This window comes from Equus przewalskii, chromosome 29, assembly GCF_037783145.1.
Source record: "Equus przewalskii isolate Varuska chromosome 29, EquPr2, whole genome shotgun sequence".
Lineage (NCBI taxonomy): Eukaryota > Metazoa > Chordata > Mammalia > Perissodactyla > Equidae > Equus > Equus przewalskii.
This window is the reverse complement of record NC_091859.1, coordinates 16,212,860-16,357,038: the sequence shown is the minus strand read 5'-3', so window position 1 is coordinate 16,357,038 and position 144,179 is coordinate 16,212,860. Positions and strand designations below refer to the sequence as shown.

The 144,179-nt window shown below is 38.2% G+C and overlaps 1 protein-coding gene across 4 annotated transcripts; it reads left to right on the top strand.

The window, feature by feature from the left end:
- Positions 1 to 68,605: 68,605 nt before the first annotated feature.
- Positions 68,606 to 135,375, top strand: ATP2B1 (ATPase plasma membrane Ca2+ transporting 1). Of its 4 annotated transcripts, none has more exons than XM_008515314.2 (21): positions 68,606 to 69,031; positions 79,951 to 80,148; positions 86,140 to 86,394; positions 86,486 to 86,611; positions 90,430 to 90,570; positions 93,171 to 93,209; positions 93,951 to 94,112; positions 95,616 to 95,830; positions 98,953 to 99,195; positions 100,567 to 100,808; positions 103,416 to 103,653; positions 108,718 to 108,897; positions 109,573 to 109,660; positions 110,063 to 110,169; positions 116,618 to 116,809; positions 117,043 to 117,256; positions 117,701 to 117,912; positions 121,471 to 121,578; positions 123,530 to 123,712; positions 124,099 to 124,185; positions 132,132 to 135,375. In XM_008515314.2, the coding sequence occupies exons 1-21, from the start codon at positions 68,824 to 68,826 to the stop codon at positions 132,441 to 132,443; spliced, it is 3,750 nt and encodes a 1,249-aa protein (XP_008513536.1). In that variant the 5' UTR covers positions 68,606 to 68,823; the 3' UTR covers positions 132,444 to 135,375. The 4 variants fall into 4 exon arrangements, with proteins under 4 accessions (XP_008513536.1, XP_070455799.1, XP_070455798.1 ...); XM_070599698.1 differs by having other exon boundaries at positions 124,099 to 124,212; XM_070599697.1 differs by having other exon boundaries at positions 124,099 to 124,250.
- The last annotated feature ends 8,804 nt before the right edge of the window (positions 135,376 to 144,179 follow it).

Sequence of the window (144,179 nt, the reverse complement as noted above, 5' to 3'; positions counted from 1 at the left end):
ATTGATTGCAACAGCTTTCAGCTTCAGATGGAGTAAATGCCTTAATATAGAGAGATTTATATCAAATCCAAGATATATTTTTATCTAAATCTTTGGAGTTTGGTTCAGATAGAGTGCTTATAGGAACCATATGGATATGGATATACTCTCAAAACTTTTGTATATATAGAACTTTCAAATATGTGTTTTATATATATACATAAAAATACAAAGACAGACAGAAAGAGACAAAGACATGTGTATGCACATTTTAAATTTTAACTGAACATTTTAAGACACTTAATCTGCCTAGATGGTTATTCTTCTCTAGATAAGAAATTGTATCTACATAATTATTGAAAAATCCCTATGGGCCTGTGTATTAATGAAGAAATATAGGAAAACCTATAGAATTTCATCTCTAGAGAAATTGTTCATTTAACATGATTCTCTTATATTTTAACTTTCTGGTAGTGCAAACATAAGTAGGATTTTTTTTGTACTCATAAGGGTTTGAGATCTTAGAGATCATGGAATTCCAAGTATCTACTCAATGCAGAAGTTTCTGACAATCTTGCAGATTTTACTGGAAGTTTTCTTCTTTCCAGAGATGAGGACCTCACTACTTCGTAAGCACAGTATTCCGAGCTTACCTGGGAATGAGTCTGAATCCTTCCTCTCTGTTTCCTTTCTATCCCTCCAATTCACTTGATCTCAGAGTCCTATAGAGACCAACTCCTTAATATTTCCCTTCATCTCCCCAACACCACTTCCCTGGTTTATGTCATCATGACTTCCACTTGCATTACTGAAATAGCCCAGCCTTCCTGGAGAGTTGTCCCTACCCCTCGCAACCATTAATTCATAATGCTGTCAGAGTAACTTTTTAACACACAAATCTGATCCTGTCACCCACTGCTTAAAACCAGACTTCTTGGCATCACAGTAAAGACTCTGGTCCAAGCCAACCTCATTCTTTCTCACCAATCTCATTCCCATATCCAACTTTGAGTTATATCCTATACTCCAGCCATTGTTAATAATCTGCAACTTGTAAAGAGCGCTTCCTCACAACTCCCTATCTTTGCATGTGTTGTTCCTTCTGAAAAGCCCTCTCCTCTTTCCTCCTATGGCCAAGCTAATTTTTCAAAATTCAGCTTGGGCATCATTTACTCCCTGAAGCTCCCACAGTACACATGCATACTTGGCACCTATCACACTGAATTGGAACTTTTTCTTCTTTGCTTTTCCCACTAGACTGTGAGCCTTGTATCTCCAGTACCCACAGTTCTATTATGGTTCCTGAAATATAGCTAGGTACTCAATGTTGAATGAACAAGAGATTGCTTCCATTAAGCAAAAAATTGCCTATGCATGGGTCTACTACCTTTTCCGGATAATAGCCCTAAAATTTGAAAGACAGCTAGCTATTGTGTTTAAATTTATTTTCTTATTTTCAACATCGCCAGTAAGCCCCATTGTTGTCATTTTTGCCTTGGTGACTACAAACTCTTTTGAACAGATTTCCTGTCTAGCCCCATCTTGCTTTTTGACCTTCCACTTCTAAAAATTCTTAACATACTATCTAAATTCTATCTGATTCATTTCCTGAGAGTAAAACTAGACATCTTCTGAATAATTCAATTCCTCTGTCATCTCTTACTCCTAAAGCTATTCCCTCCAAAAAAAATTGCTGATATCTCATTTTATCAAGTCATCTAATCTTTGCCTCAGAGCTTTCTTCCAAGCTACATCCTAAATGTGGCAAGATATGTAGATCAACCAGCTCCAGTAATGGTTGGGGACAAGGGCAAGAGCTGACCATGGCATCTTGTCAAGGGAATGTCTGGCTTGGATGAGCTAGAATGGATATTTGTAAAACCCTGTGTCTTAGCTCAAAAAGTTAAGACTGCTGGAAAATCTACCAAGCGAATAAACTTTCTGTTTTCATTTAATTGCTTTTGAAAGACGAATCCTCGAGAAAGTCTTTCATTCCTACTTAGAATTATTTAGGAAGTATTTGGAGGATCTAGAGAGGAAGTAAACTACTTGACCAAAGTATGGCACTCCTCTATCAGAGAAGGACTTGCTGTTCCATCGAGAAGGCAATCTGATGGAACCTGTATGGACCAATTAGAGCAAATATGTGTACCTGCTTGTAAAAAAAGCTCAGTCAACCCTATTAACAAGGTTACATCAGATTTTCTTTGCCTCTAATTTAAAAGTAGGTCTGGTACATAGGTATCTGACATTATTTTCTATACTTATCTATATGTTTAACATTTTCATGATTCAAAATGAAAGCTAAAAATAACTTTTAAAAATATAGAAAATTTCCCTCATATTGCCCCACTGCTTTCCTTAATTCTTTATGCATCTATTAAATTTAAAAATAGGAGTATAGATCATATATGAGGTTTAGTGTTTGTCAATCTGAAGTGTCTACCTAGGCTCCTATTGGTTTTTTCAGAATGATTTTTACCTGTTACTTCACAAATACCAAAATTACTCAACTCTTCAAAAGCTGTTATCTTATTTTGTTACAGCACTGAAAGGAATACAAGATAAGTGCTGCTCTCTCTGAGAGTGGATAGGGTTGTAAAGAATTCACTGACTTGCTCCACGTCTTCTTGATAACTATGGTAAGGTGCCTGAAGTGATGTAACATATTTTACAGCCTCCAAAAAGTTTGCAGTCGTTAAATGTCTCCATACCTTCCTTCTACTCTTACTGCCCACGTATAATAACTTAAATAATGGCAGCAGAATTTATTGATAAAGTAGAATTTCTGTTTATTATTTAGATTTCTAGATATAAATTTAAAGCCCAGTTATTAAAATTTATTAAGAGGGAAAGCATTATACTTCACAGTAATTTAAAATATTCTTGCCTTACACATTCCAATTACTGCTGATTTATTTCTTAAGTTAAGTACAGAATTGCTACATATTTCAGATATATATCTAGCTGTTAGATTCTAAGGTACTAGTGGTCATCAATATGTCTTTTAGAATCTTAGAAATAATCGTATAGAATATAAATTTATTTTTGAAAATGCTCTTGGGGTATCTAAAGCACTATTTTTGGATTTCAGTGTCAGAGTGCCATAGCCTTATTATTTTTTTAGAAATTCATTGCTTAGTTTTTGCATCTATGTGAAAGATCTCATAGGCTCCATCTATAATAAGCAGCTTATCCAATATGTTAATTTTTAAATGCTGCTCAAAAAAAGAGGCTGCTTTCTTCTGATAAACCCTAGACTTTAATAACATGTCCTCTGAATTAATTCTGTAAATGCAGTATTAAAGTTCAGCACAGCGATCTGTGCTGTTTAATTAGCTTGCAGCTGCACTACAGGGATAACATTCCTTGTTGGGGAGGTAGCTTGGTATTCATTATTTGGGCTCTGGTTCAGAGTTCAGTGGTCATTTTAAGCTATCTTAAAGAATTGCCTGTCTTTGTTCTCAGGGAAGACCATATGGATTCTTGCTTAATCATTACTCAGAACACTTACGAGTGTTCTTGCCACAACTGTATAGTCAGTAGTTGATTTTGCCTTAACATAACAAATGGTGCCAATCTTCCAGACATAGAGGGATCCTGTATGATCAAAAAATCATCTGACTTATTAGTTTAACTTAGTATACAAGTCACACAGATAGACCCTAAAACTCAACGGCTCTACCATTTGAAAATTCTTTATACTTTTAAAATCTCCTTCTTAATGATGAAGATGGATTATAAAATTTAAAAATTCCTGGGGCCACCTCCATGGCCAAGTGGTTAAGTTCGCACGCTCTGCTGCAGCGGCCCAGGGTTCAGATCCTGGGCGCGGACATGGCACTGCTTGTCAGGCCACGTTGAGGCGGTGTCCACATCCCTCAACTAGAAGGACCTGCAACTAAGATATACAACTATGTACAGGGGTGTTTGAGGAGATAAAGCAGAAAAAAAAAAAAGAAGATTGGCAACAGTTGTTAGCTCAGGTGCCAATCTTTAAAAAATAAAAAAGAATTAAAAAATTTAAAAAAATTCCTTTTGAAGCTGTATAAATTTTAGCTATAGTTTCTACATTTCCCTGTAAATTGTATTATTTTTACATACACTAGAGAATATGAAGACAACATAAAATGTGGCAGATTATATGGGAAAATGAAGAATGTAAACACCTATTCATTCAGTGAATACTATGAAAACCTACATGATCTAATTTCATCCTTACAGAAACACTAAAAGATTGTCCTCATTTTACATAAGGGGGAACTAAAGAATCAGAGCAGTTAAGGAATTTGCACTAGACCACACAGCTAGTAAAATTCAGAGCTGGGATTTGAATCCAGGCCTGCCTTGCACGGAAGCTCAGGCTCTTTCTAAATATCACATTGCCTCCTCCTCAAAGCCAAGTTTAAGCTTCATCTTTTTCATAATAATCTTTGCAATGAATTTTAATTCTCTTAGCACAAATTTATACAATGCATCCTACACCATCACATATTTATATATTTCTTTGGAGTTAATTTTCTTGCTATTTCATGACTTGTCAAGACTACTAGTTGCGTACATTTCCTAAATTCAGGCACTGTATCCTCTGCTTCCTTGCCCCCACAGCAAGAACTATTCTGGACAAGTAATACAACTTTTTACACTAGTTATGTTGGGGTATGATTACAGAGATCTTTCACCTTTTACACTATACATATCTGTATTGTTTGAACTAGAAAAAATTCACATCATGCATGTAGATAATTATCTATATCTAATATTAGAAAAATCTAATGATAAATGTCCAATGTGGAAGATATTAGGAAAAAAGTATAAAGAATATATACACATTTATATGACATTATATCCGGTTTTGCTGTTTCAATTATTGCAGATAAAAAAGAAAGAGTTAAGTGCAGGAGGCAGCTTAATTATTTTTCTGTTTATAATAGTAATGGATAAGGCTCCAAAAATTGGGAAAAGATGACTAAAGCACAGAAATGGGAAGAACATGAGGCTATTAAGTACCTAGTACTTCATTTTTTTTTTCACTTGAGGGAGATAAGCCCTGAGCTAACATGTGTGCCAATCTTCCCCTGCTTTATATGTGGGTTGCCTCCACAGTGTGGCTGACAGTCCATGCCTGGGTTCCTAACCTGTGAACCCAAACCACTGAAGTGGAGCACACTGAACTCAACCACTATGCCACGGGCCTGCCCCCGCTAGTACTTCATTTTTAAAGACATAAAGAGGAACTATAAAGGATAGTGACCATGTATACCACAGAAAGGGATGGCAAAATGTATGCAAGATACACATTAACATGATGATAAGAAAGAAAGACATGCCATACTGAAGAAAATGGGAGAAGTAAAAACATTTACTAGTTAGAATAGAACTCTCCCTAAAATATTACCACATCATATATACATGCTATTATATCAGTGGAATAACGGTAGCTCAAAGAGAATTTAACATGATCAAATCAAAATGATTAAATCTTCGTCCTTTTTGGCAGATTATTTTGTATAGAAGTGTTCTTGTGATCCTATAAACAAGGCACTATTACTTGGGAAAAATAATTTTGCTGTGATAAATTCTTTGTTCGATCATGGAGTGACTTCATATAGCTTACGTTGAAACAAGGCATATGAGAAATGTAAAAAACAAGTGAGGTGAATAAAATAAGAAGCGAAATGATAATGGACAAACACACAACTCTAAATGCTGAGATTGTGTGTCATGGTAGCAGAGCATTAAAAGGGGGCCAGAATTTGGAACTGGGGAGGCCAGAAATGCAGAGGAGTTGAGAATCTTGACATGACAAGGGAAGCAACCATCAGGACATTTTTTCGTAAAGAGGCATAATTAAAGTTCAACATGAACCAGTGAGGTCCGAAACTAAGCAACAAGCAAGCAGAAGTGAGTATAACTAGATGTGAGAAGTAAGTCAAATCATTGGGTCAGAAATCGGGTAGGCAAGCAGAAGATTAAGAGGACACAGTGACTAGAGTTCAGGGCAAAGCGTGAGAACCTGCAGGACGTAGGTTCCAAAACAGAAAGCAAAGCAAACAGTCTGAATTTGGCTCATAGTCTGGAACCAGAAAACTCACAATAGCCAGTTGAGTGGAGTAGGAAGAATAATTTGATTCTGTGACAAGTTGTCTCCAGAAGTTTCTCCACCATGACCTTAAAGAAAAGTCATGAAGAAATCAGTATTTCTGGGTCTTGAGAGTAGAAATAGGAAGATGCATCTGACTCGATGCAGCTCATTGCCAGGATTTCGTGGCGATAATCATTCAGCAGTTTTGTCTACAAAATTTCAAAGTTGGTGCTCCCTCCCTATCTTTACCACAAAGTAATTCCTTACCTGTCACCTCAGCCCTATCCCTAGAAAACTAAGTAAGCTACTTTTCACGTAGCTATGATTTGCAATTGCTTTTTCTCTTCCAATTCACTCATTTGATTATTCTTCTGATGACATTTGCTCATCTATTAGGTTATGGCCTTAATAATGCATTTTTTTTCTTGACCTACTAATTTCAACCATGATCCAATGGATCTCCCCATATGTGTTCCTTAATAATATCTAATGCAGATTCTTTAACGTTCTTGGACCTCTCAACTATGAAAACTTAGCCCACCGCTCTTATAAACTTGAATCTCCATCTGAGTCAAAGATTTCCCCTCCCCCTCACTGTCTCTGTGCACTTTTTCTCCCCTCTTCCCTCCCTTCTTGAAGCTAAGGCTCTTTTGGTGTTGAGGAGAGGGAGCATGGAGGAGGAGAAAAGGGCAAAATCTATTTTCTTGGCTAGACACTCCAGGCCCCTTTGGCATGGCAGGCATCCAAATACTGACTGTCTTGTGGGTACATGTGGAGGTTTTGGAAGAGCCCAGCAAGGCCATTTGTAGGAACTGGTACCAGCATACCACTGGCCAGAAGGCAGGATTCTGACTTTACACGGGGTTCAACTCCAGCTCCCGTCCTCACTCAGGTCTAGCCACATCTCCTATCCTTAAAACTCTGCACTTACACACTTATGACTTATTTCCAGGTTCAGGAGTCCCCTGGGCTGATAGCCGCTTACTGTACACTGGCTTCTCCACCTTTGAGCTCTCAGAGCTGCCGTTCCAGCACTGCAGATTTCTTCTTTTTTTTGTACTTAGCTGTATATTAACATTGCTTACTATATTTTTCCCAGCATTGTACAACACACACATTTGGGGAGTAGAATTGCATAATGCAGGAAATCTGATCCATTAGATCTGAGGATGGACCCAGATACATGAATTCTGAAAAATGCTCACCAGTTGAGTCTGTGTTATGGACTGAATTGTGCCCCCCCCCCAAAACTCATATATTGAAACCCTAACTTTCATGTGAGTGTATTTGGAGATAGGGCATTTAGGGAAGTAATTAAGGTTAAATGAGATCATAAGTCCTAATCCCATATGACTGGAGACATAACAAGAAGAGGAAGAGACACAGGCGATCTTTGTCTACAAGGCAGGAAGAGAGGCCTCGCCAGAAACCAATACTTAAGGCACCTTGATCTTGGACTTCTAGCCTCTAGAACTATAAGAATATCAATTTTGTTCCTTAAGCCACCAGTCTGTGGCGTTCTGTTATGGCAGCCCTAGCAGCTCATACCATCTGATTATCTGTGCCCACGTCCACCCCCACTGAGAAGCTCTGCACCAGACTCTCTGGAACTCGTTTTTTTTTTTCTTTCTCCCCAAAGCCCCCCAGTACATAGTTGTAAATTCTAGTTTCAGGTCCTTCTAGTTCTGCTATGTGGGACGCCGCCCCAGCAAGGTTTGAGGAACGGTGCTAGGTCTGCATCCAGGACCCCAACCGGCACAACCCTGGCCTCTGAAGCTCAGCACAAGAACTCAAGTACTTGGCCATGGGCCAGCCCTGCTTTTGAACTCTTAAAAACTGTAACCACAACGGGAACCCCCAACTTTGAGTCACTAGAGAATATCGTGAAAACCTATATTGCTGTAAAATCATACTCTAAATTTGCCTGGGCCTTGAATAACATTTTGTTTATCCCTTGCTTATCCTTCAGTTTCTGCCCCTTCCAGCTCTTAGCCTTTCTCGATTCTGGCTGATGACCACAAGCACCTATTATTACATAAGGAATATTAATATACATAAGGACATTTATGTACCTATATAATCTTTCCTCTAAACTTCAATTTTTACTCTTCCGTCCCACTCTTTTTTTTTTTTTTTTTTTTTGCCTTTTGCCTCTACATCAGAAAAAGAGATAGTCCTTTTTCTTTCGAAGGCGAATCCCTTCCGTTTGTTTCAGATCCTCCCTTCTCCCAACTCTGCGCCCACTCCCCAGCATTTTCAGCTTTTTCCCTTGACCTCTCCCTCAAAAAATTGGCTCTCAGTTATTTGGTTTTGGATGGCTGGTAAATTGGCTTCTTTTCAATATTTCTATATGGAAGGAAAAAAATGACCCTGAAAAAAGTTCCCTCAGGTCACCAGAATAAAAGAAAAAGGCAGGGGATATAAATTTAGAATTCATCATCAGAGAGGAGATAGTTCATTTATTCATTCATTCATTTCAAAGTAATTTTACTTTAAGCGCCTATTATGGGCCAAGCCCTTTTAGGCCTGGCATGTATAAGTGTTTAATAAAAGTTTCTACGTATAAATGAATAGATGAACTATCACTTTGATGTTAATGTCTTCTAAATAGGCATCTTCTTTGTTTTCCTACCTTAGTAAGCCGAGAGGCCATTTGTTAGGATCAACAAATGGTTGATGAAAAATGAATAAGATCATCCTTATCCTCAAGAGACTGAAGGCGTAAAAATGGGTGAACTTTCTAGAAGTTAAGATAAAAAGAAATGCTCAAGTGTAAATACTTTGTATTGTAAATAGCCAAGGAAAGAGAAAGAAGAACTAGTGAAGAAACCAACAAAAGAATATTATGACGGAGGGGGGAACGAGAGCCAGTGAGGTGCATCAGAACCACCTAAAGGGACTGTCAAAAATGTGGATCTGCTGGCTCCACTCCACACAGACTCGACCAGAAGCTCTGCCAGTGTGGCCCCAGGAATCTGCATTGCTAAGCTCACACAGGTGATTCTTCTGTATGTTCTAACGTCATGAAAAACAAAGGAAGAGTTTCAAAGAAAAGGTGGGCAACAATGAAAAATTATATAAAAATGTAAACACTAAAAAATATGAAAAATGTAAGATTCACCACAAATGAGAGAAAATCCTGCTGATTTTCCTATTTTTAAACTAAAAAGATATTGAAGTAAGCATACCCCGTGGATGGTGGAGCAGAAAGCTGTGAACCTGGATCCTTGATGGCTGCGTTCAGCAGCTGAATCAACCATAACATCACCTGCCTCCGGACTTCCAATGTGAGGAAAATAAACCCCTTTTAATTAAAGTAAGAGTGTATATTCTTGTTTGCAGTACATTTACTTGGTAATAACGGGTAAAGAATGAATGCTTGTGAATAGTAATGACAACACTTATTGAGTGTTTACTACACATCAAGCACTTTAAGAGCTTTATACAAATATCTCACCAAAACCCCATCACAACCCTATGATACAGCATAACTCACCATTACTAATAGGAAAATAAATGAGCTCCACTTACGGACATGCAGCGTACCAAAGGTAGTAAATGGATGTCTCATGGATAATGAAAGGATAGGAAAATTGATGTGGTCAACTTGTTAATTCCCAAGTACTTTTCCTGGCATTTCTACTGCCTATCTTCTTTTGCATTAATTTAAATCCTATATATCTTTCGTGGCACAAGGTAAGTCCAAATCCTCTGTTAGGAAATCTCTCTTAACGACATTTAAGTATGAGCTTTCCCTTTTTTGATTCTCTGGAATTCAGATTTAGGACCATACTCTATGACCTAGATTATACAACATTTGAAGTAGAAAAAATGCCTTATTCTAGAAGAGTACAGGGTGTTAAATAATTCCTGTCAAACGATGACATCTAACCATTTTACATTTTTCACCTATAAAAATTTTCCATAATGTGACTTGAAAATTCTTATTTTAGGCTTACCTGTAATCATACTTCATTTAATTGAGCAAATGTAATTAATTTGTTACTAATAGATAAGAGTTCTCTGTGGTTTCCAGCTTGGTAATGTTTCTCTTGACATCTCTCTCTGGTGATCTAGGTTAATGGAAATTTGCGAACGTGTACAATTGCTTTTTATGAAGCACTGAATATTCTTCCACTCCTGCCTCCCTACATGTGTCAGTTCTCCTTAGCATTCTGCAATGATCAAAACTGACATATTCACATATGTGTAAATGTCTATTTGGGGAAATGATATGGTTTTAAAAATGTTGTTGCTGTTATGTTATGTCGCTGTTGGCATGTCTTTATTTTGTCCTGTTGCTAGACACATGTTGACAATTCTTGAGGGAATAAAGATTCTACTGTTTCCCTTTACATTTAATTACATTGAGAACTTTAGAAAACTGTCTCCATGAGTTATACATGATTAGTTCATGTTGAGTTGATCAACTTATCAGAAAAGATGTCAATAGTTTAGATTTAATCCACTAAAAGGAATATACTTTAATATTTTGCAGAATACATTATTTTGAACGCATGACCCATCTTCAATGTTAACATCTCAAATAGTAACTTGCCATTGGATTTAAACATCTTTATACATTTTGCATTGTAACTAAAAAAGATATTTAAAGCATATTAAAACGACTTTGTAAGATTAAGTATTTCAACATAAATTGCATTATTATGTTGTTCTTATGCAATGATGTATCTCTGGATCAATTAAATCCACGGGATAAGTAGGGTCTACGATTAAGAGGATATGGTTATATCATACATAGTGGCATCTTTGAATTCAAGTAGTTCCATTTTTTTAGGAAATGCTAATTAAGCAATCAAATATTTTCTTGGTTTTTACATAGAGAATATGCCATTAAGGAGATCTGCATACTAAATCTTTGGGAGAAAAAGAATGAATTTCAAAGGTAATGTGTGCAACTATTTCTATATTGCTTTCAGCCTTTATTTGCTATTTGAAGAATGAAAATATAAAAACCAAACTACACAGTACAATTATCTTGACTATAACAGTAACAGTACATTACTGTATGTGACTCACATTTCATTAAAATGCATATAAATATGTTCTGGGATAAATATGTATATAATCTCCATAAATGAAAACTATTGAAACCATGTTCTAAAATGAAGATGTTGAGTAGTTTTTCATGACCACAACACTATAAGAGCATATATTTTATTTTGAACTGCAACAAACCCACAAAGTGAATAGATTCTAGTTTAACCTATTATCCGTTTTGCTAGTGTACTATAGCAATGATTCATATATTACTTTAATGTCAAATTCTTGATTAAAGTGGAATATGTAATTCAATTTTCTATTGCAACTTCCTTGGAGGGAAAGTTGGACAAAAGCCAATGATACTTAAATGTCTCTAATCCGTTTTGAAAAGTTAATCTGTTCTTCTGTTAAGAAGTTTTGAAATAACGTCAGGAAAGGCTATTGTACCACATCAACCAATTCCTTCACAGGGATTAAAGAGAGGAAAAACAGTGTCACTCTGCCCACTGTTAATTTTGCACATCTAAGCGCAGCTCAAAAGGTTGGTAATGCCTGACCTGGTAAGATACGCAAATTGATAAAAATTTATTTTCAACAGGGTTAACTTGGAGTTTTTTGCTTTTTAAACTTTTTACATATTTTGTTTCGAAGGCTTTACAAATATTTAAAAATAAATGCTACCAGAGAGCGAACACACATAATAAAGTCCTTCCCATTGCCTGCATGCTTTTAAGACGACGTTACATATACTGATTTTTCCAGTCCTGGAGTTAAGAGAAAGGAGAAGAGTCTGCAGAACTTATCTTTCTGTTCTGATTAAGCGGTGTTGAAAACAACATTGACAAGGTCTCTGAACGAGCGGAGATGGTTAGTTCAAATAGAGCCAATCAGATGAAGATGGAGAACAGTGTCTTAGGTAAGGCACAAATCTTTCCATAGGTGCATCCGTGTGTGTAGGAAGGAGAAACCGTTTTATTTTTAAAGTAGCTGTCACTACGGGTGTTTTTTGTTTTTTTAAAAAAATTAACTTGCAAAAGCTCCTGAAGGTTGGGGCAAAGCAAGTTACCTTTTAGCATCTACATCCTGCACGTTACCCTGTGGGTTTTCATTTTCTTGTCCCCACACGAAAGAAGGGTGCTGTGTAGAGCTGCTACAAGTGAACTAAAAGAGCCAACAGCTTGGCATACGGAGAATAAGCCAGCCCCAAACGAAAACACGGGGATTTTAAGCGCGGGTCCGGAGGGGCCTGTTGGCACTGGCCCAATGCCTGCGCTAACCCTTGGGCGCTGCAGCGTGGAGCCCCGGGGTCTGCGGGCCCGACCGGCAAAAAGAGAGATGCGGCGCCCGGCGCCCACAGGGGGAGTGGGCTCTCCTCTGCAAGAAGGGAGACAGCCGGGAGGCACTTGGGTCGTCCGGCGCGTGCGCCACGGCTCGGGACAGGCATCGAGTCCGGTACGGAGCGGAGCCGAGGCGCGGCGAGGAGCTGCTCAAATGTCCGCTGACCAGTGGTCAGCCTTAACCTGTCCTCGCCAGGAGCGCTCGTCCTGGGCCACCCGCCATCGCCGCTCCTGGGCTCTGGAGGGGCGCAGGCCCGGGGTGGCTCGGGCGGGGCCCCAGGTGAAGGGCGTCCGCCTGCGGCAGCCCCCGTCCTCCTGTCTCCACGGTCGCGGGAGCGCCCGGCCCCGCGCCGAAACAGCAACTGTGATTGACGGAGTCACCGCCCCGCGCCCGAGCCACCCCCTCCTCCCCCGCCGCCCCCCTGCCCCGATACGTCATGGAAACACGGACGTCAGAGCGTCCCGGCCAATCGCAGGCAGCGGCAGGAGGAAAGGAGCGAGGGGGGGCGGGGGCAGCGGCGGGCCGAGGCGGTCGGGGAAGGAAGAGAGGGAGGGGCGTGCGGAGGCGCGGGGCCCCCGCCCTCACTCCGGCCACCCTTTCCCGACCGCGCCGCCGGGGCTAATCGCCGGGCGCGCGCTTGCCAGCCGGGAGCGCGCTCGCCGGGTCCTCCCCTTAACCGCCCTCTCCGCGCCGCCCGGCTCCCAGTCCCAGTCCGAGCCGCGCTTCCCCCGCGCGCGCGCGCCTGCCCGCCCCCAGCCTCCCCGCGGGCCGCGTCACGTGACTGCGCCCAGCCAAGGCGGCAGCAGCGGCGGCGCGAGCTTCGGCGGCGGCGGCGGCGGCGGCAGTGGCAGCGGGAGCAGCTGCGCCGCCAGCGTGGAGCGGGAGGCGTGTGGGTGTGGAGAGAAGGGAGCGCCGGACCGGAACGGGTGAGAGTCCTCCTCCCGCTGCCTGACCCGGCAATCTTGCGGGCCACCCGGTGCAAACGGGGCCCCTGCCCGGAGCTGTGCGCAGCCCCCTCGTGCTCGGCCGGCCGCTCGCCGGTGGCCGCGGGCCCCGCCCGAGCGGCCCGGGCAGCGGTGCTCACCGGGGGGCTGCCCCCCGCCCGCCGTTGCCGCTGCGGACGGCTGCGGGAGGCCCCGGAGCAGCCCGTGCGGAGCGCGGCGCGCCCAGTGTGCGGCTCTGCGGAGCCGAGGAGGCGGGTCCTGCGGGGACGCGGGCGGCCACTCGGCGGCTGCCGGGTTCTGGGCGGGGGCCGGGCCGGGCCGGGCGCCGCCTCCGCCGCCGCCTGCTCGCAGTGCAGCGTGAGTAGGGAGCCCCGGCTGGTGGACGCCGAGCCTCTCGGCTCCGCGGCCGCCTCCTCCTCGAGGTGCAGCCGCACCTCCGCGTGGTGCCCGGAGCCCCGCTAGCTGGCTGCCGCTGCGCCGAGGACCGAGTCCCCAGTCTCTGCGCTGCTCGCGGTCCCTCGCCGACCCCCCAACCCCCGACCCTCCAGCGGCTCCCCTTCCTTTCCCCCCTCGGAAAATGGTTTCTGCTGCCGCGCGAGGTGAGTGGCGGCCGCCGCCCGGCCGCGGCGGAGCAGGTCACCTGTGGGGGAGGTCGGGGCGGCGCGCGGGGGTCCTGACAGCCGGCTGCCCCGCGGACTGCGGCGGATTCGGGAGAAGTTGGCGGGGGCGTGCGGGGGGCCCCTCGCGGGCTGTGTCCTGCCGCGCCCGCAGATCGTAAAGGTGAGCGGGTTCCTCGGCGTGCACCTCTGCGCCGTGTCCGCCCGGGAGTCCCCGCCCAGGGCCCGAGGGACGGGGCTCGGGGGGGCTTCGCATCTACACCCGCAGCTCTTCTCCGAGCCGCGTCGGCCGCGCCGTAGTCCATCCCACCGCCGGCCGCCCCCGCCCCGGCGCGTGGTGACCTTGAGGGCAGCGGTGCCCGGCATTCTTTCCCCGCGCCCCGGGAGGGTCACCCGTCTAATCCCCGGCTTCAGCCCCGCTGGTGCTCCGCGGGCGGAGAGCGGGGGCCGCCGTCGTCCCCCGGCCGGGGCTGGTTGATGGATGCATGTCACACTGGACGGTGATTCCCCGGGAGTTGGAGAGCCGCCTCGCTTTTCTCTCCGCGTCTCCCGCCCGGTCCCCCAGGATGTTCACAGTTGCTTCCGATTCGCGTTTTTTGGAGTTAGTTTAAAAGAAAGAAAGAGAAAAAACCCTTGCGTCCTCCACCCTCTTTTTGGAAAGAGGCAGTGAGAAAGAACCGCATTCCAGCTGCCGGGGTTGGGGTGTGCTCCCTTTATTCCATCCTGCAGGAGAATCCCGTGGCTAAGCTAGTTAGCGACCCCTGGTTCTGCGCCGCGGTCACTGGCCAGGTTGGTCTCCGTGCGCATTTCATTCACCAGTTTTCTGCGGAACTCGCAGCGCTGATGGTGCTCGCAACCTGTGCGGTGCAGCGGTGCCTGGCGCCGAGGGGCGGGCAGGGGGTGCTAAGGGGGCGCTGAGGGGGTCTCTCAGTCTGCGCAGGGCTCGACCCTCCTCCGCAGGCGTATCATTACCTTTCCGGGCTTAGAGCGCAGCAGGCAGCCCCTTTGGCTGTTACGCATGCTACTTTTTTGGGTTTATTAATCTAATGGCTGTTGTTGGTATCGATTGCTGTTCCTGATAAATTAGTTAGATGGATTTTTTTTTCATATGTGTGTAGGTATATGCATATATTTGTGCTGTCAGCCTTTCATCATGGAAGCCTTTGTTGTGTTTAACCTCCCCCACCTGAACACAGTCTTACTGTAAAATAAAGCTCTTGTTCAGCGTGGGTGTATTTTATAATAAGAAGTACTTGTAAGGATCTGCTTTGTATGAGCTCTCCTCGGGCAGTGTGTGTGTAACCCTTTGGATGGTGGCCCACGTGAGTGAATGGAGGGCCTTCACCGTCTGCCCTGCTGCCAGCCTTCCCCAGACTCGCTGTCCTTGTGTGTGGCAGAGGCGGATTGGGGGAATTAAGAGGGATTGGAGGAGAATCTGCTTTTTGTACTTGTGCGTTCAATTTGGGTCCCCCTCCCCCCCTTTTATTCTTTTTCCTCCTGCTGAGTTCAAATATGAAGTAAATAGAAACATTTCCCTTAAAGGGAGCCTTTGAAAACTAGTATATGAAATGGGCTTATTTAGCCCTGATTTCAGGGGGACGTTTTAGTTTCTACCTTGCTTTGGATGAGACAGTTAAATTGCTGTAATTAAGGGTGGATCTCTGTCCTGATTTTGGCTTGGGTGTAACTGCAAAGATCTTTGAAAAGTAACTGTTATTTCCTACCATATAGTCTGCAAAAGTGAGTCACAATAGGGTGAATTGAGGACAGAGCGCCACCTTTACTTTAAAATTTCATGATTTTCTTTTATTAAAATCATGAAAATTCAGAGTACGCCTTGTTGATTTTTTATTGCAGTTGTTGTTACTGGCATCCCTATTTAGATGTACGAGGTGAAATTGTCTTCATTTTTCTGTATTCTGTAATTCCTCACTCTTTAGGGGGGATTTCTGCAATTGTATGGGAAATAATGATTTTTTAATTGAAGCTTGGGATTTAGGGTAGGATTCTGAGATGAGGTGAGAAAGCTGTTTACTTGTGTGCTTATAACAAGATAGTAGGGGTAATGATGGTCTCATCGACTTAGGTAAAGAAATAAGGGAAGTAATAGGTGCATTGTGAATAGATAGATATTTAACTCTAGCCATTGCCACCAAATAAGGGTACCTACCAGCCTGCTAGTGGTTTTACAATTTTCTTTTTTGCTTCTGTACTATTAACAGACTCTAAAGTAAACATGCACAATCTGTGAAATTATTAACCTTACTTGAATCAGGTATGGTAGTTCCTTTTTGTTTGTTTTTCATCTTCCAACAGCTTTCCTTTTATGGCTTGACTGAGAGTTTTACAATTACTTGTTTTTAAATAATACAAATGAGGACTTGGATCAGGAGTCTTTACATTCAAAGTTATGAAAGACTGTGTTGGAAAAAGTGGTTTCTATATATGGCTCCTCTCAAATGCATCTCATATAAAAATGAATGGGGTTTTTAATGCTTAGAAGACAAATGCTGTCATGACAGCTGAATTGGTGAGCTCCCCTTCCCTGCCCACTTGCTGTCTCCTGGCCCCCTCCCTCCCAAATCAACGATTTAAGGTACACTATCTCTTCAGGCACAGGATACTTTTTGGTTATTGTGACTGCAGGTGTAACATGAAAAAACAAAGATTTAGCTCCCACGTAATGAACAAATTGATGTGGATATTGCCAAATATACTTTTAAGTACAAACCACAAGATATTATTGCCCTTCTGTCTGCATTTAAGTTTTCATTGAGCGCTTGCAGTTTCTTCATTGACTACTGAAGTGTAAGCTATTGAGATATAGATAAGTTTTATTAAGTTAAACAGAAAATCTGCTTGAGATGTAAGGTGGTTTATGCTTTTTCAATCTGTGGAATATGGCCCCTGGTTAAAGGACATATTTGAGCAATTAGGTTGATGTATGCAGAGTAATTATACATTGTTATGCATAATTTGATAGAATCCTTGATATGAGGGTTAAATTTACTAATTTCCTTTGTCTGACAAGCATGTTAACTTTATTTTGGATGAAACAGTCTCTTACTATGTTGAGTTGTATAGGTCAACAGGTTTTAAGAGGAATGGCCAATCCCAACTATGGGTGGTCTTTGGCAATACTAACAAGAGTATTTACCTTTTTTCCCTTAAGTTTCTTACACATAAATGCAGTTGAAACGGGTCATTTCACTTTTTAATTCTGAGATTTTGTAATGAATGAGCTAAAAAACAAAGGAGTAAAGATCAGGAAGCAGAAACGTATGAATTAAATTTTTGCAGCTCAGGTAAGAGCATTTACTTGCCTAGTTGGAAGGGAATAATTATTTTCTAGTAGGTTAGTAGGTGTCACGAGTTAGCTTATTTTGGAATATAGTATAGAATCTGAGGTAACATTGAAGGAAAATGATGCAGCAGTATGGGAATCGTTTTCAAAAAGATAACTTATAAAAGAGATTTATTTTTAAGCTTTTACAAATATTTTATATACACACACATATACATCGTTGTTTTGTTAAAATTTTTTATTATGGAAACTGTCAAACGTGAAAGGAGAGAGAATAACATACTTACTGACCAGTTTTGACATTATTAACTCGTGGCCTATCTAATTTTGTTTATATCTTTATGCAGGAAATGGATCTGTTATAAATAAGGACCAAGGATGGGTAATTGATTTGGATTCTTAGGTTTTATGTTTGTAATTTACGGAATATATACAAGAGCGTTCAATATCTAATTGAATCTGAAAGGTCCATTTTTATGTTCTCCGTTGTTTCTGTAAGTCTCTCTTACAGCAGGCACCCAGAGATAGTGTCTCAAATTGTACTCTTAATGATAATGCCTTTGATTTATAAAGTGCTTTACAGTATTTAGTATTTCAGAATGTATTGACATACTATCTCATTTGATTTGCACAGGAAATAATCCTGTGAAGTGAGTAAAGTAGATAGCTGTATCTTTTTTTAGGTAGGTAAAATGATTTGTCAGGGCCCTAAGGTCAGGTGGCTAGCAGCTATATTAGCCAGAACTGGACTCTAGGTGGCTTCTAGGTTTTGCTCCATTCCTCTTTCCGTTATACATGTTTATGTAAGTTTGTGAAAATTATGTAAGTTTATGAAAAATCAGTTTTTGTCCAGAGTAAATTTAATAGTTGCATATAAACTGATTTGCTTGGATTTAGCTTTATAAGTTTAATCATTGCTTATATTTGGTATAATGTAAACAGTTAACACCCTGATTTACTTAACAGCTGTGTAAATGAATCTGAACATATTTGAAATACTGTATTTTTAATAGTGTGGATTGGATTATTTTTAAGTTACAAATTTTGATGTCAAAGACCTGATTAGGAATGTCTTAAATCTTGAGTTAAAAATAAAATGGCCTATACAAAAACTTTCTTCTTTTAATTTCTGCTGTGATTTTATTGTGCACTTCTTTTTCTGGCACAACATATTTATTACCTAAATCTTTTTGAAGTATTAATTTATGTAATAAAATTTAGTTTAAAAAGGTCCCAAATGAGGAGATTTTAGTGCCTGAAAGCCAAAACCTTGTTATCAGGCTCACGAGGAAGGTGGTGGCTCTCCAGCATTTGCGTGCATGGGGATCACCTGGTGGAGTAATTGAAGGTGCGGATCCCCTGGCATCACCCCTGCAGTTCTGAGTCAGCAGATTGGGGGGGGAGCCCAGTAGTTTGCATTTTGAGAAACACTAACGTTGGATTTATACCTGGGTTAAAATTATATTATGTAGTAGAGATGCACTTCTAAATTAGAAGGACATCATTGATTTATTTGACTTGGAACATAGTGGAGTTAGTGCTTTCAAACAGTTTGGACTGTGGTAGCCAGGTTTGATTTGTGGAATTGGTGGGTTGTGTGACAATTGCAAAACTGATAAATTGAAAGTCTCTCTGTTATCTGTTATCTTCTTTCAGAAGATCCACCTGTGGTTATTTATTAAGTTACTTGTTGAGCACTGTAAACTTCTAGACAGAGAATGTTCTTCTCTTTTTGTTTTTATGCCTCAATGTCTGCCATTTCCATATGACTTGAACATGGGGGCTTATTTTTGTAGAAATAATGTATGCTGTGTTAGTACAGTACTATATATTTATGCTTTAGTCTAGCTTTTATGTTTTGTTAGAAGGACATACTTTGGACGTTACTTCAAACTAAAAGGATATAAATTGGTGGATAAGTGGTGGTTCTTACTAGTTTCAGTTAACTAGCAGCTGTTCCTTCAAAAACAGCAGGTTGCTCAGTGGGCTGGCCCGGTGGCACAGCGGTTAGGTGCGCACGTTCCACTTCCTTGGCCCGGGGTTCGCCGGTTCAGATCCCGGATGCGGACATGGCACGGCTTGGCAAGCCATGCTGTGGTAGGCGTCCCACATATAAAGTAGAGGAAGATGGGCATGGATGTTAGCTCAGGGCCCGTCTTCCTCAGCAAAAAGAGGAGGATTGGCAGCAGATCTTAGCTCAGGGCTAATCTTCCTCAAAAAAAAAAACCAAAAACAGAAACAGCATGTTAATGCCTAATGATCTTTCAAGAATATTAATGATATAAGACATTGGTACTTTACCATTCTGTGCCTTAAAACAGAAGTTGCTGTTATTTCACTTAAATGTTAAATAATAGTTTATATTGTTCACCAATCTATTGTAAGGTCCATTTGATATAAACTCATCTGACTTTTTGAACTATTTTATCTAATATATGGATTACTTTCTCTTTAAGACCAGTTTTAAAATGCAGTTGTTTTTGCTTCATTTATAAAATATGGTAAATCGCCTGCATCTGTTTTTAAAATGCGTTTTCTAATGAAATTGATTTCCAAACAGATCTGTCTCAAGACTATGCAGAACATTTGTTTGTTCCAAAACTTAGGCTTGTTGACCCTCCTTAAGCATCTATTTAGAAATCATGGGTTATAATTTACTAATGATTGTGGCAATCTAAACTAATAAAGATTTCTAGCAGAAGGATCCAGATAAACTATGGGTAAACTTTTCATCCTGTTCTTTTAAAGCTTTTTATTTTTTATCAAGTTTTTCGTAGGACAGTGTCCACTGTTCTGAACAGTATGCGGTGTTTTTAGTTACCTCTTTGGTAAGCATATTATTTGCTATTTTTGAGTACAAAAACTTCCAACAATATGGTTTCTCAAAATCTGTGATACCTACTTCGTATTAATAGTGCTGTCACCTGGGCCTCTGGGGGACGACTAAGGGTCGTTTTGAATGGGCCAGTGCTTGCTTACACTGTGAAATCTGAGATTCACTGCCTGACCGTAAACTGGTATGACTACTGTGAAGACCTGGTGAATTTAGGAGTAAAGGTTATATTTCCTGAAAAGTAGATCTTAAAAAGGATTTGACTGTTTAAAAGATGCTTTTTAAATAACTTGATTATTAACAATGTGGATTTGTTGTTCCTTGTATTAACTTAGTGAGTTCGCTCCCGGAAGAAGGATTTTAAACAGTCTTTTACTCTCAAAATTCTCAGATCTGCTGCTTTAATCTACCTTTCATATTTGTGGTAGAATTTTTATTTTTGTTTTTAAATAGCCTTCCTGCCATCATTTCTTCACTAAAACTTTCAGTGGTTCCTCATGTTTCTCTATCAAGACGCAACTTGACTCTGAAGGCCTTTTATAAAGCAGCTCAGTATTTTCTAAAATGTGCTTTAAGAAATATTAATAGGGGTTTCATAGGGGGAGAGGGTCAAAACCACAATCCAAGATAAGCTGGTTTATGCAGTTTCCCCATTTGGGACAGCTCCTGTACTTTGATGTGCTAATGTGGACTGAGTCTGTCTGGATGTGTTCAGTGTTTGGCTCCTCTGTTTCACAGAAACTCTTTAGTGGAGCATCTCACCTGTTACTTTTCTCTAGTACCTACCCAGGATCCCCACTTTGCACACCTCCAGCTGGTGCCGTTCACATAGAACGCGGGATAAATCCTGTTTCCTGGGGTTGAGAGCACAGCTGCGGTACTGTGCTACCGCTGACTGCCCACTCTGTGACGGTCATCATTGGCCGTCTCCTCCACACAGCCTCTCATTCCCTTTGCTGTGACTGCATGTGTGTGTTTCCTCTCACCTGATAAGACCTTCAATCTTCTTGTCTATCAAAATGTTCCCATCCTTCAAAACTCAGCATTAGTCTCCCTTTTCTAGTCGTCACTCATTAATTTTCTTGTCTGAATTTTTCTGCATTTGTAGTCTGGGTCATACACTTCCCATCTATTATATATCCTTTTGTCTTACTCAGTAATTTCACTTGGAGATAATACAGAGGAGCCGAGATAAGAACCTGGATTCTTGAGGATATATAGAATTTTATCCAGTAGATGTTCAGTCAGTATTTTCTGGCATATTAATTTTGGACTCAGACATTGTGTAGCTTGTGTTAAGGCAGAGTAGATATGGTTGAGGAATTTTTCTTGGAGAATTTTTAAAGCCTTTTTACCTTTGAAATTTTAACTTTTCTTAGATTTGCAGGAAAACCCGTTTTACTTCTGGAGCGCAGCTACGTTTCATAGAATGTGGCTAAGACAACAGAACTTAAGCTTCTATATAGGAAGTCTGTTCCATTTCTTAATTTCAGTGTAGTAGCTGATTTGTGCATTTTTAGATTTTATTCTGATTGTAATTAGTCATTATAGTAGCTAAAATTTATATCTTAAAATGACCTGTTTCACTTTTCCTTTGGCTTGTGACATCTTTTCCTTTCATCAAGATTGATGTTCTTAAGATGTGCTTATTGGCTCTGTAATCCATTAGCACATTGCATGATGTAAAATGCCATAATTTGAAACATCTATTATGGTTCAAAATTGAAAATATGATACTTGCAGTTGGTATTTATTGATTGGAAAGCTATTGGAGCTAAGCTTTTGAATGTCTGTTTGCTTCAGGTTCTAATTTTTCTGAAACAGTTCTTTTCCGAACTGAGAATGAACCTGGTTCAGGATCACGGTAGGCATCAGGAAGAAGTGAAGGTAGACAGTCTCGTTAAAGTTTAGTTAAAGCACAGTAATGCGGTTTTTCTTGTAACTGCCTTCCTTAGGTCAAGAGAGGAAAGCCTGTAATTGATTTTATCATTTCTGTTGAATGCTCATGTAGTACATGGAGTCATAATTTCAAATGTTAAGCAACTAATGATTTATATAGATTTAGTGTGTATGCCATTATATTAAAAAATGCTTGAAAAGAGTTGCTCTCTAGAGCGTATTCATTTCCCAGTGATTAGCACAGCTGAAACCGTACAGGTGCTTTGCTGTTGCATGTTCTCTGAACCCTGTTAAACTTTGTAGATCTAATTGTTGGGAAGGTATTGTAGAAGGAATTCTAAGACTTGCTGCTGCTTTCACATGGCAATAATAATCACAATAAATTTTATCAAAAGAGGAGTGTAGAGTGGTTTTGGTAGTGGAAAAAAAAATAAAAAGAAGCCTGTGAAGGCAGAAATCAGTGAAACCAGCAAACGTGAAATGGGTTAGAACATGAGCTTTTCCTACTGGATTTGATCATTTCCTACTGGGACACACGAGGATGACATTGGCATATACTCCAAGCTTCCATGCTAATAACTAGAGCTATGTGAGATTTTCAGTTCCTTTGCTATTATTCTGTCCTTTCTTCTCTACTTCTGCCCTAAATCAAGTGAGTGATGCTTTAACTGCTCTTTTGTTGTTTGTTTGAAAAGTGACTCACCAACTTCAGGTGCTTTCCTTTGGACACTCCTGGCTCCTGATATCCATGGTGGAGAACTACTGAGTTAAAGGGCACCAGAGCAGAGAGAGGACTGAAAACAAGGAAGGGCGGTCAGTGCAGTGGGGGAAGAGATGATGGCCAAGTGTAGGAAAAGGAGCTCCTCAAACCCTTGGAATGTCAGGTGTCAGTAAAACAAACATCAGTCAGTCAGTCAGTCTTCCTCTGTATGCACAGCAGATTTAGGGTAAAGTTTAAATTCAGCTCCCTTTGAGCTTAAACGCCACTATTTTTATATACGTAATTGAACCCTGGAACTTACCTGATTGTCTTTGGCCTCTGGACCTCTGGCTGCAGTGCTCCTTTTGCCGGGAATGCCCACCTTTCTCAGGGCCTCTGTATCTTTCTGGTATTCCTATGTGTGCCTGGACCCAAAACTTCTGATTTAGGTTTTTACTCTGTGACGTTATCTTGAGTTCTCTCCAGATTTAAATTTGAGTTTAATCTTTGTCACTAAAAAGCCAAATGACCTTGGTAAATCACTTGATTTCTTTGTTTCCTCTCAAAATATAAAGTCAGGGACTTTTATTAATTTTCTTCTTGGCAGTTTCGACTTTAAAAAAAATTTGTATGGTCGTAGTAGTTGTTTGTCCCCCACCCTTCCCCAAATTTTCAACCATGTAATTCTTTATTCTTTTAGGTTTGCCTGTTAATTTTGTCTTTTAACTAGCTTATCATCATTTGATGTTTCACCTGTGACATGCTGTCTCTCATTTATGAAGATAGTTTAGCTTTTCAATAAACATTTATCTAAGATTTCTAGTTAAAGAAGTGGCATATAACTGGCATTTAACTCTGCTCCCTGCCGTAAGTATAGTAATGAGAGTGAGTATGAGTTACACATTTATGTTAAGATCCCCGGGTGTCTTCCCTCGCTTAGCTTTCGGGATGCTGGCCAGAGTTGAAGTGTCTTCTCTGAGGTCTCTGACGAGCTCAAGGCAAAGGACCTAAAGATTCTGACACTGGCTCTGTGTTTGTGTGCGGGGTTGTCCAAAGAAAATGTCCCAGTCAGATCATCCTACAGTGAACGCCGTAGTCAGAAAGCCCACATCTGAGTCCGCAACACCTGTGTAGCTTATTTGTGTCCTATTCTTTTCTCTCATAATTTAAAACATTTATTACAGACTTAATGAGGTATAATTGACATACAGTACACTGCACACATTTAAAGTGAAAAACTTGTTTTGATGTTTGTATACTGCAGTGAAACTACCACCACAGTCAAGTTAATGAGCACAACCATCCCCCTAGAAATTTCCTTGTGCCTGATTGTGATCTTCTTCCCTCCCTTTGCCTCTCCCACCTCCTTTCCTCAGGCAACCACTAATCTGCTTTCTGTCATTATAGATTAATTTGAATTTTCTAGAATTTTATGTGCATGGAATCACACAGTCTGTGCTCTTTTTGGTCTTGCTTTCATTCAGCATAATTATTTGAAATTCATCCATGCTGCATTTATTAAGAGTCCAATCGTTGTTATTGCTGAAGAGGACTTCATTGTATGGATATACCACAGTTTGTTTATCCTTTTATGCATTGATGGACATTTTGGGTTCCAGTAACATATAGTGTCCAGATCTTCTGTCCACTTTTAAGTTAGGTTGTTTGTCTTATTATTGAGTTGCTGTTTCTTTAATATATTCTAGATAAAAGTCCTTTGTGAAGCATTTGTCTTTGTGCTGGGGATGGAAGGAAGAATGGTGTTGAAAGATATATATAATGCCTAAAACTGAAAAAGCAAATGGGAGCATTGTAAGTATTCTTTGTAGAGATGGAGTTAGGTACTAAAATGAAAGGCACCTGTTCCTCATTGCCTCTGCATCGAAAATGGGATAGGGGGACTAAAAGAACTGCTGATAAAAAAAATAAAAAAGTCCTTGTCGGTCTGTTTCTCTAAGCAAACTTTATGCATGTATAAGTTTCTCAAAACCAGAAATGAATACATGTATGGAATAGGTTTATATGTGTGGATAACCCAGATTTGTTACCTGTCGTCCAGGTCTTGTGTCTGTGTGCAGTCTTGTGCAGTTTAGATGCAGAACTCAATATTACTTTGGATAAAAGAATCCATTTTTACAAGAGCGTAAGTGAGTAGTGTAGACTTGATCGAAAATTTCTTTAGCAAAGACAGTCCACAAACAATTAAAGTCCTCCTTGATTTCTCCCTCAAGTATTCCTCTGCTTTGCAAGTTCAAATTCTTCATTTTTTTTATTATTTAGAACAGTTGGTTGTCATCTTTAGTTTCTTGACTTTCCCCTGGGGTGTCCCTCACCACCACACCACCACTACTCATCACACCCTCAAGCAACTCCTGAAAACATTATTTTCCAAATAATTACACATAGCCCTCTCCCCACTAAGAGTCTGGTATATGATTTCTCCATTTATTCATCTGGATATGTATATATTCTTCTTCTTTTTTTTTTTTTTTTAGATATTTTTAAAATTTTTTCCTTTTTCTTCCCAGAGCCCACCGGTACATAGTTGTATATTCTTCGTTGTGGATCCTTCTAGTTGTGGCATGTGGGACGCTGCCCCAGCGTGGCTTGGTGAGCAGTGCCATGTCCGCACCCAGGATTTGAACCAATGAAACACTGGGCCGCCTGCAGCGGAGCACGTGAACTTAACCACTCGGCTGTGGGGCCAGCCTCCCTGTATATATTCTTCTTAATGTTAGAGTTTAATCCCATGAAATGTTGACTTGAGAGAGACTCTTTAATAAATCTGTTGAGCACACTTTTGTGTCTCTTTACAGTTGGACCGTCTTTTAAAATTCCACCCCCTTCATTAATTTCCTGTCTTCTCTGTGAGGAACTTGATATTTGACTGAATTTCTTCCTTGAAAGGGAGACAGCAGTCATCTCTTAAGCGATGTTAGAATTTAGGAGGGAAAAAAACCACTAATGTTCTTATACCAAGGTGCCATGACAAACAGACCAGCTCTAAAACACACTCGTTACTTTGACTAGATAAAGGGAATTGAAAATTACTGAATAAAATGAACACCTATGTAGTTGTGTTCTACCTGCCAGGTACTGTTCTAAGCAATTTACAAATATTAACCTGTTTAAATGAGTGGGTTCTGTGGAATACTGAGAGATTTACTTTCTACCAAAAAAGATGAAAAGGGCTGTAAATGGATCTAAAGGGAAATCCTAAAATACAGTGACTTACATAACCTTTTTACCAACTAAAATGTAACAACACTTACTGTATAATGTTTGGAAAATATAGAACAATGTAAAAATGAAACAAAATCACGTGTAATCCTACCTCTGAGAAATAAACAGCTTCAACTTTTTAATTTATTTTTGATCTTTTAAAAATTTTGTATACCTATTAACATGCATGAGATAATGTAGGTATAATAGTGTGCTTTTAAAAAGCTTTAGATTCTTTTTCTCATGTTATTAAATGGTTTTCATTAACATCGTTTTAATGAGTGTAATATTTCATCCCATGGCTATTCTCTTGTTACTGGATGTTTGGGTTTTGAGTTTTTCTCTTATGTTAAATAATCCCTCAGTGAACATCTTTATTTGTAGATGCTTATCTTCATTTACAATTATTTCCTTTGCAATTACTGAGTTTAGAGGATTTTGGTAGTTATCTTTTGATTAAAATTTTTGCCGTCCTCCTTTCTGTCAGGCTGGTTAGGTATTTGGGGTTTTTTGTCTTTTCCTGCTGTGTGCACAGTTCATGCCACTCACTTCTAGGTCTTTGCTTTACTTCCTCAAATCCTCACAGCCGTCTTAAAAATTCATATTTTATTGTCTTTTACATGTTTGACATCTCCGTGTGGGGTTCAGTTTGAGAGCAGGGGCTGTGATCGCTCACCCCTGGCACAGTGCCTTATACCTGTGAGGTTCCTCATGACTCTTGAATGAGCATCTTGTGGTCGGTCTGGATCTTGAATCCACTGACACTGGACTCTGGTAAAATGCTTTTTTCCCCCCTCTCCTTAGAAACTGTAACATGCTTGTGGTGAGAATTTATCACAAAGCACTGTTTCTTTTCATTTCAGCTGATTAATATGTCAGCTGAATGACGCTATCAAGGATGAGAAATATTTTGTTGTAATGATGCTATATAAATTTAATTCTTTCTGAGCTAATTCCACCATCCTTGCTTTTAAAGGGTGGGATAGACTTTACTAAGTGGAGTAGAACACTAAGAAAACCATCAAAATGGAAGTTACTTTTATTTCAAAGTGCCAATGAGTAAACAGTTTTTCTAAAATGTTTTTTTAAGACTAATATGTCTTTTTTTTTTTGATAGAGGAGACAACTCTACAAAAGTTTAACATCTAAACTTTTAAGTGCAAATGTTACGTTGAGATAATCTAAAACAGTGAGGGTTCTGTATTGTATGTGAAACAAAACTTTCAATTTTCAGGAAGGTGTTCTTGTCCTAGCAGACTCTTCCTGTGACATTGTATCTCAGTTTTTTTTTTTAATTCTCAGATGTTGAATGAAAAACTTAAGATTTTGGATAAATATATTTCTTCAAAAAATACTTGTATAATCACTGTGCTGAACAGTGACACCTGAGCCCTGCCGTGAAGAGACGCTGTTATGCGAGCTTTAGGTCAGCCTGGCTGGGTAAGCCCGTGGTGTTTCTCAGTTTCCTTTTTTGTGCGGTGATTCATCAGGTGCTCTATGCTTCCAGGGAAGCAGTGTGTGTGTGCGCAAATGTCCCCTTCCTGTCTTTGATCTTTTCCCATAATGAATAGGGATATATTGTTTCCAGCTGTTCTTATACAAAGAAGAAAGGCATTTTGGAATCAGCTAGCAAACCCTCAAATCTTGATAGTTTTGCTATCATCATCCTCTTCTTGGAACTCTTGAGAGTGATCTCTGTCCTTCTGTCACTATTACTTTTGAATTTTTTTTAAGTTATGCCAAGCCCTGCTTGTATTTCCACATACAGCTAAGGTGGTGAGCCAAGCTGGCCGTTCTGAGTTGCATCCTAATTTTGGACTTGCATCTACTGTCTCGTCTCTCGATGCATACCCCTAGGTTCAAATTGAATGTCGCCCCAGGTGGAGGCTGTGTTGGTGAAGGTCTTTGTGCTGAAAGGAGGGAAAACTCCTCCTTTGATAGATTCTTTGGCCACGCCCCTCCAATATATTTGATACTAAGTAGCCCCAGAAGGCAGATACCCCAGGGATTTGAAAAGAGAGATTATAGCTTAAAGTTGCGAATGTACACAGTTTGGAGTTATCGTCACTGGATTGTAGTGGTGTTGAGGACTTTAAAATGACAGCTCTAGAGGTGGTATGTGATAGGGGAGGGGAGACAGATTACGTAGTTGATTGAATGTGCCTTTTTTGCATTTACTTAGGGGATACATATTAATATATAGGTATTTGAATATTCAAAGCAGATTTTTTTTCCTCTCAAGTACTGCCTCTAAAATTACTTAAACAAATTATAGGTGTAAAAGGATAAAATGTGCCAAAATAACTGTATCATGCCATTCCTCCGATGAATAATGGTGTTCTTGTCGTGGAGTACAACTTAGTGGACTCTTGCCATCTGGAATGCCTCTGACATGGGAAGGAATGAAAGAGGAAGGAGATTACAAGAATGGAGAGAGGTGTGGGGTAATTTCTCTCCTGGCCTGAAGGCTATTATTTATCTCACTTCCTGAACCATGTACAACAAGTAGAGAACCAGGAAATTGGCAGGAAAACCCTCTTAGAAGCCAGAAGTCTATCCGTCTGGGTGCCTCACTCTGCTTTAGGTGTTTACTTGGTGTGTTAACATGCATTTTATATACATTTCTGTAACATTTTGATAACTGGTTTCCCAGCACACTGCAGTTGAGAGCAAATTTGGAAGAACTGAAAGTTGTTCAGAAGCAAGCATAAGTATTGCAAGAAAGAATGGGGAATTGACATCTTGACAGTGAAAAAGGAGATTTCTGAAATCAAAAATAGGAACTCACAAAACCTAATCATCACGGAAACTTTGGTTCAAATACAGTAGCTCTCTGCTGCTCTTCCAATCTGGAATACCCTCATAGGGACTAACCATCTTTTAGGACTCATCATGAAACTTCTTCGCGAAGCCCTCCAACATCTCCAGAAAATTAGATGCTTCTCCCCTGGCACTTACTGAATTCACGTGTGTCCAGTTAGGCTCTGAGTGCCCTGTACTGCCCCATCTCTGCTGTCACAGAGGTCACCTGGAGTCACACCAGGAGACCTCACTGTATTACAGACATGCCCAGCCTACTCCCTATTCTGTGACATGCTTTGTACCTCATACTTCCCTTGCCTAGATTCCTCATGTTACAAAATACCACTGTTCCTTCAAGAGACACAGTTCTTCCATGAGACATTCCCCCAGCTTCCCTAGGCAAGGTCATTTCCATGTGTGTGTTGCCATCACTCTGTATTGTTACTGTTTTCTTGCTTCTGAAACACCAGAATCAAGAAAATAAATTACAGATTTATTTATTCAGAAATAAATTATTGATTTAATAATAACTGTGGGGAGTAAAATGAAAAATTAAATAGACATACGGAAATACTTCTACTAACTGACAGAAGTATATTAATTATAGGCATATTCCACCTTCTTCAATATAGAAAAATCTGAGTCTAAGCCTTTTCTGAGTTTTAAGTTATCTGAATCATTTTGGCCATTGATTAAGAATAACAACCTGGTAACATGGGGCTGTTTATAACCTGTGTTCCTTAATCTCCTTAACTCCTTTACATTTGACCTATAACTTTGAAACTTAGTGAAGTATATAGATTTCGTTTGCATTTCCTATTGGTTGAAAAGATTTTATTTTGTTGTCAATGTGTTTTTTAAATTTTTGTCCATAATAGTAACTCTGAGTGCTGATGCAAAAAAAGGAAACACTGCCGTTTCTTAGTTTGATAATTCTGTGATTTTTCCGAGAGGTAACAAGTTCTGTTCGCTTTAATTGCTTTGTCTGGCATGTGACAAGCTATCTGTGTATAAACCAGCTTTTGGATTCAGTGTTACTTCTTAATTACAGACTTTTGAAAGATATTTTAAGCAAAAATTAGAGATTCAAATTCCCGTTGACTCAACATGGAAAAAAGGGTGGAATTCGCCATTTTATGGGCTCAGAGTGCTGGAAAGTGGAAAGAATGATTCCTGAAATATATTTGAGCCAGGGAAATATGGTATTTCTAAAATATCATTTGTTATCCTTATCTATTTGTAAGTTCATGCCCCTAGATAAGCAGAATTCTTCAAGGGCGAGTCTGGGTTGGTGGGAGTTTAGATCCCCAGGACTTAGGTTAGTACCTGACACATTGTAGGTCTTAAAAAAATGAATAGTAATCCTCAGTGATTACTTGCCGGTTTAATTATGTTTGATTTTTTTAAATTGTCCGAGATAATTTTGTGGTATGTAATTGGAAGATCTTTGTGTAAAACATTTAAAATGAAGCTTTTTTCTTTATAAAGATAAGCTTCCATTTATGGCAGATATCTCATAACCCGATTCTGCTGAGTAAATAAATGCTTTGACATGAAGAGTTGGAGTGTTGTGACAGTCACAGACTTCAGACCACTGCTTTAGTTAGAGAAAATGGATTGAACTTACTGGCTTTAGTATTTGAGGTCATGAGGATAAAGAATCTGATTTTCTTTTGTAGTTAGAAGAGAATTGATTGTGTCAGAAGCATGTTGCATGTAACAGTTGCTATCATCTGTTGTGTATAGCAGCCCTCCAAACAGGATGATGGCTTCTTTCTCTGCAGGTAGAGAAAGACCCAAATGCTGGTGGGGGGTTGTGGCAAGGCGGGGCAGAGACAGCATGCAGGCCCAGCTCTCTTAACTCCCAGGTCCGCCGCTCTTTCTGCCACACTGGTGAGCTTCTGATGTATTACAAGAAGTTTAATGTCAAGAGCTAGATGTTTTTTCTTTTTCTTTTCTTGGAATTAAAATGTTCTTGGATGATTCTAGAAGTGCTTGCCTATTTACCTAAGGACTGATGAAAACTGTACAAGAGGCTAGAGATTTGTTTTATTCTTGCTGACTCTTAAATATTGACTGCAAAAAGCCAAATTTAAATCTAGTTCTGCTTAGGTTGTGGGAAGATTGTGCGACACATTTAAAGTGACAAACAATGAAGACTTGAGATTATTCTGAACTTAAAGGGAGAATTTATGCTACCAGAGATTTTAGGAGGAAATAGTAATTGTTGATGAAATGTGGTATTTCTGATGATATCTAGGGAAAGGGAGTCTAGTAGAAAAACAGCACTTGAGATCTAAGGAAGCACTCATGTCAAAACTATTAAGTGATAAATAATAAATGGTAAAACACGTTTGTTAATTTTTAAAAAGTGTAATTTTGTTGACTTCATCCTACAAGACTGAACAATTCATTTGGGCTTAGAATATTAGCATTCTGAATTGATTGAGGAGATTCTATGTTACAAAATATTTCCTTTCATAGAAAACTTGCCTCTGATAACAGTTTCTATGGTATAATTTTTTTTACCAATGTCCCTGTAACATGTAGTGTGTGAGCCATCCACCTTGTGAATGAAACTTATTTACTAAATTACTCTTGATGATGTGTCTTCAACAAAAGATGATTTACTGCTGTTGAGGATATTTTCTTTAAAAAAGTGCCCCAGACTCTAAAGGAAATTTCAAAATTGGAGTGCTTGAAATGTTTTTAGCAATGACAGCCTTATTGAGATGAGCTCAAATAATTCTTGGTGGAAAAATAAGTATTTTTAGGCTATATGTGTCTGATGTGTATTTTGATATATCTCATTACTTTATAGTCGTACTGCATAGTAAGCAACATCTAGGACACAGTCTAGATTTATTAGATGCTCAGTAAATGCTTACTAGAAAGAATCCAGGTATCCAGAAAGTTCATAACTGGAATTTCTATACATTTTGTCCTTAAGCTATAGAAAGTCAAGCATGATATGAATTTAATTCAAAAAGTGAATTTCAGGTTTGTCATAGGATCAGTACGAATTCAATGCAGACCATCACAGCTTCTGTATTTATACTATTCTACAGTGACATTTAATATTTAGGAAGCACTTGTTGAACCTCTGTATACATAACACTGTGTGTACTCTGTGTGTGGGGAAGGGTAGGAGATGAAAGTGAGGATACAAAAGAAGTATCTTCCTAACTGGTTTATGACATGTTAGGTAAGAGAGAGAAATATAAGTACTAATATAGCAAATGAGAGAACAAGTAAGGATTAAGATAGTTTGTATACAATGTGTATATACGCAGTGGAATATTATTCAGCCATAAAAAGAAGGAAATCTTGCCATTTGCAACAGTATGGATGGACTTTGAGCACATTATGCTCAGTGAAATAAGTTAGAGAGGGACAAATACTGTATGATCTCACTTATGTGGACTCTTAAAAAAAAAAAAGCCCAAAAGCAAAACTGAATTCATAGACAAAGAGAACAGATTGGTGGTTGCTGGGAGTTTGGGGAGGGGGCAGCGAGATGGATGAAGGTGTCAAAAGACACAAACTTGCAGTTATAAAATAAGTAAGTTTGTGGGGATGTGATGTACCGCGTGGTGACTATAGTAAATACTGTTTTGCGTATTTGGAAGTTGCTCAGAGAGTAGGTATTAAAAGTTTCCATCACAAGAGAAAAAAATTTGTAACTGTATGCAGTGATGGATATTAACTTACTGTGGTGATCATTTCATATTATATACAAATACTGAATCATTGTACACCTGAAACTAATACAATGTTATCTGTCAATTATATTTTTTTTAAAAAAGAAAAATTATATCTTAATTTAAAAAAAAGGAAACCATATTGAGTACTGGCCATTTGGAAGAAGGCAACCTCTGAGCTGCAAATTGGGAATTTGATGTTTTTAAGTTCCGTTGTAGAAGCATGAAGGTTATTACTTCTGTTAGTCTGAGGCCATAAAATGGCCAGATGAGGGGCTGGCCCAGTTGCGCAGCAGTTAAGTTCGTACATTCCGCCTTGGCGGCCCGGGGTTCGCCGGTTAGTATCCCAGGTGTGGACGTGGCACCACTTGGTAAGCCATGCTGTGGTAGGCGTCCCACATATAAAATAGAGGAAGATGGGCATGGATGTTAGCTCAGGGCCAGGCTTCCTCAGCAAAAAGAGGAGGATTGGCAGCAGTTAGCTCAGGGCTGATCGTCCTCAAAAAAAAAAGGCCAGATGGAATGGGCTGTTTCACAATTCATTTCCGAGGTTTTGTAAGTGTGATATGTTGAAAGACCAGAGAGAGGTGCAGCTTAGCTATTGGAAGACCCAATTTCCTTCTGAATCACAGAAAAATTAAATTGTATTTAGTATTTAAGTTACTTTTTAAAATTCTGTTTCTTTGGAAGCTGATAATATTAAATGAGGACCAGAGTTGCCAGATTTAGTAAGCAAAAATAAAGGACACCCATTTAAATTGAATTTCAGATGAACAATGAATAATTTTTTTGTATACACCCAAATATTGGATGGGACATACTTAGATTAAAAAATTGTTTGCTGATTGTCTGAAATTCAGATTTAACTGGATCTCCTGTATTTTATTTGGCAGCCCTCTTAGGACCTGACAACATAGGTGTTATTGAAGAGTGAATCTTTTTTCTAAGTTGGAAAACAGGAAGTTGAAATATAGACCATACAGAGGTTTTAAAAGGGATGCCAATATGGAAAACAAAGTTTGAAGAGCATCTGTTTATTGCCGGTCAGACTAGACAGGAGTTTTCAGATTCAGGATGGGAACAACTGGAGGTAGTCAGTGAACCGAGGTTCTGAACCATTAAAGTGAACTTGATACTGACTCTCCATCGTGGCTCAGCTTGAGGCTTCTTCTCCCGTATTTTCTGGTAGAGAAGACTATATGCAAAAGATATGAGTGGCCCTAAATCCATGGATGGGAACACTGATGGTTTTGCACTTGGCCTTGGGGAGGTAATGAGGGGCAGCATTTTGAGGGTAGATGAAGAATTTCACAGCTAGAAGAGATCTTAGAGAACCTGGTCTAACCCTCTCTTTTGTAGAGGAGAAAACTGAGACCTGGGGACCTTGCAACTTGCCCAAGATCATGCAGTGATTGTGAAAACCCACATCTGATTCCCAACTTAATGCCCGTTCCACCGTTCAGTGTTTAGCTTTCCTAAGCTTTGACAGAAATAGTATTCATTCAGCAAAATGTTTGAGTGCCAGCTTTATGTTGTGCCAGCATAGTTTCAGGTGCTTTGCTGGATGCTAGGGATACTATTGATTAAAACAGGCAGTTTCTTTCTGGTGTAAATGGAAATTTATTGTCTTTCCATTTATTTATTGTAAGTAGTGAGTGCTAAATGAGCAAGATTTAGGGTAAAATGGTCTCATTACCATGAGTGGTCCAGAGCTGGAACTCTGACCCCTAATCCCTGCGGCCCACTCCCCTGTTCTGCAGTTTGTAATAGCTGCACACAGACTCACGTGAGTTTCCAGATATTTTGTAACCTAGAACATTGGTGCACCTGATAGGCTGGCTTTAACTGTTCCTTTATTTGTAGTTCACTCAGTTATCCTCAGTAATGAAGAGTAACATCGACGAGCCTCAATGGTTTTGTGAAAGAAAGCAGTATAAATTCATTCCCTGATACAGGGAAGTGTCAAAAATCTGACCTTGACTGAAGGCCTCATCTTCTTGGGTTAGATGCCCACCAAGGACCTCGCTCTAGAATGATGGCTAATTTATAAGAAGGTGGATGCATCCTTTGCGTGCTTATGTAGGAGCTCTCAATTGGTTGGCCCTATGGTCCTGGTTTTCCAGTCTTCGCTTGGAGGAGAGTGTTCATTTATGTTCTTGGGCTTTCTTCTTTTTTTTCTTTTAAACATCTGGCTTAGTATTCTGCATATGACTAAATTGTTGGAGAGGATGATCTTCCATATGCTCTATGAGTTTTGCCTCCTTATTTAGATGTCTTTCACTGGTTTCCAGATATATGAAGCATATTTGGTTTGATTTCAACATAGAAAAGGAAATATTATTATGACTTGTAGAATCTAGCAACTAAAATTACCAGGTAACTTTTATTTCAATCCCTTGTTGAACTTTCCCCCCAGATATTAGTATTTTTCTGTCTTAGCAAATAGAGTGTATGGGATAAAACAATGTTTCTTTTACTTAGGTGCCCCGATTTTATAATTTTTACCAGCAATACTGCATCAGATGATGTACCTTAAGGGGAAGATGAGCTAAATTTATGCTTTTCCAAGAATAATTGGAATGTGTTTTTGAAATGGCTCTCATTTATAAACTTGACTACCTCCTTAAACTGGAGAAAAATTTTTCTAATTCAATAAATATTCAGGTTACATTCTAATTAGAGTTTCATACCATTTTTAAAAGGCATTTTGTGTGGTAGTATCTTTATAGCGAAATGATATTGTCACTATTTTTTAAATGAGGAAGGAACTGTGTGATTAGATCAGCCACTTTCTCGATCTTAACTGCCAAATAAGTTGAAAGAGACTAATTTGTATTTCTGAAAAATGTAACCCCATAAGAGTATTATGTTAAACTAGTTACGGGTGTATGGTAAGGACGGGATCATATTTTTATTTGAATTAATATCCAATTGTTTTCTCTTAGTATGTATGTGGCCTCCGTAGTGGCACTTATTGTCAGTTTAACTATTGTAAATTTGCTGCGTGCATCTATGCATGCGCACACATCACGCACCACACACTTGAAATATGAAACCCTTCTTGATCATGTAGTTTCATGTTGGAATTAAACATAAATGTCACGCACTAATGTAAGTCTAGTGAAGCATGTGGGAATGGCCTGTGTCTGGAGAGTGCTCTTAGGCTGGTTAGGTTGTTTATGAATACGATTGGTTGGCTAATATTCACCTATTACATGTTAGTATTTCTTAATGAGGTGTACTCAATGTAGTGCCGTTTTTGCTAAAATTTCCTTTTGGATTTTTTGGAAGGTTTAATGATGTGCTCCACTTCACATTTTATCCAGTGTAAACTGGAAAGTGAATGTGCTCAAAAGTCAAATTAGGACGGATTGTAGACATTGGAAGGAGCACCATTTTGCCCTTGGAAATAGACTTCTAACAGAATAAGCTGGATATGCTTCTGGTTTATCGCCTCAGGGGAGTAAAGTGTAAGATAATCCTCCCATTCTCATCTAAAGAGGGTGGAAGAATGACTTGAGGAACGAGTTCTACTGATGCTTAAGGGAATCTCAGAGAATTTTTTTAGCAATAGCCAGTATTTTCAGTTCATACCTAGAGAGAAAAAGCACTGAAATTAAATATTGCTTGAGGTAGAAGGGAATGTATTAGTCTGCTGGGGCCGCCAGAACAAAATGCGGCAGGCCAAGTGGTTTAAACAATGTAACTTTATTTTCTCAACAGTTCTGGATGCTGGAAATCCAAGATCAATAGTGTCTGTAGGTTTGGTTTTCCTCTGAGTCCTCGTTGTTTGGCTTGTAGATGGTTGCCCTGCTGTATCGTCACATGTCCTTTTCTCTGTGAGCAGATCCCTGAGCTCAAGGACACCAGTTCTATTGGATTCGGGCCCCACCTTTATGACCTTAATTACTTCTTTAAAGTCCTTTCTCCAGAGGCAGTGACATCGGGAGTTGGGGCTTTGACATATGAATTTTGAGGAGACACAGTTCAGTCCATAACAGGGAAAGCAAAGAAATCCACAATAAGTAATTTTAGTCAAATAGAATGTGATTCTCAAACTTTAGCAGGCATCAGAATCATCTGGAAGGCTTGTTAACATTGCTGGGTCCCACTCGGAGAGTTTCTGATTTAATGGATCTGGAATGGGTGTGAGAATTTGCCTTTCTAACAGGCTCCAAGGTCTGCTGATGATGCTGGACTTGGGGACCATACTTCGAGAAGCACTGATGTCATATTTCCTGTTTGGATTGAGGGAAGTTGCACAAGAATGCCCCGGAAATAAGGGGAAAAACCCAGAGCGATGTGAGTGATGAGACGGACTGCAGTGGGAAGTAGAAGACTCAGTAGGAATGTTGAGGAACTGTTGGCTGTGCTTACTGACCGTTGTGTTCACTCTCAATTTGAAGAGTTAGACATTGGATTGGAGGTTGAAAGCAAGCACTTCTGTTGTCTGTTATGGGAGGAAGACTGACTCTAGACTTTGTTAATAAGGAATTTAGTTCCCAGAATATTTGTCACATCCTTCAAATCTTTGCTGAAATGTTCCTTTCTTGGTGAGGCATTCCCTGACCATCCTATTCACTTGCATCTATGAATTTGAAGACTATCCCAAGAAGAGAGGGCAAAGGCAGAGGCTCCGTCATATCAACTAAATAGAGTGGTGCCGGAAGCTCACAATTTAATGTTTACATAGTTTAAACAATCTCTTTTGGGTTAAAGTGTAGGCACTGAGTCAAATTGTATTGTGCTCCAAAAGTTCATTTTTGTTGAGGTAGAACTTGAAACAGATTTTCTCATAGAAATAAAACTATGAGCAATTGGTCAACAAAATTCTAAAATGAAGCTAACTAGTACTGCTAGCCTGGAATCTGGGAGTCCTCATTACATTAACACAGGGTAGCAGGCGAGAGGGAGAGAGGCCAAGGTCTCTTCCCTCATCCAGTCTCAGATGGACCGAAAGAGAAGATAAGTTTTCTGGGTGAACATAAAGCTGTGGATTAGATGCTCCAAAATAGCCCAGTCTTTCTTTTTCAAAAACTGCTTTTCTCTTGGTGTGGCTGATTTTAACTGGGTATTGAACAATCCTAATTCAGATCATAGTCATGCATGTGTGAATGACCTAATTTCCCTCCTCCTTAGCATCCTTATTTTATTTTAGGAAGTGTATAGACGTGTATATGTTATCTGTATATGTGTGTAATTATATATGAATATATATGAAATCATGAATTCATACTGATACTTCCCATTTCAGTCCAGCCCACAGGGTTCTTCTTTGCCTTCCCCCATTCCATTTGTTGTCTCTCTACTTCCACAGTGAGAACTGGAGCTTCCAGCATTAATACTTTTAATTCTTTGCTCGGTCCTATAGTACATATGATATAGTTTGAGAACTTCTACATCCATGCCACTATGAAAAACAAAGATACTAAGAGAAATTTAAGATTCATTACATTCCTTCCCCCCCCCCCCCAACTAAGTCTATGTAGTAAAAAACTAGCGTGTCTAAAATTTGCTTGTGTTAGGTTCTCCCCAACCCCCTTTTCTGAGTGTTCCTTTTATTCGTTTGAAGTACAGTTGGGTTCATTTACTTACGTTGTATCCAGGTTTAGCCCTCCCCCCAACACTTTTTGTGTCAATTTTATATTTTGAATAAGTAGAATGTTAACGTGCTTCTGGAGTCAAAACTACACGTAAAAAATGTTATGTGTCACTTATGGAGGAGAATGTGTTCTGAGAAATCTGTCATTAGGTATTTTGTTGCTGTGTGAACATTGTAGAGTGTACTTACACAAACCTACATGGTGTAGCCTACTGCACACCCAGGCTACATGATGCTAATCTTAGGGGACCACCATCGTATGTGTGGCCTGCCATTTACCAAAGCGTTGTTAGTCAGCACATGACTGTACTGGAATTGTCAGTCCTTTCCTCTTCCCTTCTGTCCTCCCACCACTGCTCCTTTTGCAAGTAACCAATTTTCTTGTTTTCTGGTTTATTCTTTCTGTGTTTCTTTTCCCCCTAGTAAGCAGATATATATATTATTTCCTCTTTCTTACACAAAAAGTGGTGTGTGTTTTGCACTCTGCTTTTTTCCGTCCTTGATATATCCTACAAATCCCTCCATATTGGCTTGTAGACATCTTCCATATTCTTTTTTATAGCTGCGTGGTATTCTGTATGAGCTATTCTTTATGCAAACACTCTCCAGTATTTGGACATTTAGGTAGTTTCCAGCATTTTGAAGTTAGAAATAATGCTGCGCTGAATAACTTTGTGCATATGTATTTTCATATTGTTAAGATCTATCTTCAAAGTACAGTTGTGCTCCACTTAATGACGGGATATGTTGTGAGAAGTGTGTTGTTAGACCATTTTGTCTTTGTATGAACACCATAGAGTGTATTTACACAAACCTACATGGTATAACCTACTACACACCTAGGCTACATGGTGCGAATCTTATGGGACCATCTTCATATATCCGCTCTGCTGTTGACTGAAACATCGTTATGCAATGCATGACTATACATTCCTGGAAGTGAGATTGCCAAGATAAAGGGTAAATTAATAGTAGTTTTATTAGCTGTTGTTGGATTCCTTTCCATAGGGATATGCCATGTTCTTGTTATCTATGGCTGCTTTATAGACCACCCCAAATTTAATTGTGTGAAGTAGTCCGGTTATGTATACTCCTTGATTCTCAGTCAGAAATTTGGGTGAAGGAGAGTGGGGTGGCTTGTCTCTCTCCTCTACAGTGTCTGGAGCTTCCACTGGGGAGTCTCATGGCTGGGGAGTGGCTAGAACTGTTAGGGGCTATAGTTACACAGCAGCTTCTTCACTCATAACTGGTGCCTGACTGAGATGACTGAACTTGGGCTCATTTTGGACTCTCAGCCAGAAATATGGTCTCTCATTGTATCTTGGGCTTCTTCACAGGAATGGCAGCCTGGGTTCTGAGAGAGCAGATGAGGAGAGTGGGCATTCCACCACCTTTTATAACCTAGCTTCAAGTCCCGCAGTGGTGTTCCTGTGGTACTCTGTTGGGAGAAGCAGTCACAGTTCTGCCCAGATTTAAGGGTAGGACGTTGACCCCAGCTCTCCATGGGACTAGTGTCAAAAAATTTGCAGCTCTGTTTTAAAACTGCCACATGACATTTTGCATACATTGATGTTGAACTGATTGTTTCCCCAAAGCCTCACTAAACAGTACATTTTCCAGCTTTTGAATTTTTGATGTGTTTGGTGAGAGATGGTGTTTCACCATAGTTTTAATTTGCATTTCTCTTATGAGTGATGTTGAATATCTTTCCTCTTTTTTACGGACTATTTTTGTATTTTTGTGAATAATCTGTGACTTTTGCTCATTTTTCTGTATTTCTCTGGTCTTGTTTCCTTCAACTTAAGAAATTTCTTTAATATGTTAGAGAAAGTAGCCCTTTTTCTATGATGTCATTAGTACTTTTTCCACATTTATTATCTATATCTTGACTTTGCTTATGTTGTGTTTTACCTTGTAGAAGTTTAATTTTGTGGTCAAATTTATCAATCTTATTTAATGCCTCTGAATTTTAAGTCCTAGGAAGAAAACCTTTCCTTACATTCCAGTTACAGAGGGATTCACTTGTGTTTTCTTCTAGTTTTTGCATGCTTTCATTTCTTTGATCCACTTGGAATTTATTCTTATAAATTACAAGAATTTATAAAAGGAGTGGGTAGATCTTGTTTTATCTACGTCTAAATAACTGTTTGAGTGTCCCAGCACAACTTAGGAAAAGGCCCGTCTTTGCTTTCTTTCCCTCTCAAGCAACTTGAGTTACTCCCATCATCATAAGCAGCTGGGCCCTTGGTGTGGGGAGGTTCTGTATCCACAGATTCAACCAGCCATGGATTGATAGACCTGTGATGCTTGTGCCTGTAGTGAACATGTATGGACTTTTTTTTTCTTGTCATTATTCCCTAAACAATACAGTATAGCAACTATTTACGTAGCATTCACATTTTATTAGGTATTATAATTAATCCAGAGATGATTTTTTAAAGTATACGGGAGGATGTAAGTAGGCTGTGTTCAAATGCTGTGCCATTTTATATATGGGACTTAAGCATCTTCAAATTATGATGTCCACAGGGCGTCCTAGAACCAATCCCCCAGGGATACCGAGGGACAACTGTACTAATTTCAGTATGTGGTTGGGTCTATTTCTGGACTTTCTATTCTAGTCCATTCGTGTTTCCATGTATCAGCACCACACTCTTTTATTCATAGGGGCTTTCCAGTATGCTTTAATATCTGGTAGGACTAATCTCCCCATCATAGCTCTTCCTTTTGCTCTGGTTTCCTGGCTATTCTTGTGTGTTTATTTTTCCATATAAACTTTAGCATTGGCTTGTCTGGTTCCAGAAAAAGCTTGTTTTCATTTAGATTACATTACATTTACAAATTGACTTAGGGAAAAGTAACATCTTCATGATGTTGAGATATTCTAATCTTGAACAAAAAATGTCTCTCCATTTGTTCAAGTCTGCATTGTCGTCTTTCAGGAGTGTTTTACAGGCTTTTTATATAGATTTCGAACATTTCTTGTTAAGTTTATTCCTAAGTATTTTTAACCTTTTTTGGTGATGGAGTTTTCCATTACATCTTCTAATTGGTGATTAATTGTGTCTATGAAGGCCATTGATTTTTGCGTGTTAATTTTAATCCTCATACCCTACTCAATTGTTTCATTGTTAGTTTTCATTGATTCTCTTAGTTCTGGAGTCTAGGGTTTTCCAGGTATATTATCATGTTATCTATAAAGAATGTTTTGTTTTCTTTTCCAGTTCTTCTATCTCTAATTGTTTTCTTTTGTTTAATTCATTGGCTGATAGCTTCAGAATGATTTTAAATAGTAGTGGACGTGGTGGACATTTTTTCCTTGTTTTTGACCTTATATTGAATGCCCCTAGTATTTCCCCATTAATTAACTGACTTTAGGGTTGAGATTATATATATATCACACATACATAATTTTTCACGTGAAGTATCCATTCATTCCTGTTTACTAATACCTTTTCTAATACTGGACCCTACTTGCATTCCTCATATAAATATCACTTTATCATGGTGTATTTTTTCCTTAATATAATATTGGAGTCTGTTTATCAGTGTTAGACTTGCTTCATAAGAAACTTGAAAGTTTTCTTCTGTTTTCTGTTCTCTGCAGCAATTTATGTAGCATTTGGACTCTGGTCTCTGAAGATTTGGTAGAATTCCTCCATGAAACTCTCTGGACCTGGTGCTCTTTTGTGGAGGTTTTTCTTTGGAGATGTTCTCTATTTCTTTTTCTCTGCTGTAGTCAGTTTTGGTAAGCTGTATTTTCTTAAGAAATTATCCATTTCATGTAGATTTTAAGACTTATTTACATAAGAGGTCTTCAGTCTGTTTTTTAAAATTTCCTCTGCATAAATAGTTGTTTCCTCTTTCGTCATTTTATTTAGTATATTTGTGCATTGTGTCCGCTTTACCAACATGTACATTGTTTTTTAACCATGTTCCCACCTTTGTCTTAGTTCTACAGTTGAATATATTAAATGTTCACCATTAGTCCTTTTGCTAAAGCTTCCCTAGTTATCTCTTGGCTAGATGAAGTTCATCTAATAGTAAATTCTTTAGGAAGGGCATATGTGTATAGTAGTTTTTCTTGAATCCTGAGTTTTTCTTGTACATTCAAAATTTTTTCTCTTTCTGTGGACAGTATTTGAAGGAAAGCTTGGCTCCCACATTCTTAAATTTCTTAAAATGCTGCTCCACTCTTGTCTTTTTTCTTTTGTATATTGCTTTTGAAATCTAATTTTATTCTTTTTTAAAGAAATGTGATTTTTTTGCTCTGAGGATTTTTCCCTTTGTCTTTAAACTCTAGTCTTTTTACTAAGACATGTCTTGAAGGAGATTATTCTAGGTCACATTTCCCAGGTATACAGTAGACCCTTTCAATATAGTATGCTGGTTTAGATTTTCTTTTTATTTCTGAAAGATTTCTTGAACTATAGTTTTAAATATTAATTCTGTTCCATTGTTTTCTTAAAAGACTCCAATTATACAATGTTGGATCTCTTGCATGTCTTATATTTCAGCGTTTTTCTTCTGACTCTTTTGACTCATTTCTTTATCTCATTTTTATTCTCTTACTTTCCTGCCTTTCTTCAGTGTCTCTTACTAGATTTTCACTCAAATCCATTCTCCCTTGAGCATTTTGTAATTTATTCTTAATTTCAGAAATGGTTTTGTCTTTTTCTTTCATTCCTTCTCTGAGATTGATCAGTTCTTACTGCATTTCTTTCTGGATTTTTGTTCGTTTCTGTTTTTAGTTTTTGAATTCTTGGTTCTAAGTGATTTTTGGTTTTGTTTTTAATATCTTCAAATACTTACTTGAAGGTATTTCATCAATTTGAAATATTGCTTTACAGTTTTTTAATGTTTCCCCCTTTTTTGGTGTGTGGTGTTGTTTTGTGGGGAGAATGTTCATCAGCGGAAGTGTTGTGATTTTCATTTTCTGTTTTCTTCTTCCATTAGCTCTGTATGGAATTGGTTTGATTTTTTTACCCCTATTCCTAGGCATTTTATGGACAGGGTTCTCAGTTTATAAATGCCCTATGTCAACATAGTGAAATACGTTTCTTTAATGGAGGATGGCAGTAGTGAAGGGGATTAGGCGGAAATTTGTGTCTTTTTCTTTTTGGTTTCTGCAGGCTCCTTAATTTTTCCTTCTATTCCTTCACTGCCATATTTCCATGGGCACCTCTCTTCACCACTGACCAGCTTCTTCCCCAGAAGCACTGCCTGTCTAAGCCTGCATTTCCATTGCTGTTACCTTTCACTCTCTTTCTGGATAGCTGATGGTGTGAACTGCCAGATTCCCGTGTTCAATATTTTGTCATTTGCTGTTGGACTTTCTTTTTCTGTGGGTGGTTTTGTCTGTGCTTCATGTGTCCCCTGGTCCTGTCTTCTCTTTTTCTTAACGTCTCTTAAGCTTCCGCTCTCCTGTGCTCTGCACCCACAGGCTTGTAGAGGCAATAGGAGTTCAGTTGGGTTTTGGTGCTTATTTCTGTACTTACAGGTAATTTGAAATTTATGATATTCTGTCTTTTAGTAATACTGGAAGTCACATGTGGTTCTATTTGCATTCTTTATGATTTTATATTTTGGGGGAAGAGAGGTTGGGATATAGGTTGCTGCCATTATCCTCTTGCCTCAGAGGAGCTTTTTAAAAATTAAGATTCTTAGATCCTGTCCTGGAGACTCTGATTCTGTTGGTGTGGAGGGAGGCCTAAAACTCTATTTTTTTAAAGCTCTTTAGATTATTTGGGATCAGAGCTTGTTTTGGGAACGGCTTGCCTTAGACCAGGGGTTAGCAAACTTTTTCTGTAAAGGGTCAGATATTAACTATTTTAGGCTTTCAAGAGCACTTACAGTCTTTGTTGCATATTCTTTTTTTTTTTTTTTTTTTCTTAACTCTTTAAAACTGTTTAAAAAACCATTCTTATCCTTAGGCCTTGGGAAAACAGGCTGTGGGCGATTTTGGCTAACCTCTGCCATAGAGCATCTTCAGATGCCTTTTTCTGATCTTGGCTTGAAAGTTAGTATAATGTTTACCTTTTTCTGAGTGCCTGAAACGAGGACTATCTTGAAGGCCTTAAAGCTTTGGATCTACTCAGGAGTATAAATCAAGATATGGGTTGAAGTACAAGTTAGAAAGCATGGAGGTAACAATATGAAATGGGAAATGTAGGTGTTACTGGTTAGCTGCTTCAACAACAAAAGAATTTATATGATTCTTGTAAAATACCTGATTTCACAAACTGCTGTACTTTAATGGGTGCCCAGCATATTGACCACCACAGTGTGTGCAAATATGTGAATGAGGAGCCCTTGGAGAATAAGTAAGTTGCAAATATCCCTCCAAAGTTATTTCTTTAATACCAAATTTATTTTGACTCTTTGCACAGCTGACATTGAGCTTTTCTGGCAGTGTACAGGTTCACTTGCTTCTTGAGGCAATTCTTGGTTTGTGTTAGTGAGACAGACGCAAAACAGCTTTCTATTTCCCGTGACCAGAGGGCATGTTCTTAGTCTTAGAGCTGTTACTATATTGTCTAAATGTATTGGAGAATGTACGTGAAATCTTACTGTATGTCTGACCATCTTTACCATTTCTGATTCCCCAGCAGTAGTTTTAAACAGGCTTTACAGCATAAGTCTCACTTAAGGAGCAAAGAGATCATTTTGGAAGGGTAAGTAACATGAATAGCAGGATAGAGGTGAGAGGGAATAAGGCTTAATCAGCAGGCTTGTTAGTTGTTGAGCTGTCTGGGAATGTCACTCACTCACTGGTTCTTCTTTCTTCGTCCACCAAGAGAAAACGTGAAATAGAGGTCAAATGCCGACTTAAAAAAAAAAATGACCTTTTAAAACTTTTAGAGTCGCATCATTTAATCCTTCTGTGTTCCATGAAGGGAGTGATTTTCACTGTGGTTCACTATGGTTTGAAGCATGGGGTTTAAAAAGAAAGGCACTATGTTAGTCACCTTTATTTTTGGTCACAAGTCATCCTGTTTATCTTCATTATTCACTGATGCAGTCAATGTCTAAAAGTCTTTCACATAGACTCACTTTGTGTGGGAGGGAGGGGCCGTTAGGGATTAGTTATTTTGCTTAATGCAGTGTCCTTGACTCCACTGTTTTGGAGATTTTCATTTTCTTGTCTAATAAGAAAAATGGACAAAAGAGGTCCAGTTTCGTTTCCTCTCCTCGCACCATGGTCCATTTTTCATGGAAGCCAGAATACTCTTAAAGCACCAATCGGACCATATCACATTATAATTAATATTCAGACTCCTTGTTGTGGCCTTCAAGGACCTCAATATCTGGCCCTTTCCAGCTCTTTCCCGATTTATCCCCTGCTGATCTCTGCCTCGTGCACGGTGCACTAGCTGCACTGGCCTTCTTCCTATCTCTTTTGGACATTTCAACCTTGTTCCTACTTTAGGACCTTTCCTCTTCCCTCCACCAGGAATGCCTTTCTCCACATCTTCTTGAGGCTGCTTCCTTGGCATTGTTGACAAATACTCTTCTTCCTCACTACAATAGTGGCCCTCCCTTGCACACTGTCCTTTCAAGTATTTATCATTCTTAGAAAATAGATGGAGGAGACAGATAATTAGTTAATTGAAGATTCATTAGGGCAGTAGCACGGTCATGTTCACCACTGAGTTCTGGGTTCCTAAAATGTTGCCTAGCACACAGTAGACACTCATTTTGAGGAATGAATGGAAGTTTTTGCCAGGGTGTCTGATTTTGATTTCAATTATAATCTCTGTCATTATTGATAAAATATGCACAATGGTGTAACCCCTTACCCCACTCCATTTCTCTCGGTGGGAGTTAAGGGCTGATTCAGCTGAGCTTGGAAATATACCTGATGGTACCTGTAACCTGCTCTGCCCATCTGTGATCCGTGGGTTGTAGGAGTGAAGTCTTTTAGAGGAACGTTTCATCATTAAGGGTAAGCACATAATAGTGCCTCGGTCACTACAGCTGGGAAAGTTGTCTGTCATCAGTTTACCCTTTTAAGATAAATCTTCAGTGTTCAGTTCATGAATTAGCTAATGAGGAGTTGCATTTGCCTGGACTTTTGTTTGATTGCCGGAAAAACAGGAGGATGGTTTTTGGTTTTATTTTAAATAGGAGGATGGTTTTTGTGCCTTCCCATAAGAGCATCTGAATTTAGATTTCTGTGAAAGTGAGTTCCTCCTGACCTCGCCTTAACCGTTGACCACACGCAAAGGGAGTTCTTCTCTTGTGCTGTCAGCCTGACACCAGCCCCACCTGCACGCCCCAGTGAATCAAGTGCTTCTAAAATGGCCAAGCTTCCTCAGATCAAAGACCTATTCAGGCAAATCATGCTTTTCCTTAATTAGCTTCTTCAGGAAACTTTAAAGATCCACCACTGCCTCCCCTATTTACATTAATAAAGCCTTAATACAGGCAGGCTTAGGTTGACTTTGTGGTGAACTAGATAAAACCCCTAGATTTTTTTGAAGATTTCTCCATTCTGTACTCATATATATGGCTATTTCCTTAAGAAATCTAAACGCAGGATTTAGTATTTGTAAAATTTCATATTGTGCCCTTTTTGTCCCAGTCATCGAGCCATCTGCTTCTGGTCTATGAGATCTCCCCTCATTGTGGCATTTGAAAATTGTGTCTCTTTTATGCTTTCCTTTGGATTTTTGAAAACGATGAACAGGATGAACATATCATTTAATCAATAGTCTACTGCTGGTAGAATTATCAATAGCCACACCTGATTTTCTGGCACTGCAGAGGAGGAGAAGCGAACACTGGTGCAGCTTGGTACCGGGAGAAATAAGCACGGGCAAAGAGTTGAAGGAACTGGTTCATGTATTTTCAAGGAAGTATACGTAGTAGTACTTGCAGTGCAGCTTTCCTCTGGAGATAGTAGAGGAGGATGCAGAGAGTGAGCATTTGTTGTGTGGCATTGCCAGCCTTAAAATGAGTAAACCGTAAGTTTCATTATAAGCTTCGTCCTGTGTTCTTCCTTTTAAAGTATGGTGAATCAGATCTCGCCACTAGTGAGAGGAGGAGAATATTTGAAGGACAAATTAATCTCAGTTGGAAACTATTCCTTAAAATGTTCATTAGTGTGCTTGAAAGATTTGGGGAGGGTATAATCACTGCCTCCCACTTTCCAGCACATGGTTGAAATTAGACCCCTGTGGATAAATCTCTCAAAAAGGCTGAGCGCTGGATTGGAGTCCCTCAGAGCTGGGCCCTGGGTCCGTGAAGAATAGGAGGTGTTTAATATCCCGCAGGGTCTGTATTCAGTATCATCTGGCATGATAAAGAAAGCTGCTATCTTCTGGTCCTTGTGTTGCTTTCCGGGCGCTATGGGATATACCAAGTAGTTGTTAATATTCATAATTGTGAAATACTTTTCAGAATGGCACTGTGATTGTTTTTGATTTTTTTTGGTGGTGGTGGTTTTTTGTTTTTGAGAGAGTGACTTCTGAAATTTTTTTCGATCCATAATGGATACTAGTTTCTACAGAGTTTCTTCTAAGGAGAGAACATGATTCGAAACACACTTTTTTCCGTTGTGTTCTATAATCATCATCATCATCATCATCATCATCATCATCATCATAAATGGCTGCTTTGTAATCTGGGAATTACAATTGTTTTAAAAGTGAATTTTTAAAGATAATTATCTTGAAAGAATCTGGAAGCCAGGAAGTTTTGTTTTGTTTTATGCGAATGTGGCAACAGCTATAAAATGAATAAGCCGCAGCTATTTGCAATTTTTATACCCTTAGTTAAGTAAAAGTGGTGTCTTCTCTTAGAGAAGACTTTGTATTCCCCAAACTTTGCATACCACTTTGTTGTCCTTTTAATGTAAATAATGTCTGTCTACATAACCACAACAGTAGAAACAGGCCTCATTTAAAAATTGAAATATGGTAAATGCTTTTTTTTCAGACCTTTTCTAGGAGAGCATTATAATTTGTAAATGAGTGTCCCAAGTCATACGCAGTTATATCTGACGCTGCTGCACGAAAGTCTAACAAAATACATCACCAGTAATTCTTCCAGCCATCAGCTGGATAAACCTTTTCTGTAATTCTTTTGCAATAGCTTATTGTGGTTCTGCGCATCCAAGGTGAATTCAGAAGTATTTATTATTGAACGTAAATGGAAAACCTTTGGTTTTATCCCTTTAATCTGTTCTTTCCAGAACCTCCTAGGAGCTCCGTCAGTGGGGGAGAGGAGATTGGGAGCTTCTCCATCACTGCCCTTCTTTCCCTGTCCCCATCGTCCACGCCCGGCTTGGATTTTGTGTTTTACATATTAGACACCCGCAAGCAGTGGGTTCGGCTGCCTTAAAAGTTAATGCCTATCTACTCATATACCCCTTTCCTCCAGTGAGGAACGTTTGAGGACGAATCTCTGAGAGAGTGAAAATACTTCTTCTGCCCTAAATAGATTTATTTGTTAAGTGTTCTTTAAGTAACACTATTTTCTGAGAACCTTTTACCATTTTTTTTTTTTAAATAAATTATACCTAGAAATAAGTCCTGGCTAGATAGGGCTTTAAGGTTAAAGCAGTGTCTCCCCCTAAAAGATAAACAGCACTCCCACCGCTGTAATTGTGCGAGTCTGGGGCAGCCTCAAAAGAACCCTTTTCTTACATGTGCTAACATGCTAACTCATGATTGAATCGTGTGAAATATTTGGATGATCAGGAACTTGAATTATGGGGTCACTTTTCTAAAAACGTAGTAAAAGCACTTCATTGCTTCAGTTGTAAGGTATGTAACAGCAGTATTGGGGAGGGTGCAAATTTTATATTTGTGTGTGTTTTCTAGCATTATAGTAAAATAGTACCGTTCGTTCATTTAGCAGACATTTAAGTGCCTACCTTGTACCAGACCACATACTCCACTCCAGGTCATTGTTAATACTACAGAGGAACACAGATATTCTCAAAGTTGAGAATAATATCTTTCAAAGAATAAGTAATAATGCTGCCTTCGGAATACAAGTATGTCATTCTTCAGAATAGATGAATATTGTGACTCTTAATGAGATAAAGTGACGTATATGTAATGTGATTCCCTCTATGCTATTACATATGTGTCTTAATTGTGAAAAGCATGGCCATAAGCTTAATTGCCAGCACAAATTGAGGTTTTCTATCCTATTTTTAATGAAGAATTCTCTTCTTGATTGTAAACCGGACAGCACCTTTTCCTTTTATTAGCCGCTTTGTATTTTCATAGTGTAATATAAAGCTGTTCACTGAAAATTCCTGATCTCTTAAACATAGGATCCTTCAGAGTTAAAATTCCCAGAGAATTTCAGTGACAGCTTAATTATATGTGCTGACTTTCCAAATCGATGGGCATCTCAGAGAGATCAGGTACTGGGCAGAGTGGGGAGGAGTGAACCACGCAGTCTGTGTGTGAACTCCAGCTCTGCCCTTAATAGCTTCGTGACCTTGGACAAATTACTTAACCTACTTCGCTTCAGTTTCCTCAACTGTGAAATGGGAAGTAATAATACCAGTCTCATAGGGCCATAGGAAACTAAAACACTGTGTAAATGTTAGTTATTAATTATTGTTACCATTGTCGTCATAATCTTCCAGCTTACATAAAACTGATAGCACAGTGCTCTCTCTATATAGTATTCAAAATTGGGTGGTTTTTCTTTTGCATCTTACAACAAGCCGAAGAGGTAGTACTCTGAGGTGTGTTTGCTATCGTAGGCATAATCTCAAAGAATTTGCTTTTAATGCTACCTTGTGGCCAAAGGTGTCCACATTTAACCATCTTTGTCTTCTTCCAAATGTTTACTTACATTTTCTGGCCAATTCCAGAAGGCTCTAGTAAGACACACTTGTATGAGTTCAATGCCCACTTTTTTCCTGCCTCTTACCAAACTATGAATAACCAAAGGTTAAAAAATAATCAACTGATGTATACTTAGCACAATTGTAATTAATTGTATAATTAGTAGTTTCATATATATATCTCCTCCAGAAAAATATAAGTTCTGAGGAGACAGGGAGATTCTGTCTTGTTCCTCACTGTATCCCTAACACCTAGCACTCAGATACACTTTGAATGAGGAAACCACGTTTGAATGTTCTTTTTGTGCTAATGTCAGTAAGGGATTACACTGCATAATGACATTTCAGTCAACTATAGACAGCATACACAATGGTGGTCACTTAAGATTAGTACCATACAGCCTAGGTGTGTAGTAGGCTATACCATCTTGGTTTGTGTAAGTACACTCTATGATGTTCACACAATGATGTATTTCTCAGGACATATCCTTGTCGTTAAGTGACACATGACTGTACAAATAAATGTACATGAATGACGTTCGTCACCTCTTCTGAAACTTACAGGCTAGTTGAGGAGGTGTGCAATTTACAGATACGGCGTTAGAAAAACCCAGCTTTAAATGGTTGAGTAGATGAGAAACTAGCAGTAAGCTCTTACCTATTCTGTACCTCCTGATGATATTTTGAAGGGGATGATAGCCCAATGGTAGGCATGACAGCCACGTGCCACTGTTGTTATAGATGCTATATTCATATTATCTGCATTTCTTATTTACTTCATTTAAAAGTCCCCAGTCATGGCTGATATGTATATAACTATTGCCTCCCTTATCAAGGAGATGGGTATCCTTAAGCTGTGAATTAAAATTTGCCATAGTAAAGAACAAATTCCAGCTATCTCGGAGAAATGTTGGTTGCTTATGAAAGACACATTATGCAAGATGTCACATTCATTCTCTTTAATCCTCATGACAGCCTTGAGGGGTTGATGGCAACATATCTAATATTTATTCTGTAGGTATGATCTGTAATGCTTATCTATGACAAGGTATGATATTCAGTGTTTTAGAGGGAATAGGAGGGATGAATATATAGTAAGATTGGGAAGAAAAAGGAATTTAGCTACTGATTGGATATTGGGGAGAGAGTGAAAAATCAGAGATGCTTTTGAGCTTAAGTGGTCTATACTTTAACTGAAATAGGAAAGACTAGAACAGCTTTTCCTAAAGTATTCTGTGAAACACTGGTTCCAGGAGATATTAATAGGTGCTCCATGAAAAAAAGTAGTTAAAAATAAGTTTAGGAAATGCTGCATATAACATTTCCCTTTTGTAGATTCACAGATGCACAAGGCTATGAAAAGTCTCTGACTAAAGAAACCTATTTACTGTGCTGATCTCTGCACGTCATCGTTATGAACATACTGTGAATTAGCCCTCTCTAGGAGACCAGTTTGCAAAAGGCTGGTCTAGAATGATTTGGGGATTGGTAATAGGAGTGGAGTTTTTGGGTTTCAGGTTGAGGTTAGGACTGAAAACTAAATTACCATTACCATGAAAGTTTTGGAGATTTTGGAGATGAGAGAGAAATGAGACTTGGAAGTGTAATTTTGTAGATGAACTAAGTGGAAGCAAGAAACAAAACCTGGAAAAGAGAATACTGATATCCAGTTGTAATCCTGAACCCAAGACAATTGAATTGCGTATGGGTCTTTCAGGTAAAGGCATGCTTTTCACTACCTTGAGTATGTACTAGACTCTGTATGATCTGTAGTAGTCAGGATCTACCTGAGGAATACAGGTAATGTTTATAAATACAAATCTGGAGTTACAACTGAGTACTGGTGAGATAAGAGTAGAGACTCCCAGACTTTACTGGATGGGCATAGAGGCAGAAAGTGGACAGTTGGAGGCTGTCAGAGAGACAGAGAAGGAATGCTCAGAGAAATAGGTATAAAACGAGAAACTGCACATGGAAGGTAAGCGATGAGTGTTGCCCAGGCTAGGCAGCCATAGGTGTTAGATAAGAAAGGAGTGTATGATCATTGGACCCAATTCATCTATTTTATATGTGAGAAAAATGAGACTGAGGAAGGAGATAGAGTGATTTACTTAGGATTAAATGTTAGTGCAGCAGAGTCAGGATTAGAATCTTGTCCCTTCATTCTTGCCTCTTTGAACTCTAGAGATTTCAAAAAAGAAGAGGCTACTAATGTTGCTGTTGAGGGATGTCCTGTCAGGGGAATGAGGATTGCATCCCTTAGTAGATTTACTGTGGTAAAGAGTCTTAAGACTTGCAGGCTCTGAAGCCCAGTCCATGTATCTGCACTCTAATAATCTGTTTTTTGGGTCAGGCTTGTGTTATCAAAGCTCATGAGATTGATGTAAAAATTAGAATGTCAATTTATTAATTTACAGTAAAGAAAAAAAAACGTAACTGCCTTGGGAAACAGAATCTTAAGTCTTGGCTAGCATATTCTCTTCCCTGTAGATTTGCCACATGGGAAACCACATTATAATTAGAAGGTTGCGTAGTGAGTGTGTAGGCAGAACAAGTGGTATTATATGTTTGGAATGTGTAATGGAGTCAGGCTTTACTTAACCTCTCAAAAACCAGTTATCTCATTAGCATTTGGGGGTAATAATGGTACCTTTTTCATGGGGTGTTGGGAGGATTAAGTAGAATGACTTGTGTAGAGTGTACTGTAAATTGCTTAGCACATCCTCTTCTTAACTCTGATAACTGTATCAGTCTTATAATTCTTTACAGTTAGGATACAAATACTACTGGAATCTCACTGTGGCTTAGAATACTCTCTCTCCTAAACCCTGCTGGGATGAGAAAGCCCAGATTTTCTTTTTCTGTTCTAACCACCCTTTGCCTGTGCTTTTCATGGTTGACCAGCTCATTTCTGACTGTTGAATGTTTTTCCCCCATTAAGTTAAATTGATTCATTCAGTCTTGCTAATGTCAGGTCTCGAGCTCTGGGTTCCATTTTGTTCTTTTTAGGATGCTCATTTTGGGGGCTCTGCTCAATTGATTATATTAGGTTGAACTATATGAAATTGCTGGTATTCTACTAGTTTTCATCTACAAAAATGGCAGTGTCATATGGCTTACTCTAACATACTGATTTTAAAATTTAATTCCTCCCAGCAGTTCCTATTTCCAGAGCTGAGCCTGTTGACGATTTAGGAAGCCTCTCCTTTAAATGCAGAGGGCTGCACTGTGATATTTTTCCCTATGATCAGGTTCTGAGAAGGTTCTTCTGTTGTGTATGTGCCTGTGTCTTTGTGTAGTATGCCATTTTTCCTCTTTACATTTAGTCTGTTGGCTCAGGCCAGCACTGAACATAGGATTGATTATTTGTACTACCTTGATTGATAGTTTACATGGTACATTTTTTATTAAAGTTATTAAGATTATTAAACCAAAGTGTGCTGCTCAGTATACATTCTGTTTATGATATCCTAGATCATAGACATTAGCTTTCAAATGTTCTCAGTTTTGGTAAGGATATTGTGGGTCAATACCAGAGTTGGCAAATATCTTCTCTTGCACTAGAATTTCAATGTAATGCTGATGGATCAAAGTCAGAATGCCTAACAATTGAAGAGAAATACTTCAGTTTTATTTTGTACAAATATCACCCAAACCATTTAGGAAAGAAAATAATCTGTAGACTACTCTGACAAATTAGCTCATTTACCCCTCATGTTTTCTGGTTCTTGTTCACTTACAGTATGTGAATTCTGTGTGGTTATAATCATTGGGTAGCTGTATTTTTGTGCTTTTCCCCTCAATGTAGTGTCAAGAAGAGTTTTCCAGGTTGGTGTTTAGTTTTCTTCATTATTTTATTTAAGTCTCCAAGAATCTTCAGTAGTTAATCATCTAATTTTAATTGTGGGGAGAAAACCTTTTTCTCTGTTTGGGGTGTCACTCTACTGTTCTTTTTAAAGCAGACCAAACTAGTTTGTAGTTTGTAGATCAGCTGTTACAAAATTCTGGATGTGTGATACAGCTCTCTTGCTTTTTAATTCTTAAATACTATTAGGTGTCATATATAAGGACATCACATTCAAATATTTAATTAAATATCTTTAACACTGTGTATTATCTGCCTTCTATATCAGTAGGCTAACTTAAGTATTATGTAATGGATGCTGGATATGACAGTTCATTGAAAACTAATTAAAAATGTGTTACTGCTAATTATAACAAACAGCTATAGTTTATTGAGTGCTTACTACTAAGTACCAGGCGCTACGACATTGGAATGATTTTAAGATATTTCATGTATTAATTCATTTAAACCTCTCAAATTATGAGGTAGATGGTGTTATCCCATTTTACAAATGAGGAAGCTGGAACACTGGATAAATTGCCCAAGGTCACTCAACCAGTACAGGAAAGTGCTAGAATGAAATCTAAGAAGTTATGCACCTGCCATCATCATAGTTAGGATTCGGTGGTGGGCCAGGCAACTTCTTGAGTGATGAACGAGTCTCTGCTTCTCTGGAATTGACCGTCTCTTTCCTTGGCACCCAGGAGGGGCCTTACTAAAGGACCACTGCTTGTCTTCAGTGCATTGCCGCACGTTCTCCAGTTCATTCCGGTTATCCAGTGTTCAGTAGTTTCTATGGCCAAGGTGATATTGCTCAGTGATCACTAGGAGATACAGAAATGAGCAAGAACATCCCGCCCTCAGAGCCTACAGTTTAATCAGGTAGAAAGAATTGTAGTACCTAGTGAATGTCTTACAGTGGCTCAAAAAGACTGCAGAAGTAGAAATAGACTAATTCCATGTCATGGGGTCAGTAGAGGGGGCATTTTGACTGTTCCTCGAGGGGGAAGTTAGTAGAAAGGCAAAGGGAATTGGCCAGCTTTTATTAGGGAAAACGACGGTAGGAGTGTTTTTTTGAAACTTCTCCAAAGAAAAAGGAGGCGGGGAGTCTGAGAGTGCTACTGAAACAAATGGATGAGAGGAGAGATGCCCAGTCGGTGCCTGACGCCCATGCTGAAGCTGTCACTGTCCATGTCTCTGTTGGAGACCTCCACAGAAGGGGGATGCTTCCAGCCTGGATACTGCCCACTGTCTGTCACTGTCTTGAAAGTACTCCTGCCTTCTGATCTCCTTCCTGCTTCCTTCATTTTACTTTCTGCGTTTGTTACGAAAGGAAAACATTCTGACCTTCTCAAAAGATGATGCAGTTTCTCATTAGTTTTATAAGATTATTTAAATCCTCTGTATTAAAAAATTATCAGAAGAATTAGGAAGTCAGGAGCTTTTGAAAACTGCGTATTTTCTCCATCTCAGTACTGTATTAACCTGAAGTTTTGGTTATGTTCTTTTTTTATGTGTGTGCCTGTTTGCTTTATTTCAATTTGCTATTCGGGGAGCTTGAGGATTTTAATTGCATTAATCTTTCACAATTTAAACTTTACTCTTATCCATTTTTATTCCAGTGAACAGTTAAGCAATTTATTAGCCTCTGTAAGAGCCATAAAAGGAATACAAGCTGTGGCCACTGCCCTCAGGAAACTTAAGTTGTATTTGAAGAGAGAAACCTTTTAAGAAACCTCGCAGAGGTAACAAACTGATGTTTTTTAATCAAGGTATCAGCACTTTCCTGCGCTGCCTCCTTGTTTTCCTGTGCTCAGGTTTATCAGACTGTCAGTCACACCTCTGCGTTTTCAGCCCCTTCCCACCCCTGCCCCACTCTTCCTCAGTTTAGCTGTGCCCTAGACAGTGAAGCATTTCTTGAAGCCACATATGCATGTAACGTTTCGCTTCTCTAAACCTTTTGTAATACTCTCTGCAACATTTAATTGTATTTACTCGTATACTTGTCTTTCTCCCTCAGTTAGGCTGTAAACTTCGTGAAGAAAGAGCATTGGGTGTAGGGCTTGCTCAGATATGTTTGGGACTCATAGGAGCTTCAGAGATGAACAACAGATTTTGGAGGGACGGTGATAAGTTTAATATTGGTGAGTGAATTTGATTTGCTGCAAGATATTCCCATGGAGATATCTGCTAACAGGTTGAAAACTAGCCCTGGAACTTGATCAAGGCCTTAGATGTAGGTCATGATGTTGTATGAGTTGCCAAGAGAGAGCTTGTAGGAAAGAGAGGTCCGTGGACAGATCCTGGGGTAGTAACCTCATTTTAGGGTGTGGTACAGATTTAAGAAGCCAAGGAATGTAGGCTAAGGATGATTGCTTGGAGACCTGAGAGAAGTAGGTAATGTAATGGATAGGAGGGAAGAATACTGTCAAATGACACAAAAATATATAGGAGGATGAAGACTGAGAAGAAGCCTGAGATCATTAATCAGCACATAGAGACAACTCAGAAGTGTGAGGATGAATCCAGTTTGCCAGGGGTCAGAGGGAGAGTGGATGCTCAGGAAGAAACATTGAGGATAGATCTTATTAACAGGTATGGTAAAAGGAGGGGGAAAAAGGATAACTTTTTTGGTTAACAAAATACAGGAGAGGCTTGTATTTGGCGGGGAGCAGGAGGAACAGCCTTTATGTGGTAGAATGTGTCTGAATGTTGGGTAGGCTAAGTGAAGGAACAAGTACGAAGTGGAGCCAGTGGCTTGCAGTGGCAGTTAAGGAAATAAGGTCTTGGAGTAGCTTGGGTAGAGATGAGAGTAATTGAGGAGACTTGGAATAGAAAGAGGAATATGCTAGGAAGTTAGAGATGTGTCAGTGGATCACATATGACAGAGAAAAATATGTTTCTAGTGGAACTGAGAACTCAGTTTTAAAAATTTTAGCCAGCATCGCTCAGCCAGATGTTATGTCTATTCACGGGTAGCTCGTTAACCAGATGGGCATAGTAGGAGGATAAAAGAGCAAGTGAGACAGAAGAGCAAAACTGGAGTCACGAACCATGGGGAAGTTAGCTTTTTTAGGGAGGCAAGTATGATCAGAAGGGGTCTTGACTGCCTTTGAGTCTGGAGGTGAGAATGTGTGCACAGGGTTCCGTGTAAGTAAAGAGAAATAAAGGGAAGTATGTAGTACCAGAGAGGAAATCTTGAAAAAAGAACAGTTCCAATGATGATGACTTCTAATGTGCTGCTCTACCCTTGAGTAGCAGCCACAGAGTACAAATCAAAGTCTCAGAATGAAGGTCAGGCACGCTGTGAATCCAGAGGGTTTGAAGGATCATCACCATGATGTGATTGAGTGGTTCCGGCTCAGCGCATCCCCTAATGTCCGTATTCTTTGCACTTTGTGAGTTAACTGTAAATCAGATTCTTGCCTAACATCCTCTTAAAACATAGCTTTCCTTATTTTTCAGCCAGATTCTTTAAATGTGTTGTAAAAGTGAGTATTGATTTACTGAGCTGTTCTTTAGTAACCACAGCTGGAAATTGCAGACCATCGTCTATCAAACTGTATAAAGAAAGAAAAAGAAGACAAAGAAATGGAAAAATGTCTTCTGCCCTTAGTTCTGTATTCAGTTGTTTAAATATTGGAATAAATAATCCTTGAAATCTAGAGTTTTTAATTAAGCACACAGCTCATGTTGAATTCACAGATAAGAATTATGCCTCCCTAAATACTGCCAACTTTATTTTTGTGCGCTCGCTCAGGGATATAATGAGCATCCTGTTTCCTTAAGCATTTAAGTGTAGGTTCTTGTGAACTGACAGGATAGAAGCTCTTAAGAACTGAGTAGGCTGATAGAGCAGCTGGTGTGACATTCAAGTGTTCGTATTGCCTTTCTAGCTCCTGAACAGAAGGAAAAAAACACTGTTTTAATTTAGAAATCTCTTCCTTGACTGTAGCTGAAATTCTCAAAACCAGTGAGACTAAAAAATGAGAGAACATCTCGTTCTCCTACTTAACTGGAGATATAATATGTTCTTATATTTGGTGGTAAACTGCACAGGATTACATAAAATTAATTTTCCTTCTTTTTGAGCTTTTTGAAGGCTTATATTTTACTAGGAAACTATTGTTAGGATGAAAGTTCCTAAAATGCCTGAATGGAACAATCTAATAGGAGAAAAACCAAATATAGTTTATTTTGGAGGAGTGGTAGTTATCTCAATTATAGTTCTCTGTTAACTTTGCTAAAATTTAATACTTTAGGTGTTTAAAATCATTTTACATATGTTCAAAATGTAGCAATATGATTCTCCACATTTCTTACTTTGAATGAAGAAAATTATTTGCAATATTTGTGTAATATAAGGTTTTTAAGTAGAAAAATATCAATATACTTGGTATTAAAAATTAAAACAAAGTAACACTCATAGAATGTTTCTTAAATTTGGTCTGCTTTCAATTATTCATGCAAATTAGGAATAACCTAATAAAGAGCCATGAGTAATTCGCCTATATTTTGGTCAGGAAATTTTGGATTAAGGTGATAATCCAACAATTCGGTCCTTAGTCAAGGTTTAGGGCACACTTATTATTTGCAATAGTAGTTCTCCAGACCAGTAGCATTAGCATTACCATCACCTGAGAAGTTGTTAGAAATGTCAGTTCTTGTGCCTGTCCCAGATCTACTGCTCTGAAGTCTGTGGGTGGAGCCCAGTGATCTGTGGTTTAAGGAGCCCTTCAGGTGATGCTGAAGTTTGAGAACCACGGGTCTGTAGCATGCAGAATTAGTGTATAAATGATTTTAATAATCCAATATGTGACCCAGGACTTATAAATTTATCCTGATTGTGGTAAATACAGAGAGGTTGTGTTTTTTAACTCTGTAAATACAACCTTGCAAAATTAGGACAAGCTTTCAAGAGATACAGGTAATCATCAATGTGTGGGTTATAATTCCACCTGACTTGATGATAAAGCAAGAATATCTATGATGAACTTCAAGATATCTGTGTTTGGGATCATTCACATTAAAATTGTATCATGTGCTCTGCTCGATTAAGTACTTTGTTGGCTTAAACAAATAATGTGTGCTGGAAATGACAGTGATCAAAAGCAAGAGTAATTGTCTTACAGCCCCAGGGAGGGGGGTGAATCATCAATTTATGGAACCTGTTCTGCTTTGGGCTGACATATTTCTTTATAAACTAAAGGCTTTGGGGAATACGGGGCTGCGTTTTGGGCTAGGATAAGGAAACTGAGTGGTTTTATTCACACTTTCACTGAGCCAGACTGCTATAGTGTGGTTTCATCATTTTAATTGAATTGTGAAATTCTGAAATATGAGAGAAACAGAAAAATAAATAAACCTTGTAAATGCACATGCAAATAAATTTTTACTATTATCTGTAAACTGATCTGATGCTCGCTGACTAAAAACAGATGAAAACAATTATGGTCAGGATTACAGTGCCACCCAGCTCCTACCCACTGACTCCCTTGACAATTATTCAAGAAGAGGAACAAGCAGTGGAAAATGAGAACAAGCAGCCAGAGATGGCAGTGTGGTGGGAACAAGAGAGGAGCATCAGAGAAATGAAGGCAGCAGAACATTTCAAGAATGAGGGAGCGGTTAGCAGTAGCAAAGGTTGCTAGAAGGTCAAATAAGGGGGACTAAATGTGTCCATTAGATATGGGAACAACAGGGTTCTGTGGTCATCTTGAAGAGCAGCACAGGAGAAGCAGCTAGATTGAAATCAGTTGATCTGTGAGTTGGAGATAAAGTAGAAATAGAAAATTTCAGAGAGGATGGTAGCTAGACGTGGGATTGAGGATTTTCTTACCAAATGGCCTTTACTGGGTAAAATTTTTATTTCTTTATTATTTGGACCTAATTGCTAACTTTATTACTATTGATTTGGTATAATTTTAATTTAGCATGAGTAACCATAACAAATTATTTCTCCAGTAAATGTATCATTTCCTCTATGCTGTTTGAAATATTGAAAGTTGGTGTTACTGTTTTGCATAGCCTCAAGGATCTAGGAGCCTGGTTAAAAACCATTTCCATGTAGCAGTCATTGTGTAATTCACTTGAAAATCTGAGATATCTTTTATATTGTCTAAACGGATTTAAGGGAAAGTTAAGTTTATATATTTTCATACCTAGGTGGTTTGAAAACTCCTTGTATGTTATGACTCTGTTAATTCATTATACACCTAGCACATTATTTTAATCATAGAGTTAGGAGGTTTTGTTTTGCTCTGTTTGAATTGACATTGTTTACTATTGTAAAACCTGTTTTATAAATTGATTTTTAGCTTAAGGTTTCAAACATTTCTATTCAATAAACATTGAGCGCCTGCTATCTTCCTGACAGTGCTGAGGGCTAAAAATAAATGGCACAGATCCTGCCTTGAGTTCACAGTTCATTGGGGAAGACAGAGGTAAACAAATCATTGCAGCTGCGTGATAAAAGTGACACTAGAAGAACAAATTGGTGCCTCCACTCTTCTAATCTGCCTATTTCCCACCCTGAGACATTTGCTAAAGTGGTCATGCTGAATTTATCACTGGCAGCAGCTGTAACTTTCCCTTCAAAGTATTGTACTTAGTCTCTGCCTCCGCAAGTCTGCTGGATCAGTAACTTACCGAGGGGAGTCCGACTAATTTTAGTCAACGCAGACACAGCGATGGTATTTATGAGTCCTTTGAGACTAATAAATCAGGCATTGTAGACAGTGCTTATTTTATGCTTTATCCATTCTGTAAAACTGAAATCCCCTTTTGTGAATATAATCTTATTTATATTTATAATTCTTTACTCACCTGATAGAAATTACAGTCGTGTACTGCATAACGACCTTTCGGTCAACCATGGGCATCTATGACGGTGGAAACCATAAGATTAGTACCATGTAGCCCAGGTGTGTGGGAGTCTGTACCATCTAGGTTTGTGTAAGTTCACTCTTGTGATGTTCGCACAACAACGCAATTGCCTAGCAACGTATTTCTCAGAATGTATCCCTGACATTAAGCAACACGTGACCGTGCTTTTCTAAACAAGCTTTATAATCTCTGTGGTCGTTTATGCAGTGTATGTTTTCTTTAAGCCGTGAGGTGAAAAATGTGAGTTCAGACTAACATTAAGATTGAGTTATCCTTGGTTCTTCAGAGTGGTTTAACAAAATAACTTGAATATAACAAAACTTTGTAAGAGAAACTCGCCACCGTTAATGATCTTGAGGTGTCTCCTTTTGACACGTATGGTATTAGACCATCTGCTCTTTCCGCCATTACTGTCAGATAGTAAATGCCAGTATTTCATATACAGTACATTTTTATCATTTCTTACTAAAAATTGTTTTAATTTTTGGAAGGCTAAATTTTTAGAGCGTGAATCAGGAATAAGGTGGTTATTTTTTTTCCTGCAGAAAGGTTGAAAGATCATAGTACCTCTTGCTCAAGCTCTGGCAGTCAAAGATGAAGAAGGTGTGAATAAGACTGAGGGTTACTGCCAGCATCTGGTGGGGTAGGGTGAGGCGAGCAGGGCAGGGCTGGCTTCCTTAATTGTTGAGACAGTGCTCACTGTCGGTAACATGTCCGGAGCAGCCACAGTGACAAACTGCTATAAAGACTAGTTAGTTATCCCTCTTCGCACACTTACTTGTCTACACAGGAAGTTGAATTAAGTTTTATGTTAAACTAAGAAAGTGGGGATTTCTTGAGAAGTGATCTTTTGTGAAAGGCTGCAGCCAAAAACTGTTTTTTAAGTTTTTTGTTCATCAGATGGTGCGTCTCACAGCGAGGTTGTCAGTATCCATTTTGAAGTGTAATACCGGTTATTTCCCTGGTAGTGGCCTCCTTAAAACCCAGACATTGTTAGGATTTTTCCCGTGATTTAGATGTTGGTCTTTTACTCTTCTTTTCAGTGATTTTTATGAATATTTAATGCTTGTTTTTCTTTATTATAAGCATCTTTATTCTTTTGGAAAGTAGATGATTATGAGTGGTTTCAGTGGCTTTAAAATGAGCAATTGAATTTGGTCTCCAACATCCCTTTCAGCTATTAAATTCTATGATTCTTTGCTTTGTAACCATTTTTTAACAGAATGATGACTTTTTAAAATTTGATTATGGTTAGTATTTTATTTTGATTTAGAAATTTTTAAATAAGTATTCTCTTATAGTGAATGAAAATAAGCTGTGTTATCTTTAGAGGATTTTTTTCCCCCAAAACCTCAGATCCATAGTTTGTGTTCCTGTAGAATAAGTCATGGATTAAGAACCTTTGTAAATACTAATTTTTTATTTTTAAAAGTTTGCTGAGACATGTAATTTAACTAGTAAATAGAAATTTGACTTAACACTTAAATTATTTCAGTATGTCAAATGAAAATCCAAGGACATTTCATTGAGCTATATCAGTATGGATACCTTTAGAGAACTGTTTGAATTTTCTTAGAAAAGAATATATGAAATCAAAAGTAACTTCATGCACTGAAGTAGTTACAAAATCTGTGAAACATTAGAAAATTGAAGAGTAAGATTTAGGACTATAATTTTTTCTGTTAGTTTTGAAATTTCATTCTGCATTGGGAATGATTTGAAAAATCAAGATTACTTGAGAATCTTTAACTAGTTGACTCAAAGGACATGTTAAGAGAGTAATGAAAGTTTAAATGAAAGGATTGGTTTCTAACAAATAAGTTCATTTTGATTTATAACCAGTTTAAATTTAGGGTTGAAATTAATCAAATGATTTTCCTAAGCTTATGACTATAATGAGCAGATCATCAAATTAAGTGGCATCTTTCATACATTATATACAAGAATAACTTTTCTTGTCTGGGGTATGTTGTCTTTGAAGTAATCTTGCCTAAAAGGAATCTTGATTTTTAAAAGCTAAGCAGGATCGGTGGAGAATGGAGTGCTGAACAGGAAGTCAGTTGTGTACATGTATAAAGCATACTTAGTGCATTAGGGCTGACGGTGTTACTTTTAAAATAGGAATGGGTTTTTAAAGATTAGGGTTGTCATGAAAAGGGCATGGGTTGTTTTCAGGTATTGAGCACTCTCCCATGTGTTCTATTATCATCTTGTTTGATCAGCTCCAGGGGTAGAGAGTTTTATCTAAGGAGGCACCCTTTATTAGTCAGGTTTCTCCAGAGAAACAATTCCTCCTTTCTTCACTTTCTGTTTTATTCAGGTCCTCAGTGGATTGGATGATATCCACCCCCATCCCATCCACAACTGGATTGAGAAGGGCAATCTGCCTTACTTAGTCTACCTATTCGAATGCTAATCTCATCCAGAAACACCCTCACAAGCACACCCAGAAATAATGTTTAGCCAAATATTTGAGCACTTTGTGATCCAGTCGGGCTGATATAAAATTGTTACAGACCCGTTCCAATTTTGGATAATTTATTGTTACAAGGTTCTGCCTTAGCCAAAAATCTACCTCTGTAACTTTCTTTCATTTCATTCTACTTGTGACCTCCAGTACTCCACAGAAAATATCTAGTCACCATTCTACACTATAAAATCTCAAATGCAAGAAGGTAGCTATCATGAAAAATTCCTACCCTGGACTAAATTCCTTCCAGTTCTTCAGTGAACTGGTTTCCTCACTCTTCAACGTTCTCTTTATTATTAACGATTTTACAGTATGTGTTTCATGATAATTCAGACCTGCAATGCAAAGTCTGGTGAGCCTGTTATCTGTAATACACACAGAAGCTGGTGCCTCTCTTTCATTCATCACTCTTTTTCATGCATTCAGTCATCATAGGCTTTATCTGTATAGCCGAGCTGCATTTGTGTTAGACTACCATCAGGATTCTCTTTTCCTCTAGGTTTAGACATCTTTAAACATTCCTTGTCTGAAGAGGCTTGGGGGGGTCTGCCACATCTGGTGAGGGAGGATATTATTCTCTGCAGAATGTATCTGCAAATGTTCTTAAATAACAATAAAAATAGCTAACATATATTTACCATTTACTGTCTGCCAGGCTAAGTTCAAATTGTTTTACATATATTAACACATTTAAGGATGTGTGCTGTTAGTATGTCTGTATTTTACCAATGAAGCTTTAACATTAGCAGTATGTTTGCCCAAGACAAAATAGAATTGTTTCTGTTACCTCCCTTTGTTAGATATTACACTCCTGTCCTTGCTGCCTGAGACAGCTTGAGAGTGGGAGGGAAAAGCAGTTACATCATGGTAATTAGCATCAAGTTAATGCATACCGAGCTTTGAGTAAACTGAACCTTTGTCTTTGAATTTACACGATTGCATTTTTCATATGTCAGATTTGTACAGTTATGTTTTTTGGAATGAAGTGTAGGAGATCAGACTTTTGTACCTAGTTAAATTTAGCCTCTCATTCCCACCTCTTTCTGGATCCCGATTCTGTCATCTCACATGTTTGCGGACTTACTGAGCTTCAAGTCATCTACAGATTGGAGAGACATTACTTCTGTTTTCACATCAATAACAAAAGTTTAGAAGAGTCAGGCATTAGGGACCCAATAATGCATTAAAAAACACCTTCTAGGTTGTTCCTCTTGGTCTAATGCACTTAGTTAAATTAGCATATATTTTCTATCTTGCCTGCAGGAATCTCATGTTACTATATAATAATCATCATTTTCAGAGCTCCATATTTCATCCAGTGCCATATTTCATCCCATAATTTAATTTCCCTATATTTCCTTCAGTTTTTCTCATATGTGATTTTGTTGTTATTGTTGAGTCTGGATAACATCCATACAGCTGTTCCATGATCTGTAAGTCAGGTGACCTTGTGAAGGAAGGAACTGAAATTGTATTATCATCAAAGCTGTCTCTTTATGAGCTTCACTCATTACTAGGACCTCACAGTCATCCTTTTGTCTTCTTTTGGGGCCCTACCCATTCACAGTAAAGCTTATGTGTCAGTTGGAATCCACCTTATTCTTCTTTGTGAAGACTGACTTTGCCCAACTCTAGTCTTAAACCACCTGTTTTCTTCCATAACCCCTTAAAGACTGCCAACGGTGCTTTGATCAGAGACATCATCTAGGGATTCTGGAATAAGTTATGTAGGCCAGGAGGCCCACATAGAGTAGCTATGTGTTTTCTTTAAAATCCTCCTCTTTTGAGGACTCAGCTTCCTCTTAACATTTCTTCTTAAATGTTTTAAAGGCGAGATCATATCTTTTAGAGAACAAAGAGAAGCAAAATGGATGTTCTACTTTCTGTTGTATCTCAATCCCAAACAGTGGGTCTCTCTCTTGATTGCCATGTTGTAGCTAACAAGTGAAAAGCAAAACTTTTTTGTTGTGCTTAGCATTTTTGTCAATCCACTAGTTAGGTCAATGGAAGAGTGAAGAGTCGGCAGATAGGAAAGTAGTGGAAGAGGCTGTAGATGATCCAGAAATAGACAACAACCTGGTTGCTGTATAATTTGTAGGTAAATAGTCCACTTTTGGAAAGTGGCTCATTTGCACGGGGTGCTTTTGCCTGGATTTCCCTTTCTTTAATCATATTCTCGTCAAAGGTCCTGTGGGTTGCAAAGTGATAGAAACTCCAACCCCAAAAGAAGTTTAGTGACAAATTACTGAAAAGATCAGAGATGGGACAGACTTTAGGCATTGATTGACCAAGGGGCTCAAATGATCCAGCACTAACAGGCACATCTCCTTTCCCCCTTCCTCTGTCTCTCCCTTTTAGATCTATTCGCGGGGGCTTTCCACATCTCAGATTTAAGTTTGTGAGAAGAAACAAGCCTCTGCCCCAGAGTCACAGCAGCAGCCTCGTTGCTGCATGTTGCCCTTTGAGTCACATGCACATTCTTGAACCTGTCATCGTTATGGCCAGGGCAGTGTCTGGATGTGGGAATGGACTACATTGAGAGTTGGGGAGGGCAGACCCCTAAACAAAAAGTAGGGCTATTGCTGAAAAATGGGGGAAGGGATGCTGAGGTGACAAATAACAAATATCCACTATAATGTCTCTTAAATTCTGATTTTATTATATAAATTGGTGTATTTGATATTGGCTGTTTTTTTGACCTACGGAGGCTTCCGTTTCAACCTAATAAACGTGAAGACTTAAAGTGGAGACAGTACAGTGGAAGGAGCCTGGCTTTTGAATCACAAGTTGAGATTCAAATTCCAGCTCTATTATGTGTAACTCTATTATGTATCCTTATTGTTGAGAAATTTAAGGGCACCTAGTAAATAACACCCTTCTCTCCTGCTTGAATTCTGTCAAGAGAAAAGACAAAGATTGGTATGTAGGAATAAAAATACTAGTTTTATTACTGACTAAAGCTGAAATGAAGGTTTGTTTTTTTGTGACAATAGTGAGGTTCTAATATTGAACCCAGAACTAAACAGTTATTTGCCCCCACCCTGGGCACTTTGAACAATAGGTTTTTTTTTTTTTTTTTTTTTTTTGAACAATAGGTTTTTTAACCTGGGGATCTGCCCCTAATTAACTCAAACCAGAATGCATGAGTCCTGCAGACATCTGCCTTCCAAAAGAAGGCAGAGAGGTGAGGAAGTGACATACGTTTAGTTGCTCCTGGAAAAATCTGTCAGGCAGCTCATTTCACCTCAGTGGTAATGGGTGAGTTGGGAGCCAGAAGTTGTTAAGGAAAATTCCTCTTTGTGGAAACCAGAGGAATGATGACACACATGCCCCCAACACACAGACTTGTGAATCTTAATTATTTTCTCTTAAATTAATAATAATAATTTATTTTAGAGTTGCCATGATGGTTCAGATACCAACGTATTTTGGGTATGAAAACTCAGGGAGATTATCAAATAACCACCGTCTCCAGTTTTTGAAGTTGGGTTATTATAATAATTGATGTGTGATTAGGAGGAAGCCCACTTTGCCTAGGAGATGAGTAAAATTGGTAATAATTGGGCAAGCATAAGGATTTGTGAAATGGGAGGAAGCAGGCAATGAAAGAAAATGTCTTACAGAGTCCATAACTATCACATCCTTGCACATTTAACCCAGGCAAGCAAACTTCTCTACCAGCTGGTGTGGATTCGAAGTTTTCAGCCCATTCTCCTGTGCAGTGGTTCTCACAGTGCACTCCCTGGATACATGGCATCATATCACCTGAGAATTTGTTAGAAAAGCAAATTATGGAGCCCACCCTAATCCGACTGAAACTAAAACTCTGGAGATGGGGCCCTGCAATCTGTATTTTAACAGTACCCTAGGTGATTTTGATGGATACTGAACTGTGAGAACCACATACCATGTTTTGCAAACATCCCGATGACAGTTTCATAGCTGAAGATTAATTTCACTTGGCAGTAATCTTTTCTAGTTCCTAATCATTAAGCTTTTTATTTATGAAATGTGGGGCAGGATATTTGGGGGGAGAGAGAGGTTGAATAGGTAAAATAGAGTTTAGGCTTGAATGCCAAACAGGCATGAGCAATGGGATTGTATTTTCATCCTATAAATTTACATATAGGGGTCTGATGCCTACTTATAAAACTAAATGTAGCAGCAAAATGCAGAAGGGAATGGATGTAGGAGATACTAGAATGAGAGAACCTGCAGGGGTAGTGTTATAATTTGTTCAGGGGGACTTGAAGATCAGCAAGAAAAACGATAATGTAGAAGAGGATTTTCAAAGGAGGAATTAACTGAAGGGAAGAATTTAGTAACTGACTAAAGCTGGGGTGGATGGAATCAAAGATGATTTCCGATCTCAAGCCCAGGTGATTAGGATAATGGTGAGAGGGGGAGGGAGCTCTAATTAGGGAGTGAGAAGAATCCATTGTTGGGCATGTTAAAAACTTTGAGATGATTGTTTAAAGGATGTATATGGAGAAAGAAGAGTTGAACTCTCATCTTCTGGAAGTTTAGAGTAAGGAGAACTTGAAAGTATTGTCAGGAAAAATTAAAGTAATGCATCCATTCATTCCTCAAACATTTATTGAGTGTCTCCCATGTGCCTGGCACATTTCTAGGTTCTCAGGATATGATAATGGATAAAAACCTGTGCCCTGCCTTCAGAACTAATATTGTTGGTGGAGGGAGACAAAAAGATAACAAATAAATAAATGAACAAGATAATGGCAGATAATCCTAAGGGCTAGCAAAGAACATAAAAATAGAGTAACAGTAAAGAGTGACTAAGGGGTAGGGAATTTCTTATATAGCCAGTCAGGGGAGGACCTAAGGCGGTGACATGTGACAGAAATCGTGGTGGAAGATCGTTTTAGGAAGCCAAACTTTAAAGCCATCTTTAAATTTCTCAACAATGAGGATACATAACAGAGCTACACATGGCGTCACAGAGGGGCCAAGGAGAATTGCAAGAAAGTGTATTAGAAAGTTTGTTGTGCTTTTTGCCCTTTCAGGGGTTATTCTATATGAAACGTTTAGAGAAATAGGATTGTATGTTAGAAGAAACATGGACTTGGAGATATCCCAGCTCATTGGTTTCAGGCATTTGTTAGCTGTGCAAAAACAACTCAATTTCTCTGAAGCTTACTCTTCTCAGTAGAGTAAGGCATAATAACACCTCATGGGATTAAATTGTGGTGATTAAATGAGAGAATGAATTTAAAGCAACTAGTATAGTGCTTGGAACATAAGTGCTTAATGATAACTATTAATAACAGTCATACTGAATGGAACATAAAATTCAGTCATGTGAAATGCAGTTTCATTTAGTAATGGTGAGATCTAATGTGTTTTGATATACAATTTTATTTAGAAGTTATACTTTGATTTTTTTATCATGTAAAACATTTTAAAGGCATGAGATGACAATTAAATATTTTTTTATAATTCAATGGTATACTGTGATTAGCTACCTGATGACATTTAGAAAGTACACTTATATGCATAATACCCTAAGATGGATTTTATTAACTCTTAAATGTTTTCTTCTGCAGATATGTACATCTCATGCTTGATGTGAAGAAACTAGTCATGGGCCAAAGGTCAAGATACTTCTCTGGGAAATGCTGCTGATGCTGCTGTACAAAGTCATACAATGAGTGTGTGGTTTAAGAAAGATTTTGATATTTAGAAGATTTTCATCTTGGAAATATATCAAGTGAAAATTAGAGTCTTTTGGGAAACATTTTCCTCCTAATAAATTATACTTGTAATGGGCGACATGGCAAACAACTCAGTTGCATATGGTGGAGTAAAAAACTCTTTGAAGGAAGCTAATCATGATGGAGACTTTGGAATTACGCTCGCGGAGCTGCGGGCCCTCATGGAGCTCAGGTCTACAGATGCATTACGAAAAATACAGGAAAGCTATGGCGACGTCTATGGAATTTGCACCAGGTTGAAAACATCTCCCAATGAAGGTGGGTTTTATTACGTTCATTTTTAGTCCTTTGTGTGAGAGTTCAGTATATTTGGCTCATCATAAACATGTTTATATTGTCCTGGCTATTGTAGGATTATCCCATAATTTTAGTGACGTTAAAGATGAGTCAGCTCTCTGATTCAGTTGAAGTAACTTTAGATCAAGAAAATAATGTTGCAAATTAATTTATATCTTTTAGGTTGGTGGGAGGAAATATTTTGTACTGTTGGACATATTATTGCTGCTTGTTTACAATAGCAAGATTGTCTTTCCCCTCGAGCTATAGAGGATGGAACCCGGCTTGGTGGCCCTCAGGGGATTCAGTGGAAATACACTCGGCTCAGGATCCTTCATTTCGCCACCTGGCTTAAAATAGTTGTCACTGCCAGTAGCTGCCCAAGTTGTTTTTAACCTAAACTTTAATAATTAGTTCAGAAGGTCCTAAAGCAAATGGAGTATATGTTAGATGGCAGTTTTCTACCTAGCAGACCTTTCCTTTGATTAAAAATAGTTTTCAGTCTTAGAATTATGTTCATTTTCCCTATGTTCAAGGAAGGCTTTGGTTTTATAATTCTTGCTTTGTAGTAAGTTTCTTTTTGAGACTAAAGAAAGGAAAATTCACTATAACTTCACTGCATTATGGTCTTTGAAATGGTGTGAGAAGGATGACCTTTTGTATACTGATCACGTTGAATATAAAATTAAGGTTAGGAAGTCTCAGGAAGGAGTTTCCAGATTGCAAAGGAGCAGAGTGGATATGTGAGGATGAGTGTTTGCTGGTTAGAATTTATTTTAGTAAGGATGGGAAATTACTAATGTTAAAACTTGAAGTATATTGGTATATATTCCAAAGGCACTTATAGAGAAATTATGTAAAAGTGTTTTCTTAACATTTTTTCTGAAACACCTTATGCCATGGTACTACTTGTGGTACAACTTAAAGTAATAGCAAAAAGTTATTTCCAAAATTGTTCAAGAGTTTTAAGTCACACTAACAAATTCCTTAAAACCTTTATATAATTCTCTGTGAATTGCTAATTGTTTTAATGGTAGATAGTTACTTTAATTTTTCTGAGGTAGCATGATCTTGAGGGCGCCAGTGTCCGCCTTCGCACACATCCTAAAAGGGCTTCCTCAGATCACTTGCAGTATGTTCTCTTTTCCGCAAGACTTGTTGTTAAGTTTTCCCGATTTTCTGGATCATTTCCTCAAGTCAGAATCCTAGAAACATGAACTTCTTAGTCATACCTTAAATACACTGTGCCGTTTTAATGATAGCTGGGCTCCCTCTTGTTGGTGTAAACTCAGGGAATCAGAAATAGGCCCATGGACTTTTATAGACAGTAATTTGACAAAAATCAGAGCTTGTTCATTATGCAAACCCACTTTGAAATGTTAGCTAACTTTATATCACTTTAGAGATTGTACATTAATATGCTATTCTCAGTTGGTAGATTTATTAATTCAACTGTATGTACTTACTGCATTTAATCTAAAACCTAATAGTTGGATGTTTTGTGATTACCAAATTGATAGGAAACACTGACATAAAAAAGCCCTCGATATAACAACACAGTTTGTTCATAAAAGCATTGTTGAACTTCAGTTTCAAAGCTACACTTAATTGCACTTCCCCCAATCATGTCTTTCTGTTGCTATGCTGTTAGTTAATCAAAACTTTTGTCTTCTAATAACTAAATACCTGTCCATCCTGTGTTCTCATCTTTAATGGACATGATTTCTCCTTAGTTTGCACTGCACTTTCCTTTGTCGTTTTGGGCGGTGCTCCTCATGTTGATTTTGGCTTAGTGAAGTTTATCAAGTGAACTGAAAGTTTTGCATCTATTACAGTAGTTTTTAAAGTCTGGTAAAGGGATGATTATGTACCTCTTTTACAATATGATAGAAGCTGTGGGTGATCTCTAGAAATATTCACTTGACACTCAAAATTTTATGTGTATTACTGCTGCTTTGTGCTATTAAAAAGTGTATGCAATATTTTTCCCTCTTTTGTTCTTAGAACATTCTTTCTCATCTTCTTCATAGTGTTGTGAGTTTAATTTTTGTTAAAATCTGTACAAAGTTTTATCTTCGCTGTTTATATATAAACAGTTTGTCATTTGGAAATACTCTTTTGAAGAATGTAAAAAAGCCATTTTAAGCATTATATTTGTTTACAATTGTAAGAATAAATAAAAACAGCAGCTTTCACAGGAATATTATTTCCAAAGTTTAGAACTAAGTTGCTCAGAAAGCTAATGAACATTTTTCACTGATCCACTAGGCAAATGATAGTAAATGAATCATCATCAGGAATAGGTAGCAAGGGGTTTGTATGCCCAAGAAGATGATCTAGATGACAGGTACTCTTCTCTTGGTGTAACCTGCTTATAGTCAGGGAAAGTGAGATGAAAATGATTCTTCAAAGTGCATGAATTTTGGTTAGGTAAAACTGAAGTTTATCTGTCCCTTTAGTTCTTTCCTTCATTAATTCATTCATTGACAATCCAGTCTTTGATCAGATCTGGGTTGTTAATTGTCATATATTTTGTATACCCCCTAAAGAAAGAATTATGTCGGCAGTTTTAATTGTAAGATAACTGTGAGTGTATAATTAAATTACATCCCAATTTCAGAGAAGTTTATAAAATGTAAGAATATATGTGTCTTAGAATTACCAGGATATTGTATCCATCAGGGATCTGCTGTGTGGAGGGCACTTTTCTAGGCTCTGGATGTACATCCATGAATAAAACAAAAATGCCTGCCTTATTTTTACATGAGGGAGACAATTTACGAGACAACTAAATGAAATGTGTAGTTAGTGATATGTGCTTAAGAGAAAAATGAGTGGAGAAGGGAAATCAGAAATATTGGGGTTGTTGATGTTAGATTGCTATAAAGTGTGGAGGAACAATTTAAGACATTTCTTAATAACAACAAAAATGGTAGGTAACATTTAGGTAATGCTTTTTGTGCCAGATTGGTTGTTAACACTTAAAGATATTTAACTTATTTTGTCCTCGCAACAGCTTTATCCTATTTTACAGCCAAAGAACTCACAGCATAAAAAGGTTAAGTGACTTACCTGAAGTCTCACAATTCATAAGCCCAGAGTAGGGGTTCAAACCTTGACATTTTAGCTACCGAGAACATGCTTTTGACCACTGTAGTGTACTACGTGTTATAAAAGTTCATCTCGTACAGCTTGCGAAAAAGATTATGAGAAAAGAGGTACCTGTGTTCTCTCTTCTCAATAGTTTGGGATTTTTTTTGGTTCTTTTGGTGAGGAAGATTGGCCCTGAGCTAACATCTGTGCCAGTCTTCCTCTATTTTTTTGTATATGGGATGCTGCCACAGCGTGGTTTGACAAGAGGTGTGAAGTCCGCACCTGGGATCTGAACCTGCAAACCCTGGGGCCACAGAATTGGGGTGTGCAAACTTAACCACTATGCCACTGGGCTGGCCCTTCGATAGTATGTTTTTGATGGCAGGAATAACATAATGAAGAAAAAATTGGGTTTAAGGTTCTATTTTTGTATCTGTGTGCTTCCTTATTTGACTTGCTAATTTATTGCTTGTTTTTTGGCAGAGTAGTCCTGAAACTTGATTTGAAGCACATTGTATTTATACTGATCAATAGGAAGTGTTTTGAGCCGCATATGATTTTCGTATTAAAAACTTCCTAATGGTTTTGATTACCCATCTTTACTTTATAGAATTAGAACTATAAATTTCAAGGTAAACAGAAATTGAGACTTGTCACTTCATATTTTTAGCTTTATCTGTTAGAAGAAGCACAAATCTTATAGTCCTCCAAATCCAAGAATGTACCTTTATGCCAAAATAACCTGCTTATAACATCCTAACTGCATAAAATTATCATTACAGGTTTTTTTTTTCCTGTATCTTTATTGTTTTCCTACATTGTCTTCTTATTCTTATTCTACGTCATATTTCTTGATCCTTTTAGTTTTACACTAGCTTTTGGTATCTTTTCCATTTTAATGTGTTCCTATGTTCTCTATATTATATTTTACATTGAATAGGAGAATAGACTCTGATAATAAGACTTTTAGAATGCAGATCTCTAGGCCTGGTATCATGTTTATCATTCAATAGTAGTGCATTAAACAAAGGATAAAAATGAATTCATAAAAATTAAAGACGGGTATCAGGTGGTAATCTGTAAGAGGCACAGCGTCGTTTACTTGCGAAAGGCAAGAAAACACATGAGACACTAAGCTTAGGTGGTGGTTGCTAAAATTAGGTAGAAGAAGAAGAAAAAAAAGCAAAGGAAGTGAAGAAAGGAAACTGGTAGAAAGAAACAAAAGAAGTATGTGGTAGGAAGCAGGGTAGAGTCGACAGCTGTTGTCCCTGGCGGACTAATGTTTCCATCGTGTTTCAGCTGGCAGTTGATATTTGCACTCACTAGAAGTAAGGCTGTTGGTCATGATGTGCCTTGACGATGTCTTCACAGTGCAGTATGATAAAACTAACATTCACACATGGAAATGTATTTTAACTCTCTAAAAAATCAGCCGTTTGCCCAGGAGAAGTCATTATTGACTTATAGACTACCATGAGAACGCTCTGTTGCCCTGATGTGTGTCCTTGGTTATTCGGGGTGGCACAGCCCTTTCAGGTGCTCAGCAAGCATTTGCATAGCTGTGGTGTGCCAGCTGTGGAGGTTTCAGTACTTGTATGGAGTTACCAGTGAGGGCTTTATATGGATGATCCTACATGACCTTGTCCTAGAAATTGATTGCTGCTGTAGTAGAGAATTATACATTTAATTAATACCTGCTCAGGTCACTAATTTTCATTGCTTATGAATTTTTTGCTAATAGTTGTAACACTGACTACTACTTCTCTAACTTCGTAGTATTAAAGTTGTACTTGATACAACCTGAAGTAGCATAGCTTTAGTTAGAATATTTTTAGGTTCAGTTTCTGAGTACAGAACTCAGACATTCTGTCTTTCATAACGTTATGCTCTCAGAGTTTTCTTTCTTCCTATCTGGCTGGTCTCGTCAGCCTCCTCTGCTTTCCTTTAGAAGTTGGCGGGCCTCAGGCTTCTGTTCATCTATCCACTTCCCCTGGGTGATGTCATACACTCCTGAGACTTCACATATCATCTGGACGCTGAGGATTCCACCCTCTGTAGCTTCAGTCCAGGTGTTTCTCCCAAGCTTTGGGCCCAAAAGCCTAATCACTTCTTTTACGATATCTTCATTTTCTCAGCTTTTCTGAACTTTCCCTTCTGGAAGCATATTTCTCTTTTTCCCCTTTCCAACGAAACTGTTATCCACCTTGTTACGTGGCCTTGACTTTGACAGGAGTCTCTCAACCACTCTCGCTCATTTGGTTTGCAAGACATGGGAATTCTGACTCCCAGCATTGTCTTAACTCAAGGGCGTGTGCTTCTCTGCATCCCCATGGCCCTGTTTGAGGCCGCTGTCTTCTGTGTAGTAATTCAAGTAACAGCAGACTAGCGGCTTTTCCTGTCTCCCTTCATGCTGCTTGTCACTTTCCTGCTTAAAGCTGGCAGTGGTTTCGCATTGCCCTATAATGAAGTTCAGACTTCTCACTTAAGTTAACAAATCTCTTTGGGATCTGGCCCCTGCTTACCTCCTAACGTCATCTCTTCTTTCCAACGCTGCTCCTCAATGTTTGAGGCATAGCAAAATTTCTTAAATACTATTTTGCTAAAGTCATTCTTGTTTCTGGGCCTCTTACATCCTGATCTCTTTGCCTAAAACACCTTACCTCGTCCTTCCTATGACTGTTTTTTCCTCTTAATCATTCCTGAGCTCTCAGGTCAGATATCTTGGAATTCCCTTATCCATCCCCACCCCTACGTGTTGGATTCCAGTTCTCTGTGTACTGCCCTAACATCCTCACCACCCCCGTTGTAATACACCCTGGGTTGTGATTCACTGGTTACTGTCAGTCTGCCCCACCACACTATGCGTTCCTTGAGGGCAAGTGCCAGAGAAAGGCATCCTGTCTGACTCATTTCCTTTTGTGTGTTTAGTGCCTGTCAGTGTCTGGCCCATGGTAGGCATTCGGGAATGAATGCATAAGTTTGATGTTTGATCAGTGATTCATAAATTTGGCAGGAAGGGGGGTCTCCTCCTCTTTTGAAATTGACGATATGATGAGAGTATTAGTTTATTTCCCAAGAAGAAAGCACCTAAACATAAATTTTCACCTACTTTCTTGGTCTGTATGTTTCCACGTGGCCCTCACTTAAAGAAGTCAAGGTGGCTGCTGCCATCACCACTACCACACGGACACATATGTACACACAAATACTGACATAATTTCATGTACAGAATTTGATAAGACTGTGATATGTGCTGTATATTAGCTGTGATTTTCAGTTAAACCCACCTGCTTCCTACATTCCAGTACTCCCCCCTCTTCATTTCCTAAATTGAGACATGATTTTTATTAGTTCCAGCTGTTGGAATGCTACATTTTCTTGTAAGATGTCAAGCTATTGATAGAATTTGCATTTTATTCCATAATATGTCCTTCTCAAATATATAGACAGTACTCTGGAGCAATTATCTATTCTAGAATGAATATAGGCTTTTTTTTTAACTTCCCACAATGGTGGATCCAGACCCCAAAAGCATATATTCTGAGACTGCTTTTGATGGGTTTTGAATCTGTTTTCTCTTTGAAGCTAACTGGGCCGTAAGGAGATCAATACCACGTGTGCCCTTGGCCTCATTACCACTGCATTACAGTCAACTGAGCCAACAGGACTAGGCAGACGATTTCTCGTTATATTTGTTCATAAGTTATTCTTAATGATTTGGTATCATATCTATTTTTAAAACTAGGACCATGTAATCTCATTACCAGTTCCACCAGTTTAGCTATATCTCTTCCCTACAAACTTTGGTTTCTCCCTCCTCACAGTGGAAACCTCCTCTTGCACCTAGACTAACACCCACACTCTGGATTCTATTCCTCTTGCCTCTGCAAAGGGTTTCCCTCCTGCATTAGCCTGTGTCTCTTGTATCATCATTCACTCCTCTACTTGATCATTTCCATTGGTAAATAACCTTCCTTAAAATCTGTCACTCATCTTTAAAAGAATAAAATGGGTTTTATTTACCCATTTAAATTCACCTTTACTGCTTTATTTCTCCCCACTGCATCACACTCCTGGAAAAAAGTTATCTATACTCATTGTTTCCACTTACTCATTCCCATTCTCTGTTCAGTTCTTTCTAATCGGACTTTCTTCCACACCACTCCACTGGAAGATTCTTTATCAAGGTCATCAGCCTCCACTAGTGAAAGCCAGTTGTCCATTCTCTGTCTTCATCTAACTTAACCTTTGTAACACCATCGCATATAGTCGGCCGCATCATCTTTTTAAAATTCCCCTTTTCCAAGCTTCCGTAGTACTACACGAATCTGTTGTGTGCTTGCCCTCCCTGCCTCCTGCGGTTTCTTCTCGGTTGCGTTTGGGCGCTCCTCCCCTGTCTGATCATCAAATGTTGGAGTGTTCTAAGGCTCTTGCCTCAGCCTTGCTCTCTCCTTGTCTGCGTACTCTAGCTTTTAGGAGTTCTCCTCGGCCCATGGCTCCAGAATTGTCTACGTATTGATGACTCCCTGGCTCAGACCTCTCCCTGAGTTCTGAATATGGCTGCCCAGCTGTCTGCAAACATCTCCACTTGTTTGTTTAATGGGCATCTCGTGTTTAAATCTATCAAACAACCATTAACTCCTGCCTCCCTTTTCCAAACCCTGTCCTGTCTTGGTAGATGTCTCTACCATCCATCCACTTAAGGGAATGGACAAAAAAAATCTAGTATCATTCTTATTCTTCTGTTTCTCTTTCACCAGACCTAGTTCTTCAGCAGGTTTTGTGTGATCTCCGTACAGGATACGTGGCAGATCCATCACTCTGCCTCCCCTTCTAAAACCCAGATGCAAGCCACGGTCATCTCTTGCTTTGTCCTGCAACAGCCTCCCAACTGCTCTTTTCCCTCCACTCTCGCACGCTTGAATTTATCCTTCACACAGCCACATTGGTGCGATTAGTTATCTCATGTAACTACCCTGCTATAAAATCTTCTAGTGGTTTCCTTGACAGTTAGAATAAATGCCAATTCTCTCTCTATTTTGTTGTACTTGTCTCTTTGTCTCCCTCCAGTATAACACTAGGTTGCTGAATGTAGGACTTCCCTTGCTCGCACTGATTCCTCAGCACACAGAACAACGCCTGGAAGTAGGAAATGTTCAGTAGTAGATGTTCAGATGTGGAGAACAGACTCTTGTTACAAAACTGTTAACTTCATTATATTTAGACTATGTAAGTTTATTATTTTATATTAATAGAAATTAATTGCCCCCAAAATGGAGTTAAAACCTGTGGTGTTCAGTTTGTAACTTGTCTTCTCCATGACTTCGTTTATTAACTATGATCCTGTAGTTTATGATGTACGTATTTTGTACCTTCTCCTTTGGTCTTTCAGTTACACCAACAAATATTAATGTTCCCCCTCAGCCTCCAAAGAGATTGAGCGACTGGCACAAGATTTCAGTAGTTGAACTGGAACCTAGGTCTTCTAATTCCTAAACCAGACAACTTCATTGGTATAGTGACCCAGATGTGTGCTTGTAGGATAGAAGAATTACAACCTTAGGACCAGCTACATTTTTACTTCCTAAATTCCCTCCAAGATACGTTTTTAAGCTATCTTTAGCTCCATGGCTGTTCTTTTCAGCATTAACATAAAATATTGGTTTGTGTTATATTCAATATAAGTTAAGATTTAATCAATGTTTATTTTTATTTTTTTGCTGAGGAAGATTCACCCTGAGCTAACATCTGTGCCAATCTTCCTCTGTTTTGTGCTGGCTCAGCATGGCTGACAACAAGTGGTGTAGGTCTGCGCTCAGGAACCAAACCTGGGCCACCAAAGCAGAGTGCGCCAAACTTAACCACTATGCCATGGGGACAGCCTTGATCAGTTATGTTTATAGTTACAGTAGTGATATTTAGAACTACCAGGTGTTATGTATGTAATTAATGGTAGGTTCTATTAAATGTGAGTTCAACTGATAGAACCACTATCTTCAAACAAATTTCTTAGAAAAAATTGAAGACTGACACAGGAGGGATAGCAGTCTTTTATTTTTGCTAATAAGGGCATTAAATCATAAGACAGAACAAACTTTCCCGCTATCTAATATCATCCTTTCATAAAAGAAAGAACATTTAATTTGAGAATCAGTAAGCATGTAATCTCGGAACTTCTCAAACTATAGTTCTTTAAAACAAATAAATTTTGTTTTGTGGAAAACTTCACTGCCTTGATTCCCCTATCCCTCGGTTAAACCATGGACTCGTGTTAACTGTTTGCAGCCATGTGTGATTGGGGAGCATTGCTCTAGTCTGAAGAAACAGTATGTGGGTTCGAAATTATAATTTTCAAGTTTCTTCTCTCATATTGTCTTTCTCCCTGATCAGTTACTCCAGTTCTTCACTGCGTTTCCTTTTGTTACTCTGTCTCAAAGCCTAGAACTCTGTGGAGCCCTTCTGTTGATGACTTTTCTCATCAGAAGTCTAAAATGCATTCTGAACTGCCCAGTATGAACCCGAGTTTGTTACAGTTACTAGTGTAAACATTCTCTGGAATCTTTTCGTTACCTTTAATAAAGTAAATAATTACTTTAAAAATCTATGTATTCCTTTCTCATTGTTTATTCTAACAATATACTTTCTCTCTTCTCTCTCTCCTGCTCTCTGCCTGCCTCTGCGTTGAGATTAATAGCTAAAACATTTAAAGCTGAGAGCTTTCCAGTAATCTGCTGTTTTCCTGTCTTCCTCCTTTGATATTTTCTTAGAATGAGCTCTTGCCAAAAAAAAAGAGTTGAAGTGAATTAAATTAATTGTAAATTTAAATCTATAATGGTAAATTGAAAGTTGTATCATCCTAGTATCTCTGCCCCTTCTTCGATATTCTTAAACTAAGGAAAAATGTCGTTTGTCACTGCTGTGCTTTCAGACCCCCACAATAATGTAAATGTGTATATACTTTTAGCTAATTGGGATGTATCAGGCTTGACAGGACCAGTTGGGTTAAATTGGAGGAGGACTTGCTTGATGGGGTGAAGGAAAGGCAAAATTGATGTTTATCCAACTCTCTTAACCTCTTCCCTCATAGCTTTCTAATTCCACACTCCAGGCAATAAGTTTTAGGTCCTACAGTGTCCCCTTTCCCTTACAGGGACCGCAGGTGCAGTCAGTCAATAGCGCCACCTATTTCTTCAATTGGAAATAAATCCTAAAAGTAAAACTTGAAAGGTCGTCGTAGGTCTCCTGTTTTTTGTGACTTGCAAATTTTTTATCAATCTAATTGTAACAGACATTTTAGTAGAGAAGTTTGAAAGCCTGTAATAGATTAACTTTTCATTGTTCTTCAGTGAGTAAGAGAGAAAAGCAGACTTTCACTGATTAAGTTAACCAAAATGCAATAAGTGAATCAAATAAATACCTTTAAATACTCGTCCATCTTTGGAGGGAAAACACAAGTAAAGGTCAGGGAAATGTTTAATTCTAATATAAAACCTCCAAACTGTCGGGTCAGTTCTGGTCTCTGTCAGTCTACAAGACGGTATAAGATAGTATGATCAAAAATAAGCAGTTGGGAAGAGTGAAAATTCTTAATCCAGTTTTGAATTATCTATTCAAAATGTTCTTTTAAAGCACTGCACATGTTTTTCAGTGATTTAAATTCTATACACTTAGTCTAATACACAAAAATAAACCATTTTGGTAGGGTCTTCCGAATTGGAACCTAAAGTATAACAAATGAATGTGTTTTGTATAAAGTAGATATTTTCATTTGTAAAACTGTTCACTGAAATTTGTTTTCTTTTTATTAGGTTTAAGTGGAAACCCTGCAGATATAGAGAGAAGAGAAGCAGTGTTTGGAAAGAATTTTATACCTCCTAAAAAGCCAAAAACCTTTCTTCAGTTAGTATGGGAAGCATTACAAGATGTCACTTTAATTATATTAGAAATTGCAGCCCTAGTATCATTGGGCCTTTCTTTTTATCAACCTCCAGAAGGGGATAATGCACGTAAGTAAATTGGGGAAGAAAAGAGGACTTCTATGTGTGGTACTAAGTTCACTCATTTACTTACTTGATAGATCGTAATAACAGGTGGGCATTCATTGACTGTTTGCTGTGTGCTAGGCACCATTCTAATAGTGCTTTTAATGGTTCTTTAAATATATTACCTCAGATAATTTTCACAATAACTCTATGAGATAGATGGTGTCACTTCTCGATAACCCTCCCATATATGCATACTGTGTGTCTGGTAGGAGCTAAGCCATATATATGATGTGTCTGTGCCATCACAGGTTTTAAGTTCTTTAGAACATTATTGTGAAAAAATTGGTATTTAATTTGTTTTTTGATTTTTAAAAAAATCTTTAGGAAACTCATATGAAAGCAAAATTCTGTTCTCTTCCCGTCTATTAATTTTCAAGTTCTTAAAATTTGTTGCTATATACATGATTTGGGTAATTTCCTTGCCATTCTAGAAATGTTTATACTACAAAGTATCCTGTGTGATGGAAAAATACGTTATAGAATGGTAGATCTGCTTTAACTTGTAGCTACAAACGGTTTTGCTTTTCTCCCACCTTTACATTTCTTCTTCTTCTCCTTTTAAAAAAATTTATTTAAAATGGATATCCCCGAGAGTATAGTCTAGAATTGCTAGGAAATCTAGCTTGGGTTTTGCTCACTGTATTTAAGTCGCTATAGAGTGAGCCAGAAGTATTTTGTTTATCAGAAGAGTGATTCACCAAAGTATTTGTGTGTGAAAGCTTCATTCTTATGCCTTTCAAGTTATGAAGAATTGAGCAAATATTTGCTAACTCTACAAGTTGGCTTAGGTAATCATTTGAAGTAGTTCCTTCAAAGGTGTGCCTGGAGCTTATGTGAGAACTTTTCTTTTGGAGAATGTTGGTCACAGAATAAGCCAGTTTATCTGAGATCAATGGAGATCGGGCTTTCTTAGCAGCAGCACTGTTGACATTTTGCACTGGAACCTTCTTTGTTGCCATGTTCATTGTACCACCCCCCAAATGAAGCAACCAAAAACGTCTCCAGACATTGCCAGGTATCCCTCAGGGGACAGAATTGCCTGTGGTTGAGAATCGCTAATGCAGAGATAAGAAAGGATTTAGGGAATATTTTTGTCAGTATTGAGCCAAATTATTTTTAGAACTTTTATTTATTTTTATTAGATAAATAGTACATATTTTGCTGTAGAAAAATTAGGGGGAAAATGACAATTCAAAGGAAATGATATTCACTGAAAATCCCACTTCTTAGAGATTATTGCTGTACCATTTTGATATGTATCCTCCCAGATTTTAAAAATATATTTTTGTGTATATATGTGTGTGTGTGCGCTCATGTATGTGTATGTGTGCATGTGTGGGTAAGTGAGGATGTGTAAATGTGTGTCTTTTTATCTGACAAAGGATGCATACCATGTTCAGCAACATCCAGATAAATTCTTTAGTGTTCAGTTTACCCAACTGTCGTTGTGGAATGCTAGGAATTGGTATTCTAGAATTGAGTCAGTTAGCAGATTATTAAAAACTTTTTAACATTTTTTTTCCTAAGACTAAGAACTAAAGAAAACTGTTATCAATGGGAGTGGATTTTGTTACTGACAAAGTCTGGACAAACCTTTTTGGAATTCAGACTGCTTCTTTTATAGGATGTAGTGACAGGCCGTATCCCAAATTTGCTTAAGGAGATACTGGTATTAGATCCAACTGGGAAGATAATCTAGTTGTCAGTGTCATAAGACCAGTTAAAGAGACTCAACATCTCCCAGAAGGTGTTAATAAACATAGAAAGATATTTTTGTTCCATGCTGAAAAGTTAGTGTTTGCACTTTGTGTTAACATTTATTAGTGTACTTCATGTATCTTTTCATCATGTTATGTTTTAACACTACGAGGTAGTAACTTACTTAAAAGGAAACCTATTCATTGTAATCTACCATCACAGAAATCTAAATGGTCACAATTTCTTACTGGTACTGTTTTGTGTGAAAATATGCACTGTAGTCACTAGTGTACTAGTGTTTCTCAGACTCTTTGGTCCCAGGGCCTTTTTACACTCTGAAAGTACTGAGGACTCCAAAGAGCTTTTGATTCTGTGGGTTATATCTGTATACATTTACTATATTCTAAATTAAAACTGAGAAATTTAAAAATGTTAATGCGTTTTAAAGTAACATATATAATAAAATATGATTATTGTTATTAATGAAGTTTTAAGGGAAATAATGAAAAGAGTAGCGTTTTTCATTTCATCATCTCTCTGCTGTCTGGCTTAATTGAAGCTGACTGGATTCTCATCTACTTCTGTGTTCATGGTGTTGTATTAGCACATGTAATGTGGCCTTTGGAAATTTCACTATACATTCATGCAATATGAGGCAAATAGCGTCTTAATGTTATTATAAAAACAGTTTTGGGGCTGGCTCCGTGGCCGGATGGTTAGGTTCGCGCGCTCCGCTGTGGCAGCCCAGGGTTCGGATCCTGGGCGTGGACATGGCACCTCTCATCAGGCCACTTTGAGGCGGGGTCCCATATCCCACAACTAGAAAGACCTGCAACTAAGATACACAACTGTGTACAGGGGGGGTTTGGGGAAATAAAGCAGGAAAAAAACAAAAAAACAGATTGGCAACAGTTGTTAGCCCAGGTGCCAATCTTTAAAAAAAAAAAAAAAAACAGTTTTGACCTCAAGGATCCCCCTGGGGTTCCTGGACAACACTTTAAGAACTGCTTCGTTATACTATTAAGGCAGACAGGTGCTACATACCACCGAAGAAGTAGCTCAAGTTGGGGATTTTAGAATGGAATATATGCCTTGTGGTAGAAAACGTAGACTGAATTTAGATTGTGTATCTCTCTCAGGTGAATATATTTACAAGGGAACACCTTTGGTAAAATCAATTTTTATTGTTGTATTTATACTTGCATTTTACTGAAAAGATTATTAACATACTTTTTTTCATATATGACTGGTAAACTACAGTCCATTCTTCTCTTTGATTTAGGGATTATTTTTATCCCTCTAAAGATTTGTAATGTTCATCAATAGGAAAAGGATTCAGTTTCTAGAAATATTTTACTGCTGTCTATTTCAAGATCATTCTAACTTTGTGTAATATAAAGTAGAACTATATATGAAATGAAATATGTCATTAATTTGTTTCAAGTTCTCTTTTGAAATATTCAGTAGTTTCGTTATAAATATGCAGGTGAAATTTAAAGCTGAAAATTAAATAATTGTCTCACAGTTTCTTCCCCTTACCTTTTTTTTTTTTTTGAAGATTGGCCATAAGCTAACATCAGCTGCCAATTTTTTTTCTTCTTCTTCTCCCGAAAGCCCTGCAGTACATAGTTGTATATTCTAGTTGTAGGTCCTTCTAGTTGTGCTATGTGCAACGCCACCTCAGCATAGCCTGATGAGCAGTGCCAGGTCCGCACCTAGGGTCCGAACTGGTGAAATGGGCCAGCGAAGTGGAGCGTGCTAACTTAACCACTCAGCCCCAGGACCTGCCCCCAGACCCCTTAACTTCTGTTGCATTGATCTTTAAACTGTTTTGGTTACTTACCTATCAGGAAAAAAAATCTGAGCACATATCTCCAAATGATGTATTTATGAATTATATATATATATTTGTAACTATATACAATGAGTGTATTTTTAAACATATATAAAAATAGAAATTGAAAAATTAAAAAGATGAAATTTTAAATTTTTATAGCATTATTGCATATACATAATTATACTTGATAATCTTGATTTAACCTGATTTGAGTGTAAGTTTGGTTTATTTCAGAACTTGGTTTTAATGTCTCTCTTGCTGAAAAAGAAACTCAAAACGTCAGGAAAATCTAAGTGGAAGAGTGTACTCATTAAATCATGGTAGTTATGTTCACTCCCATCCACCAGTTATGCGAAGGTTTTTATTGAGATGTGACTGGTAAATTCCATCTTCTGATGTCAGTCTGCTGTTCTTGCACACTGTTGTAAAGTATTGCATTTTCATGTTTAACCAATGAGATCAAAACCCACTGAAATGCTTCATTTGGAAGATAATATTTGAGCTGTGTTTCCAGATTGGTGAAAGTGGTCAGCATGGCATTTCACCCTTCGTCTGTTCTTGAGTCCACACTTGCTTTATCTAATTCAGAGAGCAGACCTCCTGTCTTCTGGGCAGGGGGAGTGATAAGGGACAGCTGTCCTTACAGCTTCTACTGTTTAAGAAAATGTAAACCATTAATTCATGTAACTGGTTATTGTACGCAATGATACATGGTCATTTCTTCAGCTTGAATATAATTAAAATAGGAGTTTTAGTATCTGGTGGGGCTGGTGGCACTGGCACTGACAATTGGATCATCCTGCCATCTTCTTTGGAGAACTTTCTTTATACCCTTTGATGGCTACATCCTACTGATGGTTTAGGGATGTTTTTTTGTGAGTTTTCACATCATCCCTTCCATTTCAGCCCCAGTTGATCCTACTCTAGCCTCTGTCTTCTGTCCCTTCACCTGTCCCACATACCTCTCCCAGATTAATCTTTATTCAGCACCCTTACACCTCACATCCTCTCTTCAGTTCATGCTCAGTATTCTGGAATATGCTTCAGCCATTTCTGCTGTTATTCATTTACTCCTTCTTTTCTTCTCAATAATCCTTTTCCTGCTTTGCCTGACCTAAGAGAACCATTGGCTTTCAGAGATTTCAGCTTAACCCTCAATAAGAAATAACTTTACGTAGGATCTCGGAAGAATGTATTTCTTCATGTGAATTTGTAAATAACCAACGTAAGCTTTCAAGAAACAACACTTATCTTTGCTATATGTATATCCTTTCTGTATTGTTCTGTTTTATTTTTCAAAATGCTGGTCATGAGCCACTTAATTGATTCTGAACTCACAGATAGATTATAGCCCGAAGTCTAAAAAGCTCTGTTCCATTATTCTTTTTTCACCATTATCGACCCTACAGTTTTGAGTTTTTGTTTTTTTCCACTCCCTTATCTTTTTCCGAACTCTTCTGCCGTAGAACCTTTGTACTAACTCTAATCTCTCCCTAGAATGCTCTTAGATCTGTATGGCTGGTTCCCTTTTAGCAATTGGCTCCAAGTTCAAACGTCATGGACTCCTCAGAGGGGCCTTCTCTGTTCACCCAACCACAGTTAGCCCTCTTTCTTCATTTGATAGCATGTCATCATGTTTTATTTTCTTCATAGCACGTAACAGTATCTGAAATTAATTATTTGTGTTTTATCATCTGAATTTTTCCTGCACCATCCGCACCTGCCAATCTGAGTGTGAGTTCCCTGAGGAGAGGGAGCTTGTATGTCTTACTCACTGCTGTATCTCTAGCTCCCAAAATAGTGTCTGGCTCCTAGGGTAGGTGCCCAAATAGTTGAATTCCTGAGTAGCACTTTGCTTAACTTTTCATGTTCTGAAAGCCAAGCTTTGGTTATACTCTAGTAAAAGTGATGCAGTAAATACGTATGATTCATAAATAACGTATAATACCTAACTTCATGTCTGTCTTGCCGACCGTATGCAATGTAGGTAATAGCAGTAATCATTGAGTGCAAAGGATGTTTCAGCCACTGCTCTGCCTACTTTACAGGTATCCTCTGATTCAGTCCTCACAACAACTCTTGGTAGTTGGTGGTATCCTAATTTGACAGATGAAGAAACCAAGTCTCAAAAATAATTAACGTGCCTTAGCGCTGAGATTAATCTTCCCCAGTGTCCTTACTCTTAACTAGTACCCTAGACTGCCTCCCTATCCGGGGGGTGAGAATCTGGAGAGGCAGGGAACTTGAAATTGACCTAGGAATCATTCTTGTCGTTATGGAATGCTTTGAGTTCAGTAAGATGTTATAGCTATAAGTAAAATAAATGGGGTATGTAAACACTATAATGAACTTGTTGCGTATCTTTTGCCATCAATTCACAATCTCTTTTGATAAGCATTTTCTTTCTTTCCAAATAGTTTGTGGACAAGTTTCTGTTGGCGAGGAAGAAGGTGAAGGTGAAACCGGTTGGATTGAAGGCGCTGCAATCCTCTTGTCAGTGGTGTGCGTGGTGTTAGTAACCGCTTTCAATGACTGGAGTAAGGAAAAACAGTTTAGAGGTTTGCAGAGTCGAATTGAGCAAGAACAGAAGTTCACAGTCATCAGGGGTGGTCAGGTCATTCAGATACCTGTAGCTGACATTACCGTTGGAGATATTGCTCAAGTGAAATATGGTAAGTAAAAAAAGAGCAGCACGCCTCACACTAGGTGTAATATTATTGCAATCTTGTTTACAGTTTAGCACATCATTGCTTTTTGTTTTAGGTGATCTTCTTCCAGCTGATGGCATACTTATTCAAGGCAATGATCTTAAAATTGATGAAAGCTCATTGACTGGAGAATCTGACCATGTCAAGAAGTCTTTAGATAAGGATCCCTTACTTCTATCAGGTATGAATTTCTTTTACAACTTTGAACTTTTCCTCCTCCACAACTGTATACCATTGCCAGCAAACACAGTTTCCCTACAAGCCAATAATATGGAGAGGATTTTATGTTTTTTCTTAGCTTCTACCCTTAAAATCCTTAGGGACCTTTTTTTGTAAGCTAGCAGAGACATTAGAAATCTTTGAATCCGGAGCTATATTGTCCAAATGTGGAATCTGCGTCCAAAAAATGAAGAGATTTGAAACTCAGTTAATGTTGGTGTTATGATAGAAGTAGAATGTAAGCCTATGATCTCTATTGAATTGTTCAGTTTTTCTGTATCGCATTTGTTCTTAAGGCCTATTGAAGTATAAAATTAAAGAATGATTGTGTTTACAGCAAATTAATGAATTCTCTATGATAGTCTGCAAAGGACAGGGTTTTTTTTTTTTTTTTAAAGAACTAACAAAATCCTTTAAGTTTACCTAATCCAACTCCCTCATTTAACTGCTGAGGAATGAGTGAGACATAAACTGTCTTATCTAAGACGATATGACTCATAAACAGAAGGTCCAGGGGTAGCACCACATCTACTGGGCAGGATGGAGTTTGCACGTGGTTAAGACATGTTCTGAGCGTGGAGAAGGGAAGGATTTGTTGGAAAAGGGGAGGTGGCTGCTATGTGGGAGGCTCTTGTGCTACCCTGACTGTGATAGCTTGACCTCAGGTTAATTGGAAATGAAGTGAATGGGCTGATGGGAAAAATTACAAGCTGCCTTCTAAAATGATGAATGAGAGGAAGCCGTAGTACCACACCTTGACTCCCAAAGATGCCAGTTCTTTAACTTTTGATTTCCAGGTTCCTACTCTTAATTTTCTAGTATTCTTTATAGAATTTATAAAATTGTACAACAGTTATTTTAAATATATTTTTTAGATTGAATTATACTAGAGTTTGGAGGAAGCAAAATGGTGCCTATTTGTCTTCTATTATTTTCAGATGTTAATGGAATGCTAACATTTTATATATTGTAGGGAAATTCCTGCTGATTTAATTATTTAGTAACTTGGCAGCTACAGTTTTTCAGTTCTTCTTTGTGAACTTTTTGTTTTAATTAGTTGAACATGGTTTTGCTGAAACCAAAGTCAAACCTATGACAAGGGTCACTTAAGTTAGAATTACAATTTCAGGCGTGTGCTTAAGTTTAACTGTTACCTTTTTAAGATTTGCACATATGTGCCAAAAAGCTTACTGCAAAACATCCCACCACTAAAAATCACAGTAATTACAAGTACAGTCACATGCCACTTAATGACATTTCAGTCAGTGACAAACCACATATACAACACTGGTCGCATAAGATTAGTACCATGTAGCCTAGGTCTGTAGTAGGCTATACCATCTAGGTTTGTGTAAGTACACTCTGTGATGTTCGCACAATGACAGAATAGCCTAACGATGCATTTCTCAGAGCATATCCCGATCATTAAGTGATGCATGACTATATATGCATTATAAACACCATTATAAATGGTGAAAGTTTCAGTTGTAATATAGACTTAGGTTTCTTTAAAAAAAATCATGAGATTTGTATGCCTTCAATATCCTACACCACTAAGAACATTCATACTCTGGGTATTTCTTTATATTGGTGTGCTTGTAATTCATTAAAGCAGACAAATATCTTGGATATAAAATGTATTTTAGTGTAATATATACTCATTCCTTGCCATACTTCTAAGAAATTGTAGTTACTGTTAACCAAATAGTCTATAATCTTTCCAAAGGAGAGGGAAGCTAGCTAATCATACTTTATCATCACAGAGTAACTGGGCCACAGTATTTGGTAAACTGAGATAGTCGCCTCTTGCCTTTTTGCCATATATACTTCATGAACTTTCGTGTACATCTATCTTATTTGCATAATGCTTAGCTCTTCGGGTTGACGTCTTTAACTGAACTTTGGTCCTTTTCTGTTTTAACAGAGATGTGTAGCTAGACACAGGTTCCTAACACACCAAGTATACCAAGAGAACTCTATAAATTTTCCGTGTTTAAGAAAAGACTGCAACTTTGTGGAGTCCCTTATCACAGGCCGGGTGGGAAAGTTTTCTGCATTTATTTCCCTATTCCAAAAATGTACTAAAAAACATGAAATGCGTTTATTTTTAAATTTATTCTCATGATGCCATCTCTGGCTGCTGTGCTTGGCTTCTTAAATTTAGATTTTTAAAAGCAGTTACTCAGCAGTGGGGTTATAACCAGAACAAAAACTGTTTACTCTGCCTGAGCACGTTAACTGCCAACTTCTGATTACCTGTGGTAAGAAAGAATAGAAGATAAAAAATTGAAATCCACCGAAAGCCAAAATTGTTAAAAGAAACAAACTGTCTTTATACATAGTCCTCGCACAAAAACTATTGTTTCACTATCCTTAATTTCATTTCTTGTTTCCTTTACATGTTCACTGGCAAAGAAGCTACTAGAGAAGTATTCAAAATATAGATTTTTAAAAACAAAATCAAAGGCCTAAAAAATTCATATTGGATAAGTTACTCAGTAATTAATAGCCAAATATAAATTCTTAGGTATTGGAGTAAGTACATATGCTTTATGATCTTATGTTGCAAATATCCCTGAGCATTGATTTGGTACATAAGATGGTGGTAGGTGCCACAGGCCCTCCCCTCCAGATGGTTGTGAACTAGGAGATCAAATAAGTAAGCGATAACTATAAAGAAGACTTTATTGAGTGTTAAAAAAAAAAAAGCGTTAAGTTTCGAAAGCTACTTAGAATTCACGAAAATATTAGAATAGAGAGATGGGAAGCCTTTTAATGAGTGAGGAAAGATGCAGAGATGTGGATGTACAAGCTGGAGAACTGTAAACAAGTTTGTCGGCATATTATTTTAAGAAGATGTCAGAGTAGTGGGTGAGAAAGTGTGAAAGATTGGTTGGCTTCAGGGTAAGACTTTGGACTTAATCTAGTAGGCGACGTAGAGTCAGTTTTTGAGTAGTGAGAGGCTTATGATAAAATTACATTTTAGTGAGCCAGCCCTGATGGTGTAGTGGTTAAAGTTGGGCGCTCCCTGCTCCCACAGGCTGAGTTTGCTTCCTGGTCTGGGAACCACACCACCGTCTTTGAGTAGCCACTCCCTTTCAGTGGTGGCGCTTACATAGAAGAACTAGAATGACTTACAGCTAGGATGTACAACTATGCCCTGGGGCTTTGGGGAGGGGGAAAAAGAAAAAGAGGAAGATTGCCAACAGATGTTAGCTCAGGGCATATCTTTCAAAAAAAATCACATTTCAGGAAGACTAAAACTGATTTCAGGATGAACTGGAAAGACAGACAAGCTAGGAGGCTATTGCAGTAATCTAGGCACGCTGTGGTAGAAAGCCTGGGTTAGGTAGCGGTTGTGGGGTTGAATGTGGGAAATATGGCATTTGTTGCTGTGGAATCCTTTTGGTTATAAGCACATTTCTTTATAAGCAACTTATTTCTTAGGGAAATGTCCCTAATAATAACAATAATAATAATTTAAAATATTGAGCATTCATTGAACTGCTACAAATTCCAGGCAGTGTGCTAATAAGCACTTTACATTTATAGGCTTATTTGAGTCTCGTTTTTATAAAGTGTAGGTACTGTTTTCCTCGTTTTGTGGATGGGGAATTGAGATGTTATAATTTACCCGCTATTACGTGATAAATGAGTGGTAGAGTGAGGTTTGAACTCAGATATGACTTATTACAGAGCTAAAACCTTAAGCCCAAGAACTTAGGTTTTATTTAATGTCTTACTGAATTTAAAAGACAAACAAGTTTTCTGTTGTTGTAGGTACTCATGTAATGGAAGGCTCTGGAAGAATGGTAGTTACTGCTGTAGGTGTAAATTCTCAAACTGGAATTATCTTTACCTTACTTGGAGCTGGAGGCGAAGAGGAAGAGAAGAAAGATGAGAAGAAAAAGGAAAAGAAAAGTAAGAATCGCAGTTTACTATAAGAATTGGTATGTGGAAATACAGCAACTAAGATCAGAAGAACTGGTACAAAAAAGTACGCTTCTTCCATGAGATTCTGAAATGAAAAGTTGTACCAAAAGTTAATTACCCAGTATTGTACTTTGAAGTGGTAGAATTAACGAATGGGGCGTTTTCCTTTCAGACCTAACAGTCTATGAAGCAGCTTTAGTGAATACATTGAAGCCTTTACCATAGCCAGACAGATTCAGCATCTCCTCAGACACTTCCATTGGCTTTATTTTGTTTTTTTCTGTTAACTCTGTTAATTTTAATTTTTTGTTAATTAATTTTTCTGTTAATTCTGTTATTCTGTTAATTCTCTAGTTTTAGAATCTCCCTGTCATCTGACCAGCAAAATGAATTAAACTCTCACTTTCTATTTGTTCATTTTTTCTGCTGCTTGAGTAGTAGCCTTTTTTGTCAGCGATCTCACACTTTGGTCCCATTGAGCTTTTCATCTTTTTCAGATTTTCTGCTAGGATTCACATTTCCCAGTCTGTACTTATGCAGTTGGTTTTTGGACATAAGACCAAGGCTTCACTTTGACACTTCTTAGGTTTTTCTTGTTATCTTCAGCCCATCATTAACTACCAACATTTTTTTGTTTTGATTGCTGTCCGTCCAAGTGATCTGTCATCAACAAACTTTATAATCACAGCTTATCTGCAAGGATCTTATAAGAAGCTCTGTCCTATGTAAGGAAACAGCTCAGAATCACTTAGCTGGGGGCCATGTTCCTTTTTTTAAAAAGCCCTCCCCACCCTGCTTCTCAGTATCTGCTGTACCACCCTTTTCTCCCATTCAGGATCACTCTCTGGTGCTTTTTCCCTTTAGGCTGAAAGCAGTTAACTGTGGTTTAACCACTTAGATTTATTTAATTTTACTTAGGAAAGTAAGTGCATGTTTCTCTCACTCAGAAGTATTTTGAGATCTAAAATGAATGCCTCGCTAAAGTCTTGGTTTGCACTACAGAAGTGTTTTGAATATTTAGGTGTTTTATTCTTTGAGTTTTGGCTTTAGCTATGCAATCTGTATTTCAAACTGAAATGTGTTTGAAAAGTTCTGGCTGCAAGCGAGGGTAACAAGCCCCACATTCTAGGTTTCGCCTATCCCACCCCTCATAATAGCCCTCCATGTGCCACCTTGGCTTTCTTAACATGGAGTGGAAGGCAATTTGAAAACCCGGAGTAATGATACCATTTATTGAGTGCTTTGTGTGCATAATCTCATGAATCCTCACGGCCATATGACGTAGAGACTGTTATTCTTTCTCCTGATGTGTAAACTGAGGCTTATGGAGGTTGTATAACCTGCTCAGATCAAAGATCTACTAGGTGGCAGATCAGACCCTCTTATCTGGCTCAAGAGTCTGTGCTCTTTTAACTGTAACACTGTGTAGGTCCTGATTTATAGGAGACTGAAGTCAGCGGACCCTATTAAAACAGAAAGGGAAGTTTGGATCATGTCTTTATTCTTATTGACCCCACAGTGTCCTCTGCAATAAGCACCCTTCTTTCTAAGATTTTATACCCCTGTTTTTTATTAATCCAGTCAAGAGTATTCCCAGGAATTAACACATAACTGATTATCTACCATTTTTGATTCTTGGGGGTATTTTGGTTTCCTTTTTAGAACAGAACACCATTTTTCCATCTGTGGGTTTCCAGCTCTCCTCCCGTTCCCTTGACTGCTTTGGTGGTCACTCCAGAGAGTCCAGGGTGATCGGTCTCAGTTCCCTTCGTGGTCTGGCTCTCTCTCCAAACTTGAGCTCATTAAATGTAGCTGGGTATTCTCTTACTATCTCCTCCTATCTTGAGCGTCTCTTTCTTCTTGACCATGTTTGTTCCACATTTTCAAGTTTGAAGATAGCTCTCCTTGATAGAGAAGCTGGAAGAAAAATAGGCTGAATGGTTCTACTTCCACTTCCTCTTTGTCATTTTTAATATTATACTGCCTTCTCCAAACAATAGACCCATACCCTCCTGGATTACTTTATTGCTTCAGACGTTCTCATCTTTCTGTTTTCTCCACATCTAAGCTAACTTGGGAATTACCTTACGTAGTAGTCTCACTGGCTTATTTTGTATCTTCATATTCTAGTTTTACTTGCTTGCCTCTCCCATCTTTTACACATACCATTTTTGTTCTCACTTCTGTCAAAGCTCTCCTGTGTGCCTCTTGTCTTCCTATGACATTCGTCCCTCTCTTTCTACCCCTGCCCTTTTCTACTTTCTTAGGATTATATCTGTATTTAGTTTGAAAACCTCTTAGACCATATTTGGGTTTATTACAGTGTAAAAAAGAGTAAAGTCTTATGGAGAAGTCAAACAAGTTTAGATGCCCCAGATTATTTTGGGGTATTCCCCTGTGGTTGAAACCTAGGGAGTGTTTGCTCCAGCAGGTCATGATAAGCCAAATGCTTTCTAATTTGTACACACACACAAACACAGATCATTGTGTAACAGTTCTGTTATAGAAATGTGAACTACGTTTACATAATTTAGCAGGGCTGTATTCATTTCTCTTGGAAAGCTTTAATTCCCATTTTGTTCCTACAGATAAGAAACAAGATGGAGCTATTGAGAATCGCAACAAAGGTAAATTCAGAAGGATAAAAGTACAGTTAGCTTGTTTTCGTTATATCCAGAAATGTATCTACTGTGTAGTATATTCATCCAAGAGTAGGACACATGTAGCAGAGAAAACAGTATGTTAACTTGGGTAACCTCTCTTCCAGTGCCTTACTCAAGCTGCCTTTACAGTGTTAAATAATAAGATTTTAGTTACGTCTTAGGGTAGTAAACTTAGAAAAATCCAGATGTAATTGACTTTAAACTTAAGTGTTTGGGATATTTTTACATCGGTTCCTATATAATTGCTAGAAAAAATGCATAAGAAAATGTATAACGTGTTTTTTGCATTTAAGAGTATAAACCTATGTACATTTCTCTATATGTATGGTTATACATAACGTTCTATGATGGTCATAACGTATATGGGAGGAATTTATGGTGTTTGGAATGAGTCTCATTATCTACCACAACACAGGGGAAGAGAAGTGATGGGGTATTTAGCTCTTAGTTTTAGGACCTTTTCTTCTTATGCCCCATCTCTGTTACCTAGCACAGCATTCTCAAATCTGGTTCAAAATGTCACAACCTGGTGTCACTGTTGTCTTATTTTCTCTTGGTGGACATAGACATGCACACACACAAAGCTGAGTGTTTAAATCTTTTCTAGTTTCTGTAAGAAACTGGTTTCTTTCAAAAATTGTTTGCACATGTTAATGGATGTGTACCCTTAAAATGTACTGACGTTATATTTGCTCTTAAATGTAGCAAAAGCCCAGGATGGTGCAGCCATGGAAATGCAGCCTTTGAAGAGTGAAGAAGGTGGAGACGGTGATGAAAAAGACAAAAAGAAAGCAAATTTGCCAAAAAAGGAAAAGTCTGTTTTACAAGGGAAACTTACAAAGTTGGCTGTTCAGATTGGCAAAGCAGGTATGATCTGTAAAAGAAAATAAGGGGTTTTGTTTTAAAATACACTAACTTTCTACCTAAAAATCATCTTTTGACGCACTTAAGGCTCAAAGTTGTTGCTTTGTGAGTGGAAAGGGAGTTAAAAGTATTTTCAATTTTATCCACAGTGAACCAGGCCTTGGGAGTTATTGTAAATCCTCATAACATGATTGCAGCTTGGGAGCTGTATCTCCATTTTACTAGAGGGAGGTGTCCTCTGTCAACTAGCTAATGAGTGGTCAGGTTAGGAGTCACGCGAAGTCTGCCCAGTCCATAAGCCCATGCTCTCATCTCCGCATTTCTGGAGAGGGGGCCAGCAGTGAGGTTGTTCAGTGCACATTACCCAGCTATATTTTCATGAAAAGGAATTTCGGTACACATCTTGCTGTCTTTCTGCCCACTATCTATGAAAAAAATTAGGTGTATGTTTTTCTAAAAGTTACCATTTACTCTAATTGAATGGATTTCAGCCTCCTGGCGAGCCTGAAGTTACTAAATTGCCTCTGTCCCTGGGAAACGCCTGTTAATGGAACCACTCTTTAGGGGGAAAAGAAAAAAGCAGAGCTCTTAGCTTAAAACAGTGCATGCCCTCCAGCAGTGTCATCTTTGTAAAAGAACATGTGTGGCTGAATCAGCGTGTATTATTAAAATCACTTAAATTGCATCATTCTGTTACTTCTTGGGAATGTGTTGGGAAAAGTCAAATTTTTGCTTCTGTCCTCAGAAAGCTTATTATCTAATAGCAACTATTTGCTTCCTGTAATATGTAGCCAGATGGTAATACCAGCTGATGTAGTGTTGGGGAAAAGGGTGGATTTCAGATGGTGATGGCATTTAGTAGACAGTGGGTTGGGTTATTAGACCCATATATGTGGACATGCCTTATTTTTGTTACTCATTGATAAGGGACTGAATATCCCATAAAATAGAGATGTCAAAGATTTGTGATACGTGATTAATTCTGGTTTTCTAAGTTAATAAAGCAGTAAGGATAGATGAAAAGAAATTAAGACAGAATTATTCAGATAATTTGGTTTTTTCTTAAAAAACGTAGGTTTGAATTGAATGTTTAATTCCAAGGCTCTCCATTTATCAGATTCTCATCAACTTCTCTTTCAGCATTAGGCAAGTTGCCAACAGGTAAAGCACCAGCTTATGCTAAGCTTTTGGTGTTTCCTTAGCACTGCTCATTATTTTGTCTCAGCTTCAGTCAAAAACCGAAGATAGAATTAAGTCGAGGAAAGAATCGTAAATGCTTTTCTCCCAGCTCTCCTGGGGACAGGGCTATACTTGGAGCAGAAATTAAATCTGACAATGTCACAAGATGAGTTAGGTGCAAAAAAGGAGGTAACTGTTTCTCAGAGAAATTAAAATAACTGTTACCAAACCAGTTATCATTCTTCCAGTGGCTAATATGTAACTAACGATGGGTAGTGTCTGGAATATTTAAATAATTGCATTTTTCTTTTTTTTATATACTGAAAGGTTTGTTGATGTCTGCCATCACAGTTATCATTCTAGTATTATATTTTGTAATTGATACATTCTGGGTTCAGAAGAGGCAGTGGCTCGCTGAGTGTACACCAATTTACATCCAATATTTTGTGAAGTTCTTCATCATTGGAGTTACGGTTTTAGTGGTAGCTGTACCAGAAGGGCTTCCGCTTGCAGTCACTATCTCCCTGGCTTATTCAGTCAAGGTAAGTAGAAAATAGTTAAGGTGTTATGCTAAGTTTAAAGGCTCAGCTGGTGTAGAAAATGCACATCTGGTTGCTCTTTTCTTTCTGGTCCTGAAAATAGGAGATTTCCATAAACTTACACTGTTTCCTTTAGAAATGCTGTCATCAATTTCCTCCTCTTCCCCCCCAGTTAAAGATCTCTGTACATCGAGACCCACACGTTTCTGGGAGAGCAGCCTTGACACAAAACTGAGCACGACTCTGCTAGGCAGAGTTCTGGCTTAATTTTTCATTTTATGATAGTTAATGTTGTCAAGTCATGTCCCCTGCTCTTTCCCATCTGTCAAATTAAAGTAAGGACGTGTGTCATTTACCTGTGGTACGAGAGCAAAGAGAGTTCACCGGAGTTTGACCTTCTGTGCCTCCTTGTTTCCACCCTTCTGCTCCCATCACTCCACAGCTGAGCCTTCACACGGTAGGCAGACTCATGTTTCTAAGAAATAATTCACATCATATTATTTCCTTGTGTAAAACCCTCCAGTGGCTTCTTAGTGCACTGAGAAGAAAATCCAAGCTCATTACCATAGCCCGCAGGGCCCTGCCCAGGCTGGCTCTTACTTATCTCTGGATGCTCCTCTCCTGCCTCTCCTCTCGTCCGGCCTCACCAGCCTTCCTGCTATTCCTCAAATATCCCAGCCATCTTCTCATCTCAGGGCCCACTTGTTCCTTCCTTTGAATCATTTGCTCGCCTATCTTATTCACATCTCTTCAAATGTTACCTTCTCTGACCACTCAATTTACAGTAGCTCAGTGCTTGTTGTTTTCCAGGTAAAATGCTTGAAAGTAAGCTTCGGTGGCTTTGCTAACTGCTGTTTACCTAAAGTAATAATCTGTTTGAAGATTATTAATTTATTTTTATCAATTTTATTATATGGAAAAGGTATGGATTTTTTTAAAAAAGGTTTAGCTTGGACAATTTTGATCTTTCTTTCAAAATGGCTTTGCAAATAAAATTATACTTAATGGAAGAATGCTGCTCTTGTCAATTGTCTAACGTTAATTAGCAGTTCTCCTAAAGTAGCGTTGCTGACAATGACCAATACAATTAGTCGTAGTTTCTACTCCATTATTATTATCTCCAGTTTTCCCAAGTATTTTACAATAGACCTGTCACGATAAGAGTATTTTTTGCTTTCTGAGTTTATTTTCTTTTCAGGCATTTCACATTTTCCGTTTCAAAAATCAAATGTTAATTGTGTCCAAGTGATGATGAAATACAGAATAATCATCCATTTGTCCTTTTTTTCATGTTTTAAAATATTTAGAAATAATTGAGTTCAACATAAGTTTTAGATGCATTGATCAGTCATTTTACCACTACTGTCATTAGTTCATTTTGAATAGTTATTAATGATACTAATTTTTCAGTTGATCAAAAAGATATAGGCGGGACTGATTTGCATTCCTTTAATGGAAAATGAATAAGAGCATTTTTTTTTATTAAGGTTATGAAAGTTAGCATACTTGTGAAATTACAGTTGTACATCATTATTAGTCATGTTGTAGGTACACCACTTCACCCCTAGTGCCCTCCCCCCACCCCCCTTTCCCCTCGCAACCACCAATCAGTTCTCCTTGTCTATATGTTAACTACCACCTATGAGTGGAGTCATACAGAGTTCGTCTTTCTCTGTCTGGCTTATTTCACTCAACATAATACCCTCAAGGTCTGTCCATGTTGTTGTGAATGGGACGACTTTGTCCTTTTTTATGGCTGAGTAGTATTCCATTGTAAATATATACCACATCTTCTTTATCCAATCATCAGTTGCTGGGCACTTAGGTTGGATCCATGACTTGGCTATTGTGAATAGTGCTGCGATGAACATAGGGGTGCATGGAACTTTTGGAATTGCTGATTTCAGGTTGTTAGGATAGATACCCAGTAGTGGGATGGCTGGGTCATAAGGTATTTCTATTCTTAACTTTTTGAGGAATCTCCATACTGTTTTCCATAGTGGCTGCACCAGTTTGCATTCCCACCAACAGTGTATGAGGGTTCCTTTTTCTCCACAGCCTCTCCAACATTTGTCACTCTTGGTTTTGGATATTTTTGCCAATGAATAAGAGCATTTTAACTACTGTTCTTTAAGCTTTTATTAAATGTTTATTTAACCCAAATTAGTCTTAATGGATCCTCTGTTAGTGTTTTGCAAAATTGAACACATTTTCTTTACTGCAGAACTTCATTCTTTTAATCTTTAATATTGATGCAAGTCACAAGTAATTTGGAAGGTATACATCTTTCTTCACCATATGTATTTCTTCAAGGAACTGGTGTTTTGTGTATCAGTAGTCAGAGAACACACTTTGTAAAGTAACTCTATGTAATTTTTAACCCATTCCACATATGTTTTGAGAATTATCAAGCATTTTAACTTAAATGCCTTTTGATTTTAGTGAAACTAAATGCCTTTTAGTTTTAGTGAAAACTCTTGGTTTTTTAGAAACTATCTTTTTTGTTTTTGTAAATCAGAGGAAGAGATGATCATAAGGAACAGAATACCAAGCATACCAGCATATGGAAAAGATAAAATGACCCATTCTGGGTTTGATGTGTTAATCTATCAGAGTCAAAAAAAAAAAAAAAATCAGGCAACTACATACATGCCCACAAGCTCTATATTTTAACTGATGAAAGCTTCTTTTTCTTTGGTGATTGATACAAGAATCTTTTGTTTTCCACTTAGTAAGGAGACTTAATCCTTAAATGTGACATACTCTGGCATTGCTATAAGTACCTCTGTACTTAGAGTACAGATCGCCATTGTTCTTGTAATGCAAGGACACTTCGCAGAAGCTGTTGGAGGCATATTGTCAACATGATTTGCTTGTGGTTGCGAGTGTCTATATTCATTTACTAGATTATGTTATGCAGCAGTAAAGTGATTGAAACCACAGAAAGCTAGTACTCTCTTTAGCTTATTTGAATAGGTCAAATACACTAAAATTCTTCCAGTATTAAAATGGTGCTTAAACTATAAGTTTTAATTCTGATTTTAAAGCAGTTTATGCTCATTTTAATGTAATGAGATGATTGGTTTTATATGTAACTTAACTAGATTCTTTTTTTGTCACTGTAGAAAATGATGAAGGATAATAACTTAGTACGGCATCTGGATGCTTGTGAAACCATGGGAAATGCTACAGCTATTTGTTCAGATAAAACAGGAACATTGACAATGAACAGAATGACAGTTGTTCAAGCTTACATAAATGAAAAACATTATAAAAAGGTTCCTGAACCAGAAGCTATTCCACCAAATATTTTGTCCTATCTTGTAACAGGAATTTCTGTGAATTGTGCTTATACATCAAAAATATTGGTAAGGTTTCTTTAATAATTTATATGTGAAAATTAGGTTTTCAGTTTGTAATGATTAGACTGTAGGTAGCTCTTGAGACCTACCGTTACTATATATAAATTGAAGGCACTGGATTGTGTTAAGTTTTTGAAAGGCATACATCCATATAATGTATATAAGTTTTTTTTGCTGCAGTTTGCATTATGAGTAAGGTCTGTTGATCAACATATGCATTCTGTTTACTTTTATTTTTCTTCTCCTATATTTTGAATTTTCTTTGTTTAGAAACTCTCAAGCTTTATAACCAGTACAAGTTCATAACTTTAAATTCTTACTAAGCTCATTTTGTGAAAGACCAGGCTATCTTACTGTAGAAAGTCAACTCTCAATTTTCTGCAGAAAATTTTGAAGCCAGATTTCAACTTAATATGTTTTTTGTATGCTTGCTATATACTCTGTTTGGTTTCTCAGTAGATCCTACCTATAAGGTGATGTTTAGACCTTTTGAAACTAACTCTGTAAAGGAATTCTAGACTTATGCTACCTTAGAATAAAATATTTTGAACTTTGCAAGTTTTACAAGTCTCATTTATAGCATAAAGCATGAAATTATTTGACTTGATATGTGTTCTAGTGATTTATGGATGAAGACCGTGAACAAAATTAATATTGCAAGTTGTTTAGTGAAAATATGCATGAATTGGATGATTGGAGTGGAAGGTTATGAGATCTTGGTTCTAGATCTAGCTTTGCCTTTTACTAGCTGAAAGTCTGAGCTTTACCTTCTTTAGTTCTTAGGTAAAGATGATCACATCTGCCCTTGATACTGTTATAATGACTGTATAAGGTGGTATTTGTGAAGACACTGTGAGAGAAATAAAGTTTTTATATATTTTTAAGGGAACAGTGCTTTATTTTAATGTATATACTTTTATTTTAAGACATAAAGATTTGTAAAGTAGAGTTAATTTTGAATTATTTAATGTAAACCCGTAGTGAAAATAGGAAGAGACAAGGAAAGGAATTAAAGTTTATTACATCCCACTACATGTCAGGAACCAACTTTAAACATTACATGTCTTATCCCCTTTAATTCTTGGGTCATAAGTGCTCCTGTTTTCCAGATGCTGAAGCCAAGGACCACAGCAGTTGGGTAACTTGCCAAAAGTTCACATAGCTAGTAACTGGCAGGGCTGAGATTGGAATCCATGTCTGTGTTACCCCAGAACTCCTTTCTACCTTACCTTTCTGTGTCCCTCTTTGAAATGCCGATATTAGTAGAAGTTTCCTATATAATTTTGTTTTAGAATGTTGCGTTCTGTTTTACATTATAAATTAAATTGTCATGAAGAAACAAGATGATACTAGCTTCTAAACCTTTTTCTCTTATAGCCACCAGAGAAAGAGGGTGGATTACCTCGTCATGTTGGTAATAAAACTGAATGTGCCTTGTTGGGACTTCTTTTGGATTTAAAACGGGATTATCAGGATGTTAGAAATGAAATACCAGAAGAAGCACTGTACAAAGTCTACACCTTCAATTCTGTTAGGAAGTCCATGAGTACTGTCCTGAAAAATTCAGATGGAAGTTTTCGAATATTCAGCAAGGGTGCATCTGAGATAATTCTGAAAAAGTAAGAGTAAAATGCTTAGATGAATAAATTGCTAACTGTAGTTGCTTTCTGGAATGCCTACTATGCTGTTATTGTTGCTGTGTTCTTCTTTGTGAACCTCAGGCATTTGATAGGACCTCAGTTTTTTTGGTGTATTTTAATGGTGTCCAGATATCTGCCTGTGATGTTCTACCATTTTCATGCTCCAGCTGCTTTTTGTTTCTTAGTATTTTACTGTAGGGAAAATAAGTTCATTACATTCAGTCTGGTAGATTTAATAAAATTTGTTCTTAGACATGTTGATTCCGTTATTATGTAGGATTATGAAAAATACAAGCATCCCAGGAAGAAAAACGCAAGTTTATATCTTCAGTGCTGCATTGTAGTTAGTGGACTCGAAAATGTGATGAATGAATTATAGATTAGTTTTTAGAATAGCAAAGCACTAAAATTAGATCTTGAGAGTTCTCCTTTTATGTCAGAGTGAGGTTTTATGATATTTATGCTGCTGCACTGTCAAATTTAAATATCTCCTGTCATTTTGAATGATAATCTTCTTTTGTACTGTCCTTATACAGACCAGTAACTTCAATTTTGACATTACATGTTTATGTATAATTTCCCTAATGCTTATGTGTTGTTACAGGTGTTGAAATTATTTTGGTTTCTTTAATTTCAGTAGAGAAGTAGAGAACCTTAAAACACATTTAAGAGCAATTTTAGAAAATTAGAACTCATTTGAAATTGTGACATTTAAAATATTTCTACTTTTAATTTGCTTGTATGTGGATTATGATCCAGTGTTATCTTAATGAACACTTGACAGATTGTCTAACAGGTTTAAGAGATAAGTCTATAAATAAATGAAAATGTAGCATATGACAGACGTGTACAAAGGTTTAGAGTGAGAGATTGTACTGTGAAGGATTTGGCGTTTAAGGTAGGTTTTGTTATGAAGTAAGAACATCAAGGTGTGAAGGAAGCTCTGTCAGGGGAAAGGAGGTGGGGACAGGCAGGCCAGCTGCGGAGAACAGCTAGTCGTAGACTTCAGCTGAGTAGTGATGGCTTTTGTGACGTGTAGGCCATATAGAGCCTTCTTCCCTTCTCAGGATACTTGATTATCTGATTTTAGTGTGAAAGGTTAGAAATCTTGCATCCGTGGCTTGTTGGGTAGCAGATAGATGGTACATGGGGGATTTTTGAATCAAAACTAGTCAGGCTTCGACTCTTCTTTTGCAACTAACTAGCTTTGGGATGTTAGGCAAATTCTTCCTTTAGCTTCCATTTTCCTCCACTGAAAAAGGGGGTGATGACCACCAACTCTGTGGCAGTGAAAGAAAATAATGCATGTAAAGCATCTAGTGTGGAATCTGATAGATAGTGCACAGTAACTATCTCCACAGTGATATTTACTTTTTGTTGTGGAGGCTCTTTTTAAATGTTAGGCTGAGCAGTTAAAACAGTGAAGTAAGCCAGATAATGCAACTGAAGCATTTTTTTCATCAGGTAGAGGAATGATCAGAGTTGCAATTGAACATAAGTCTTGCATCAAGGAATAAGGTGGATTGGGAGGAAAAAAGGATGGACTGGAAACAGTTATCAATTAAAAGGCTATTACAATAGGTCTAGCTCGAAGTCAGAGCCAGAAGAAGGCAGTGTCAGGGGACTGGAAAGGAGAGGAAACATTTAGAACACTGTTGAGAGCACAAATCTATGGAACTTAGGAGCTACTACTAGCTAGACGATGAGGAAAAAGTAAGTCATTCAAGTGAGATTTTAGACGTACGTTGACATTGTTGGGAGTGATATGGATGTCCGTTAGATTGGCAGTGAGGAGGCAGTTTTTCGTCTTACGTGCAGTGAGTTTAAGGTCCTGGTGCAACATCCGAGTGGAACTCTTCAGCAGTAATGGAAAGCTGCTGAAAACTGTCAGAACAGAGAAGACGTGGATTTGAGAATCACCTGCCTAGAAGCAGGAGGAGGTGGCATCACCAAGGGAGAAGAGCAGAGAGACAAGTGTGGAGAAAATAAACTTTAAATAGGGAAGTACACAGTGTAACTTGATTCACTACATAGTGAAAAGGTTGTAGTTAGTTTCACTGAAAATAAAACTATTTTGGCATTATCTCTCTCATTCTAATAGAATACTTATTTTAACAATAAGTTACTTTTTTTCTTTCATAGTTAAAACAATATAGGTGATGAAACAGCATCTCAGGTAAGGAGTTGATTGGGTTTGGCTTTTTAATTTGAAAGAAGAAAATATGTGTGAATTTTGTGTTAATTAAAATTAATGTCTCATTCTTTACCAAAATGGACAGGTGTATAGTTTACGCTCCTCTGCCCTAGGGGTTCTTTGTGAAAATGTAAATTACTCTGCATTTCCAGAAGATTAGGTTTAGAGAATGTCTAGAGTAACTGCTAAAGTGGAGAATTATGAACTGAGAACTATCTGTTTTTAAATGAGTGAAAAGTGAATATGATTTGAGTGTATAAAAATGCAGTATATTTAATTCTCTAAATTCCAGATATCAGATCCCATGATTTCTAGCCCTTCCAGTTCACTTAAATGGCATTAACCATTATTTTTGTTAATTATTGATATTTGGATTCAACATTTCCTTTTAGGTGTTTCAAAATCTTGAGTGCTAATGGTGAGGCAAAAGTATTCAGACCAAGGGACCGTGATGATATTGTAAAAACTGTGATTGAACCGATGGCATCAGAAGGCTTGAGAACCATATGTCTTGCATTCAGAGATTTCCCAGCAGGAGAACCAGAACCAGAGTGGGATAATGAAAATGATATTGTCACCGGCCTTACATGCATTGCTGTTGTGGGGATTGAAGATCCTGTGAGACCTGAGGTGGTGAAACGTTCTGTGTTCTGCATGTGCAGAATCTCCTAACTATAGAGGGTCTAGGCACTAGCTGTAACCAGTTTTCTAGTAAAATTCTCAGTGTTTCTAATTTTATTATTTTCTGTGTGAACCCAAGATAAGTATTACAAGGGCTGTTATTTCACTTATCTCTATGGTTTTTGATTAGACAGCTTCTCTTTGGGATCCCATGTGTTTATAGTACCATAACCTAGCACAGTGCCGTGAGCTGGGTAGGTTTTTCAGTTGGTATTTATATTACATTAAATAATGAATGCCATTAAGTTATTTGTTTTCATGGTCTCAGGACCAGCACTGTCCAATAGAACTTTCTGTGATGACAGAAATGTTCTTTATGTTCAGTACAGTAGCCAGTAGCTACATATGACTACTGAGTTCTTGACGGGTGGCTAGTGCAACAGAAAAACTGAATTTTTAATTTAATTTAACTTAAATTTAAATATCTTGCTACTATGTTAGACAGCCTATAGTTGTAGAGGTTTTTGGTTGTTTTCTAGTTTAGTTGAGCAGCTCCTGTGTGCCAGGCACTATACTAGGGTACTAGAGACATAAAGGGTTTTGAGATCTGGTTCCTGGCCTGAAAGAAGTCACTGTCCTGGGTGGGGATGGACAAACACGTGGTAGTTATAACCCAGGATGTTAGTACATTGTCAGATACATACAGAGCATGTTTTATGTGCACAGAACATGAGCCCCCAACCTAGTGTAAAGTACAGAATCTTTTTATTGAATCCTTACTGTGTGCCAGATTCTATGCCAAGTGCTTTACGTGTATTATTCATTTAGCATTCATCTCTATGAGTGATGAGTATTAATACTCTCGTTTGACAGACGAAAAAAAAATTGAGTTGTATGGAGGTTAGCTCTAGACCGTAGAGCACGTGTGTTCAAATCCTGGCTCTGTCTAAAACACACGTGCTTAAAAGCCCACTATGCTACATTAACCACTGGAGGGGTAAGTAAGACTTCCTAAAGGTTAATTACCTGATGGAGTCTTAAAGGCTGAGGAGGAATTAGCTAGAGCAAGAGAGAGAGCGGTAAGCACATTCTGAGCAAAGACGCGACATAAACAAAAGGACAAAGACAAAAACAGCTTCTGTTTGGTGACTATTGACTAATTGATTCAACACCCAATGTGTGGTACCAGGCACTCTTCTAGGGACTGCAAATACTACAGAACAAAATGTCGAGGAATTTATATTCTAGAGAAGTAAGATACCCAAACAGAAAAAAATGATAGGTACACAGGCAGTATGCCAAGTGAGAACACATTCTGTGAGGACTAAGACTTGGTCCCTGCCCTGATGGGCCTTATGCTCCGGATGGCATGTGGGGGATGTAACATCAGGTAAGACAAGTACGGGTGTGATAAGAGCTATAAGGATATGCACAGGGTGATGAAATAAGGTAACTGAGAGAGACCACATTAAGAATCTCTGAGGATATGACATTTGAGCCGAGGTCTGATGGCTGAAAGTGAGCCATAGCTGCAAGAAGAGTGTTCCAGGCAAATGAAACAAAAAATGCAGAGCCTGAACTTGAGAAAGTATTTAGCTATTTCACAGATGGAAAGGAGGCCGCTGTGCTCATAAGTGTGGGCAAGAAGGGACAGATGAGATTATCTTTGGCCTTGCTAGCAATAAGGGCTCTGAATTTTGTTCTGAAATTCAGTGGGAAGTGATAAAAAAAAATGCAGGCTAGGAAGTGACATGATTCATGTTGTTACAATACTAGTATTGGGGGTAGGGTATAAGAAATCAGAGAGAAAGAAGAGTAAAAGCAGAGAAGCCAGTAAGATGATGGCAGTGTGATCCCCAGGCAAGAGATGATCATGGGCTGGAACTCCAGCTGTGGCAGGGAGGATGGAAAGAAGGGGATGATTTCAAAATAAATGAAGATACCGATAAGAATGAGTATGCTGGGTTAATACATTGTTTTTGACATTGTTGAGGTGTCTGAAACATCCAGGTATATTCAAGTAGGCGTTTGGACCTGGGAGCCTGAGAGTGGTGTAGGCTGGAGAATTCACCTACGAGGCTAAAGGAGATCTCCCCAGGAAAGCATATAGAGAAGAGGGCTGAGGATGGAAACATTTCCACAATTAGACGTCTTATAGAGGAGGGGGAGTCAGTCTCTACCTTGCCTAACTGGGTGGGTAGTAGATGGTATTACCAATGTAATAAGAGAATCAGGAGAAGCAGCCTATTTAGAGATCAAGATAAATTCACTGTTGGATTGTGGCATTTCGAATGCCTGTAAAACATCCAGGTGGATAATATTTGCCAAGCTTTGGTCAAAGGAAACCATTCAAAGTTTTATACATTGACTTATGGCTTAAATCTTTTCTAAATATAATATTAAATCAGCATGTCTGCCACTTTTGTCCTTTGGAAAACGTATTGCTATGGTTGTGCTCTTGGCATTGAGGTTGACGGGGAGTTTTATCTTTTTTTAAACATGTAAGTGGCACTTTATTTTTTCAGTGTCACAAAGTGAGATGGGTACTTTTATACTAAAGTGAGACAGTGTGATATGAAACAGCTTTCTCTGAGTGGGTGTTCTGAACTATGTAGTTCTGGTGTATAAAACCTTGATTAACTAGCTGGAGTAAGTCCAGCTTGTTGCATATGCATAGGTGCTTTAACAAGATATTTGGCTTCTCTCCTGTTTCTTATCTGTAAAAGTAGAGGTAGTTTGTGAATTTTAAGTGGGAGTATTTGGTGGTTAGTCGGCAATTAATAAATGTTAGTTTGGCTTTCTTTTATTTGTTATATAATTTTCACCTGAGACCAGTTTCTCCCTCTTTTCCGTTCTCCTATTCCAGATGATCTCGAGATACCACCCAATCATTGAGTGCTTAGATGGGCAAATTTGGGGTACATTTTATCTCAAATGAGATACCAGAATGTATATTACGTTTATATAGCCAACTAGTGTTTTCAAAATCAAATACTGATTTTTGTTGTTAAATAATAATCTGAGCAGGTTCTGTCCTTGCGCTCGCCTCTGTGTCCCTAGCACCTAGCATAGTGCCTGGCATTCAGTACGTGTTCATTTGAGGGAAGGCATATGATGTTCCCCTTCAATGATTTGAACGACTAAGAGTTGACAAGGTGAAAGGAAGTACTTCTACAATGTAAATCTTAAAACAGATAGATACATTCAGTAGTCCAGCAAACACTAATCTCCGGTTATAGGCCAGGCACTTATTTGTTAAATGACTGAAAGGCATTGTACTAAGCATTGGTGATGCAAAGATGAGGGTTCTACCTGTAGGAAGCTCACTGACCTGCTGAAAACTCAGGTAAACAAATAACTGCAATATGATGTCATGAGCTGTGGTAGAAGTGTGTATAATATGAAGCCATAAGTCTGACTAGGGGAAGCCATGACCACTCCCAGAGACGTTACATTGAAATTCTGTTTACCGTAAAAGTCACAAACAGGCAGTCTGCAGGCCAGATTTATCTTTGGACCGTGTGTGTGTGTGTGTGTGTGTCTCTATTTAAAACATGAAGTATTGAGAGAGTGCATACAAATCCAGATTTCTACTCTCTCTTGAAATGGTAGGTTCTGTCAACACTGGGTGCGCGTTCCACCACGGTAAAAACAGGCTAGAGCGAAATAGCTCTTTCCTTAGGCATTCATGTCGCATTGTCACTTTCAGTTCGTTTTCCTCATCCGTGTTCCCTGCGTGGCCCTGCAGGCTTTTGCATTTGCAGCCTCTGCTGTAGTAAGATCAGTATGGATTTTCTGGTTAGAGAAGAGTAGGAAAGGATTTTCTAGGCAAAGGGAACTGCGGAAGCAGAGGCACAGAAATAATATATAGATATTCATCTGTCAAGTTGTGTATAGTACAGAAAAATTTTAGATAAATCTGGAAAACTATTGTGAGGCTCAAATGTGATACTCTGTTATGTGAGAACTTTCTGGTTTATAGTTTAACAATTGAGGAATCATACATTGTTAAGAAAGTGTATTAGAAAAATAACTCTAGATGCTGGCCTGCGCTGAGTGGTTAAGGTTCTGCATGCTCCACTTTGGCAGCCCGGGTTCATGGGTTTGGATCCTGGAGGTGGACCTACACCACTTGTCAGCCATGCTGTGGAAGCATCCCATATACAAAGTAGAGGCAGATTGCCGCAGATGTTAGCTCAGGGCTAATCTTCCTCAAGCAAAAAAGAGGAGAATTGGCAGCGGATGTTAGCTAAGGGCAAATCTTCCTCACCAAAAAAAAAAAAAAAAGAAAGAAAAGAAAAAGAATTCTATCGCCAGATATATCAGGTGTTTTAAAAGACAGACAAACACATAGATAGGGATACCCATTAAAAAGCTCTTACACTAGCTCAGGCAACAAGCAGTAGGGGCACGGTGCAGGGACACTTTGAGATAGAACCCCCAGGACTCATTGGCCCTTAAGGATGTGTCGGGTAAGGGAGATGGAAGAGGTCAGATGACCTTTAGGTTCTCTTAGATAGGTAGGTTTAGAAAACGTGGTCTCCAGATTCTGGTGTCCACCTTTCTGGTGGAACTAGGAATCCGGCTCTCACAGTGAGCTGGGACAGTGAGGTAGATGTGAAAGTTATTAGCACACAGATGGTAGTTGAAGGTACAAGAGTAGGTGAGGTAACCCTTAAAAAAGTGAGCCGACCCTAATCCTAAAGAACACCAACATTTCACTCTGGTGTGGTCTGAGCGATAAAACCAGAAAGGTAGAAAGCCAACCAGAAAAGAATTGCCTAGTGGTTGCTACGGGGGAAAGGTGCTTTAAAAAGCCTTTGATAAATAAATAATGCAAACAAATTAAGTAGGATGACAACTGAAAATGAAGCCTGAACTAGGACTGTGGCTGTGGAAGAGGAGAGAAGAGATTATTGGGAGTAATTCAAGAAATAGTGACTATCTTGAGATGAAATTAAAATTATCATTATTTCTGGGCCTATGGAGTAATGCTATTTGTTCAGTGGGATTTTTCTCTTCTGGAAATGCTACTTTTCCTCGATAAGATGAATGTTTTTCCATGTAAACCAGGTACCAGATGCAATAAAGAAATGTCAGAGGGCTGGAATTACTGTGCGGATGGTCACTGGTGATAATATTAATACTGCCCGGGCTATTGCTACCAAGTGTGGCATTTTACATCCTGGGGAAGATTTCCTGTGCCTAGAAGGTAAAGATTTCAATAGAAGAATACGAAATGAAAAAGGAGAGGTAAGGTTTTTTTTATTTTTTAAGTTGCTATGTTTTTAATATATTAGGAATTACATTCAACAAATACATATTGAATGTGCACTGTGTGTTAGGCATCGCACATGAATAAATGCAGCCCGCACCTCAAGAAGCAAAATACTAACATTTTAGGAAATAAAAGGAATAAGGGATAAAGAAATTTGCCCTAAAGGGAGTGAACACTTCTCTTTTTCAGTCTAGGCCAGTTTCAGAATTACAACGTGTCAGGGAGTAATGGGAGATGAGTGTGGAAAGGTTCGTGTGGAGTGTATTTTAGGGGACCCCAAACTCTGAGCTTTTTGTGCTAAAGTAAGGAGTTTCCATTTTCATAGCAGGGAGATTTTTAAAATTTGATCTTATAATAGTATGTATAGCAGTGGTTCTAAAACTAGTGTATGCATCAGAGTGACTACCTGGAGAGCTTTTGAAAGCCTTGATTGCTAGCTCCCGGCCACCCCCCACACCCACCCCAGTGTTTGGATAAGATAAGCTTAGGGCCTTGCTCAAGAATTTGCTCCTGTCACAAGTTCTCGGGAATTGGTGATGCTGCAGGTCTGTTAGCCACACTTTGAGCATCACTGATATATACGCTAGATAACTAATTTTGAATTGTGAAACCAGGTATCAGCACATTTTAACTTTGACAAAAATTTATAGATTGAGCAAGAGCGGATAGACAAGATTTGGCCAAAGCTTCGAGTACTTGCGAGATCATCTCCTACTGATAAACATACACTGGTTAAAGGTAAGCAGATTTTACAATTATTTCACAGTTTCTTAATACAGAAATAATAATAGATTGCTTCCTAAAATGGTAATTCTGCTTCCTAAAATAGTAATCGGTACTGAATATCAGATTCTATCATGGATATCATCTTTTCCAATAAAATCTAAATACATTTCCTCTTGATACCTTAGGTGAATTGTGTTATCTTCAGGAAGTAAAACAGGATATTGCTCCTCGTGTACCTTAGTTTCTGGAGTTGGTCTTTGCCCAACATCTCAGCAGTTTCCATTTCTCTCTGTTTGTTGAATTATTTATTTTTACTCTTGAGTCTCTAAAACTGGCTAGTCAGGATATTCTGCAGAATCACTGTATTAATTCAAGGAACTATTTCTACTGCACAAATATTTACTTTTATTTCAGGTATAATTGACAGCACTGTCTCAGAACAACGTCAGGTTGTAGCTGTAACTGGTGATGGTACAAATGATGGCCCAGCACTAAAGAAAGCGGATGTTGGGTTTGCAATGGTAGGAACTTACCTATTCTAGTATTCGGATGTAATTTACTGGTTTGGTTTTTTTGTCTGTTTGCTTTGTTTATTATTAAATTGCTATTGATTTTAAACACTGTACCTCAAGATTAGTTTGAGGGATAATATATAAGCCTAAATTGGTTTATAAATCTAATTAGTTTATACACTACCTTTATTTGATGCAATGAAATCTGGCTGGAAGATGACTTCTTTTGAACAATTATAAGATCATACATGTATCTTGTACTCTGTAAAATGTATAAATGTCTTTTATCTCATCTGAGCCTTACAACAATCCTCATAAGTAGGAGACAGGCTTAGAACACTTCTGTATTTAAATTATAATATAATTGAGAATCTTGCAAACTGAAAATGTCTCTTAAGAGTAACTGAATGTCATCATTTCATATATAATGGATGTAATCTTTTTCTTTCTTTCTTTCTTTTGTTTTGGTGAGGAAGATTGGCCCTAAGCTAATATCTGTTGGCAGTCTTCCTCTTTTTGCTTGAGGAAGATTGTCACTGAGCTAACATCTGTGCCAATCTTCCTCTATTTTTTGTATGGGGGATGATGCCACAGAATGGCTTGATGAGCAGTGTGTAGGTCCGTGCTGGGATCCAAGCCCACGAACCCTGGGCTGCCAAAGCAGAGCATGCAAACATAACCACTATGCGACTGGGTTGGCCCTGGATGTAATCTTTTTTGGTTGAAAAAGATCTACTTTATTCCCTCCAAGTCCTCAATTTAGATATGATTATTTGAAGTGCCAGAAAATTTCAGGATTTCATTATTATTTTCTCATACTGTAGCCATAGTACTGATGAAATGCTGTAAAAAGGATATCATGAAATACATATGCTACATAAGTGTTTAAGATTGACATTAGGTTGTTATATCTTTGAATCACTTTCTTTCAGTTTTTCAGCGTTGGAATGAATCTTTGTACCTTCAGTGCCATAGAAAATTTAAGTAGTTTATTTAATTTTGATTTTATGGCATTTTTGGAAAATACGGGTCCTTAATCACAATTCCCAAATCCAGAAATCTGAAAACTGAAATTTCCTTCCTAAATTTGCAGCAGACTCATTTGATTGCAGAAGTTACTCTGAACTGATGTGAGGATGGTATTCGTCCTACTTAATATGGCCATTCATAGCCATTGTGGAGATATTAATGTGTTTTGGGGGGGTACTAACACCATCTGGGTGAATCTGTGATAGAAGTATGTGCCTCATTATCTTTCTAAAATATGAGAGACTTTAAATTTGGAAACACAATCTGGCCTCAAAGGTTTCAGATAAGAGAGTATTTATGTGTACCAATGTTCATTTGCATAATTTGTCTCTCTGGTATTTTGCTGCTAAAATAGGGGTTTAGCAGAACCACCGCCATGGTGGCCGCCTTTCAACAGGAGTGAGGGAGGTGGAAAAAGGACGTTACATGGATAAACTGCTCCCAAGCGATCACTGTCAACCCAAAGACCCCCAACCCGAGTTATCCCCCCAAACTTAGTACAGTTGGCAGCACCTTGGTCTGGCCTTCTGAAGACCTGTGAAGAGGGGCTGGGGGGTAAGGACTATGTCAGCAGGTCCCGTGGCTGTAGGCACACAGGAGCATTCGGCTCAGGAATGTAGCGTCACTCACTGCTGCTTTTGAGCGTTTAGCAGGATTCTTACTGCTACTTTCATCTGGACAGCTGACCTGGAAGGCATTTACGTACAGGTGCATTTTAAAGTAAAAAAAGAAATTCTTCCCCAAACTTAGGTGTTTAGGGTAGACTAAGGGCTTTAAATAAATACAGCTAAGTAGAGTAGTGCAGACAAAAACACACACAGTGGCTGCTTGTTTGATTTTTAAAGCCCTCAAGGCGTTAGGTCCACTGTACCACTTTTTTTTTAAGGTAGTGCATCACAACCTCTAAATGTGTTTTCAAAACATAGAGAAAGAGTAAGTGCCGAGTGGCTTGGACTTGAAAGCACTCTTCCTCGAGCTGGAATTTACTTTGTATATTTGTTCAGTTCTTCAATTTCATATTTTAAAACTGAAAGACAAAATTATTTGTCTTGGGCGTTTATTAGATGCCCACAAGAAATTGCTATTGATTAATTCTTTCTAAACTTTTCTATTATTTTTTTGGCAGAAATAGCATTTTAGAACACTGATTTATCTGTCTATATACTCTCTCTCTCTTGCTATATATACTGTAAATAGACATAGTTTATTTAGCAAATTCAACATTCAAATAAAATTTACAGCAATAAAATAAGATTTACAGAAGGACTCTAATGTGAGTACATTATTAGCTTGCAAAGAGGTCTGGCATTTTCCCCTATTTAGCCACTCCTCTTAGAATTCTTTTAGTTAGCAAGCATCCATGGTACTTTTAAAATATGATTACATTTTTATTGTGTTACGTTATTCTCACCAAAATTCAGTTAACCACATTTACAGGTATTTCTGTCATCAAAGACTGAATGTCATGATGTATTTCTATGGCCAAATACATCTGTGGTGGTAAAATCTTCCCTAAGGAAATTAAAATGCTGTCTTTTAAAACTTTGGATTAATAAGGGATTCATTTGTTTACTCTCCAAACATTAAGAAGCTGTTCTCAGTGTTCTGGTCCAGAAGCGTGAGAGGTGAGTAGTGGCTGCCTCCTAAAGCTTCAGCACACAAGGAAATCAATAATCAGAGCATAGTGGCAGCTGGTGAAGGACCAAACGCAGCTCACTGAGTGCCTCAGGGGACAAGTCCTTGACTTCGCCCCTAGAGACTAGGAAAGGTTTTCTGCAGAAGGTGCCATTTGAACTGAGGGAGGGAGAAGCTCGTTTCGTGAATTACAGTGGTTTAACATTAACAAGAAGGGGGTGTGGTGTCGGTGCACAATGGGGTGTGAAGCAGGGAGAATTGACAGGGGGCCTCCTGAAGAGGGCCTTGAATGCCAGGATGAGGAATTTGTGCTTGCTTCCTGTGGATCAGCGCTTCCCAAGCACACTTCTGATGGAGTAAAATTAGTTTGGAGACTCACCCTGCATGTTATCAGACAGCTCGGAGAAGCTCATGAAAAAGCTGTTTAACTTTCTTTAAGGATTGTGAACAAGGGAGTGATGAGATTTGCATTTGTAAAAGACAGGGAATGATTAGAGAGGGAAACATGTTGGGCTTAGATGTGTTAAATGTGTTGCACATTGAAAGTAAAATATTCACATTACAAGCTGGAGGCTCAACTTTTAAATTAAGATTGCTCTTTCATTGAATATTTTGAGAAACGCTTGATTTGAACTTTATTTTTGTGTTTATCAAAGCAATATATGCATAGCATTTAAAAAGACAAATTGGGGGCCCCCGGTGGTGTAGCAGCTAAGTTAGCACGCTCTGCTTTGGTGGCCCAGGGTTCGCCCATTTGGATCCGGGACGAGACCTATCACCACTCATCATGCCATGCTGTGTGGCAGGCGTCCCACGCATAAAGTAGAGGAAGATGAGCACGGATGTTAGCTCAGGGCCAATCTTCCCAAGCAAAAAGAGGAGAATCGGTGGTAGATGTTAGCTCAGGACTAATCTTCCTAAAAAAAAAAAAAAAAAAGACAAATAGTTCTATAAGACTTCATACCTAAGTCCCTTACCACATGTCATTTCTTCCAGCACGTTTTTTGACTAAAGGGAAACAACTATTTTAGCTGTTTGTTTTCCTTAGTTGTTTGCCTCCCTGTATCTAAATGGTATGATCATAATGTGCTTTTTGATTTTTTTAATATAAAGCATTGCTGTTGACTTTTCATTAAGGAAGATAAGGATTTAGCAGTTTCCCACAGGCACACGTGTGCATTCATACACACTACCTAGCCTGTCATTCTTCTGGCAGAGTTATATCATAATTTTGGATAGGTCAATATACAGTCCTTGTTGTGATGGTAAATGCTGTTCCAGGCTGAGCCATGTGGTCTACTATAATTACTTTCACTTTTTACTTCCTTGCAAAACTTTTTGTATTCCCTTTAAATTCTTCTTCATTCTCTTTCTTAATTAAAAAAAAAAAAAAATTTTTTTTTTTTTTGCTTAGTTTTTTTATGTACTTAACACTGATTTAGTGTCAGATTCTCCTTTCGTGTGTCAGAAATGTCTGGCACTTTGACCAGTTTCGCCTTTTTAGAGATGTGTCTCCCACATCTCCGATATGCTGAGTCTGAATTGGCTGTTTGCTGGGCCTGCTACACAGCTGTCTTGTTTTCCTCTATTCCTGAGGATTTCCTTTACCCGTCTCTTATGTTGCATCTTGTATTTCCTGGATTTGATGTCATCCTCTTTTTTGGTTTGCTCCCTCTCGTGGGTAGAGCCATCTCTTCCAGTACTTCTGAGAAAATGGGTTTGTGAGAGTTAAACTTTTTCATAATGTTTATGACTGAAATCTCCAACCTCTCCTCACTCTTGATCCTTAATATGACTTAGTATAAAAATCTAGGTTGAAAATCATTTTCACTCAGAATTTTGAATTGATTTCTCCACAGTCATTACATACCATTTTGAATTTTGACCTTCCTGTTTCTTTTCCTTTCTGGAGGTATATGTCTTTCCTCTTTGTTTTCAGTCCTCTGAAATTTCATGATTGTTTGTCTTAGAGTAGCTTTTTACTATGAAAACTCATTTTCGTCAGTTTTGTGACATTTTCGTAAACTGGTCTTATTTCCTCTCCACTGTTTCTTCTTGGTGGATTACTCCCCGTGATTTTGGACTTAGCTCATTATCTTCTCTTTTTTCCTGTTTACCGTTCCTTTGTCATCTTGCTTTATTTTCAGGATATTTTCTCAACTTGTTTTTCATTTCTGTTGTCGTATATTTAACTTTCAAGACTTGTTTTTGGATCTCTGAGTCTTCCTTCATATTTAACATCCTGTTCTTTCATCGATGCACCTTCTCTCTTGCTAAGGATTTGATTTTTTTAAATAAGCTCTTGTCTCTGCAAAGTCTGTCCCCCGTTGTGCCTTTTGGTTGAGTCTGTCTTTCAGGTTAGCGCCTTCCTCAGAGGTCAGGGGACTCTGGTTGTCTCTGCATGCTGACAGTGGAAAGCTGGAAAGCTTTGGGCCTGCAGGAGGGATTTGTCAACCAGAAGCTTCTCAGTAAAGCGTCTGGCTTGTCCATTTCACTTCCTTAGGGAAACTTTATGCAGTATTTTTAGGTCTTTTCTCTTGAAATGATCAGCTTTCCCAGAAAAGAATCTTCAAATCTGCTGCCTAGAGGGCAATCCTGAGTCCTGGTATTCTGGGAAACAAGTGGCGAAAGAAGGGCAGTGGTCTCAACCTTGTCAGCGAGAGTTACTGTTAACCCCTTCTTTGTCGGTATAGCACCTCTCCACGCAGCAGTGCTTCGTACCCTTCAGTCTAGACATTCCTGTCACACCCTCTCTAGTAAATTGGCAGGCAGTCTGCAAGGTCAGGGGAGGCACCAGATTGCCTGGTTGCATGGACTTGGGAAGGGGCTCTGAGGATCTAGCTGCCTTTGCTCTTAATTTTGTTACTAACATAACACACGTACAGAAAAGTGCTGAAGTCATAAGCATACAACTGAATGGGTTATTACAAGTGAACAGACCTGTTCTATGCAGGGCAAGAAATAGGATATTACTAATACCCCCAGACGCCCCAATCATGCTCAATTCTAATTACTGCCCTCTCTCTCTACAAAAATAACCAGTATCCTGAAGATTACTCTCTATTAGACATTATTTTGAGTCCAGCTTCCTTTATTCATTATGCTCATGAGATTCATTTATGTTGCTTTTTATAGCTGTAGTTCACTCATTAATCCACAATTTATTAATCCATCACGTTTTATTGTTGGTAGACAATTTTGTTTTTAGGGTTGGACCTTCTGAGTACTTCTTCAGTAGATTTTCAAGAAATCCTCTTGTTTTTAATTCCACCTGCACCCCTATATCCAGGGCTACCTGGTGCTGCCAAGTCCTGAGCCTTGCATAGGAGAGTTCTGTGCAAAAACAGCCACGTTCCCGACCGCTGGCTTAGGAATCGGCTTTCTGCGGTCTGCTAGGTTACTGTTTGGTTATCTGCTTTCTAGCCTCTAAAGGTTTCTTGCAGCATTTCCTTTCCCACTAACTTTGTCCTTGTGGGTTTTTATTTTTTCATATATCGTTTTCTGTGACTTTCGGAAGGAACTTCGGTAATGCCTTCGTCCATTACTCTGTTTTTAACCCAATTTGAACTTCATTTTCGATGCCTCCTTCTTTATGTCTGATTTCTACTCAGGTAGAATGTTTTTCTGAGAGATAGTATCTTAGCATAACGCTATCACCTTCTTTTACAATAAATTTGTCAATAATTATTAAATGTAATAGTAAATTTTTGTTTATTAATTATACATTATCCTTTCAAATATTTGAAAGTTACATTTTAAACGTTGGTCTAATTCACAGAATTTTTTTTGATAGGGTATCGCTGGAACTGACGTCGCTAAAGAGGCATCTGATATTATTCTCACAGATGACAACTTTACAAGCATTGTTAAAGCAGTTATGTGGGGACGAAATGTTTACGACAGCATCTCCAAATTCCTTCAGTTCCAGCTGACTGTGAACGTTGTGGCCGTGATCGTCGCCTTCACGGGCGCGTGCATCACCCAAGTAGGTGGACAATTTGTTCATTAAAACTTGTTTATTTTAAAGGAAAAAAATATGTATAATCTGCCTTTTTAAAGTACATAAATATTTAAGCTGAAGCTTAATATTTTAGGTTAACTTATATAAAAATGTAATCCTGTTCTGTTCTTGAAGTTTTTAAATACAAAAGGCTTCCTGAAAATTGCCGAGTCCCTGAATAGTTGTGGGATGTCTATTAGGAAACGTCTCTTTTCTAGGATTCACCACTTAAGGCTGTGCAGATGCTGTGGGTAAACCTCATAATGGATACACTCGCTTCCCTGGCTCTGGCAACTGAGCCCCCCACGGAGTCCCTCTTGCTTCGGAAACCTTACGGTAGAAACAAGCCTCTCATCTCACGCACAATGATGAAGAATATTTTGGGCCATGCATTCTATCAACTTGTCGTCGTCTTTACACTCTTGTTTGCTGGTAAGAATTCAACACCTGATGAAGCTTCACTTGTTTCCGTTCCAAGCTCATATCCCAGATGTTTTAATGTTACAAATTTTTCAAGAACATAAGTTGTTCTGTTTCTGGCTCCCCATCTATCTTTTGTTTTTCCTCTATCAGTGATGCTTAGTAAGTTGTGGGAGGCAGTAGGTTAGATGGTGGGGGAAGTAAAGAGAGTCCTGATTTCTTGTCCTGGTTCTGCCACTACTTAGAGATGGGATCTTGAGCTTGTCGCCATAGTTCACTTTTCTCATCTATGAACAAAATAGTTGTTCTTGCTAACCCCCAGGTCCCTCCCAGCTTTGCTGTGCCATCATTTAAGATCAAATAAAGGTCTGACTGCGTTTTATTATTGCATACTTCCTTGAAATGTTAACTTATTTTGTATGATAATTACAAAACAGTAATTTTTCATTCTTTCAGGAGAAAAGTTTTTTGATATTGATAGCGGAAGAAATGCTCCTTTGCATGCTCCTCCTTCGGAACATTATACTATTGTTTTTAATACATTTGTACTGATGCAACTTTTCAACGAAATAAATGCCCGGAAAATTCACGGTGAAAGAAATGTGTTTGAAGGAATCTTTAATAATGCCATCTTCTGCACAATTGTTTTAGGCACTTTTGTGGTACAGGTGGGTAATTGTAAAAGATAGTTTCAAATCTGATTATGTGGGAGACATTAGGTAAACAGGTGGCTTGTTCCAGAAATTACTTGACTGCAATGTGTGGAGTTTCTGTGTATTGCCTTGATGACATCAAAAAAGAGTTTTAAATCATAACTCGAGTGAAAATTGGCCCTAGCCTGAAACTCTGTGTGTGACAAGAGTATATGAAGCTAGTCCCGCTTTCATTGCACTGGTCCTCTGGTCGTGATGCTTCGCCCCCTGCTCTGGTTCTGATTGTTCGTTCTACGTCATTATCCTGAAAACTGCTAGAATTCTTATGTAATTTAAGGTAAATCTTACAGTTTACCACTTACTAGTTTAGCTAGAGTGATCACTTCATTGCTTCTAGCCATTAATAGCAGTTGTATTTCTACACTTGTTTACTATTAAATAATAAAAGTTTTGAAATGAATATTTTAAAATCTCTGTGATTCCGAATGACTGCTTCCTCAGTTGGTACATGACTTTTTATTGTTCTCTTCTTAAAGATTGGCACCTGAGCTAATGTCTTTCTCTGCCAGTCTTTCTTTTTTTCCCTTTGTCTCCCCAAAGCACCCCAGTACATAGTTGTATATCCCAGTTGTGAGTGCCTCTGGTTGTGCTATGGCTTGAACAGTTCCCTGTCCGTGCCCAGGATCCGAACCGGCGAAACCCTGGGCCGCCAAAGTGGAGGGCACGAACTTACCCACTCGGCCATAGAGCCGGCCCCATGCCATTTTTCAATTTTGTAATATTGTCGAAGCAAGGCAGAAAAGAAAGTAGAAAGTGAGGTTGAGATTAAATAGGGAGGACCAAAAACTTTCCCACTTTTTAGAGGTCATTCTAAGAACAAAACTGAGGATCACTTTGCATATGGTGATTTTTTTATACAACTGTGTATTACACCTGTGTTTTTATGTCATCTTGGATTCTGTGGTGCTCTTCCATGTAAGTGATTGTTAATAGTAGAATCTGGAATCAAAACAGGTAAGTGAATGATGCATGATCACACCAGAAAGTCAGTAAACACAGTAAAATTTAAAATTAAAAAGTGAGTTTTTTCAACAATGGAATTGGAGTAATGATGGTGCTTGTTTTGAAATGATGATCCAAGAGTTTAAAACAGTTTGTTCATCCTCTTCCTTGTTCACTGTGGATACTGAAACCCAAAACCCTAGACTTAATTATTTCTGTAAAAACTGTTTCTGTTTTAGCTTTCAATTTCTGTAATTCTTAGGGGAAACGTTGCTTACTTGCGATGTAGTTTCTGGAAGTATTTAGATTTTATAAAAACCATTGTTCATGGCATGCTAAAATTTTAGTTTTTACTTGTTTATGAAATTAGAGTTATTTTATCTGTTTTTAATATAGGAGAATTGCAGAGATTTAACTGCCCCTCTCTATCAAGCAAATCCAGTAAGTTAGTTCCCAACAAAGGTTGATACACCCCAGACAGATCATGTGAGGTGTCATTCTTCAGTGCCTTGTAAATAAGCCAGTGCTGCACCAAGGGTGGTCTGCAGACCAACCACTGGTCTGTTTGTTCCAAGTGCACAGTGAGGTAACTAGCCTGTGCCTTCCCGCCTCCCTGTGTTTCCTCTGGGGTTGGTGTGTTTCGTTTCTGTTGGGTAGTAGGGGTGGTAGCAGTGCTGTGCAGACTGTGTGTCAGCTTGCACTCTGGCGCCTGTTCCTCATCCTCTTAGGGTGGCTCAGCACCTTGAATAGCACTTTTGTAGACAGTCAGCTGGGTAGGAAAGCATGACCCTTCATTTACACATAGCTCATTTTGTTTGTTTCTGAAACAGTGTAGCCAGAGTCTTGATTATAAATCTGAGGTCCCTGAAGGGCTTCACCTTATACATTGTATTAAATTTAATTTGTCTCTTTTATTTACTAGCTAATTCTCATTCTTCACTTTTTTTTGACTGATCATGAAGTATATAATAATCCTTAAGTATTTATAAATATTTTTAGTTTCTTTTCTACCTTGTAGCAATTAACACAGTATCAGTATTTTCAAAATATATTCCATTGAAGTAGTAGTCCCTTGAGTTGCTCTTAAATCCTCAGATTAGTGTAGGAAATTGTGCCTGTTCGCTTATTTCTTAGAGATTCTTGAAGCAGTCTAACATAGTACTTAAGATTATGAACTTAGGAGTCAGTCAGGGCCAGGGTCAAATCAAAGTGCTGCCCCTTAGTAGTTGTGTGACCCTGACAAGCTACAATTTCTTCATCTGTGAAATGGGGTAATAGTGTTAGTTCACATGACAGAATGAGTGAAGAATTAAGAGAGACAGTGCAAGTAAGTGCCACAACTAATTATACAGTTATAGTCCAACTCTAAAATGAAAGATTATTATTTCTAGGGAAACTAAATCAACTATCATATTAATCATTGATTGTCTCTCCAGCATTTTAACATCCTCCTTTTCACATCCCTTCTTATACCAAAGAAAAGATAAAGTTTAAATTAAAAAACAGAGAGAGATTGAGAAAACTCATAAAAATGTTGAGCCTTTTTCATGCACATTATTTTCTTGGTTTACAAAAGAAAATTATTCCAGTTTGATATCTCTATTAAAATTCAAGCAAGATTGTCAAGTCACTTATAATCCAACTGGTTGGGCTACTAACAAACCAATTGGGAATCTCTCTGTACAAGTATACAAATAATCTTAACTTTGAAGAACAGTGGAATTGACAAATACATATCGCTTGAATTGGTTAAAGTACAGCCCCAAAGAATGGAGTTTGTAACTTAAAAAAAACATTTTTAATGTTAATACCGAAATGATTCTTTTTGATTTCAATATTTGGCAGCTCCTAACTGCCATATCAAAGAGAGGCCTGTCAGACACACAAGAGGGTGAATATTATTATTTAACTCTTAATATTCCCATATACGCTGTTTTAGGTCTTTTAAAATAAAGAGGGAAGCATAAGTGTGTGTATTATGAATTTTATTTGTGTGGATCATTGGACTTCTCTCTATCAGGGAGAACAAATTTTGAGGGCATACCACCTGCGTTAGCACAGATTTCATAGAACTTTGCAAGTTGTTTTTCTTTTCTCAGAGTCCATTTATATTTGTCCTAACATTTAAATGTTAACTAGGAATGAACAGCTATGTAGAAGGAAAACAAAAAAGATTGAATATTATGTCTATTTTTCTATAACCTATAGTGTTTTCCACAAAAGTATACTGTCTTTTGCAGGAAGGCCTAAATTATTTAAGGAATTATACTAAATAGAGGGGACTATAGTTACTTCAGATCATAACGGAAACAGTGTAAAGTTGTCGTGAGAATTGTCTTTTTGAATTTTTAGTAAGCTTAATTTGAACACAAAATATGCATGCATTTAAATGTGGAGGGGAGATTTTACTTTATTTGTCTTATTTTCAGCTGCAAATATCATGTACATCACCATCAGACTGACAGTTGTTTGGCTTGAGTTTTAGAGGACACATATTTGGGTAATTTTTGAAGTATGTGAATTGTAAAATTTAAAAGACTTAAATAAATTTACTCTCGATTATTCCTCCAGATATTAATCGTGCAGTTTGGTGGCAAGCCTTTCAGTTGTTCAGAACTTTCAATAGAGCAGTGGCTATGGTCAATATTCCTAGGGATGGGAACGTTGCTCTGGGGCCAGGTAAAAATCTCATCATTTGTTTGTTCAAACCTAAAGTGACTTTTTTCTTTTAATTTCTTTAAAAGAAATTGTATTTTCTTTAATCAGTTCTGTTACTTGATTCTAAGTAGTTATCATTCTGGGTCAAGAAAGGGCATTCAGGAGTAATGTTTTTTTAAAAAGTAATATTTGTTCTAATATGTCACTTGCTGTTTTGATTATGCCTATACGATAAAACACTATTTTGATTTCTTACGTAGTTTTTTAATGTGTTTTTTAGAGATGATGTATTGATAACTGGTTAGGATGCTAATATTGATACTTTTTGCTCTATGACCTATTTTTGCCTTTTCAAAATATGTTTATGAAAATATTAAAAATACTATATACTTTAGACTTCTTACCCTTTTTTATGTAGTTTAATAAAAATGTAGCATAGGAAAAATCTTCAGTTTCAGTTCACGTGGAGAATGTTTCCATAAAAATAGTGGTATGTGGAATAATGAGCCACAGAATGACGTTTTATATTATTGGGATCGAATTGCTTTAACAGTGTATATATAAAATACAATGCCTGTAAAATGAGAGTTACTTCATCTTACTGTAGGCAGCTGACTTGCAAATGTTACGTCATTATTTTTTAAAAGATAAGTAGTAATGGTGTGTGCATTCTTCGTTTTACGTCCATTACTATTACTGTAAAACTAACTGATGGAGAAGCTGTACTAACATTTTCGTAGATGAAAGTTTACATGTTATGCTGTCTAACTGGAGTGAGCTAATTTATTGCCATTCTACACGTCTGTCAACCCAAACATCCAGGGTTTACTTACACTTAACGCAGTCTTCAGGTGCCTTTTATCTCACCTTTTTCTTAATTGTGCTTCTAGGTTCTGATGTTTCTCTTCTTACTCATTTTGAAGACCTCTTTAACTGAGATCTTCTTTTAAGTAGGGTGTCCATACTTGGTCCACCTTTTTTTTTTTTTTTTTGATTACTATTCTGGTTATTTCATAATGTTCCCTCAACAAGACAGAACCCACAACCTTGCCAAAAGAATCTGGCTAATTTCAGGAGGAAATTGAGTACAGCAGACGTACCCAACAGGCATCAGTTACTATCTCTGGTGGACGTCGTCTGTTGATGTTAAGCGTGTCGTGGGAGAAAGAGCACTGATTTTGGTGGTCAGGAGACCTCAGGTCTCAGTCACTCCGTGAACAAGTCACTTCTCATGTCTCTGAGTCTGTTCCACCTCTGTAAAATGAAGTAGTTGGACTAGACGTTCTCTAAGCAGTTCTGGTTCCGACTGTGCTCTTTCCCCTGACAAGCCCGACTTCCTTAAGGAGTGACTGCTCACACTTAGAGGTTGATCCGTATTTATTGGTGCTTTTTGTATCCTTTATGTTTTCTGGGGCATCTCTTCCTGTTGGGTGTCATTATTAATCAGTGTTAATTCAATTTTAAGTAGTTGCATTTTATAAAAAGTGAATACATTTAATAAACAACAAGCTATTTTCAATTTAACCTTGAAGATTTTTTGAATTTTGGTATGTTTTTCTCATTGAACTGTTACAGCACTAATGAAATGTAAGCTTATTTTATCAATAAGATCACCTGCCATTTTTATTTTATTTGAAACAGATACAACTAATATGAGTTTAAGTAAATATATATATCAAAGCATGGTTGTATAATTTACTGTCTTGAATGTCCTCAATAAAATATGAAAAATGTAATCAGGTTATTTCCATTCAGGAGAACTTTTTACCCTTCCAGACTTAAATCTTTTGTGTAGCTCAGAGAAGAATATTTGTGTTCTGAGGAAAAAAGCCTCTGATGGACAGGATCTCATTGCCTCGTTGGTAAAGATAGTTGGCTGTGCTTGCAACTCTTCATACCCTTCGTGTTAAAGTTGATCTGTTTAATTGTGCCTGATAGCATTTATTTCTAAGTTCTTTCCCCTGTGTTGTAGCTTATTTCAACTATTCCAACTAGCCGTTTAAAATTCCTAAAAGAAGCTGGTCATGGAACACAGAAGGAAGAAATCCCTGAGGAGGAGTTGGCAGAGGACGTGGAAGAGATCGATCACGCTGAAAGGGAGTTGCGGCGTGGCCAGATCTTGTGGTTTAGAGGTCTGAACAGAATCCAGACGCAGGTATGGGCCTGGTGGAGAGGTAGGAGAGGTGCCGGGAGCGGGAGCCGAGGGCTTTTGGACCTGGGGAGGAGGTTTGAATGTGCTCCTGAAATTCCTTTCCAGCCTTCCCAACCCACAAAACTTATTCTTTTGAAAAATAATACTGATGCCTGGAATGAGTGGAAGTTTTAACAGATCATGAAAGAATGTGTCTATATGCCCCTAAGCTCCTTTTTTCCTAGCTTTTTTTCCCCCCTTCATCTCAAAATGCTACTCTTGCCTGTTTATCTGCTCTGTAAAAAGTGCCTTTTTCTTTACTTTTTATATGTTGATAGATGGAATGGTCCTTTCTCTTGTTCTCTCTCTCTCTTGCTGAGCAAGCTGTCACAATCTCTGATTCCTTGCAGATGGATGTAGTGAATGCTTTCCAGAGTGGAAGTTCCATTCAGGGGGCTCTAAGGCGGCAACCCTCCATCGCCAGCCAGCATCATGATGTAACAAATATTTCTACCCCTACACATGTAGTGTTTTCCTCTTCTACTGCTTCTACTACTGTGGGGTGTGAGTGTGTGTTCCTAAGTGCATGAAATTAACATTTCCTACTTCACACACCTAACGTTTCTCATTTTCTCCTTAATGTTTAAATTCATTGTTCAGGCTTTTCATAAAGCTTTCTTTTCGTAAAGTGGATTGAGACCTCAAAGTGTTGTCGTTGTTGTTGTTTTATTTCTTAGAGGGCTAGATAACAGGCGGAGCAATTGCAACCAAAGATTAGATATGAAGTCTGTGGGCTTGTCTCTGTGCTAACTGGGATGGTTAATAGGGGGAATAAAATTGTAGCTTAGACTTTGTGAAACGACTATAAATTTTTGAGTATATGCCTTTAAACATGTTCCTCCTGCATGGTTCCCAGAAGCATGTGATTTGAAACTGATCTAACAGAACCAAGAAATTGTGTTTTTAAAGCTGCAAAGGAATTTAGCATTTTGACTTTTATCTCGTTCAGTTTGGAAAGTCAGTCAGTGCCCCGAAGGGAAGTTCTCAGCGTAGAGCCTGTTGCTCGGCCTTCTTAGCCTGGACTTGGTGGTTTTGCTTTGGATTTCTTTTTTTCTTTTTTTTTTGAGCGGAGGTCCCTGTATAAGCTTTAAAGTTCTGTGGTATCCGTGGGGTGTTTTTGTTTGTTTGTATAATCAACTTAATATAAAATTGCATCTTAGATAAGAAATATTCTGTTGTCTTAAGTTTTCCACAGCAGTAGAGAAAGGGTACTATTGAGTCATTATTGGGCTATCACATGTCATAATTTCCATTAATTGACTAGAATAACAAATTTTCGTTCAGGTTTTTAGTAAATGGCAAACTCCCTAAAAGCCTTATAACCCATATCATCCTTAGTGCGAATTAGGGTCTTGATTTCATGGTGAATTCTCAGTATATTGGAGGCACTAAAGATATAAACCCAGCCACCTCTCACCCCTACTCCCGAAATCAGCTGAAATACCTAAGTTAATCTTTATTTGGGTAGAGATCTGTCTTTTCTGTTTGGTCTTCAGCCAGGTGAGGCAAAGAGGAACCTTGGGAAGCTGGAGAGAGGAGGAATCGAGGGAGAAAGCAGTGCTGTTTGGAGGACGGTCTGCTCAGGGCCTGTTTGCTGTTGCTTAAGTGATTTTCCTATGGTATTTTTGAACGGTGTTTTAAAACAGGCAGAACAGGAACTGGCCCCATTTTACAGGTGTGAAAACTGACTTGGAGTTGAAATGACTCATCCATGGCTAATAAGCAGAGGCAGCACGATGTAGAGAAAGGGCAGACAGTTGCTCTAAGGACAAACTGACCCTGTAATATTAGATAGGATGTTAAGTTTATATACATGGACAGATAGGAATCTTCCTTTTAAAAACTGCCCAGGCACTCCCTGCCTGAATGAGTGGTCAATGTAAGCTGCCTGACTTTGTGCCTGGGACAGCTAACGTCTACTACACCCTTCCCTCTGTCTGTCTGTGGATTTCACATTGTTCCTGGCTCTCAGTGGCCTGTTACCCCTTATCCCTTCTTCTTCTTCTGTTAGGGTTTCTTTAGTTGTGTTCCAGAAACACTTAGGGAAGGCCTACCATATGCCAGGCTATGCTAGAACCTCCAGACCACGTAATCTAGTAAGGGAAACAAGTAGTTGGGAATTTCTACACAATAGTGAAAGATAGAATATTATAACAAGGTCCTTAACCCACCCTGAGAAGTCAGGAAAAATCACCTGCAGGAAATGACTCCTGAGCTGACCCTTGATGGAATTCACTAGTTGAGGAAAGTGAGACTTAGTGACATAGTTTGATACTAAATGTAACAAAATATAAGGTGTTCGTGAGGCTAGAATGGAAGGTAAGTGTCTGTTTATATCCTATAAGAAAGATCCAAAAATAAGACTTTATCCTGAAAGACTCTCTCCCCTCAAAATTTTAAATTTGAAGATTTTAAACTGACAGACAATTTGAAAGATTTATACATGAATACCCTTCACCTGCATTTAGCACTCCTTAATATTTTATGACATCTGCTTTATCTATCTATATATTAATAGGTACTTTTTTCTGAGCCATTTGAAACTAAGCGGGGCAGTTATTGTAACATTTCATCTCTAAATGCTTCAGCATGTACCTCCTAAGAAGGAGAAGTCCCCTGTACAATCATACTATATTATCACATCCAAGAAATTTAACATTGATACCATTTTATCCAATATACAGTCCATCTTCAGATTTCTCCAGCTGCCCCCAAAATTTCCTTTATAGCTTTTTTGATCCAGAATCTAAGAAAGGATCCTCAACAGTGTGTGTTATGACCCTTTAGTCTCCTTTAACCTGGAACCATTTTCTCCACCTTTATTTTTCATGACATTGACTTTTTGAAGAATCTGGGCCACTTGTCTTATAAAGTGCCCTAACTTCTGGATTTATCTGATTGATTCCTCATGTGTAGCTTCATGTTAAACTTTTTAGACAGATTTATCTCATGGGTGTGTATTATATCTGTTTTTATTTTAGCAAAATTTTAAATAATGGACTTTTTTCATTTGGAGAGTGTCACATGACCTTAGGTCTGCTATATTTCTCTGTATAATTGTATTCCAGGCTTTATGTTAAACATCCAGTCAATCACAAACTGTGTTTTGAGACATAGCCACCCACACCTGCCCAGGCTCTTTTCTGGTATGCAACTGTATATGAAAACTGAGAGTTGCTGGGCCCATGAGGCCAGGGGAATGGAGGGGTATTTCAGAGAGCAGCTAGGGAAGGTTTGCAGCTGTTACTTCATCAGGGTTTGAGGTGTTTACTTCTTTATTCTATATTCTCTGTTCTGGGAGCATAAGGAGATATCGAGGGCTCATGGCACATCTTCTCCATGAGATTATCATTATACACTAATAGTTGCCATAATTATATTGCCGTTACCTTGAATTTCTTTCAGCCTTGCTGGTGAAACATTGTCTTAGGTGGTGCAGAACATCAGCCAGTATATAGAATTAATTAGTAGTGTTAATATGTTTCATGAAAGGTTTCATTTCCTCTGCGTTCCTGCCCTAATATAGAAGAGTCTTAGAAATATCTGTGGAGGTCAGACTTCTGTGACTCTTATTCGGAGTCTTTGCTTTGCTAAATGGAAGAAATAGTAATCCATTTCGACTTCGTCTTATACTAAGCTTGAAATGTCTCTGGAGAGATCATCCTTTTTCCCTCATTTATCAGTCAGATCTTTACTCTTAAAGATTTCTAGACAAAGGATTCTATACTTTTTCTTTATTTATAAAGCATATCATTCTACTATCAGTCTTCCCTGTTCGTATGTTCTTGTGCTCAAGCAATAGTTAAGCCTTCCTGGAAAGGAGAAATTGAGAGAAAATTTGGTCTTCTAGATGAAGGGTTGGCAGACTATAGCCTATGGGCCAAATCTGCCTGGTTGCTTGTTTTTGAAAATAAATTTTTATTGGAACACAGCCACGCTTATTGATTTCAGTATTGTCTCTGGTAGTTTTTCCACTACACGGGCAGGGTTGAGTAGTTGCATCAGAGACCGTATGGCTCACAAAACCTTTACTCTTGTCCTTTACAGAAAGTGTTTGCCAACCCCTATTCCAAATAATTAAAACATTATACGTTACGCAGGTGGGTCTTACTTTGAGAAAATTCAGTATGCAAATACCCAACTTTGGAAAACAACCTAGAATTTTCTTTCTTGTTACAAAATATTTTTTGCTTTATCATTGCAATTCCTTAAGTTAGTGCACATAGTAAAAGTAACGATGAATAGAAATTTTAGAAATAGGCAAACTGTTGTTGAAGATAAGGTATATCAGCTAGTGATTAAAAAGTCTCATTTTAGAGCTGTCGTTGCATCCCACGTTCTCGGCAATAATATTGTCATTCTCTTCTGCTGTCAAAAGTTAGGTTTGTATTTAGGAAAATGGGTGCTTTAGCAGGATGCATGATCTTGTTTTGATTTGTTACTGAAATTTAATGTATTATTTATCTTGATAATCATTTTCATTTTCTTAAAATTACTTTATGATTATGATCATCACTTTGATTTTTTTGTTTATCATATATCCTTCATGCAGTGTTTTCCTCTGTTGAATAATTTCCTCTTTAAAAATTTTTCTGGACATAGGGATTATTGAATTTTTCTTAATTTTAGGAGTTACTATGTTGTGCATAGTAGGTCTCAATAAATATTAAAGGAATTGTTAAAAGACTGGATAAAATAAGGCTTGATTGTGAGGAATGGGTAGTTAGGCTCACTTCTTAAGTCTCTGTTTAAACTGAATTCTTTGTGGTATTAAAATAGTTTCCTACCTAAGTATTGTGTACACAGTTAGGCTTTTTAATTACTCAGAATTGTTACGGTCCTGTGAGAATTTTACATATAAAGGTAAGATATCAGAGCAAGTGTAGGTCAGCTCGATGTCATGCCTTAGATCGAGAGTGCTTTCTTATTTATGTTCTTTGTGAGTAGAAAGTACAACAAATCTGGTTCAGTGATCCGTGGTTAAAATAAACTTTATTGTATGTATCTAATATGAGAACTGTTCTTTGAAAATTGTGTTGCTTTGAAGCATTTCTGAGCTGTCCTTTTCCTGTGCACATACTAACCCAGCCATCCTGTGGCTGAGTAGTGGAGTCAGCGGAAGGCAGCTTAACCTTAATCTTAGGAGGTATTGTATTCTGGTGAAGTGAGCTATAAAGTTAATGTCCACGTATTCTCTTCTTTCATTGACTTCCAAAGAACCGGGAATTGGCACTCCCGAAACCTTGGTTCTAAGACACTTTGGCACTGATTAGGAGTGACTTGATAAGTCAGCCACCATTCCTCTCAGTTGCTCAGTTTCATCATTTGCAAAATGGTTAGAATAAAGTAGCTCCAATATCCTTGCAAGCTCTGATGTTCTCAGATAACTTAAGAAGTTCTTTCAGAAAGAACAAAAATCTTAACCAAAATTGAAAAGTTTTTGTGAAAAGGAATCTAATTTCACCTGCTGCAGATGTGTGTGTGTGTGATCGGGTGTGCACACACGCTTCACCTGCTTGCTCTGTACCCTCTGCCCCCCTGGGAGCTTGCTGACTCCCACATCTCTGACTTCAGCGCACGCCTTTCTCCTGAGCTCGGGATGTCTTCACTTGGGTGTTCTGCAGCTCCTCAGATTTAGCATCTTCCAAAAATGGATTTATTTCCCCCTTGATTCTTCGCTATCTCCCTCTGTCCAGACTGCTCAAGACAAAACAAGGCAGAAATGCCAGCAACCAAGTCAGATAAGCAACAACTGCAGGGTCGTCTTGACCAGTTCACCCCACCCGTCAGGGTTGCTGGCTGACCCTGCAGTTTGTATTCTCCTCTGGACCTACTGGCCACTGACACCAACAGATTTTTTTTTTAGAGTTTATCTTTTTGCTTCTTTTAACTGTATAGTTTATCATTAGGACACTGGGGATACCTACTAAATGTCCACATACATAAAGTGTGAATTGTGAGGTTTCACAAGAAAAAACAACTAAATGAATGATTATAATGGTATATTTAGCAGGCATTGTTTACACACCACATGTAAAACATTTTACGTCTTAGTAAAGGCAGAACAAGAGTAAGAAAAGAAATTGAAAATGTATTTGCTGCTAATAGTGTCAAATGAAGGCACTAAAGTACAAACACGTGAGTAGAATAGAATTATGCAGTAGCATATGATAAAGCAGCACAACACAGAGAGTGGAAGCTTGCTGATCAAAGGGTGGATTATGGTCCAGTAGCTTCCGCATCACCTGGGAGCTTGTTAGAAGTGCAGGATCCCAGACCCCTACTGAATCAGAATCTGCATTTTAACAAGATCCCCAGCTGTTTCATGTGCACATTAAAGTTTGAGAAGCCCTGACATTGACACTTGTGAGCTAACCATGTTCTAAGCCTGTGCTTGTACTAATTCAATCTCCCATAATAATCCCCTAAGTAGGCATCATTGTTATTTCCCATTTTATAGTTGAGGAAATCTGTTTGTCTGGGTTCCTCATCTATTCAGTGGCAGAGCTGGAATTCACACCCAGACATTTCACCTCTGTCTTCCTTGCTCAGCTGTGCTGTACACTCTCTCTCTCTGTAGAGGGCTAAGTGAACAAGGAGGAAAGCTGCCCACAGACAGGGCTTGGTAAATCAGGGAAGACCACTTTGGGGAGAGATGAGGTTTTAATCAGAACTAGACAGATGTTGTTACAAATGGCAGGATTCCCTTCTTTTTAAGGCTGAATAGTATCCCATTGTATGTATATACCACATCTTCTTTATCCATTTGTCCATTGATGGACACTTAGGTTGTTTCCATATCTTAGCTATTGTGAATAATAGGAGTGCAGGTATCTTTTCAAGATCCTGATTTCAAGTCCTTTGGATAAATTCCCAGAAGTGGGAGACTGAAATAGTTAAACTTATGGAAGCAAAGAGTAGAATGGTGGTTACCAGGGGCAGGGGATAGGGGAATGGGGAGATGTTAGTCAAGGGTTACGAAGTTTCAGTTATACAAGATAAGTTCTGGAGATCTAATGTACATCCTGGCAGCTAGAGGTAACAATACTGTCCTGTATACCTGAAATTTGCTAATTGGGTAGAATCCTAACTGCGGTGATGGCCATGTTAATTAGCTTGATTGTAGTGATTATTTCATACTGTACGTGTATATCAAATCATCAACTTGTACACTTTAAATATATACTATTAAAAAAGAAGGCATAAGCTGTTACATTTTTTAACAATACATTCAAATATCCTTTTGAAAAAAATGTATAAATGTTTTATGAAGTGATTTTGGTGACTACATCTTTTTTTCTGGAATGTCAATGTCAGTTACTTCTCTTAATGTTATGAGTAAACGATGTCTCATTACAAAACAGGACTCATTAGAACCAAAACAAAAGCAAACACTGTATCTGAATTGATATGTTACAGCAGATGCTCAACTATTTGGATTTTGTCCCCCTTTTTTTTTGGAAAGTCTGTATGACACTGGGTTAATGAGACCTAACGTCGGGGTGTGTATTTGTGTTAATTGCCCCTTAACCTCTTTTCCTCCATATGGCTGACTTCTGAGAAGGAAGGGGAATCATTGGGCTGTATGTTTAGGGGCAAAAATACTGGAAAACTTTGTGTCTTCTCCTTGGGAAATTTTTCACAGAAGAATCCCAGAGGCATATTTTTGTTTTTCTTTTAAATCTTTTCTTTCCAGTGAACTGTAGTATATAAATTGATTTAAGTTTTAATCTGTTATAGAGAAAAACACTAACACTTTATAGACAAATGGCATATACTCAAATATTTATAGCTGTTTAATGGCATTTTATAGATATTTATTTGGGTTTTGTCTTTATTTTTATTTTTTAATTAAGGGAGTAGTGGGGTAGATGTGAGTTCATTGTGGCATTCAGCTTCTATTTGCTTGGCTTTTTCATAGTCGGTGACACCCTAATTCCTAGCATGATAAACAGTAACCCTCTGTGCTTGACTTTGTTTAACTTACTTGAATTGTTTTCAAAAACTGTATTTTTTTAATTTAAAAAAATCAGCTACAGCTTGTGTATGGTTAAGTTTTTGTTTTGTTTGTTTTTTGTTTGATTTTGTTAGTGGAAAAAATCCTATAAAATGGCTATTAAATTTTGAGCCAGTGACAATGAGATTTTCTCAATATTACTTGGAATTCTCTACCTCTTAATTCTTAGAGTATGTGGTTTTGTTGTTCTGTAGTGTCCTACTAAAATATTCATTTTTTTTACAGTGTATTGCAAGTTCCACTGCATTACATGCAAATATGATTCACTCATACCTAGCTGTTTGTGGATTCAGACTCATAAATGCACCATTTTTAAGTTAACCCAGTAGTGTACTGACATCCTTCTGTGTTTTCTGATATTTACAGATTCGAGTGGTGAATGCATTTCGTAGTTCTTTATATGAAGGGTTAGAAAAACCGGAATCAAGAAGTTCGATTCACAACTTTATGACACATCCTGAGTTTAGGATAGAAGATTCAGAGCCTCATATCCCCCTTATCGATGACACTGATGCTGAAGATGATGCTCCTACAAAACGTAACTCCAGTCCTCCACCCTCCCCCAACAAAAATAACAATGCTGTTGACAGCGGGATTCACCTTACCATAGAAATGAACAAGTCTGCTACCTCTTCATCCCCAGGAAGCCCACTACATAGTTTGGAAACATCACTCTGATTGTAAGCTGAATGTTAACACACTAGCTGCATTGTAAAGAAACAAATTGAAACTGGGTCTTTTCACACATTGTGACGGACAAGATCGTATTCTTGTCTTTGGACTTCAACAGAAGACACACTTGTACGAATGTAGATTTATTTTTTTAAAAAAAAGCAAAGCTTTCTGCCAGACTGAGGGTGCTTTTTGGGGGGTGGGAGAAATGAACTGACAGATAAACAGTAACTCAGCGTAAGTTGACCTGTGGATCATCAGTGGTACCTAGGAATGGTCCTGAACAGTGTAATGTAGACCTTTAGTTTATCTCCATCCTTGATGGGAGAGAGTTAGGAGGAAAGCCGGGCAAGCAGGCAAAGAGCCCTGGATCATTGAATCGATACTTTAATTTCTGCTGTTGGCTGTTAATAATTTGGATTATTTATGTTTATAAATGATACAGATCTGTTTACAAGGTTTGTAGATACTTTTTTTGTTCCTGTTCATAGATGGGAAGCTTCCTTATAACTGATGCAGAGAAAAATTAGTCCTTCAAATACTGCTGTATTTTCAGGAAAAAAAAGGGGGGGGTGTTTCTATTGAAACTGTACTAAATTTTTGCCTACAATTTACCTTGTTAAATATTGTAGATAAATTGCTAATACTAATAGCCAAATAGATAACACTAATGCTTTGTTTAAAAAAACAAAAAAAAGAAAACAAAACAAAAAAACATGAGCAGTGGTGTTCTAATGAAGTTATGGCATCTGTCCTAATTAGTTTCTTAAATACATTTACTACTTAATGGTTTTGAAAGAACTGTTTAATTTTTAAAATTTTTGAAAACTTGCTAATAACCTTTGTTCAGAATTTAGTAGATTGTTTAATGCGGGACATCAACTACATAATGAAAGATGCTTGAAATGCTTTTGTTATTTCAGGCAAATCAAATTAAATCAAACTATCAAACTACAAGAGAACCTTAGTCCTTTTTGTTTTTGTCTAAACATGTTAGTTCAGTGATGTCTTGGCGAACTGTGAGTGAACTGTATTGATTTTTCTGATAAATCCTTAGGACCCTTCATGCAGCATGAGGGCTGTTGGCATTTTGAAAAAGGTTAATAAGTAGAAGCATTCATGTTTTCCTTTTGTTTTTGAAACTTGTTTGTAAACATAAATAAATATGCCCTTTTATTGAATAAATACATGGCACTGTTTTTTTAAAAAGAAATTTCAGCTTCTTTCCTCAATTCTGCATATATGGTACATCAGTCTGTTCCCTTTAACCGTAATTGGAGTAAATTTCAAGATGGTAACAGCCCCATGAAGTGCCGCTGTAATTCCTTGGTGGTAATCTAATAGAACCATACCAAGAAAATCACCATCTGACATATTCTGCAGAGAATTTAGTTTGCCTAAAATAGTCTCAGTTTAAAAAACAAAAATGACCACCATTGTCTTCGATACATTTATTTTACTTCTTAAGTGGCCAAATAACACATTAGGTAAAATGAGATTATATGAAAAGGTGGAAAAGTTCCTAAAAAAAATATTTAGATGTATTAACGGTATGCTCGAATGCCCATCTCTAAGCCAATTGGATTCTTTAAGTCTTTGTTTCTTCCTTTTGTCTATCTCCTCCCCTTTTTTGCCTCTGTCTTTACCTTTTAGGAACTGGCATTGTATTAGGGCCCAGATTTCACCAGATACACAATCCTCAGGCTGACGTAAAGTTTACGAGGACTACTCTGACATCTGAGAGTGCTGACCCAGCAGGAAACATTTAGTTGACGGTGCTTGATATTTTTGGTGGGTGGGGGAAAACCTTTTTCTCTCCATCAGTCCTTTGCAGTAATCCTCTGCAAGTATTAGAAATACATTGGCTCTGTCAGCATTTGTAGTTGTACATTTATTCATCAGGTATTTATAGCAAATCATACTGTAAAAAGAGGTAGCATGATATGCTGGAAGGCGTACAAGGCTAGGAGTCAAGACCTGGTTTCTAGTCTTGGTTTTGCCATTAACGTGCTGCATGACCTTGGGAAAATCATTTACCCTAAACAAGGGTGGTGGACTAGACTATCTCGAAGAACCCTTTCAACTCTAAAATTGACCCTATCAACTGGAGAGCCTGCAAGGCATAGGGAATAGAGAAAAGGGAAATGTTTTCAGTTTTCTTTTTTATTTTGGTTATGCTTAAATATGAATGTAATTACCAAAAGATTTAGAAGTGCATGTGCTTTGGAGGATTTGTATTGAGCTTTTACAGTATTCATTTTTCAACTCAAGGCAATGGCTTTTTACACCAACTCTAATCCATAAACGGGTCTTAAGACATCCATGAAGTAGTAGCAAGACATGCTTAGTGTGTATATCTCTCTTTGAGACACTGTAATTTCTACCAGAAATTTCCAGAGCATTATGTAAGTAGAAAAAAATGCAAGCAAGCTGTTAAAGATCTTGGATCCCATATATAATATGTATAGCGGAAATCAGCATCTGTAATTCAATCACTTTTTCTCTTTTATCCTCTAACCAAAAAATTGTTTAATTTTGCATCCCAAATGTTTTTAATCTTTGTATATTTTTTAAAAATCTTTTTCTCCTCATCATTGCCTTTTTTGTGGTTGTAAATAGACTTACTTGCACTTTGAAGATGAGTTACTCCTTGTCATCTTACAAATATGTGATATGGTAATTTTCATAACAGATGTCAGTTTTGAACCAAGAAATGGTGATTTGTTTATAAGAAAAAAAACTGGCTTCATTTCTGTGAAATTGCTCTTTGAAAATTTCTTTTTACACGTGTAAGCCAACTGAGATACCGTGATGGTGTTGATTTCTTTCAATGATGCTTACCATCTATTTTAGCCACTGAGCCTTTTATTATTTGTCTATTTGTAAAGTTTATTTGTCTTAACTCATTTAATAAATATACTGTTTATCTGTTTCTGAATGGGGACTGAACTTTTTGAATATTTAAGTTGATCTGAACATCATCTTTTGGAATTACCTTTTTCTGCTTGAAATTTTAAAAATCTGATTCATGAAAATTCTGTAATGTACTTGAAATGTTATGGTTGTGTTACAGTGAATCAGTGTTCAAATGTGCAGGATCTTGCCCCTAGAATGAAAGTGGGTATATTTTCCTTACTCCTACCCACTGACTTCAGTCCTTGCAGCACAATAGATCATTGCCGCAGTCCATGAAAGTGTCATGTTTTGGTTTGGGAAGAGATTAGTTTTTCACATTAACTGTAAGAGCTTATTCTTTTGTTAAATAATCCAAACTTGTCCGTGGCAATTATCTGAACTCTGTGGTAACAAAATCAAGTTGCCTTTAGTTGGTTTTTGTAATAAATTATTAACAGAAATTAGCAGCTTTGTTGAGATAGTGAACTTTAAATGATTATGGATACCATATTTTTCCATTAGTAAAAATAATTAGTAAATTATGGGGTATATGTAAGTACCTTATTTATGACATGAGACACATTTTCCATTTTGTCAAATTAGTTTTTATCTGTGTATTATGTATTAGGATTGAATTTGGAATTAAGTTCCCTTTGTAAAATTAAGAGAATAAGAAGGGGAGTTTCCAGAAGTCTTTGCTGGTTGACATTTTGCCTTCCCCATGTCTTAAGAGAATTCCTGTCATATTGTCACTGCCTTCTTTTTTTTCACCATTGCTGCCCTAAGACTGGTGCCCAAACCCCGTATCAACCTTTATCTTCTAAAATTACAGTGTTAAACTCATTCGTAGACAAAAAATAAGGTACTTTTATTAGCATAATTATACCGCCTAACTAAAAATAATCTTTGAAAGATCGTTGAAAAATAACCTTCTTTTAGGATAAGTGTTATAAGAAGACCAAGAATGTTGCATGCAGTAAGGCAAGTTGTGGTTGTGTTCCTGTTCTCTCATCAATACATGTCAAAAAGGAAATGATCTTTATCCTTACAATGTAATTTCCTTTTCGACAGATTGTTAATTTTGTCCCTTAAACTCTCAACTCAGAGTTTTACTTTGATCCTTTTTGTCTTAAGAACTCTTTCTTTAACATTTTCCCTGTTTATTAGAAAAACACTTCAGTTTACAGATAAATATACTAAATGTAAGCATGTTTAATCTGTATTCTTTGAATTCAAAGTGTCACTATTGAACAGTATAATATTAGTGGTTCCAAAGTAGGGGATTGAAGTAAGAAATGTGCATGCATGCTTATAGTATCAGTCTGGTACAACTTCCTTAACCAGCAGTATATCCTAGGAAAACTAGTTCCCAAGTCATTAACACACAAGTCTAGCTTTGGGTTCAATGCAGGAAGTCCTTAAGATTCTCTTAATTTAAATCAGAGTTACAAGGACCACATATTTTTCAGATTACTTTTAAGACGATTAAATATAAGCACCAATACTTTCCTTCGCTATTACGAGGAATATTGTCACAACATAAAATAGTATTTATGGAGCACCTGTGTATGTTAAGCACCTTACATGGATTATGTAAATAATAACCCTGTGTACCACTGCTACCGTTTTACATACGGGGAAACTGAGGCTTAGAGAGTTTAAGTAGCTTGCTCCATCGAGGTCACGTGGCTAGGAGGTAGAGCTGGGATTCCCACGAGATCTCCAGAGCCCAAGCTGGTAGCTACTGGTCTTCACTGCAGTACTGGCATCTTGGTAACCTGAGTCGGGGCCCAATGCCTAACGATCTGTGCTGAACTTTTAAGCGTTCCTTTGTTGTTGTTCTTTTCTGATATCATATGCTTCCGAGATGATCTGAAGAATCTTCATAACCTTGCTGGAGAATAACTCAAGAGACCGAGGCAAAGAATCATTGATTAAGGCATATAGTCCAAGCTTGTCTTATAGTCAGACCACCTCTAGCTGAAGAGTCAAAGATAAGCTCAGTGGAGTGGTGTTGTTAATAGCATACTTTGGCTAGAGTATTTCATGATTCAGTACTTTTAAAATAGGTTATTTTTACTCTTAAGTTTCATAGATAACCTATTAATTTGACAGGTTATTGCTTTATTTTCTAAATGAAAATATTATCACAATGAGATAATTTGCATTTTTTGTTCTTGAAATTTATGAAACTAAAGAACAGGATGTCTTACATTTGTTTTTGAAGAATTACTTTGTCCTTCAGCAGTATTTTCCTTGGTGAAAATTCGTGATGCTTTAATATTTAGCCTAAGGGACTGACTTGCACATTGGCTTTTAAATTCACAATTTTTAAAATAAGAAAATTGCAACCATTATTTCACTACTGTTTTCATAGCATTTTATATTAAGGTTGGTTGTGGTTTATGAATAGTCATTTGGCCTCATAGTCTACAAACAAGATGCTTTCTGATTTTTATAATGTTTAACATTTATCTTAGTAAAGCTATTTTAAAACATTTTTTTTCCTATAAGCCTATTTTTGAAATCATAAATATTTAGTCGAAGGCATACCTTAATGCACAGCTTGGGAATGAATACAAAAAAATAAGAATGGGACCTCGGGGACACCTGTGGTATCTGAGGTTAGAAATTCAAATTAGAATGCTTTTAATTTATCCAGTATTCTAAATCTTTTTACCGTAAGCCTGCTCTCATTGGCTTCACACCCTCTGAGAAGGGTAAGTCTGTAGTATCTAAAGTCATTGGTCTTTCACTTTCACTTCCTCACTGCTGTAAGCAGATCTCAACATTTGAAGCGTGGTGAAGCAGAGAGCGGATCGTAACAGTAAAGTCATACCAAGTTTCTAGAGTCTGGGACTCAACTTATGGGAACATTAGAGTCAGTCCCCCTTTTCCTGCCCCCAGATTATCTACCTACCAACAGCTTTCATGCCCTTTATCTACTGCTCTTGCCCTCCATTCATTCAACAGATATTTGGTATCTGTCATGGGGAATCCAGACTGTTCTGGACTTGGGAGAACCAAGCCGGTTCCTTCTTCTCAAGGTGTTTATGTTCTCGTAGGTGAGAGAGACAGACCTATGTCAGGTGGTAGGGGACGATGCTGTGTTACATAGTGTGGTCAGGGAAGCCCTCTCAGATAAGGTGACATGTAAGGAGAGACCTGAAGGAAGTGAAGGAGCCACCTGCCTGGTTGTCTGGAAGAGCCTTCCCGGAAGACATCCCAGTGGATAGGGCTTGGCAAGTGTCAGGAACAGCAAGAAGGCCACTGTAGCTGGTGTGGAGGGAAACAGTGGGAGAGGGGAGGAGCTAGGCTTCGAGAGGTAATGGGAGACTCTGCCTGACCTTGTAGTTACACGCCTTGGCAAGAACTTTGACTTTTATAGTACTGAGATGGGAGCCAGTGGAGGATTTTGAGCAGAGCAGCAATGTAATCTGACCTCCGAAAGGCTCCTTGGCTGCTCTGTGGGGAGAGATTGGAAGTTAGGAAACCAGTTAGGAAGCTGTTGCCTCGTTCAGATTCCTTCCATACCAGTTTACTTTCTCTGCTTCCTCTGTAGCTCCCTTCTAACAAGTCTTGTTGATCCTTTACTTTCTTTCATCTGCTTTATCTTTATGCTCGTCCTGCTCTTCCAGATGACACAAGGCTGGCATCATTTTTACAGTCAATTCAGAAGACCCTACATATTTTCCCAATTTGCCTTAGCCTCTATGCAGTTGCCCTCATGGATCACAATAGTCTTCGTTTTTACTCTGTGATATTCAGCAACATGGTCACAAACAGAAAATGGCCATTTCTCAGCTGTTCAGTCTCTAAGATTATAATCGGCATCTCCTCCAAAATATTTCCTGCTTTGTAAAAGCTCTTTACACCTGCTGATCTTGTACTAAGCATGACTGCTCGTCTCTGGAGTCCTCCATCACCCCCCAGTCTTTTCTAGCCTGCTAAGCTTCACTGACTGCCTCCTAACCCACGTAGGCTGGTTCCCTCGCTCCTGCTCTCATGGACCCAGATGGCTTTGTCTCCTTGATGTGTCACTGCCTTGGTGCCTGAACTGAACCACCGTCAGCTTCACACCTGAAGCATTAGAGGATGCTCGGTCTTGCTGGTGACCAGTGTTCACCCTCATGTCCAGCTCTTCCACACGGACGCTCAAACTGACCTTTAATTTGTATCTTATTCTTTCCAGGGTCATTCTTCATTGCATTTATTCCAAACCTTTACATTTTTCTCAGAGTCAAGATGCAACACGTGGTTTGTCTGACTCTAGAACACATCTTTTCCATTCTACCTCTCACTGTCAATCAAACCTGTAGTTTTTCACATATTTTAGCAGACATTTGCCTCCCCTTGTGCTTTTGTTACAGGTTTATGGTCCCAAAGAACAAGATTTTACATCTGTCTGTATTAAACTATTGTTGTAGTCAACTCATATCACTTTGACTGCTGATTTTATCATCTAGTTTCTCCTCAACCGCTCCCAGTTAATGCTGCCCAAGACAGTGGTTAGCTTCCCTTCTACTCCATTAGGGAAACTGAAGGACTTACACAGGGCAGATCTGCCAACAGACCTTTGCCTTACTTCCGAAACCACTACCAGGTTGATGTTAATGCCCACTTAACCCAGTCTTTCACTAATTAAATGTTCTGTCATCCTACACGCAATAACCCTCAGATCCAAAAGTAGATGGTGTCCTGTTGAAATGCTGTCAACAGCATTTCCTGTTTGGCTACAAATAGTTGCTCCTCGGTTTCAGGCACTCTTGTCAGTCTCTAGTTTCGCTGTTAGTACCCTTGGCTATTCCCTCTTTACTTCGGGCCCATCCACTCAGGTTTCTGAACCCTCCAAATCCGTACCATCGCAAATCTATCAAATACATAATCCAAAATCTTCCTAAATCGCCACTTTGTCCACATCCTCCCTCCCCTCCTCAAAAAATAAATACGAAAAAAAAAAAGCTTTGAACGGCTCTTTATTTGTTCCATAACAGCCCTTTCGCCTTACGTAGTTGTCACTTCCTCCCTTCACTGCCATGAGCACGTTCTCTGTTCGTGTTCCTCCTGCTCCTGCACGTTCTTCCTTGGAGCTCTCCATCTTCCTGAGCCCTTTTGTACTTCATACCTCCTCACGGTGCATGCCCCACCGGATGTCCCTCTGCCCTCAACACAACAGAAGTGAGGAAAAAATAGGAGTGCTACTTTCCAGAGGAATGTCACCTCTCTGGGGAGGGTGCTGAGACTCGAAGAGTGGATCTCTGAGGTTTAGGGAGAGCCGGTATTATGTCAGAGGAGCATTTGCCTAGGAGTTAGCAGACCTGGGTCTGGTCCCAGCTCTGCCTTCTTCCCAACTTTTAATACCTTGAGCCTTCACTTTCCTCAACAGGACTGTGAGTATTACAATTCCTGCCCAACTTCGGATGCTCAGATGAACTTGGAAACGTGAAAGTACTTTAACAATCATAAAGGGCAATGCAAGACGGTACCGTTGAATCAACAGCAACAGAAACAATCCTGTGAAGAGCTGTTCCTCCCTCCCTCTTCCAATAAATTTGGTTTACATAGAAGATTTCAGAGTTGAAAGGGCCCTTAAGTCCCAACTGTTCATAAACACCGAAGGCTCTAGGAAGGTTACCCTGGGGATTCATCTCATTAGAAATAATAGTTTGCTTCCATTTCCCTGTTTTCTGTTTTTAGTCAAATTTCCTTTCAAAAACATTTTTCCCTGTTAAAAAGAAGCAGCTTGCTTGCCTCTTGCACATCTGGGAAGTGGGGATCAGATAAGTGTGCTAGTGACCCAGGCATTCAATTTTTTTTTATCATGTTATCATTTAGCTGAACACCACAAGCTGCTCTGATGGTTTGGGACTGTTGTGTAGTTTTAATTGCTTTTTTGGTTCCTGGTCATATCTGTATTCCCATCATGGATCATGGATCATGCGCTAAATCAGTATTTCCCAAACTTTGCTGCACGTTGAAGTCACCTGGGAGCTTTAAAACATACTGGTACCAGGAAACCGCCCCACACCCAACCCAGGCCCAGGGTATTGTCAAGGGTGTGGCCTGGGCATTGGGATTTTTAAGAACTTCCCAGATGATTCTAATATGCAGCCAAAGTCTGGGAATTACTGGGTTAAACAGAGGGAAGCATTGAGAACTACAGTACTGAAATACAAGAAGTTAATGAAGAGCGTAAAAAATAATTTTGTAAATTTTCCCATCAAGATGATGTTCAGTACCAGAAATTCTGTTTCCTTGGACAAAATGCTTTTAAAAAATCAGGTTGTCTCTACTACTTTAAACATCAAAGTTAAGAAGAGGAAGAATATAGAGGATTATATTAAACTTAGTTTTTTATATTTACTGTGACTAAAAACTAACCTGAAATATATTTTTTGTGGAAATATGCTTACTAATAAGTTAAAACCTCTTGATGTCATTATTTGAAAAACATTATGACCAATTTTAAAATAAGCTGATTGGTTTTGTGGAAGCAAAATGAAAGGATTTCAAATATCAGATCATGAAAGTTTACTTGTTTTTGAAATTCTAGTCCATATTTACAGATATAGTCTCAAAATCAAGCAGTATGTCATTTTAAAATTTATTTCTAGCACATTATGCTTTCTTTGCATGGTTGAAAGTAAACAGCATGTGTTACTTGATAGGAAAATGTAATTTCATAATGAATACAATATTAAAATATTTATAATAAAATATTTAAGGATATATGTCTTTAAAATAAGATTTTACATAAGATAACCTTATCTCGTACCTAGAAAAAATTACCAATTGATTTTTTTTTTTAATCTCTAAGTTAAATTAGTCAAAAAAGTTTGGCTCTGACTATCCATTTAGTTAATCCCTAAAAGATCCCATAATATTACGTCTTGGGTGGTTTGTCCCTATCCTTGACTATTTCTAGCAGTAGATACCGTGCACACGCTAACATTTATTAAGCCCCTATTTCGAGTCGCTTGCTTTCCTCTTTACCTCAGTAAGTCATTAAAACACTGTCCTCTTTTTATAATGAAGTTAAGAAACGTGTCTATGGCCACACATCTAGTTAGTATCATCTGGAATTTGAATACAGGACTGTTCAACAACCGAACTCATGACCATTACATCAAACTGTAAAGCCTTTTCATCATGTTCCAGTCACTCCAAGTGTTAGAATTAGGATCACATCAAATCAGTTCTTCACGGAGTTTTTCAGACACCTAAAAGCAGCTTGCAGGTCCCCCACCCTCCAAACTCATCCCCATCCTCTCTTTTCTGTACTCAATATCTCCAGTTTCTACAACTGTCTTTCATAGGAGAGTGACCGTATGTGTGTCCCAGGTTACCAGGGAGAGTCTTTGTGTGCAAGACTGCCATCCCAACGTGATTATTAAGAGCTCTCCTTTCATTCTCGAAAGTCTTCTAGATTGAGGGATAAAAATCATGTTTTCAAGTTGCATCATCATTTTGGTCCCTTTCCTCCAAGGTGTTTGTATCCCTCTGTGTCTGCAGCCTGGCAGCTGTTATTTTGAAATTGTAGTATTTGGGATTCTACTGCTATGAAAAGTGGAAAATTGAGAAAAGATGCAGACGTACTTTTTGTCATCTGTATAGTTGACAAAAGGACTCCAAAGGATAGCCTGCTAATAGGAGTAGCTCTCAAAGTTCAGTTCATAAATGTCAATAAAGTCTCCTGAAGTTTCTAGCTGAGAAGACCGCTATAATCCTTTGTACAATTCTCCAAACTAAGTTGCCTGAGGGAAGCCTAGCTTCTTTCCACCAAAGAGACAAAGAATGCAATTTGGGACCTGACCCACCGATTCAGAGGTGATTGCTTAGATAGCTTAAAAATTTGTGTAGCCGATCTGAATTCCTGCTTCAAGTTCAAAGAAGCCCTGTGGCTTCTTTTACATATACATAAGATAAACCTTGCTCACCAGAGATACATTACAACTCATATTTCCCTTTGAGGACAGCTTTTAATGAAAGTAACTGACATATAGGCCATCAATTAATGATTTTAAAAAAATGAAGTCAGGATATTTAAAAAAATGCTTCCCCACATGATTTTAAGCACGACTCAAGTGTTTAATGATAGAGACTTGTTTATGTATATTATGGCATATCTTCAGGATAGAATAACATTCAATCATAAAAGGTGTCTTTAAAAAGCAATTTAAAAATCATACACACTTTTTATAGCCGCCTTTTTCCATTCAGCATAATATTGTAAATATTTCCATGTCAGTATTTTAGACTCAATTCTGTAAAAAATGAGTTGTGTGACTTAGAACACGTTATTTGGTCTTTATGAGCCTTACTTGGGATAACAGTATATCTACCTCTCAGAGTTATTGTGATGATGAGTTAAGATGATAAGTCAGAAAGTCCTAGGACAGAGTACCGCCTATAAAAAGAACACAGTGAATATTCTGTGGGTTATGATAGTAGGACTTTTCATGAAAGGGACATTATTAGCAAATTATTTAATATGTACTGATCCTAGTATCGGAGGGACATAGTAGAACAGAAATTGTAAACTGGTGTCCTGTGAGCCCTATTTGATCCAGTGATGTGTTTTGTTTGTAGAGAATGGTAATGGCCCATAAGGTGGGGTTTTTTTAGTGTTTTTAATCGATTGCCTACATTGACAATTAGATTTCACTAAAAACATCCAAATTCTTGGCATCTAGCAACATTAGACCCTCAATTCCATGTGGTAACAATAGCTTGATGCTTTCCCTACTCTCTTTAGTTTGCCACAGTCCCCACCATTCCCTATGGTCTCCACACCACTATCATTTATCAGGATTGGTGACCATTTATTATTGTTTATCTCATAGTAAA

What these genes read in the sequence shown, in the direction of transcription:
- ATP2B1 (XM_070599698.1), top strand. Translation starts at nt 68,824, where the DNA reads ATGGGCGACATGGCAAACAACTCAGTTGCATATGGTGGAGTAAAAAAC. An exon ending in TACGAAATGAAAAAGGAGAG is followed by an intron (nt 108,898 to 109,572) that starts GTAAGGTTTTTT and finishes AAAAATTTATAG; the next exon opens with ATTGAGCAAGAGCGGATAGA. An exon ending in TAAACATACACTGGTTAAAG is followed by an intron (nt 109,661 to 110,062) that starts GTAAGCAGATTT and finishes CTTTTATTTCAG; the next exon opens with GTATAATTGACAGCACTGTC.